This window comes from Phyllobates terribilis, unplaced genomic scaffold (genome assembly GCF_046119375.1).
Source record: "Phyllobates terribilis strain yellow unplaced genomic scaffold, ASM4611937v1 Scaffold_2__4_contigs__length_985480577, whole genome shotgun sequence".
NCBI classification, from domain to species: domain Eukaryota; kingdom Metazoa; phylum Chordata; class Amphibia; order Anura; family Dendrobatidae; genus Phyllobates; species Phyllobates terribilis.
The window spans coordinates 422,132,968-422,277,146 of record NW_027362762.1 but is presented as its reverse complement, the minus strand read 5'-3'; the positions used below and the strand labels follow the sequence as shown (position 1 = coordinate 422,277,146).

At 43.6% G+C, this 144,179-nt stretch overlaps 3 protein-coding genes across 3 annotated transcripts; 1 reads left to right on the top strand and 2 right to left on the bottom strand.

The window, feature by feature from the left end:
• Positions 1-69,027: 69,027 nt before the first annotated feature.
• On the bottom strand, positions 69,028-86,701 carry LOC141213171 (uncharacterized). The gene is made up of 4 exons (XM_073665157.1): positions 86,660-86,701; positions 70,430-70,571; positions 70,186-70,333; positions 69,028-70,105 (listed from the first exon to the last, which is right to left on the bottom strand). Coding segments are annotated over exons 2-4 (909 nt in total). The 5' UTR covers positions 70,431-70,571; positions 86,660-86,701; the 3' UTR covers positions 69,028-69,345.
• Positions 86,702-86,703: 2 nt separating this feature from the next.
• On the top strand, positions 86,704-128,136 carry RCC1L (RCC1 like). Its single transcript, XM_073665156.1, has 12 exons — positions 86,704-86,874; positions 89,032-89,319; positions 91,124-91,253; positions 92,760-92,888; positions 97,352-97,418; positions 100,526-100,577; positions 101,383-101,467; positions 110,267-110,448; positions 110,841-110,928; positions 113,813-113,986; positions 121,608-121,693; positions 126,229-128,136. Exons 1-12 carry the CDS (start codon positions 86,872-86,874, stop codon positions 126,304-126,306), a joined length of 1,362 nt encoding a protein of 453 aa, XP_073521257.1. The 5' UTR covers positions 86,704-86,871; the 3' UTR covers positions 126,307-128,136.
• Positions 101,909-104,362, bottom strand: LOC141252609 (uncharacterized). Its single transcript, XM_073670538.1, has 2 exons — positions 103,788-104,362; positions 101,909-103,577 (listed from the first exon to the last, which is right to left on the bottom strand). Exons 1-2 carry the CDS (start codon positions 103,987-103,989, stop codon positions 101,956-101,958), a joined length of 1,824 nt encoding a protein of 607 aa, XP_073526639.1. The 5' UTR covers positions 103,990-104,362; the 3' UTR covers positions 101,909-101,955.
• Positions 128,137-144,179: the final 16,043 nt, after the last annotated feature.

The following is a 144,179-nucleotide window of genomic DNA, read 5'->3' as shown; positions in this document are numbered from 1 at the left end:
CCCTGAACAGTGGCACCACAGCTATACTGACCTGCATCCAGCTTACCAAGGATCAGGACTCATGGCTGCATCTAGCCTTTGTAACAACACCTGACTGTCGTTTCCAAGTTTTGTTCTTGAGGACCCTTGATCTGTCAATGCTGGCAGCACATTTGAACTTGAGGAACCAGTCGCAAACGGAGAGATCAGACCAGCTGTCTCTACACGCTGCATACCTGTGACATCAAAGTTGAAGCAGAGGCCACATCACTCTGGACGCTTCTTGATCTGGTCACCAGTTGTGCAGGCTGGTATTCACCTGACTTATACCGCCAAGTGCTTCATGGGAGAAGGTATCACATGAAGGACATTGATACTGGACACAGCTTATGGCATGGAGTTTACCACCATATACCTCCAGTTGTGTTGGGACATTTGAACTTTCCCAGTGTATTGTTGGGTTGGTGGAAGTGTTTGCACGTTGCGGCTTTCCCCAATCCAAAGATGGGTTTCCATTTGGACTTGGATTATCCGGCTGTTGAGGACTTCAGGCCTCCAATGGAAAATTGGACTACAACTGCTATTGTCATTGTTGTATGCTTGTGTATTTCTTTTTGTCTTTCAGGTCTACTGTGACATCCTCAGAAGACATCACGTGAAAGGAATCATTGAAATCTTAAGATTTCAGACGGTGAGTGTTATGTCCCATGATTGGGAATTTCATGGACTATAATGGACTTTTTGCAGTTACTGTGTATTGCAGTCTTATTGCATTGCTGTAATGTTTATGATTCGCCCCCTGGGCTGTGGGGTACTCGGTAGCTGAGCCAGTCGATGCTGTGGGATGTCACAGTGGCAGTAACCCGGTCCATGACCCAGGGCGGTCAATAAAAGGGGAAAAGTAAAAGGGGAATAAAGTTTTTATAGATAATGTTTGTGACGCCACCAGTGGTATGCAGCTATATGGGGCCGCCGCTGCGGTGCAGATCCTCTGGAGCTGAGGGTGACGCAGCAGAGTTGGTTCAGCTCTCCACAGGCAGAGCTTAGCTCCAGGGCAGGATATAGGGGTTTTATGAGGTAGACTAGATGGTGGCCCGATTCAAACGCATCGGATATTCTAGAATATGTATGCGGTAGACCGGGCGCAATCAGCAGAGCGGTGTTTAAATTTGGTGGCAAAATTGCTGATAGGTTGCGGCCGGCGACCGCGACCAATCAGCAGAGCGGTGTTTAAATTTGGCGCCAATATCGCTGATTGGTCGCGGCCGGCGGTCGCGACCAATCAGCAGAGCGGTGCTTAAATTTGGCGCCAATATCGCTGATTGGTCGCGACCGGCAGCCGCGACCAATCAGCGAATCGTATTAGTGAGGACCGGGGAGCGGCGCTGCGTGTGCGGGTACTTCTGCTGCGAGCAGCCGGTAGATGAGCGGCTGCTCGCAGTAGAAGCATCCTGACCGGCGGCACCGCTCCCAGGTCCTCCCTTCACACTTGCCGTCGGGAGATCAGCGGACCACATGGAGGTCAGCGGCGCCGCCGGTCGGGGTAGTTCGACTGCATCGCCGCTGACCTCTGTGTAGAGCGTTGTTTAAATTTGGCGCCAATATCGCTGACTGGTCGCGGCCGGCGGCCACGACCAATCAGCACAGCGGTGTTTAAATTTGGCGCCAAAATTGCTGATTGGTAATCAGCGAAACCGGAGAGCGTGTTTAAATTTGGAGCCAAAATCGCTGATTGGTCGCGGCCGGCGGTCGCGACCAATCAGCGAACCCTGTTACTGAGGACCAGAGAGCGTGTTTAAATTTGGCGCCAAAATCGCTGATTAATCGCGGCCGGCTGTCGCCACCAATCAGCAGAGCGGTGTTTAAATTTGGCGACGCTCCCCGGTCCTCCCTTCACACTTGCCGTCGGGAGATCAAGCGGCCCTAGCCGCTGATCTCCCGACGGTAGCTGCATGGAGGTCAGCGGCGCCGCCGGTCGGGGTACTTCTGCTGCGAGCAGCCGGGAGATGACCGGCTAGCGTGGCAGATGAGCCGCTAATGGCCGCCATCTTTTTCTGAAATCCCGCGTTGCTGATTGGCCACGGCCGGACCAATCAGCGACGCGGGATTTCCTGGACAGAAGGACAGACAGACGAGATAAGACGATTATATATATTAGATGTTGTTGGTGCTGTGTAGTGCAGGGCTGGTGATGGCGCAGCAATAATTTCAGGACACAGTGGGGTGCAGTCTTCAAGGTTTACTCACAGTTATTCAAGACTCCAGGTTACCAGGGCCAGTGTGTAACCTCCCACGTCGTCCTGTGTTCACCAGGGAAGGGGTTCAGCAACTTTCAAGTCTCTCAGGAGTACTTAAATGGGACCCTGTTCTATGTTCCTTTCCTGGTCGTCTTCCCTGCGCTGGCTCTCGCCCTCCTGCTCTGCGCCTCACAATTAGTGTCCCAAGCCGGTAGCTTCGGGTCTTGTCAGGCGACTTGCAATCCCCTGAACCCTATGCGGCCACCTTTTCGGCGATGTAATTGTGGTGGTTGGCTGCTGCACCTTGCAAATACAGCAGCCTCCGGTTATCTAGCTGAGCCTTATTGTTCTCCACTAGTTTAGGGGCCGGTCCGCTCTGCGGCCTGATCCCTCCACGTCAGCGTGGATTCGGGCGCACGGGTGGTTTCCTGCAGTCACTGTGCCCCTGGGATCCCCTCTGATTCTGGAGCCTTCCCTCTGCTACCGTCCTCTCTCTCCTGGGCCTCTCTTACCAGCCCGCTTTCCTCTCTCCTGAGTGGAGCTCCTTCTGAGCTCCCACTCCCTACTGTTTCTCCACTGTACTCACACACTTCTAGATGGTTCCCCCTCTTCTTATACTCTTTCTGACGGTGCTGCCCTGAGCTACTTCCTCCACCTACACCCACTACATGGTTCCCTCTCTCTTGGTTCCCCCCTTTCTAACCAGGGACAGGGCTCAGCAGTGGATCAGTGCATCTTGCTCCTCTTGCTGGTCTGGAATGATGTAGTGTTCGATGTGGGTGTTTGGGTCCCGGGTAGTACTCCCTCCTTACCTGAGAGTGGGGTACCACACCTCTGGGTGAGATGCAGTACCTCTGTGGCGACTGAACCCACAGGGACGCCACATTTACTTTCCTTAAGTTTGTCCCTTCTGTCTCCCTCTCATGTGGCTGTGATGCAACTAACCCCTCCCTTCTTCCTGCTTCTCCTCATTCTCCATCTTACCACCATTAGAAGCTCATGTGCTCACAGCCTGTCTCAGGAAAAGTTCTTTTACCTGCTGCTGATGTATGAATTCTTACAAGATTCATGCAAGAAAGAATAAAGTTCTAAATCTTCACAACGTGCCTGCCTGCAGCCGAGTTAAAGATATCTGCGATCATCGCCCTTGTAAATAAGGTGAAGAGGCAATCTGGAAACAGTGTCTCACAGCGCCCTATATTTACAGCACAGTCATGGGGACAGAATAGTTCTGGTGATATATTTCTGTACTGCTGGTGGTTCTGGTGATGTATTTATATACTGTTGGTGGTACTGGTGATGCATTTCTGTACTGCTATACAATATAAGGTATATCTGCGCTGGCAAAGTGCTGATAAGAAAGGGCTGCAAACATAAAGAAGATTAAAAAGGCAAATTTATTTGAATAAAATGTATGTGTATAAGGCTGGTAAAAAATATAAGGAGAAACACTACTCGTGGGACCCGCAAGTACCTTAACAGATCTGATTCTGCCACTAACAGGAAGGTTGCAATAGTGCAAATTACCCAGCACATCTGCCTAATATTGCAGCTCTAGTACCAATTCCAACATGCCAGACCAGAACCACTGGGCAACCTGATCAGAATTACCCCTCAAGAGTGCAGCCTACACCACTGCCAGTGGAATGCACTTAAACTACCTCCCCAAACACGGGAGTAAGTAATCGTCAACCCACTGTCTCACCACCTTGGGGCATTAAACAGAGTGCCAGTCCACACTGCCCACAACCTAATACCCTCCTGGTTATTTCCCACAAGTTCCCATCAGGAAGGCTTGCAACCACACTGAGCCTCGCATTTTAACAATCCAGAACAATAAAACCACCAGGTAACTCACTATCAACTATTATATTTACCTCTTCCACCCAGTTTGTATTAAACCACCTCCCGCCAGATCCACTCGCATTAAGGTATTTTCTCGTATTCTAGCTACTAGCCCTAATTCTACCCTCTATTCTAGTGACCTAGTGGTAACGCAGGATCCATCACCTCTCGTCTTCACTAGACAATCTGATTGACGAACAGCAGCACCAGGTACCACATAACCCCACTTGTATTGTACCAAGTCATACTCGCTCTCTATACAACGCTACTAACCCTTCTCTCGCCATATTCCCCCACAGGAACCTCCATTCCACTTCCTTATCTCGCCTACCATAATAATCATCCTAAATGGGACGGACGAAGGACCTCTACGACCTAGCTAACTTTAGCACTTTACAATCTTTATCAAAAATTTTTTTTTACCAGCCTTGTACACCTTTTAACTTATACGTTTTAAACAAATACATTTGCCTTTTTAATCTTCTTTACGCTTGTAGTGTTAGAACCCTCCTGTTTGTTTTTGTTTCTATCTTGTGTTTTGCAGTTACGTGACCATCTTCCTATATATTCCAGCTCCGCCCTTCTGGCCTTGCTGGACTTCAGTGTTGTTTAGACTGTCTTTCTAGCCAGGTGCTTTTGTGCCTATCTATCTCTAGTTTGCTTGGTCCTCTGGACCTCTAGTATTTTGTCAGTTTATCTTTTGCTCTGCAAAAACTTCTGTTAGGAGGTGTCCCATTTTTTGTCCCAGTCCTTAGTTCTTTTAGGGACCCCTCCCTTTCTCTCTAGGTCTCCGTTCAGACTAGCCGAGGACGAAGGCGGGTCTGTTCACAAGGAACAGGTCGCCCGCTACAACGTAGGGACTCAGCTTAGTCTTACTGTAGGGACAGCTCTCCCCTTCTTTCCCTAGTTTATGTTGCAGATCATAACATGTAGCCCTTTCTTATCAGCACTTTGACAGCGCAGATATATCTTATATTGTATATCATTGAACCCCCCCTCCAGCTTGTGTTAGCTGTATATATCCGCTGCAGGCCTGAGTACTATTCTTACCAGCGCCCCCACCAATATATATCCAATATATATTTCTTTACTGCTGGTGGTTCTAGTGATGTATTTATGCACTGCTGGTGGTTTTGGTAATGTACTTACGTACAGATGGTGGCTCTAATGATGTACAGTATTTCTGTACTGATGAGGGTTCTAGTGATACATATTGCTGATGCTTCTGGTGATGTATTGCTGTACTGATAGTGGTTCTAGTGATGTATTCATTTACTGTTGGTTGTTCTGGTGATGTGTTTCTGGACTTCTGGTGGTTCTGGTAATGTATTCCTGTGCTGTTATTGGTTTTGATCCTGTATAGATGTAACAATCCATAAGCTGAAAAATACACTGCCAAGTTAATAAAGTAAAGTGCTGTCTGACAAATTAGGGTTACTACGTCTGTATTTATGTTAGGAGCATTAAAGAGGTTGCCCAGGTTTCTGATGAAAGTCTGCACTCTATGACCGGAAATATGTGATTTACATACATGCGGTCACAATCCAACTAGATTTGCACTAAATTGTATACCTGCGTTCACATGACCGCCAGCTCTTGCCGCCAGCAATGGAGAATCCGGACAGCGTGCAATGTGTGCGCTGTGAGGATTCAAAAATCTGCAGTCATATAGAATGACTGCAGACTTTCATCACAAACCTGGACCATCTGTTTAATTATAAAATTCAGCACTGTAGCATGCCCAATCCTAATATCATGTGGTATACTCACTGACGGGATTCAGCTCTGCCTGCCAGTTCCAGTGGCCATCACATGACCACTCATATGCGATTTTCATACTTACGATCATGTGCGAACCAGCTTCTCTTCCTGCTTCTCTCAATGAAGCAGGGGCTGTAGTGTTTGTATTTCACTGAATATTGAGAGAAATAGAAAGAGCAGCTTGTCTGCATGCGAATGTAAGTATGCAAGACGCATTTGAGCAGTCACATGACGACTACTCAAACCGCTTAAGCTGTGTATAGGGGGCAGGGGTGCAAACTGAATTTTTGTCTCGGGTGCCAGAAAACCTAGATCTGCCTCTGATATTTATATAAGTATATACAGTAATGTGAAAAATGTGTAGAAAAGATGTTGCACAGTAAAAATGCTTTCAGAAAATAGGAATGTAAATAGCTTACTATTATTAATTAATAAAATAGAAAGTGAATGAACAAATCTATGTAATGGGTCTGGGAGGCGGAACCTCTGAGCAACTATACAAGGGGGCGGTCCTTGTAAGGAAGCGGGTGGCTCCCAGGGAAGACGGGCAGGTAGTCACGGCAAGTGACAGGGACAGTCTCGGGGTAGAAGGGCAGGTAGTCACGGCAAGTGACAGGGACAGTCTCTGGGTAGAAGGGCAGGTAGTCACGGCAAGTGACAGGGACAGTCTCTGGGTAGAAGGACGGGTACTCACGGCAAGTGACAGGGACAGTCTCTGGGTAGAAGGACAGCAGGCAGGTGGCTGGTGAGCGCTCCCAGGTGAGCGGGCGAGAGTCTTTGGACAGGCAGGTGGTCACGGCAAGTGACGGCGGAGCCTCCAGGTAGGCTAGCAGGCAGGTAGCAGGTGTGTGCTCCCAGGTGAGCAGGCAAGAGTCTTTGGACAGGCAGGTGGTCACGGCAAGTGACGGCGGAGCCTCCTGGTAGGCTAGCAGGCAGGTAGCAGGTGAGTGCTCCCAGGTGAGCAGGCAAGAGTCTCTGGACAGGCAGGTGGTCACGGCAAGTGACGGCGGAGCCTCCAGGTAGGCTAGCAGGCAGGTAGCAGGTGAGCGCTCCCAGGTGAGCAGGCAAGAGTCTCTGGACAGGCAGGTGGTCACGGCAAGTGACGGCGGAGCCTCCAGGTAGGCTAGCAGGCAGGTAGCAGGTGAGCGCTCCCAGGTGAGCGGGCAGGCTGGTCCATAGACAGACTGACAGGTGTCGGAAGGCAGACCGTCGGACCGCAGGCTTGCAAGCAGGTAAACGGATATCAGGCAGGAATCAAGCAGGAATCTGACAGGTGACTGGCAGGTAACTGGTAATGGGACCTGAGGGCTGAAGCAGAGTGAAGGCTTTGCAACAACATTGCTCGGGCACCTCCATTTTGGAGGAGGTGCCTTATATATGGTGAAGTCCTCCGGCCATTGGCCGGGGACTCCTTAGGACGGCGCGCGCGGCCCCTTTAAGAGAGGGGGAGCGCGCGCGCGTGCGCCCTAAGCACCGTGGCCGGGAAGCAGCGCGCGCTGCCAGCAGAGTGGGAGGAAGACGCCGGGCTCAGAGCGGAGAGGTGAGGGGAACATCGTCCCTGCCTAGCAGGAGGCAGGGACGCCGACGCTACAGTACCCCCCCCCTTTAGGCCCCCCCTTTTTTAGGCCAGAGAGAAATTTATCAAGGATGAGAGGGGCATGGATGTTGTCCCGGGGCTCCCACGTTCTCTCCTCTGGACCAAACCCCTTCCAATCTACCAGAAAAAAGGTTTTTCCTCTTACCCTTTTGGTGGCCAGAATGTTCTCTACCTCAAATTCGTTCTCAGCGGAAACCGAAGCAGGAGGCGTACCTGTAGACTTGGAAAAAGAGTTAAGTACCACGGGTTTGAGGAGAGATACATGGAAGGAGTTAGGGATCCGCAGGTTGGCCGGGAGTTTTAATTTATAGGCCACCGGGTTGATCTGTTTGATAACTTCCAGTGGGCCGATGAACCGAGGCCCTAACTTGTAGGAAGGAATCTTGAGCCGGACATATTTGGACGAGAGCCAGACTTTATCTCCAGGACGGAATTGTGGAGGATCCAGGCGTTTCTTGTCAGCGTGTTTTTTCATCCGTTCGGACGACTGAAGGAATGCGGATCGGGTACTCTCCCAAATGGAGGAAAATTTGCTAACGAGAGATTCCGCAGCCGGATTGTCCACCGAGGTGGAGACGGGAAATGGGATCCGAGGATGCTGACCGAAGACTACAAAAAACGGGGATTTGGAGGAAGATTCGCTCTCGTGATTATTGTAAGAGAACTCGGCCCATGGTAGGAGATCCACCCAGTCCGAATGGTGGGCATTAACGAAGTGCCGGAGGTAACTGGTCAGGTTCTGATTGATCCGCTCCACTTGACCATTGGACTGTGGATGGTAAGCGAAGGAGAAGTCCAGAGTGACGTCAAGCAACTTACATGTGGCTCTCCAGAAGCGTGAGGTGAACTGAACCCCACGATCTGACACGATGTGGAGGGGCAGGCCATGGAGACGGAAGATGTGGCGGATAAAGTCTTTAGCCAGTTCGGGTGCAGACGGAAGACCCGGCAGGGGAACAAAGTGCGCCATCTTGGAGAAGCGATCAGCTACCACCCAAATGACCGTTCAACCGGCAGAGACAGGAAGATCCGTTATAAAGTCCATAACAATATGCTGCCACGGGGCAGCAGGTACTGGAAGAGGAAGAAGGCGACCGGCTGGCAGGTGTCTCGGAACTTTGTTGCGGGCGCAGGACACACAGGCAGAAACAAAGTCTATTACATCCTTGTGCAGGGTAGGCCACCAGTAATGCCGGGTAATGAGCTGGAGGGTCTTTTTCTGACCGGCGTGGCCAGCTAGCTTAGACGAATGACCCCAGTGTAGGACCTTCTTCCGATCAGGTACAGTTACAAACGTCTTACCGGGAGGGAGACGATTTAGATTCACAGGAGCCACGTGCATTACTCTGGCGGGATCAATGATGTGCTTAAGTTCCTCCTCTAGATCTCAGACACCAGGAAGGATCGGGACAAGGCGTCAGCTTTGATGTTTTTGTCTGCCTGGCGAAAATGAAGAACAAAATCAAAGCGGGCAAAAAACAAGGACCACCGGGCTTGGCGCGGGTTAAGTATCTGGGCGGTCTGAAGGTAAGCCAAGTTCTTGTGGTCCGTGTAAATTATTACCGGGTGAAGAGCCCTCTCGAGCAGGTAAAGCCACTCCTCCAGTGCCAGCTTAATGGCTAACAATTCACGGTCTCCAATAGAATAGTTGCGCTCAGAAGAGGAGAAGAGTTTGGAGAAAAAAACGCAGGTTACCATTCTTCCGGAAGATGACTTTTGGGTAAGTACCGCCCCGGCTCCGGAGGAGGAAGCGTCAACTTCTAGGAAGAATTGTTTGTTGCCGTCCGGACGATGCAGCACCGGGGCGGAGGAGAAGGCCTGTTTTAAGGAAAGAAAGGCCTCCTCAGCTTCGGGCGGCCATCTTCTGGGATTAATACCCTTACGGGTGAGCGCAGAGATAGGGGCAATCCGGGAAGAGAAGTGCGGTATGAAGAAGCGGTAATAGTTGGCGAAGCCCAGGAACCGCTGAATAGCCTTCAACCCCTCTGGTCGGGGCCACTTCTGGATGGCAGACAGTTTCTCAGGATCCATTTGTAGGCCGGTCTGAGAGATTATGTAGCCCAGAAATGGAAGAGAGGTCTGCTCAAAGATGCACTTCTCATATTTAGCGTAGAGGTGGTTCTGCCTGAGCCTGAGCAGGACCTGACGAACATCCCTCCGGTGAGTAGGAGAGAAGACCAAGATGTCGTCCAGGTACACCACCACGCAGGAGTAGAGAAGGTCACGGAAGATGTCATTGACCAACTCTTGAAAGACGGCAGGAGCGTTACAGAGACCGAAGGGCATTACAAGGTACTCATAGTGGCCGTCCCGGGTGTTGAATGCCGTCTTCCACTCATCCCCCTGACGGATACGGACCAGGTTATACGCCCCACGGAGATCCAGTTTGGTGAAGATTCTAGCCCCCCTCAGGCGGTCAAATAATTCAGGAATGAGCGGGAGGGGGTATTTATTCTTCACTGTAATCTGGTTAAGGCCTCTATAATCTATACATGGACGGAGTGAACCGTCCTTCTTTTTGACGAAGAAGAAGCCTGCTCCCGCCGGGGAGGTAGATTTCCGGATAAATCCCCGGGCCAGATTCTCCTCAATATATTCTGACATGGACCGGGTCTCCGCTGCGGACAAAGGGTAGATACGCCCACGGAGAGGAGTAGAGCCGGGTATCAGGTCGATTGGACAATCGTATGGTCTATGAGGGGGTAATGTCTCTGCTTCTTTTTTATTGAAGACATCCGCATAAGACCAATAGGGAACCGGTAGACCGGGTAGACTGACTGGGGTAGGAGAAGGACGAGCAGGATGAACGGGAACTAGACAAGTCCTATGGCAGTCCTGTCCCCAGCGAAGGACTTCTCCGGTCTGCCAGTCAAGCACGGGTGCATGTTTCTGGAGCCAAGGTAGGCCTAACAAGAGTGCGTGAGAGAGTCCAGGCAGAACAGGAAAGGAGATGCTCTCAGAATGCAGCATTCCCACCTGTAGAGTTATGGATTCGGTGATGAGTTGGATGGGATGTGGTAAGAGGCCCCATCCACGGCGGCGACAGATAAAGGTACGGCCAGAGGTTTGGTGGGAATGCGGTATTTCTCGACCAGAGACTGAGAAATGAGATTTCCAGCAGCTCCTGAGTCAAGTTGAGCCAGTTCGAAATAGCGGTTCTCTCCGCAGGTGATAGAGACTGACAGCATCAGAGATGGAGAGGGTTTACTTTTGTCTAGGGCGACCTCTCTGAGCGATCCTAGACACAGGCGTTTCCCGACCTCTCTGGGCAGGAACGGATCCGGTGCTCCTTACTGCCACAGTAGAAGCAGCTCCCCTCGGCACGGCGTAAGTCTTGACGGGTTTTGACCATCTTGGTCTGGTCGACCTGCATAGGCTCAGGTGAGTGTGCCGGGGGAGTAACGGAGGGAGTGACGGATTTCTGGAAGGTGGGGGCTAGACGTGGAAACCTCCTCTCACGGGTGACCTCTTTGGCGCGCTCCTGGAATCGGATGTCAATCCGGGTGGCAAGCGTTATTAAGTCGTCGAGAGTGGTAGGAATGTCCCGACCAGCGAGTTCATCTTTAATACGGCCGGACAGACCCTCCCAGAAGACAGACACCAGAGCGTCGTTATCCCAGGCCAGCTCCGAAGCAAGGGTACGGAACCGTATGGCATATTGGCCCACGGTGAGATCTCCTTGACGGAGGCGTAGCAGAGACGATGCGGATGAGGTCTTCCATCCGGGTTCGTCGAAGACTTTCCGGAAAGCCGTGAGAAAGGCTGGCAGGTCGGACACCAGGGGATCTCCTCTCTCCCATAGAGGATTTAGCCAAGCCAGTGCCTCCCCCGTGAGATGGGACATGATGAAGGCTACTTTGGCCCGGTCGGAGATAAACTGGTGGGACAGGAGTTCAAAGTGCAGGGTGCACTGGTTTATGAAGCCCCGAGCTTGAGCGGGGTCGCCTCCGAAGCGAGGAGGTGCAGAAAGCCGGGGTCCGGGGCAGGATGCCATGGTATTGGTGGGCAGCGGCGCTGCCAGGCTGTGAGTCATGACACTAGCGGTGGTTGCTGGTGGAGCAGTCAGAGTGTCCAGGCGAGAGTTGACATTCCGTAGATGACTCAGGATGGACTCCTGTTGGGACCTCTGACGGGACAGTTCATGACATAGGTCCGAGAGCGAGGGAGCTTGGGTGCCACCGGGTTCCATGGCCCGAGCAAACTGTAACGGGTCTGGGAGGCGGAACCTCTGAGCAACTATACAAGGGGGCGGTCCTTGTAAGGAAGCGGGTGGCTCCCAGGGAAGACGGGCAGGTAGTCACGGCAAGTGACAGGGACAGTCTCGGGGTAGAAGGGCAGGTAGTCACGGCAAGTGACAGGGACAGTCTCTGGGTAGAAGGACGGGTACTCACGGCAAGTGACAGGGACAGTCTCTGGGTAGAAGGACAGCAGGCAGGTGGCTGGTGAGCGCTCCCAGTTGAGCGGGCGAGAGTCTTTGGACAGGCAGGTGGTCACGGCAAGTGACGGCAGAGCCTCCAGGTAGGCTAGCAGGCAGGTAGCAGGTGTGTGCTCCCAGGTGAGCAGGCAAGAGTCTCTGGACAGGCAGGTGGTCACGGCAAGTGACGGCGGAGCCTCCTGGTAGGCTAGCAGGCAGGTAGCAGGTGAGTGCTCCCAGGTGAGCAGGCAAGAGTCTCTGGACAGGCAGGTGGTCACGGCAAGTGACGGCGGAGCCTCCAGGTAGGCTAGCAGGCAGGTAGCAGGTGAGCGCTCCCAGGTGAGCAGGCAAGAGTCTCTGGACAGGCAGGTGGTCACGGCAAGTGACGGCGGAGCCTCCAGGTAGGCTAGCAGGCAGGTAGCAGGTGAGCGCTCCCAGGTGAGCGGGCAGGCTGGTCCATAGACAGACTGACAGGTGTCGGAAGGCAGACCGTCGGACCGCAGGCTTGCAAGCAGGTAAACCGATATCAGGCAGGAATCAAGCAGGAATCTGACAGGTGACTGGCAGGTAACTGGTAACGGGACCTGAGGGCTGAAGCAGAGTGAAGGCTTTGCAACAACATTGCTCGGGCACCTCCATTTTGGAGGAGGTGCCTTATATATGGTGAAGTCCTCTGGCCATTGGCCGGGGACTCCTTAGGACGGCGCCTTTAAGAGAGGGGGAGCGCGCGCGCGTGCGCCCTAAGCACCGTGGCCGGGAAGCAGCGCGCGCTGCCAGCAGAGCGGGAGGAAGACGCCGGGCTCAGAGCGGAGAGGTGAGGGGAACAGCATCCCTGCCTAGCAGGAGGCAGGGACGCCGACGCTACAATCTAATCTAGAGAAATCTAAATCAAATCAATATTTGGTCCGACCACTCTTTGTCTTCAAAATATTATCAATTCTTCTAGGTACACTTGCACATAACGTTTGAAGGAAATTAGCAGGGAGGTTGTTCCAAACATCTAGGAGAACTAACTACAAATCTTCTGCGGATGTAGATTTGCAAGAAAAATATTATTTCTTCATGTAATCCCATAGAGACTTGATGATATTGAGATCTGATGTCTGTGGGGGTCATATCATCACTTCCAGGACTCTTAGGCTATGTTCACGCATCATGTTTTTTTCTGCATTAATTTTCTGCAGCAAACTCTGATCTCTTACCAAGAGGTTGTTCAGGATGTTATGGCTGTTTTCTTGCTTTTTTTTTTTTGGTGCGTTTTTTCAGCGTTTTTTTCACTGTCCTTTTGTCTCTGTTATGCATGTACATAAAGTTCAGTGAAAAAAAAAAATCTCATTTTGGTTCATGCACAAAAACCGCTGAAAAAATACTGAAAGAAGTGACATGCTCTATCTTTCAAAAAAACATGCAAAGCACAAAATCCTGAACAAAAAAAAAATGATGTGTGCATGAGATTTCTGGAATGTCATAGACTTTGCTGGTACTGCAAAACGCAGCTGAAAATTTGCAGTAAAAAAAACGCTGAAAAAAACATGATGTGTGAACATAGCCTTACACTGAATAGTTCCTAATGACATTGGCTGTATATTTGGGGTCATTATTCTGCTGCAGAATAACTTTGAAGCTAATCACATGCCTCCCTGGTATTGCATAATTGCTAAGTATCTGCTTTATTTCTCAGCGTTGAAGACACCGTGATATGGCAATATTGAGGACTGTAAACGTAGTGGTCGACCAAGAAAACTTAGTGCAGTAATACATAGCAATTATTATGGACCTTGAGAGGGGGGATTAAGAATAGCTGGATTTGAATTATCTCCTTCCAATGTCTCCTTCAGAATTTACCATAAATGAATAGCTTATTGGAGCACAATTTCTAAAAATGTATAAAAATAATTCCAAACATTGTTGAACTACTGGACAATGCCACTATAACTGTACTACACAGAAAAGTTACAAAAATTGTGTAAATAAAGTAGTGCAACATTTTACCAGATTTAGAGATCTAGGCAGTATGTTCATTTTACTGGACATATTTCTGGGCCTGGGTCTTAGTTTTTAAATAAGTGGGGATTTGTTACAGGGGTCTGTCACTATAACTAGCACAGGAGACTGGGCCAAACCTAAAGTCCTAGTAGTGAAGCAGGGCTACCATTAGTTGGTTTGCATTGCCCGATGACTGAAGCGGCAATAGAGGAAACAGGCACCGGCATGCATGTCACAGATTCCAACAAAACTTTATTGTCTGGGTCTCAGCTCTTTATTCTTCAGAACAGTAATGGGCACATTATATAAGGCTATGTGCCCACTATGCGTTTTCCAAGCGTTTACGCTGTGGAATTTCCGCAGCATAAACGCTTGGGAAACGCTTGGTAATCCACCCCCCATGGTCCCCAATGACAAGCCGCAATGTCAATGCCAATGCTGCGGATTTTTCCGCAGCATGTCCATTCATTTTGTGGACATGCAGCGTAATCACCGCCATTGACTTGCATTGAAACGCATAATATCCGTGTCAGTACATTTGTACACACGGATATTATGCGTTTCTATGTGCGGATGGTACCCAGGTCTGGAGGAGAGGAGACTCTCATCCAGACCTGGGTACCATAGAAACTGTTAAAAAAAGAACTTAAAATAAAAAATAAAGTTTATACTCACCTTCCGGTGTCCTCCCAGTATTTTGTCCGCTCCGTCCGGTCTCTTGCAATGCTCGCGCTGTTGTGAAGGACCTGCCATGACGTCACTGAGTCATGTGACCCATCACATGACTCAATGATGTCACCGCAGGTCCTTCAAAACAGCGCGAGCATTGCAACACACCGGACGCGGCAGAGATAACACTGGGAGCACAACAGAAGGTAAGTATAAACTTTATTTTTTTATTTTTCACCATTCTTATTCTTTTTTTTTAACTAACTTGGTCACACTACTATAAATCCATGCCGGTTGCATGGATTCATATAGTGTGAACAAGTTGTCAAGCACTTTCCAAGTGATGCTAAAATCGCTTGGAAAAGCGCTTGATAACCCGCATGCAGAAATGCATGCAAAAACGCGAGACAAACGCTTCTACCTGGCGGGAAAAACGCATGTAAAAACCGCATGCGTTTTTCCTGCCAGGGAGAAGTGTAAAAAATATGCAGCATTTCCGCATCGTGGGCACATAGCCTAAATCTGACTCTTTTCCCATCAAAAGCGGTACCAGACAGGGATGTGCCCACTCTTACTTATCTTCCGCTGTGAATTTCTCACAATGCTGATCAGTATAAATGCCAGTATAAAAGGCCTGGAGGAGATAGGCATAAAGACAAATTCTGTTTATTTGGAGATGGTATACACTATTACAGAGCCTCATACCTCCCGTCCTAATTTGTTTAAAGTGTAATTGTTGTTTTAGGAGAACTCATAGCAGGATGTCTGTATCTTCCTCTAGCTCCTCCCACCTCAACCCCCATAGAACTTTATGAGCACCAACTATCTCCTATCTCAGTAATGGGAAAATCAGGTATTCAATGAATACAGATTTTACCTCTGTACTGAGAATATTGAGAAAGATAAATCATTCCAGGAAGAAAAAAATCAGATTTCTCTGATAAAATCTATTATTATTAGGCTTGGAAATCACCTAATATTTCTTTTAATGTGGTTATAGTGAGAGTTGGTCAATGTCAACAAACATTCAGAATAATAACATCTACATTCTTGAGTCTCCTATGCAATACTTATCCTAGGGCTATTGTCCCTCTCTTGTCCATAGACCTTCAGAGCCCCTCTAAAAAGCCCTTAGATCCCCCTCTAAAAACTCCTACACTTCAGAGTAGCTTTTATTTATTACTTGCTGAGTCTAATTCTTTCTTATTCCATATTTTCTCTCCTCTGTCTCCTTTTCTTATTCTCTTCTATTTCTTGATACAATCATGTGCATCAAGTAATAAAGGGGTTGTCCAGTCTTTTGATAAAAGTCTCCAGTCACTCCATGTTACTTCAGACTTCTGAGTCATTACAACATGCACACTGCACGCTGTCAGGATTCTCTGGTGTTGTCAGCAAGAGTGGGCAGTCAAGTGACAGTAAATATGCAATTTGCATTCATGCAGTCACGTGTCGGCTAGACGTGCTCAACCTTGATTAACCCCTTCCCAACATGCGGCGTACATCTACTGCTCTGCGGGAGTTGCGTTCCCGCAAAGAGCAGTACATGTACAGTGCGGTGATCGGGCGGGCTCACGTTGAGCGCCGTCGCGATCACATGCGGGTGTCAGCTCTGTGTGAGAGCTGATACCCCGCAGCACCGCCCACAATCGGTGCTAGCACCGATCGCGGGCGTTTAACCCCTCTGATGCTGCTGTCAGTAGTGACAGCGACAACGCAGAGGGAGTGGGCTCCCTCTGTGATCCCATCAGCACAATCGCTGTGATCGCGTTGTGTTGATGGTCTCTATATTTACCTCCGGTCCTAAGATGGCCGCAGGCTCCTGCAGGAAGGTGGCCTCTCAGTGCTTGCTCAGCGAGCAGGAGCTGAGACGCCTCCTTCCTGCCTGTCAGTGTCAGACGCTGCTGTCGTGCTCTGCAGTGCAGATGCATTGCAGAGCATCAGATCAGAGATCTGAGAGTTTGTAGATGATGTCCCACCCTGGGACAAGATAAAAAAGTAAAAACATTTAATACAAATTCTAAAAATATTTTTTTAAAAATTACAAAATAAAGAAAAAATAAAGAAAATATATTCATCCAATATTATAAACAAAAAAAGTACATATATTTGGTATTGCCGCGCCTGTAACGACCCGACCTATAAAACTGTCCCACTAGTTAACCCCTTCAGTGAGCACCGTAAAAAAAAAAAAAAAGGCAAAAACTATACTTTATCATCATACAGCCGAACAAAAAGTGGAATAAAACGCGATCAAAAAGACGCCTGTAAATAAAAATGGTACCGCTGAAAACGGCATCTTGTCCCGTAAAAAACAAGCCGCTACACAGCTCCGTCAGCAGAAAAAATAAAAAGTTACAGCTTTCAGAATAAAGCGATGCCAAAATAATTATTTTTTCTATAAAATAGTTTTTATTGTTTAAAAGCAGCAAAACATAAAAAAAATATATAAATGTGGTATCTCTGTAATCGTACTGACCCGAAGAATGAAGCTGCCTTATCAATTTTACCACACGCGGAACGGCATAAAAAAAATCCCAAAAAAACAATTCCTGAATTGATGATTTTTGTTCATTCTGCCTCCCAATAAACAGAATAGAGAAAAAAAAGTCACGTGCCCAAAAATGGTACCAATAAAAACATTAACTCGTCCCGCAAAAAACAAGCCCTCACATGACTCTGTCAGTCAAAATATGGAAAAATTATAGTTCTCAAAATATAACGATGCAAAAATTTGTTTTTACAATAAAGTATGTGTGTGACAGTTGTCAATCATAAAAACCCTATATAAATCTGGTATCGCTGTAATCGCACCGACCCGAAGAATAAAGTCGTCTAATCAATTATACTGCTCGAGGAACGGAGTAAAAAATAAATAAAAACAATTATTTTCCTGCTGCTCATTTGTTCATTCTGCCTCCCAAAGATGCAGTAAGGCTCGGTTCACATTTATCCTGCGATCTTCGTTGAGCGCTTACACCGGGGTTTCCATGTAAATCTCTGAAATACGTGATTCAGATGGAACCCACGGGAGAAGATTCCCTGTAATGAGGCAGATGGAGGCACTGTGGACGCCGTCTGGCCTGTGATCCCACAGTGTACGTCTTTTTATTAGGCGTGTATAAAAGTGCCGTCGGCCACAGTTTTGTGCACTTCTGAAAAGAAGGACACCGCTGAACAGAGGCCAGATGGAGTCCAGAGTAACTCTGCTGCCTCATTATAGTGAATGGATCCCTCAGGGGTTTCATCTGAATCACGTCACTTGGAGTTTTAGAGGGGAAACCCCAATAAAAGTGCTCAGTGTAGAGCGCAGGATAAACGTGATCCAAAATGTTCCCAATAAAAGCTTTAACACCATTCACAAAAAAGCAAGTCCCCACTCAGGTCTGTCATCTGTTAACAATAATATAGGGGCTTCCACATTACTGGTAGCACAAAGACTCTGAAAAAACAAAATGGCTCCTCGCCCTCCAAAAGAAATCCAACAAATTCTGCGCTCCCAAATCCAAATGTCCCCCTCCCTTCTGAGCTCCAGTGTGTGTCTAAACCGTAGTTTTACACTGCGTCCACATGTTTGCCATTTCTGTAGCGATGAGAGCCTGCCTAATTTACGGGTGCATGTCTCCAATTCATGCATCCATTATAGTTGGGGCTCATTCAGACATCAGTTTTTCATGTACAGGTTTGATCCATGTTTTTCAAGGATAGAACTCGTATCTTATAGTATATGGGGCTGTTCAAATGTCGGTGTATTTTTGTGGACCGAGTTACCTGCACAAAAACAAGGAGATATGTTGGATTTCGATCTGAGTCACAGAACATACTTGTCATTGCAAGTCTATGTGTCCATAAAAAAAACTGGACAGCACTCAGATGCCACCCATTTGCTGTCCATATTTCAAAGAGTGTTTGATAGAAGAACCTTGAGAAACCTCCAATAGTTTTATTTGGATATGAGAAAAACTGATGAAGTTCTGATGTTAAAAGCAGACCAGCCGAGACACCGAGGCATGCGCAGGACGTCAAAGTCCAAGCGCGGTGACGTCCTGTGCGTGCGCCAGCACTATGACAGCCCATTGGTCCACCCAATCCTCGCTGGTGGAGTCATCAGGATCCTGGATTAGGTGAGTATATGATGTTTATTTTATTTTAATTAAAACTTGTGGGGGCATTATAAACAATGGGGGACCTTGAAACAGTGTGGGGGGCTCATACATTATAGGGAGTACTGTGGGGGCCGTTATAAAGTGTGGGGCCCATTATACAGTTTGGGGGCTAATGTGGGGCCTATTATACAGTGTATGAGCTAAAGTGGGGCCCATTATACAGTATAGGAGCTAATGTGGGGGCCATTATACAGTGTGGGAGCTAATGTGGGTGCCATTTTATTGTTTGGGAGCAAATAAGGGGCCCATTATACAGTGTGGCAGCAAATGTGAGGAACATTATACAGTTTGGGGGCTAATGCCTGAGTCATTGTACAGTTTGGGGGCTAGTGCGGAGGCCATTATACAGTTTGAGCTTACTGTATGGCTCATTATACTGTTTGAGGGCTAATGTAAGGGCCATTATACAGTTTGGGGGCTAATGTGAGGGCCATTATACAGCATGGAAGCTAATGTGGGGGCCATTATACAGTTTGGGGTCTAATGCAGTGGCCATTTTACAGTTTGGGGGATAATGCGGGAGCAATTACAGAGTTTGAGGGCTAATTTGAGAGCCATTATACAATTTGGAGGCTAATATGGGGGCTAATATGAATCCATTATACAGTTTGGGGCTTACTCTGGGGGCCATTATACAGTATGGCAGCTAATGCGGGGGCCATTATACAGCTTGAAGGCTAGTGTGGGGACTATTGTGTGTTAGAACCCTCCTGTTAGTTTTTTCTATTTTGCTGGTCACATGACTTTTTGCCTATTTAATCCAGCTCCGCCCTCCTGGCCTTGCTGGACTTCAGTGTTACATTTACTCTTAAGCTAGCCAGGTGCTTTGTACCTTTCTCTGTAGTTTGCTTGGTCTTTTGACCACTAGTACTTTTGTTTGTTTGTTTGTCTTTGCTCTGCTACAATTTCTGCTAGGAGGTGTCCAACTATATCCCAGTCCTTAGTTCTTGTAGGGACCGCTCCCTTATATCTATAGGTCTGCGTTCAGACTAGCCGAGGACTTAGGCGGGTCTGTTCATAAGGAACAGGTCCCCCGCTGCATCGTAGGGAATCAGCTTAGTCCTATTGTAGGGACAGTTTTCCTTTCTTTCCTTAGTGCTTGTAGCATTTCATAACAGTAAGTCCAGCCCAAAAATAAAACACTCTAAGGAAAAAAAAATAATAAAAAAAAAAAATCCTGATTTCATCATGGTGTCGGTTCAGGAGTTGGCTCAACGCCTGCAGGGACTGTCTTTGAAGGTGGCCGAGCTCCAGCAACACGTGAGTAGCTGTCCTGGAGCGCATTTTGTCGAACCGAAGGTAGGACTTCCAGATTTTTTTTTTTTATTGTAAACGGCAAGATTTTTTTTCCTTTAAAAACACTTGTTTATTATATTTTCGTTTAAGACCCAGATCCTCGGGGAATGAATCACAGCGCATTGGGTTTATAATGTCACTTTTACGCAAAGAACCACAGGGATGGGCCTTTTCTCTACAACCTAATGATCCGTGTTTTAGATCTGTGGAAGATTTTTTTTCTGCTATGGGGTTGTTGTATGATGATCCTGATCGAGTCTCATCTGCTGAAACTGAATTAAGACGTTTGAAGCAGGGATCAGGTGATGTGGAAAATTATTGTACATACTTCAGAAGATGGTCGGCTGAAGTGGAGTGGAATGACTCAGCATTAAAATGTTTGTTTCTTGAGGGTCTAGGTGAAAGGGTTAAGGATCTGGTGATTGCCTTCCCAAAACCTGGAACCTTGCAGGAGGCAATGCAATTAGCCATATGTGTGGACAGGAGACTGCGTGCTAGGAGTAATGAAGAGAAATCTACTACTATGACAGCTCCTATTTTTCAGAGGGTCTGTTCGGAGGGTGGAGAACCGATGGAGATTGGGGCGATGTCACCCCACTGTCAGGAAAAAGACCGCAGGTTTGCTAAAGGATTGTGTTTTTATTGCGGTAAATCTGACCACTTTATTAAGAACTGTGTGCTTCGTTTGAACAAAGAAAAAAAAAGAGGTCAGTTACGCCCGTATAGCGTGTTTAAACTCAAAAGGAGTATTTCTTTCTGGAAGCACCTCATTCCGGGAGGAGTTGATTGAATTTCGGGTTTTTGTGGATTGTGGTTCTACACTCAATGTGATTGATGAGGGTTTTTTGGAAAAATTTAAATTAGAATCCAAACTTTTGTCATCTCCTATTTCTGTGGTGGCTGTTGATGGCTCTCCCTTGAAAGGTATTACTCACAAGGTTTTTGAATTTTCCCTTACCATTACTGGTATCCACCAAGAGAATTTGGATTTGGCAGTATTAAATAATTTGCCTGCTCCAGTGGTTTTGGGGTTACCTTGGTTAAAATTGCACAATCCTGTACTGGACTGGTCTACCAATGAAATTAAGTCTTGGAGTCCTAAGTGTTATGATAGATGTTTTAACGGTCGCATTGCTGCTGTGGAGAGAGGGGAATTACCTGTTCCTATTCAGAATTTCTGGAAGGTTTTTTTCTGAGGAGGAGTCGCAAGTTTTGCCTCCTCATAGGGATTATGATTGTACTATTGAGTTTGTCCCTGGAGCTACTCTTCCCAAGAGTCGCTTATTTAATCTTACTATCCCTGAGAGAAAGGCCTTGGAGGAATACATACAGACAAGCTTGGCCGCCGGTCACATTAGACCTTCTAAGTCACCTGTGGCTGTTGGATTTTTTTTTGTAAAAAAAAAGGACGGCAGTTTACGTCCATGTCTGGACTTTCGCGAAATTAATAAAATTACAGTACGCAATTCCTACCCACTGCCATTAATTCTTGACTTGTTCAACCAGTTAGTGGGGGCCAAGTGGTTCTCTAAGATTGATCTCCGGGGGGCATACAATTTGTTACGTATGAAGGAAGGTGATGAGTGGAAAACTACTTTTAACACTCCAGTGGGTCATTTTGAGAATCTGGTTATACCCGTTGGTCTTACCAACGCACCAGCGTTTTTTCAGAACCTTATTAATGACATCCTAAGACCGTTGATCGGTAAGAATGTGGTGGTGTATTTGGATGACATTTTGATTTTTGCGCCGGATCTGGAGTCTCATTGGCAGAGCGTACGTGAGGTATTGCAGTTGTTAAGCGATAATTCACTTTTTGGTAAGCTGGAGAAATGTGAGTTTGCTGTGCAGAGATTTAGTTTTTTGGGCTACATTATCTCCAGTGAGGGCTTTGAGATGGACCCGGTGAAGGTTCAGGCGGTGCAGGAATGGCCTAGGCCTATTGGTTTGAAATCGATACAGAGATTTTTGGGTTTCGCCAATTATTACAGAGAATTCATTAAGAATTTTTCTATAATTGTTAAGCCGCTGACCGATCTCACCAGGAAAGGTGCGAGTACGGTCCAGTGGACTACTGAGGCCATTGAAGCTTTTGTGTATCTCAAGGAGAGGTTCAGTTCTGCCCCCATCCTTATGCAGCCTGATGAGACCAAGCCTTTTTTGGTCGAGGTTGATGCTTCTTCAGTGGGGGTCGGTGGTGTTTTGTCTCAGGAAAACAAGGATGGAGTACATCCCTGTGCTTTTTTTTCAAAAAAATTTTCTGAGACCGAACTTAATTACGATGTCGGTAATCGGGAATTGCTGGCGATTAAACTCGCATTTGAACATTGGCGTCATCTCTTGGAAGGTGCTAAATTTCCCATTCAGGTTGTTACTGATCATAAGAATCTGATCTATCTTGATGCTGCCAAGCGCTTGAATGCCCGTCAAGCTAGGTGGACACTTTTTTTTTTCGCGGTTTAATTTTTCTGTTACTTACATCCCTGGTACCAAGAATGTAAAAGCTGATGCTTTATCTTGCAGTTTTTCTCCCATGGTTGGTACCGAGGAGGAGGAGAGCATTTTACAGGAAGGTGTTGTGATAGCAGCATTGGACTCCGTTTTGGAAGATGGGATTCTGAAAGCCCAGGAGGATGCCCCATCTAACACTCCCCATGGGAGGTTGTTTGTGCCTAGGAACTTTAGGAGAGATTTGTTTGTGGAGTGTCATGAGTAGAGATGAGCGGTGTTCGACTAGAACTGTTCGCCAATCTCAAATTCGAGCTGTTTTGGGCGGTGTTCGAGTTGTTCGACGAACCCGAACGATTTGCAAAAAATTCGGCTGTTCGAGGTTATGTTCGATAACTGTTCGTGCACCAAAAGCGTGTCCTGCATGTCTGGCGCTATTTAGAGCACCAATCATGCAGGGATTGTCTGCCACTCACTGTAATGCCACAGCCATGGTGGTTGTGGCATTACAGTGATTGCCCAAATCGATCGGAACAGTGCCAACAGTGAAACATGAAAAGCCGGCAATTCAGCAGCGGCATACACCTGTACCCGACAATTTAGAACCGAAAGAATAGAGCTTCACACATAGATTAGATAGATATAAACATGTCAGCCACATATATACGAAGTGCAGTGACAGTGTTGATTACTGTACTTGTCATTTAGCGTAAAGGATTTATCAAAAAAAATAATAGTGTTTTCATGCACCGTCTCTTTAAAAAAGCCGGCCGGCAATTCAGCAGCGGTACCCGACAATTTAGAATAGAAAGAATAGAGAATCACACATAGATTAGATAGATAGAAACATGTCAGTCACATATATATGAAGTACAGTGATAGTGTTGGTTACTGTACTTGTCATTTAGTATTAAAATAAAGGATTTATTATTAAAAAAATTGGCGTGGGGTTCCCCTTAATTTTAGGCTCTAGCGGAGGTTAAGCAGACGGCTGGGGCAGATGTTTGAAGCCTGGGAAGGGGGTAATACCCACGGAGCTTCCCAGGCTACTAATATCAGCCCCCAGCTGAATACATAGCCTTTACTAGCTATTAAAATGGGGGACCCCCCAAAAAAAATGACGTGGGGTCCCCCCTAATTTAATAGCTAGCAAAGGCTAGGCAGACAGCTGGGGGCTGATATTAATAGCCCAGGAAGGGAGCCATGAATATTGGCCCCCTCCCAGGCTAGAAACACCAGCCGTCAGCCGCCCCAGAAATGGCGCATTCATAGGATGCGCCAATTCTGGCACTTAGCCTCGCTCTTCCACGCTGCCCTGGTGCGGTGGCAGGGGGTAATAGGGTTGGGGTTGATGTCAGCTTATAATGCCAGCTGACATCAAGCCCAGGTTAGTAATGGAGAGGCGTCTATAAGACACCCCCATTACTAACCCCATAGTCAAAGTTAAAAAAAACACAAACACCCAGAATAAAGTCCTTTAATTGAAATAAAGACACAATCCTTTATTGTTCTAAATTAAACCATACTTACCGTCACGCTCATTCCAGCTGAAGCCAACGATCTCCTGCAATAAAAGAAAAATAATAAAGCAACCTCATCCTTACCTTTCCATGGTTCCCACGACAGCTTCAGCTCTGCTACATCGAGATGACAGGCTGGACCGCAGCAGAACGCTGCCATCCAGCCTCTCATCCCGCAGACACTGAGAAGCGCAGGCTTGCTTGCGCTGCTCAGCGTCTCTCTGTGACGACATCCAGATGAGCCGAGTTCATGTCCAATGAACTCGGCTCACCTCATGCACGTCACTGACAGCGTGGGAAAATTCTCACGCTGAAGCGGTGAGTGCAGGAGAATTCTCCCACGCTGTCAGTGACGTGCATAAGGTGAGCTCATGTCCAATGAACTCAGCTCACCTCCTGCACGTCACTGACAGCGTGGGAGAATTCTCCGGCACTCAGCGCTTCAGTGTGAGAATTCTCCCACGCTGAAGCGCTGAGTGCAGGAGAATTTTCCCACGCTGTCAGTGACGTGCATGAGGTGAGCCGAGTTCATTGGACAATAACTCGGCTCATCTGGATGCCCTCACAGAGAGACACTGTGGAGCGCAAGCAAGCCTGCGCTTCTCAGTGTCTGCGGGATGACAGGCTGGATGGCAGCGTTCTGCTGCGGTCCAGCCTGTCATCTCGATGTAGCAGAGCTGAAGCTGTCATGGGAACCATGGAAAGGTAAGGATGATGTTGCTTTATTATTTTTCTTTTATTTCAGGAGATCGTTGGCTTCAGCTGGAATGGGCGTGATGGTAAGTATGGTTTAATTTAGAACAATAAAGAATTGTGTGTTTATTTCAATTAAAGGACTTTTTTCTGGGTGTTGTGTTTTTTTTAAATACTTTACTAGAAATTCATGGTGGTCATGTCTAATATTGGCGTGACCCCATGAATTTCGGGCTTAGGGCCAGCTGATAATGCCAAGCTGGCCCTAACCCCTTTATTACCCAGTGAGCCACCGCATCAGGGCCCTGGATGAGTTGGGTACAGCGCCAGAAGATGGCGCTTCTATGAACGCGCCATTTTCCGGGGTGGCTGCGGACTGCAATTTGCAGCGGGGGTGGCCCAGAAAGCTTGGGCCTCCCTGCGCTGCGGATTCCAGCCCCCAGCTGCCTAGTTGTACCTGGCTGGACACAAAAACAGGGCGAAGCCCCACGTCAATTTTCTTTAAATTATTTCATGAAATAATTAAGAAAAAAAGGGCTTCCCTATATTGTTGTGTCCGGCCAGGTACAAATAGGCAGCTGGTGGTTGGGGGCAGCCCGTTCCTGCCTGCTGTACCTGGCTGGACACAAATATAGTGCGAAGCCCCACGTCAATTTTTTTTTAATTATTTCATGAATTTCCTGAAATAATTTAAAAAAATTGAAGTGGGGCTTCGCACTATATTAGTGTCCAGCCAGGTACAGCAGGCAGGAACGGGCTGCCCCCATCCACCAGCTGCCTATTTGTACCTGGCCGGACACAACAATATAGGGAAGCCCTTTTTTTCTTAATTATTTCATGAATTTCATGAAATAATTAAAAAAAAAGTACGTGCGGCTTCGCCCTATTTTTGTGTCCAGCCAGGTACAACTAGGCAGCTGGGGGCTGGAATCTGCAGCGCAGGGAGGCCCAAGCTTTCTGGGCCCCACCCGCTACAAATTGCAGTCCGCAGCCACCCCGGAAAATGGCGCGTTCATAGAAGCACCATCTTCTGGCGCTGTACCCAACTCATCCAGGGCCCTGGTGCGGTGGCTCACTGGGTAATAAAGGGGTTAGGGCCAGCTTGGTATTATCAGCTGGCCCCAAGCCCAAAATTCATGGGGTCACGCCAGTATTAGACATGACCGCCATGAATTTCTAGTAAAGTATTTAAAAAAAACACAACACCCAGAATAAAGTCCTTTAATTGAAATAAAGACACAATTCTTTATTGTTCTAAATTAAACCATACTTACCATCACACCCATTCCAGCTGAAGCCAACGGTCTCCTGCAATAAAAGAAAAATAATAAACCAACCTCATCCTTACCTTTCCATGGTTCCCACGACAGCTCCAGCTCTGCTACATCGAGATGACAGGCTGGACCGCAGCAGAACGCTGCCATCCAGTCTGTCATCCCGCAGACACTGAGAAGCGCAGGCATGCTTGCGCTCCTCACTGTCTCGCTGTGAGGGCATCCAGATGAGCCGAGGTCATGTCCAATGAACTCGGCTCACCTCATGCACGTCACTGACAGCGTGGGAAAATTCTCACGCTGAACCGCTGAGTGCAGGAGAATTCTCCCACGCTGTCAGTGACGTGCATGAGGTGAGCCGAGTTCATTGGACATGAACTCGGCTCATCTGGATGTCGTCACAGAGAGACGCTGAGCAGCGCAAGCAAGCCTGCGCTTCTCAGTGTCTGCGGGATGAGAGGCTGGATGGCAGCGTTCTGCTGCGGTCCAGCCTGTCATCTCGATGTAGCAGAGCTGAAGCTGTCGTGGGAACCATGGAAAGGTAAGGATGAGGTTGCTTTATTATTTTTCTTTTATTGCAGGAGATCGTTGGCTTCAGCTGGAATGGGCGTGATGGTAAGTATGGTTTAATTTAGAACAATAAAGGATTGTGTCTTTATTTCAATTAAAGGACTTTATTCTGGGTGTTTGTGTTTTTTTTAACTTTGACTATGGGGTTAGTAATGGGAGTGTCTTATAGACGCCTCTCCATTACTAACCTGGGCTTGATGTCAGCTGGCATTATAAGCTGACATCAACCCCAACCCTATTACCCCCTGCCACCGCACCAGGGCAGCGTGGAAGAGCGAGGCTAAGTGCCAGAATTGGCGCATCCTATGAATGCGCCATTTCTGGGGCGGCTGACGGCTGGTGTTTCTAGCCTGGGAGGGGGCCAATATTCATGGCTCCCTTCCTGGGCTATTAATATCAGCCCCCAGCTGTCTGCCTAGCCTTTGCTAGCTATTAAATTAGGGGGGACCCCACGTCATTTTTTTTGGGGGGTCCCCCATTTTAATAGCTAGTAAAGGCTATGTATTCAGCTGGGGGCTGATATTAGTAGCCTGGGAAGCTCCGTGGGTATTACCCCCTTCCCAGGCTTCAAACATCTGCCCCAGCCGTCTGCTTAACCTCCGCTAGAGCCTAAAATTAAGGGGAACCCCATGCCAATTTTTTTAATAATAAATCCTTTATTTTAATACTAAATGACAAGTACAGTAACCAACACTATCACTGTACTTCATATATATGTGACTGACATGTTTCTATCTATCTAATCTATGTGTGATGCTCTATCTTTCTGTTCTAAATTGTCGGGTACCGCTGCTGAATTGCCGGCCGGCTTTTTTAAAGAGACGGTGCATGAAAACACTATTATTTTTTTAAATAAATCCTTTACACTAAATGACAAGTACAGTAAGCAACACTATCACTGTACTTCATATATATGTGACTGACATGTTTCTATCTATCTAATCTATGTGTGAAGCTCTATTCTTTCTGTTCTAAATTGTCGGGTACAGATGCTGAATTGCCGGCCGGCTTTTTTAAAGAGACGGTGCATGAAAACACTAATATTTTTTTTAATAAATCCTTTACACTAAATGACAAGTGCAGTAACCAACACTGTCACTGTGCTTCTTATATGTGTGACTGACATGTTTCTATCTATCTAATCTATGTGTGATGCTCTATTCCTTCTTGTCTAAATTGTCGGGTACCGGTGTATGCCGCTGCTGAATTTGCCGGCCGGCTTTTTTAAAGAGAGTGTCTTCTGAGCAGTTTGTCAGCTTTTGGACACCTTTGCAGGTGTTTTCTATGTGTTTCTATGTGTTTTTGTTTACCTGCCATTGGTTTTAACAGTGTTCGACGGTGTTCTAAGGTGTTCGACGAACAGTTCGACGAACAGTTCCTCGAACATCCCGGTGTTCGACGAACCGAACCGAACCCGAACACTACGGGGGTGGCTCAACACTAGTCATGAGTCTCGGTTGGCAGGTCATCCAGGAATTTCGGAGACTAAGAGACTTGTAGGTCGCAGTTTTTGGTGGCCTGGGTGGCAGAAGGAAGTCATTAAGTGGGTGCGTCAATGTACAGTGTGTGCTAGATCTAAGTTTTCACATGCTCCTGCTGCGGGGTTGCTTTGCCCTCTGGAGGTTCCTAGTGCTCCTTGGACGCATCTTGCTATGGATTTTATTACTGACCTTCCTGCCTCTGAGGGTTTCACTGTTATCTGGGTGGTCGTGGACCGTTTTAGCAAGATGTGTCACTTGGTTCCCTTCATCAAACTGCCCTGCGCCAGGACACTCGCTAAGGCTTTTGTTAAATAAATTGTCAGGCTCCATGGCGTTCCTACCGACATTGTTTCCGATAGGGGACCTCAGTTCGTGGCTCGTTTTTGGCGTGCCTTTTGTGACAGGTTGGGAGTCCATTTGTCATTTTCGTCTGGTTATCATCCTGAGTCTAATGGACAGACAGAAAGAAAGAACCAGGATGTTGAACAGTTTTTGCATTGTTTTGTGGCTGACAATCAAGAGGGGTGGTCTGAGTTTCTGCCACTGGCTGAATTTGCTCTTAACAACCATACATCCTCTTCTGCTGGGTGTTCTCCTTTTTTTTGTTGTACTGGGAGACATCCGTCGTTTGGGTCATTCTCCAAATTGGTATCGGCTGTGCTGGAGGAGGAGAATTTTTCCGGTGATTTGGAGAAAGTTTGGACTGATGTACGTCGTAACCTTCAAGAGGCTAACAAAAAATCCAAGAGGTACTTTGACAGGAAACGTCAAGAGGTTTTGTTTACTGTTGGTGACATGGTTTGGTTGTCCTCTAGGAATCTGCGGTTGAGGATTCCTTCTAAGAAATTGGGCCCGAAGTTTGTAGGTCCGTTTAAGGTGCTTCAGGTAGTTAACCAATCTGCTGTTAGGTTGGAGGTTCCTACCTCCTGGAAGATTAATCCGGTGTTTCATGTTTCTTTATTGAAAAAAGCTGATGTTTCTGATAGGGACACCACTGTCTCTGTTCCTCCGGTGGAGGAAGACGGTGAATATGAAATTTCTCTCATTCTTAATTCTAGATGGCATAGAGGGAGATTGCATTATCTCGTCGCTTGGAAAGGTTTCGGTCCTGAGGATAACTCCTGGGTAAGGGCGGATGATGTCTCTGCTCCTAGACTTGTCAGAGCGTTTCACAGGAGGTTTCCTGATAGACCTGGGCCTGGAGGATCCGGAGGATCCTCATAGAAGAGGGGGTACTGTTAGAACCCTCCTGATAGTTTTTTCAATTTTGCTGGTCACATGACTTTTTGCCTATTTAATCCAGCTCCGCCCTCCTGGCCTTGCTGGGCTTCAGTGTTACTTTTACTCTTTAGCTAGCCAGGTGCTTTGTACCTTTCTCTGTAGTTTGCTTGGTCTTTTGACCACTAGTACTTCTGTTTGTTTGTTTGTCTTTGCTCTGCTACAATTTCTGCTAGGAGGTGTCCAACTATATCCCAGTCCTTAGTTCTTGTAGGGACCCCTCCCTTATATCTATAGGTCTGCGTTCAGACTAGCCGAGGACTTAGGCGGGTCTGTTCATAAGGAACAGGTCCCCCGCTGCATCGTAGGGAATCAGCTTAGTCCTATTGTAGGGACAGTTTTCCTTTCTTTCCTTAGTGCTTGTAGCATTTCATAACACTGTGAGGGCCATTATGAAGTGTGGGGGCCATTATACAGTGTGGGTTCTATTGTGGGGGCCATTATACAGTGTGAGGGCTTCTGTGGGGGTCATTATACTATGCTTTGTGGAACCAGTGGGGACATCATATTATGTATAGAGGAGCTGAGGGGGTATCATACTGTGTATAGTGGAGCTTTGAGTATACCATTCAGTGTATAGGGGAGCTCTGGGCTCAACATACTGTACATTGGGGGACTCAGTGGATATTATTAAATGTTAAGTGGGCACTTAAAAAGCATTATAGTTATAGGGGCACTCAGAGTATTGCAGCCATCAAATGGGCAAAATGTGGACACTGTTTTCTAGGGCATTTGCACAGGGCATTAATATTTTCTAGAGGCAATTTTACCAGCTAGAGAGCACAAAGGAGGCATTTTTACTACGTAAGAGGCACAGTGATGGGCATTATTATGTGGGGCACTAAGAGGAGCACTGTCATTGTGCCAAACACTAGGTGCAGTAATAGGGTCACATACAGCAGCAATGGCAATTGGGGTATTAGTAGGATGAGGTATTTGTGCAGGTTGGGAATAGATCGGGACGGTGTTGGAAATATGAGAAGTCAAATGTGTCTTTGCTGTAATCTCTGCAGATGAGTCGGGGCTGGAGAAGTTGTCGTGTCGGTCTGGGCCAAATGGAAAAGACGTGAAAAATGAATTACTCCATCAGAAAGAACGTCATCTATATAAAACTGTACTGTAATCACTTGTATGTTCTGCAGGACTAGTATCTACCACTACAGTACAGTGCTGCTCACCATTATTAGCACCATTCATTTTTTTATAGACTCTACAATATCTTCAGAAATAAATGGAAATGTACCAAAGTTATATTCTCAGGTTTTTCAATTAGTGGTCCAAAGTAATACAACAATAAAACATTGTTTTTCAATTTCCATGTTGCAATTTCAAAGAAGAAACAGAATAAACAGCATGTGCAGCAATAAAGGCACCCCTAATTAATACTTGGTTGCACACCCTTAGGCATTGGCATTGATGACAGCCTCCAAACGTTTCTTGTAGCCGTCTATAAGCTTCTTGCACTTCTCAGCTGGAATTTTCTCCCACTCTTCTTTCGCAGTTTGTACAGGCTCTGGAATATTTGCAGGGTTCTTTTTCCCAATGGCAGATTTTAGCTCACCCCAAAGATTTTTAATGAGATTGAGGTCAGGACTCTGCTGGCCATTTTAAAACAGACCATTTTTTCTTTTTCAACCATTCCTGTATACTTTTGGATGTGTGCTTTGGATGTGTGCTTCGACTCAAACAAAGTTTTCTTACACTGGGTAGGACATTTCGCTCTAAAATCTCTTGATAATTCTCTGATTTCATGATTCCTGTGATACGGTCAAGGCCTCCAGCACCAGATGCAGCAAAGCAACCCCACAGCATTATGGATCCTCCACCATGCTTAAGTGTTGGTAAGGTGTTCTTTTTCTGTAAAAAAACATGTTGCTTTGGATTGTCAAAAAGCTCTATTTTTGCTTCATCTATCCACAAAACAATTTCCCAGAAGGATTGTGGTTTATCAAGGTACTCTTTGGCAAGGATCAGTCACTACTTTTTATGTCCTTTCTTCAGCAATGGTTTCTTCCTTGCTCTTTGCCCATAAAGCTCTGCTTGGTTTAGTGTGTGGCATATGGTACTTATTGAAACTATGACCCCAGACAGCTCCAGGTTGGCATTCAGGTCTTTGGATGTTTGACGTGGTGTTTTTTCCACCATTTGCACCAACTTTCAAAGACATCTCTTGTCAATTTTCCTCTTTCTCCCACGTCCAGGGAGGTTCTTGATGGTTTCATGCTTGGCAAACTTCTTAATAACATTGCGCACTGTAGAAACTGGGATACCAAGGTCTTTGGAGATGGCTTTATATCCTTTGGAAGTCTTGTATTTGCTAATAATAGCAGTTCTTATGCCCTCAGACAGCTCCTTTGTCTTCACCATTGTGACAAAGGAACAGGGCCTACCATGTGACTTTTTAAAACACTGAAGTCAACATTCATTGGTTAATTCATGTTGCATGAGCATCGACAATTAATCACAGGTGAATCTCTTTTGTGATTTATCACAGGCGAGTAAAAATGTGTTTCCATACTAAATTAATGTAAAGGGTGCCAATACCAGTGACACAGCAAATTTTAGGTTTTTCTACTTTTTCCTCCCATTGTTTTTTGTTTTAAATTATTGTTTATCATTTGCTCTTTTGTATTTAACACGAGTGCTCTATCCAAAAAACTGTTTCTGTTGATTTATTTTTTTCATGAGATATTTCACATTATGTACTTATGTAGCGCCGGCGTCCCTGCCCTCTGCTAGGCAGGGACGCTGTTCCCCTCACCTCTCTGCTCCGTGCCCGGCGTCCTCCTCCCGCTCTGCTGGCAGCGTGCGCTCCTTCCCGGCCACTGTGCTTAGGGCGCGCGCGCGCTCTCCCTCCCTCTTAAAGGGGCCGCGCGCGCCGTCCTAAGGAGTCCCCGGCCAATAGCCGGAGGACTTCACCATATATAAGGCACCTCCTCCAAAATGGAGGTGCCCGAGCAATGTTGTTGCACTGTTCACTACTCTGCTTCAGCCCTCAGGTCCCGTTGCCAGTTACCTGCCAGTTACCTGCCAGATTCCTGCCAGATTATCTGCTACCTGCCTGATAGTCTGAGGTCCGACGGTCTGCCTTACTACTCCTGTCAGTCTGTCTAAGGACCAGCCTGCCCGCTCACCTGGGAGCGCACATCAGCCACCTGCCTGCTTGCCTGAGGTCCGACGGTCTGCCTTCCAACTCCTGTCAGTCTGTCTATGGACCAGCTTGCCCGCTCACCTGGGAGCACACTTCTGCTACCTGCCTGCTAGCCTACCTGGAGGCTCCGCCGTCACGTGCTGTGACCACCTGCCTGTCCAGTGACTCCTGCTCGCTCACCTGGGAGCGCTCATCTGCTGCCTGTCTGCTAGCCTACCTGGAGGCTCTGCCGTCACGTGCTGTGACCACCCGCCTGTCCAGAGACTTCTGCCCGCTCACCTGGGAGCGCTCATCTGCCGCCTGTCTGTTGGTCTTTCTGGAGGCTCCGCCGTCACATGCTGTGACCACCCGTTCATCCAGAGACTCTCGCCTGCTCACCTGGGAGCTCACGTCTATCATCAGCCGCCACAGGTCGTACCAACCCTTTACCTAGAGACTGCCCCGGTCACTTGCCGTGACCATCTGCCCGTTCATTCAGAGACTGCCCCGGTCACTTGCCGTGACCATCTGCCCGTTCATTCAGAGACTGCCCCGGTCACTTGCCGTGACCATCTGCCCGTTCATTCAGAGACTGCCCCGGTCACTTGCCGTGACCATCTGCCCGTTCATTCAGAGACTGCCCCGGTCACTTGCCGTGACCATCTGCCCGTTCATTCAGAGACTGCCCCGGTCACTTGCCGTGACCTCCAGCCCGTTCATTCAGAGACTGCCCCGGTCACTTGCCGTGACCTCCAGCCCGTTCACTCAGAGACTGTCCCGGTCACCTGCTGTGACTTCCTGCCCGTCTTCCCTGGTCGCCACCCGCTCCCTTACAAGGACCGCCCCCTTGTATAGCAGCTCAGAGGTTCCGCCTCCCAGACCCGTTACAACTTAAACTTCATGGGTGCCAATAACGATGAGCAGGACTATACGTATATGTCACCATATGGCGGTAATATCAGTGTGCCACCATAGTTGTAAACAGGGTTACAGTTAGGGGCTCACTCAGATGTTTTGCTTTCCCCTAAGCTGAACCCCTAGCTACGCCTCTATTCCATGCCCTTTCAAAGTAAGCAAAAAAGCCCTATCTTGTGTGTTCCACCAGTTAGATAGATTCAAATGTGTACCCTTATTTAAAAAAAAATAATATGTTTTAATAATAATAATAATAATAGTTTATTTTTATAGCGCCAACATATTCCGCAGCACTTTACAAATTTTAGGGGGGACTTATACAGACAATACAGAATAAGCATATCTCATATCGAACGGAGTGAGGGCCCTGCTCGCGAGCTTACAGTCTATGAGGAAGTGGGGGAGACACAAAAGGTAAAAAGTACATATATTGTATAATGCAGCCTTGATTTACTGAATAGGATAAATAATAATACATGGACTGGTCGCCAGCCAGTATGTGTGCAGTCCTGACAGAGGCTTTTATGTGCATGGTTGGTTTGAACCTGAAGTTGAAGAAGATTTTAATATGGGGGAAAGCTGGGATGGACAGAGTGTGTTTAGGTGATACGCCAGTCTAAAGAAGTGTGTTTTTAGGGTTCGCTTGAAACTGTGGGTATTGGGAATTAATCGAACTGTCCTGGGTAGTGCATTCCAGAGAATTGGCGCAGCACGCGAGAAATCTTGGAGACGGGAGTGGGAAGTTCGGATTATGGAGGATTTTAGTTTCAAGTCATTTGCAGAACGGAGGGCACGTGTAGGGTGGTAGACTGAGACAAGGGAGGAGATGTAGGGGGGTACTGAAGCATGGAGCGCTTTGTGGGTAAGCGTGATAAGTTTAAAACGAACTCTATATTGGATGGGCAACCAATGCAATGACTGGCACAGGGAAGAGGCATCTGAGTAGCGGTTGGCGAGGAATATGATCCTGGCTGCTGCGTTCAGGACGGATTGGAGAGGGGAGAGTTTAGTAAGAGGGAGACCGATTAGTAGAGCGTTGCAATAGTCAAGACGAGAATGAATAAGAGCGACAGTAAGAGTTTTTGCCGAGTCAAAGGTGAGAAAAGTCCTGATTCTTGAGATGTTTTTGAGGTGTAGATGACATGAACGAGCGAGTGATTTGATGTGAGGAGTGAAAGAAAGATCTGAATCAAAAATGACCCCAAGACAGCGGGCTTGTAGCTGGGGAGTAATGGTTGAGCCACAAACGGAGATGGCAATATCGGGCACAGGTAGATTAATGGAGGGAGGAAAGACGAGTAGTTCAGTTTTTGACAGATTCAGTTTTAGGTAGAGGGAGGACATAGTGTTAGACACAGCAGAAAGACAATCACTGGTCTTTTGTAGTAATGCAGGGGTGATGTCCGGAGCAGAGGTGTATAATTGGGTGTCATCAGCATAGAGATGGTACTGAAAACCGAATCTACTGATTGTTTGTCCAATAGGAGCGGTGTATAAGGAGAAAAGAAGGGGGCCTAGGACTGATCCTTGAGGAACCCCGACAGTAAGAGGAAGTAGGGAGGAGGAGGAGCCGGCAAAAGACACAGAGAAGGAGCGGTCAGAGAGATAAGAGGAGAACCAGGAGAGAACCGTGTCCTTGAGGCCAATAGTGCGGAGCATAGTGAGGAGGAGCTGGTGATCCACAGTGTCAAATGCTGCAGAGAGATCCAGGAGAATCAGCAGGGAGTAGTGACCATTAGATTTAGCTGTTAGTAGATCATTAGAGACTTTAGTGAGGGCAGTTTCAGTAGAATGTAAAGAGCGGAAACCAGATTGTAAAGGGTCAAGAAGAGAGTTGTCTGAGAGATAGCGGATTAGACGGGAGTGGACCAGGCGTTCCAGGAGTTTAGAGATAAAGGGAAGATTGGAAACAGGTCTGTAGTTGGCCTTGCAGTTCTGGTCGAGGGATGGTTTTTTAAGTAATGGTTGTATGCTGGCGTGTTTAAAAGAAGAGGGAAAGATACCAGATGAGAGGGAAAGGTTGAAAATTTTAGTTAGGTGAGAGGTGACAGCTGGAGCAAGGGACTGAAGGAGATGTGAGGGAATAGGGTCGCTGGTGCAGGTGGTAGGGCGAGAAGATGCAAGGAGCCTGATCACTTCATCTTCCGTGACTGGTTCGAAGTCAGAAAATGAGCAAGATACAATGTGGCGGGGGGGAGCATGCATAACATTTGGGGATTGGGAGAAAATTTCCTGTCGGATATGGTCAATTTTTTCTTTGAAATAGTTAGCCAGATCGTCAGCGCTGAGGTCGGTGGTCGGGGCCTGTGCTGTTTGATTGAGGAGAGAATGAAACGTGTCAAAGAGTCGTTTAGGATTATTGGAAAGTGAGATGATGAGGTTGTTAAAGTAGGTTTGTTTGGAGAGGTGAAGGGCAGAGTTATATGTTTTCAGCATAAATTTATAGTGGAGGAAATCTTCGGGCAGATTTGATTTTCTCCACAGCCGTTCAGCGCACCTGGAGTACCTCTGGAGAAGACGTGTTTGAGGCGTGTGCCAGGGTTGTCGCCGTCTATGCCGAATTGTTCTTTGTGTAGGAGGTGCGGCTTCATCCAGGGCGCATAGCATTATTTTGTTATAATGCTTCAATGCAGATTCGGGACATGAGAGGGAGGAGATTGGGGCCAATGATGATTGCAACCTTTTTATAAATTTCTGGGTGTTAATGGCGCGTAAATTTCTATAAGTGTGGACGGTGGGAGTGTCTTGAGTAAAGTCACAGTTCTTGACAGAGAATGAAAGAAGATTATGGTCAGAGAGTGGAAGGGGAGAGTTAGTAAAGTCATGTACTGAGCAAAGCCAGGAGAAGATCAGGTCCAATGTGTTCCCGTCCTCATGTGTAGGAGAATTAGCAAGCTGTGAAAGGCCGAAGGAGGAGGTTAATGATAAAAGATGCGTGGCAGATGGGGAAAGAGGATCGCCAATTGGGATGTTAAAGTCTCCCATGATTATCGTGGGGATGTCGCAGGATAGAAAATTTGTAAGCCAGGCAGCAAAGTGATCCAGGAATTGACGGGGGGGACCTGGGGGGCGATAGACAACCGCCACTCGCAGGGAGAAGGGCCGGTAGAGTCTGACTGTGTGGGCCTCAAAGGACGGGAAGATAAGGGAGGGTACAGGGGGGATAACCTGAAAAGTACATTTTGTTGAAAGAAGCAGACCAACACCTCCACCTGATCTGTTGTCAGGTCGCGGGGTATGAGAGAAATGTAGGCCACCATAGGAGAGAGCTGCAGCGGCGGTGGTGTCCGACTGCTGGATCCAGGTTTCAGTGAGAGCCAGAAGGTTGAGGGAATTAGAGAGGAAAAAGTCATGGATGTAAGAGAGTTTATTACAAGCTGAGCGTGCATTCCAAAGGGCACAGTTGAATGAGACAGAAGATATGCAGGGAATATTAATGAGATTAGCAGGGTTTCTGAATGTAACAGGGAAAGAGTTAGTGTTATTATTACTGGAGGGTCCTGGGTTGGGAGAAATATCACCTGCGACTAATAGAAGGAAGATACAGAGAGTGAGCAGATGATTGAGTGATTTGTGAGAGCGTTTCCTGCGTTGTATGGTGGGAATGAATGGATCTGCGTGGTATAACATTGTGAAGAGAGCATGACAACTGTACATAGGAGAAGAGAGGAGTGAGGGATTAATATGGATGAAGTGTGCCGCATTTGTGGGAGAACGGTGAATGTGGATGATTGTAGCAACCAGAAAATAAATGGCACAGATACAAATGGTGATTACGGTTTGCCAAAAAGATGACCTGGAAGCAAGTTTGTTTAATTGTCTTGCATGTCTTACCTGTCTCCTGCCCTGTCCAACTGCCATTTTCTAACTGCCAGGGCACTTTGCTAAATTATGGCACTTCGATAAAGTATGCATAAATGCCCCCGCATAAATGCCTCCCCTTAACTAAGTCTCAATATATAGGGACGTATCTGCTTAGATCGGCACAGATTTAACTCATTAACAATCAATCACTAGCTTAAAAGACAACAGGAGACCATAAAGTGCAGGGAAAAAAAAAAAACAGACTAGTAAACTCGGCATGGATCATAAACTCTTAAAGTAAGTGTGATGACCTTTAAGTATCATGGAATAAAAAAGCTAGAGGAGTGAAAAATATATACCAGAAATTGATAGGCTGCAGAGCATTGCATGGAGATATAATGCAGTTTTCAGGACAGATCACACAAGCAGTGAAAAATATATACCAGAAATTGATAGGCTGCAGAGCATTGCATGGAGATATAATGCAGTTTTCAGGACAGATCACACAAGCAGTGAAAAATATATACCAGAAATTGATAGGCTGCAGAGCATTGCATGGAGATATAATGCAGTTTTCAGGACAGATCACACAAGCAGTGAAAAATATATACCAGAAATTGATAGGCTGCAGAGCATTGCATGGAGATATAATGCAGTTTTCAGGACAGATCACACAAGCAGTGAAAAATATATACCTGTAAGAAGAGAAGAAAGATGAATATTAGCAATGCCATTTTCTAACTGCCAGGGCACTTTGCTAAATTATGGCACTTCGATAAAGTATGCATAAATGCTATATGCATAAATGCCCCCGCATAAATGCCTCCCCTTAACTAAGTCTCAATATATAGGGACGTATCTGCTTAGATCTGCACAGATTTAACTCATTAACAATCAATCACTAGCTTAAAAGACAACAGGAGACCATAAAGTGCAGGGAAAAAAAAAAAACAGACTAGTAAACTCGGCATGGATCATAAACTCTTAAAGTAAGTGTGATGACCTTTAAGTATCATGGAATAAAAAAGCTAGAGGAGTGAAAAATATATACCAGAAATTGATAGGCTGCAGAGCATTGCATGGAGATATAATGCAGTTTTCAGGACAGATCACACAAGCAGTGAAAAATATATACCAGAAATTGATAGGCTGCAGAGCATTGCATGGAGATATAATGCAGTTTTCAGGACAGATCACACAAGCAGTGAAAAATATATACCAGAAATTGATAGGCTGCAGAGCATTGCATGGAGATATAATGCAGTTTTCAGGACAGATCACACAAGCAGTGAAAAATATATACCAGAAATTGATAGGCTGCAGAGCATTGCATGGAGATATAATGCAGTTTTCAGGACAGATCACACAAGCAGTGAAAAATATATACCAGAAATTGATAGGCTGCAGAGCATTGCATGGAGATATAATGCAGTTTTCAGGACAGATCACACAAGCAGTGAAAAATATATACCTGTAAGAAGAGAAGAAAGATGAATATTAGCAATGCCATTTTCTAACTGCCAGGGCACTTTGCTAAATTATGGCACTTCGATAAAGTATGCATAAATGCTATATGCATAAATGCCCCCGCATAAATGCCTCCCCTTAACTAAGTCTCAATATATAGGGACGTATCTGCTTAGATCTGCACAGATTTAACTCATTAACAATCAATCACTAGCTTAAAAGACAACAGGAGACCATAAAGTGCAGGGAAAAAAAAAAAACAGACTAGTAAACTCGGCATGGATCATAAACTCTTAAAGTAAGTGTGATGACCTTTAAGTATCATGGAATAAAAAAGCTAGAGGAGTGAAAAATATATACCAGAAATTGATAGGCTGCAGAGCATTGCATGGAGATATAATGCAGTTTTCAGGACAGATCACACAAGCAGTGAAAAATATATACCAGAAATTGATAGGCTGCAGAGCATTGCATGGAGATATAATGCAGTTTTCAGGACAGATCACACAAGCAGTGAAAAATATATACCAGAAATTGATAGGCTGCAGAGCATTGCATGGAGATATAATGCAGTTTTCAGGACAGATCACACAAGCAGTGAAAAATATATACCAGAAATTGATAGGCTGCAGAGCATTGCATGGAGATATAATGCAGTTTTCAGGACAGATCACACAAGCAGTGAAAAATATATACCTGTAAGAAGAGAAGAAAGATGAATATTAGCAATGCCATTTTCTAACTGCCAGGGCACTTTGCTAAATTATGGCACTTCGATAAAGTATGCATAAATGCTATATGCATAAATGCCCCCGCATAAATGCCTCCCCTTAACTAAGTCTCAATATATAGGGACGTATCTGCTTAGATCTGCACAGATTTAACTCATTAACAATCAATCACTAGCTTAAAAGACAACAGGAGACCATAAAGTGCAGGGAAAAAAAAAAAACAGACTAGTAAACTCGGCATGGATCATAAACTCTTAAAGTAAGTGTGATGACCTTTAAGTATCATGGAATAAAAAAGCTAGAGGAGTGAAAAATATATACCAGAAATTGATAGGCTGCAGAGCATTGCATGGAGATATAATGCAGTTTTCAGGACAGATCACACAAGCAGTGAAAAATATATACCAGAAATTGATAGGCTGCAGAGCATTGCATGGAGATATAATGCAGTTTTCAGGACAGATCACACAAGCAGTGAAAAATATATACCAGAAATTGATAGGCTGCAGAGCATTGCATGGAGATATAATGCAGTTTTCAGGACAGATCACACAAGCAGTGAAAAATATATACCAGAAATTGATAGGCTGCAGAGCATTGCATGGAGATATAATGCAGTTTTCAGGACAGATCACACAAGCAGTGAAAAATATATACCAGAAATTGATAGGCTGCAGAGCATTGCATGGAGATATAATGCAGTTTTCAGGACAGATCACACAAGCAGTGAAAAATATATACCAGAAATTGATAGGCTGCAGAGCATTGCATGGAGATATAATGCAGTTTTCAGGACAGATCACACAAGCAGTGAAAAATATATACCTGTAAGAAGAGAAGAAAGATGAATATTAGCAATGCCATTTTCTAACTGCCAGGGCACTTTGCTAAATTATGGCACTTCGATAAAGTATGCATAAATGCTATATGCATAAATGCCCCCGCATAAATGCCTCCCCTTAACTAAGTCTCAATATATAGGGACGTATCTGCTTAGATCTGCACAGATTTAACTCATTAACAATCAATCACTAGCTTAAAAGACAACAGGAGACCATAAAGTGCAGGGAAAAAAAAAAAACAGACTAGTAAACTCGGCATGGATCATAAACTCTTAAAGTAAGTGTGATGACCTTTAAGTATCATGGAATAAAAAAGCTAGAGGAGTGAAAAATATATACCAGAAATTGATAGGCTGCAGAGCATTGCATGGAGATATAATGCAGTTTTCAGGACAGATCACACAAGCAGTGAAAAATATATACCAGAAATTGATAGGCTGCAGAGCATTGCATGGAGATATAATGCAGTTTTCAGGACAGATCACACAAGCAGTGAAAAATATATACCAGAAATTGATAGGCTGCAGAGCATTGCATGGAGATATAATGCAGTTTTCAGGACAGATCACACAAGCAGTGAAAAATATATACCAGAAATTGATAGGCTGCAGAGCATTGCATGGAGATATAATGCAGTTTTCAGGACAGATCACACAAGCAGTGAAAAATATATACCTGTAAGAAGAGAAGAAAGATGAATATTAGCAATGCCATTTTCTAACTGCCAGGGCACTTTGCTAAATTATGGCACTTCGATAAAGTATGCATAAATGCTATATGCATAAATGCCCCCGCATAAATGCCTCCCCTTAACTAAGTCTCAATATATAGGGACGTATCTGCTTAGATCTGCACAGATTTAACTCATTAACAATCAATCACTAGCTTAAAAGACAACAGGAGACCATAAAGTGCAGGGAAAAAAAAAAAAACAGACTAGTAAACTCGGCATGGATCATAAACTCTTAAAGTAAGTGTGATGACCTTTAAGTATCATGGAATAAAAAAGCTAGAGGAGTGAAAAATATATACCAGAAATTGATAGGCTGCAGAGCATTGCATGGAGATATAATGCAGTTTTCAGGACAGATCACACAAGCAGTGAAAAATATATACCAGAAATTGATAGGCTGCAGAGCATTGCATGGAGATATAATGCAGTTTTCAGGACAGATCACACAAGCAGTGAAAAATATATACCAGAAATTGATAGGCTGCAGAGCATTGCATGGAGATATAATGCAGTTTTCAGGACAGATCACACAAGCAGTGAAAAATATATACCAGAAATTGATAGGCTGCAGAGCATTGCATGGAGATATAATGCAGTTTTCAGGACAGATCACACAAGCAGTGAAAAATATATACCAGAAATTGATAGGCTGCAGAGCATTGCATGGAGATATAATGCAGTTTTCAGGACAGATCACACAAGCAGTGAAAAATATATACCAGAAATTGATAGGCTGCAGAGCATTGCATGGAGATATAATGCAGTTTTCAGGACAGATCACACAAGCAGTGAAAAATATATACCAGAAATTGATAGGCTGCAGAGCATTGCATGGAGATATAATGCAGTTTTCAGGACAGATCACACAAGCAGTGAAAAATATATACCAGAAATTGATAGGCTGCAGAGCATTGCATGGAGATATAATGCAGTTTTCAGGACAGATCACACAAGCAGTGAAAAATATATACCTGTAAGAAGAGAAGAAAGATGAATATTAGCAATGCCATTTTCTAACTGCCAGGGCACTTTGCTAAATTATGGCACTTCGATAAAGTATGCATAAATGCTATATGCATAAATGCTATATGCATAAATGCTATATGCATAAATGCCTCCCCTTAACTAAGTCTCAATATATAGGGACGTATCTGCTTAGATCTGCACAGATTTAACTCATTAACAATCAATCACTAGCTTAAAAGACAACAGGAGACCATAAAGTGCAGGGAAAAAAAAAAAAAAAAAAACAGACTAGTAAACTCGGCATGGATCATAAACTCTTAAAGTAAGTGTGATGACCTTTAAGTATCATGGAATAAAAAAGCTAGAGGAGTGAAAAATATATACCAGAAATTGATAGGCTGCAGAGCATTGCATGGAGATATAATGCAGTTTTCAGGACAGATCACACAAGCAGTGAAAAACATATACCTGTAAGAAGAGAAGAAAGATGAATATTAGCAATGCCATTTTCTAACTGCCAGGGCACTTTGCTAAATTATGGCACTTCGATAAAGTATGCATAAATGCTATATGCATAAATGCCCCCGCATAAATGCCTCCCCTTAACTAAGTCTCAATATATAGGGACGTATCTGCTTAGATCTGCACAGATTTAACTCATTAACAATCAATCACTAGCTTAAAAGACAACAGGAGACCATAAAGTGCAGGGAAAAAAAAAAAAAAAAAACAGACTAGTAAACTCGGCATGGATCATAAACTCTTAAAGTAAGTGTGATGACCTTTAAGTATCATGGAATAAAAAAGCTAGAGGAGTGAAAAATATATACCAGAAATTGATAGGCTGCAGAGCATTGCATGGAGATATAATGCAGTTTTCAGGACAGATCACACAAGCAGTGAAAAATATATACCTGTAAGAAGAGAAGAAAGATGAATATTAGCAATGCCATTTTCTAACTGCCAGGGCACTTTGCTAAATTATGGCACTTCGATAAAGTATGCATAAATGCTATATGCATAAATGCCCCCGCATAAATGCCTCCCCTTAACTAAGTCTCAATATATAGGGACGTATCTGCTTAGATCTGCACAGATTTAACTCATTAACAATCAATCACTAGCTTAAAAGACAACAGGAGACCATAAAGTGCAGGGAAAAAAAAAAAAAAAAAAAACAGACTAGTAAACTCGGCATGGATCATAAACTCTTAAAGTAAGTGTGATGACCTTTAAGTATCATGGAATAAAAAAGCTAGAGGAGTGAAAAATATATACCAGAAATTGATAGGCTGCAGAGCATTGCATGGAGATATAATGCAGTTTTCAGGACAGATCACACAAGCAGTGAAAAATATATACCAGAAATTGATAGGCTGCAGAGCATTGCATGGAGATATAATGCAGTTTTCAGGACAGATCACACAAGCAGTGAAAAATATATACCAGAAATTGATAGGCTGCAGAGCATTGCATGGAGATATAATGCAGTTTTCAGGACAGATCACACAAGCAGTGAAAAATATATACCAGAAATTGATAGGCTGCAGAGCATTGCATGGAGATATAATGCAGTTTTCAGGACAGATCACACAAGCAGTGAAAAATATATACCAGAAATTGATAGGCTGCAGAGCATTGCATGGAGATATAATGCAGTTTTCAGGACAGATCACACAAGCAGTGAAAAATATATACCAGAAATTGATAGGCTGCAGAGCATTGCATGGAGATATAATGCAGTTTTCAGGACAGATCACACAAGCAGTGAAAAATATATACCAGAAATTGATAGGCTGCAGAGCATTGCATGGAGATATAATGCAGTTTTCAGGACAGATCACACAAGCAGTGAAAAATATATACCAGAAATTGATAGGCTGCAGAGCATTGCATGGAGATATAATGCAGTTTTCAGGACAGATCACACAAGCAGTGAAAAATATATACCAGAAATTGATAGGCTGCAGAGCATTGCATGGAGATATAATGCAGTTTTCAGGACAGATCACACAAGCAGTGAAAAATATATACCAGAAATTGATAGGCTGCAGAGCATTGCATGGAGATATAATGCAGTTTTCAGGACAGATCACACAAGCAGTGAAAAATATATACCAGAAATTGATAGGCTGCAGAGCATTGCATGGAGATATAATGCAGTTTTCAGGACAGATCACACAAGCAGTGAAAAATATATACCAGAAATTGATAGGCTGCAGAGCATTGCATGGAGATATAATGCAGTTTTCAGGACAGATCACACAAGCAGTGAAAAATATATACCAGAAATTGATAGGCTGCAGAGCATTGCATGGAGATATAATGCAGTTTTCAGGACAGATCACACAAGCAGTGAAAAATATATGCCAGAAATTGATAGGCTGCAGAGCATTGCATGGAGATATAATGCAGTTTTCAGGACAGATCACACAAGCAGTGAAAAATATATACCAGAAATTGATAGGCTGCAGAGCATTGCATGGAGATATAATGCAGTTTTCAGGACAGATCACACAAGCAGTGAAAAATATATACCAGAAATTGATAGGCTGCAGAGCATTGCATGGAGATATAATGCAGTTTTCAGGACAGATCACACAAGCAGTGAAAAATATATACCAGAAATTGATAGGCTGCAGAGCATTGCATGGAGATATAATGCAGTTTTCAGGACAGATCACACAAGCAGTGAAAAATATATACCAGAAATTGATAGGCTGCAGAGCATTGCATGGAGATATAATGCAGTTTTCAGGACAGATCACACAAGCAGTGAAAAATATATACCTGTAAGAAGAGAAGAAAGATGAATATTAGCAATGCCATTTTCTAACTGCCAGGGCACTTTGCTAAATTATGGCACTTCGATAAAGTATGCATAAATGCTATATGCATAAATGCCCCCGCATAAATGCCTCCCCTTAACTAAGTCTCAATATATAGGGACGTATCTTAATAAGGGTTTGCTCACACATTAAGAATTCCAATAGGTGATAACTATTAATGATGGAAATAATCCACCATTGGGGACTTTTTTACCTAAATGAATGTATTATGGTGAATACCATATTCACTTGCATTAGTAGAATCTGGAAAGATCAAGATCTAGATGAGGAAACCCTTGAAGACTTCCTAGTATTAGAAGGGGTCTTGGATAAGTTTGTATTCAATTGAAATGAAGAAGGACAACAGTGAGATAAAGGAAGCCAAGACTTTTCTAAGCTTCCTCTTTGTTATATTCAATTGCAAACTGCATGTGTCAAGAATTCTTACAACATTTAATGAAATGTATATAAAATGGGAAGACAGGGCTTTAGAAATTATCTAAATATTGCATAAATTGTTTCTGTGGACACATTTAAAACGATAAGTGGAACATTTTAAAGCATATTTGCATACTTTGAGAAGGAATATCAAGGATGTTCCGAAGAGGGGCACAAAAAGCTGGCCACCCAATCGTTTCGGACAGGGGTGGGCAATGAATTTTCCCGAGGGGTCACATAAAAGACCATGACTGTTGTGGAGGGCCAAACCAATAGATTGAAATTAATTCTGCTCAATATTAATATTAACATATTCATTATAATTATTTTATATTAATAATAATTGTATCCCTTAATATTGAGAAGAATTAAGCATGCTGACATCCCCCTATATACCGTATGAACTCACACACAGCCCCCCTATATGCCATATGATGAAAAGGAGCAATCGGCTCACCTGCCAGGTGCACAATTGAGATACTGACTTGATTACTCTGATCGTATGGACAGATTATTTATATTTTTGATAAAGGTGGTACAGATACACACAGTAATAGCACTTTAAAACAAAAAATGGCTTTAATTGAGACGTTTTTGACATGAGAGATTAAAACCTGGTGAGACCTTACTACATTGAAAACATACGTGGACAAACAAATGGTTCCCAGAGGTTTAAGAATAAAGAAAAGCCCTACTACAATTTATTCTGAAAACTTTTTTAAAGAGTGGAATACGATTCTTACAAAATATTCATTGCAATTTATGAACTTCATTATTTCTTATGACGAGGCGGAACTTAGCCACATTAAGGAAAATATTAAGAAATCACAGGATCAATTGTTACTCTTTAACCCCTTAATAACATCTGACGTACTAATACGCGTCTGTGCCCTGGGACTTAAGAGCCAGACCCGTATTAGTACGTCATGGCGATCGCGCGCGCACACAGGCTGTGCGGGCGCGATCGCCACCGGGTGTCAGCTGATTGTCACAGCTGATACCCGGTACTATGTGCAGGGAGCGGTCCTGCACCGCTCCCAGCACATTAACCCCCACGATGCTGCGATCGAAGTCGATCGCGGCATTGCGGGGGCAAGGGGAGGTGATCGGCGATACTCACCTCCTCTTCTGGCTTCCAGCGCAGTCTGCAAAGGCTTCCCGGGTGTTGCCATGACGACCCGATGTCGTCATGACAACATCCGGGTCACCAGAGAGCAGGAAGATTGCTTGGGCATGCGCAGTGCATCTCCAAGCAATCTTCACACTGTGCACTTCTGACAGCCTTCATGGCATAGGGATGGTGCTTCATTCCTGTGCCATGCAGGCGATCAGAAAAAAAAAAGTGAAAGTCCCAGAGTGGGACAAAGTAATAAAGTGTATAAACTGTGTGAAAGTGGAAAAAAAAAAAAATGTGCAAAAATATTATAAAAAAAAAAATAATAATAATACACCAAAAATAAAAATATAATGTACCCATCAATAAATATTATTATAAAAAAAAAACAAAAAAAACAATAAAAGTACACATATTTGGTATCGCCGCGTCCGGAACAACCTGACCTATAAAACTGTCCCACTAGTTAACCCCTTCAGTGAACACGGTAAAAAAAAAAAAAAAAAAACGAAGCAAAAGACAATGCTTTATCACCATACCGCCAAACAAAAAGTGGAATAACACGCGATCAAAAAGACGCATATAAATAAAAATGATACCGCTGAAAACGTCATCTCGTCCCGCAAAAAACGAGCCACCATACAGCTCCATTAGCCGAAAAATCAAAAAGTTATAGCTCTCAGAATAAAGCGATGCTAAAAAATATTTTTTTCTATAAAATAGCTTTTATTGTGTATAAGCGCCAAAACATAGAAAAATGATACAAATGTGGTACCGCTGTAAACGTACTGACCCGAAGAATAAAGCTACCTCATCAATTTTACCACACGCGGAACAGAATAAAAAAAAAAAAAAAAAAAAACAATTCCTGAATTGTTGGTTTTTGTTTATTCTGCCTCCCAAAAATCAGAATAGAAAGCGATCAAAAAATGTCACTGAAAATGGCACCAAAAACAACGTCAAGTCATCCCGCAAAAAACGAGCCGTCACATGACTGTCTGCCAAAATCTGGAAAAATTATAGCTCTCAAAATATGGCGATGCAAAAACTAGATTTTACAAAAAATGTGTCTTTTAGTGTGTGACAGCTGTCAGTCATAAAAACCCCATATGATTCTGACATTGCGGTAATCACACCGACCCGAAGAATAAAGTCGTCTAATCACTTATACCGCACAAGGAACGGCGTCAAAAATAAACTCTTGGGTTAGGATTGGGCTAGGGTTAGGGCTGGGTTTGGGGCTAGGGTTGTGCTGGGGCTAGGGTTGTGCTGGGGCTAGGGTTGTGCTGGGGCTAGGGTTGTGCTAGGGCTAGGGTTGTGCTAGGGCTAGGGTTGTGCTAGGGTTAGGGCTGGGGTTGGGATTTTTTTCAAAAGTAAGAAACAAAGATGACGATATGGCGACTAGTGTTGAGAGCAAGTGCTCGCTACTTGAGTTTGCATCGGGTGCTCTGGTATGCATTGAGTATCGTGGGTATTTGAGTGACATGCTCGAGTCTCTGCCCCATATGCTTCGCGGCCAAAAAACTTTACGGGGATTGCCTGCCATGCACGAGCGATCCCCGCATGTTTTTTTTTGGGTGTCTAATAACCGTGAAACATGCGGAGCAGGGACTCGAGCATGTCACTCGAGCACACGCTGTACATGGTGCATACCTGAGTACCCGATGCAAACTCAAGTAGCGAGCACTTGCGCTCAAGAATAATGACAACTTATTCAATATGATGACCTAATGTAAACAAATTCTGTGCCGTACCTCTGGGTTCAAAATGTTCACTATACACCTTAATAAAATCCTTGAGGGGTATAGTTTCCAAAATGGGGACACTTGTGGGGAAGCTCCACTGTTTAGGCACATCACGGGCTCTCCAAACGCGACATGGTGTCCGCTAACAAATTGAATGGAAAATCGGCTCAAATTGTTAGCGGACGCCATGTTGCGTTTGGAGAGCCCCTGTGTGCCCAAACATTGGAGCTCCCCCACAAGTGACCCCATTTTGGAAACTAGACCCCCCAAGGCACCTATCTAGATGCATAGTGAGCACTTGGAACCCCCAGGTGCTTCACAAATTGATTCGTAAAAATGAAAAAGTGAAAAAAAAAACACTTTTTCATTTTTATGAATCAATTTGTGAAGCACCTGGGGTTCCAAGTGCTCACTATGAATCTAGATAGGTGCCTTGGGGGGTCTAGTTTCCAAAATGGGGTCACTTGTGGGGGAGCTCCAATGTTTGGGCATACAGGGACTCTCCAAATGCAACATGATAGCCGCTAACAAATTGTCGGCTCAATTTGTTAGCGGATATCATGTTGCATTTGGAGAGTCCCTGTGTGCCCAAACATTGGAGCTCCCCCACAAGTGACCCCATTTTGGAAACTAGACCCCCCAAGGCACCTATCTAGATGCATAGTGAGCACTTGGAACCCCAGGTGTTTCACAAATTGATTCATAAAAATGAAAAAGTGTTTTTTTTTTCACTTTTTCATTTTTACGAATCAATTTGTGAAGCACCTGGGGGTTCCAAGTGCTCACTATGCATCTAGAAAGGTGCCTTGGGGGGTCTAGTTTCCAAAATGGGGTCACTTGTGGGGGAGCTCCAAAGTTTGGGCACAGAGGGGCTCTCCAAACGCAACGTGGTGTCCGCTAACAATTTGAGCCGATTTTCCATTCAATTTGTTAGCGGATACCATGTTGCATTTAGAGAGTCCCTGTGTGCCCAAACTTTGGAGCTCCCCCACAAGTGACCCATTTTGGAAACTAGACCCCCCAAGGCACCTATCTAGATGCATAGTGGGCACTTGGAACCCCTAGGTGCTTCACAAATTGATTCGTAAAAATGAAAAAGTGTTTTTTTTTTCACTTTTTCATTTTTACGAATCAATTTGTGAAGCACCTGGGGGTTCCAAGTGCTCACTATGCATCTAGAAAGGTGCCTTGGGGGGTCTAGTTTCCAAAATGGGGTCACTTGTGGGGGAGCTCCAAAGTTTGGGCACAGAGGGGCTCTCCAAACGCAATGTGGTGTCCGCTAACAATTTGAGCCGATTTTCCATTCAATTTGTTAGCGGATACCATGTTGTATTTAGAGAGTCCCTGTGTGTCCAAACATTGGAGCTCCCCCACAAGTGACCCCATTTTGGAAACTAGACCCCCCAAGGCACCTATCTAGATGCATAGTGAGCACTTGGAACCCCTAGATGCTTCACAAATTGATTCGTAAAAATGAAAAAGTGTTTTTTTTTTACTTTTTCATTTTTACGAATCAATTTGTGAAGCACCTGGGGGTTCCAAGTGCTCACTATGCATCTATAAAGGTGCCTTGGGGGGTCTAGTTTCCAAAATGGGGTCACTTGTGGGGGAGCTCCAAAGTTTGGGCACACAGGGGCTCTCCAAACACAACATGGCGTCCGCTAATTATTCAAGCAAATTTTACAATCAAAAAGTCAAATGGCGCTCCTTCCCTTCCGAGCCCTGCTGTGCGCCCAAACAGTGTTTTTTCCCCAAATATTGGGTATCTGCGTGCCCAGGGGAAATTGCACAACAAATTTTGGGGTCCATTTTTTCTTGTTACCCCTGTGAAAATAAAAAAAATTGGGTCTAAAGTAACATTTTTGTGAAAAAAGTTAAATGTTCATTTTTTTCTTCCACATTCAAAAAATTCCTGTGAAGCACCTGAAGGGTTAATAAAGTTCTTGAATGTGGTTTTGAGCACCTTGAGGGGTGCAGTTTTTAGAATGGTGTCACTTTTGGTATTTTCTGTCAAAAAGACCTCTCCAAGTGACTTCAAATGTGATGTGGTCCCTAAAAAAATGGTTTTGTAAATTTTGTTGGAAAAATGAGAAATCGCTGGTCAACTTTTAACCCTTAGAGCTCCCTAACAAAAAAAAATTTTGGTTCCAAAATTGTGCTGATGTAAAGTAGACATGTGGGAAATGTTATTTATTAACTCTTTTGTGTGACATATCGCTCTGATTTCAGGGCTTAAAAATGAAAATTTTGAAAATTGCAAAATTTTCAAAATTTTCGCCAAATTTTCGTTTTTTTCACAAATAAACGCAAGTGATATCGAAGAAATTTTTCCACAATCATGAAGTACAATATGTCACGAAAAAACAATCTCAGAATCAGAGGGATCCGTTGAAGCGTTCCAGAGTAATTACCTCATAAAGTGACAGTGGTCAGAATTGTAAAAATTGGCCCGGTCATTAACGTGCAAACCACCCGCGGGGCTTAAGGGGTTAAGGACTCTAATGAATTGCAGGAGTTGGATCGCAAACTACCGTAAGTCTCATATGCGTAAATTGGAAGGAGACATTACCTTCATAAGGAAAAATAAATTTAAACTTGACAAGAATGACTAAAACACCAACACTGTTTATGAGTGGGGGAGACGGGATTGTGGATATTTTCCCTCAAGTCCATTTTTAAAAAAAGTCATAAACGCAGAGGAAATAACGCACCCAAAACGCATGTGAATTTTAGCTCCACCGATATTGACAGCTCCAATTTGAATTTAGATAAATCTAGAAGCAAATTCAAAATGGACTCAGTTATTCAGGATAGGCAATTGCCTTACTATATTCTAGACTTTGGAAAAAGGTCAAAAAATGAGGTAGAAGAGTAGGCAGAGTGCATAGCGGAAATATATCCCCATAGAACTCACAAGACGAAATTCTAAAGTACAATGATTATAATGTTGTGAATCTTTCGTCATGTGTGATCAATTCTGCACATTTGTCAATTTTATCTATGGGGCTAAATCTTGCACCCGTTTATCATTTTGATTTGTATAATACCATCCTGGATGCCAATAGATTCACTAGGTCACTTACTGTGAAATTATTTTTTTTGCGAGGATTCCTCTTCTCCATCTTCTCCTTTCTTGTCATCCTGTCCTGTTCAGCATCCAAACTCTGTAATTAAGCATGTGGATTTTTGCGATCAGGTGATTAATAGAGATTTACATGCAGGGGTGGATTAAGAGTAACCAGGGCCCCAGGCAGTTTAGAAGGCCCGGGTACCCCCCCAACACACAGGGACCGGATGTATCATGTGACATGTCATATGATCCCCTTTGATTCATCATGTCTATCTGTGAGTACACATAGGTGCTTTGGTGCACATCCATAGATGGAAAACTATAGAGATAGCGGCGCGTAATGAGTGCCGCTCAAATTTTTCCCTTTTATACAGCACCATACATAACATAGCACTATATAAAATAGAGCAGGTGTGGGAAATTAATTTTCACAAGGGGCCACATGAGAGATTGACTATTGTGGAGGCCAAACTAATAGGCTGAAATGAATTCTGCTCAATATTAATATTAACATAATAAAAAAAAATAATTGTATGACTTAATATTGAGCAAAATTAAGTATGTTGACATCCCCCTATATACAGTATGAGCCCCCACATAGCCCCCACAATCAACAACCAAAGCGATCAACCTATGGGGCTCTTATATATGTAAACCATAAAAAAAAAAAACTTAAAAATTCTCTCTTTATTTAGTTAATTTGAAAACCCAATACATGAAGACATAACTGTGCACATAAATAAATGCATCCACAGATGCACAAAAAAAACAGTAATTAAAAAAAAAGAGCAGAAATGAGGGGAGATGGGGACTAGTTTTGTAGTTTTGCCTTTCACAGTTCCCTTCCTGACAGCGGAGGTTGGCGCCCTTAGTTTACATGGTATGGCGCCTCCGATCCTCGTCGACTGCCCCTATGTAGCCCTACCACTACTCTAACTGACCAGGCATCATCAATAGGTGATCAGACAATATGTAATGAACATATATAAATATATACAATATACAGTCATGGCCAAAAGTTTTGAGAATGACACCAAAATTATATTTTCACATGATCTGCTGGCCTCTGGTTTTTATTAGTGTTTGTCTGATGTTTATATCACATGCAGAAATATAATTGCAATCATATTATGAGTACCAATAGGTTATATTGACAGTTAGAATGAGTTAATGCAGCAAGTCAATATTTGCAGTGTTGCCCCTTCTTCTTCAAGACCTCTGTAATTCTCCCTGGCATGCTCTCAATCAACTTTTGGACCAAATCCTGATTGATAGCAGTCCATTCTTGCATAATCAATGCTTACATTTTGCCAGAATTTGTTGGTTTTTGTTTGTCCACCCGTCTCTTGATGATTGATCACAAGTTCTCAATGGGATTAAGATATGGGGAGTTTCCAGGCCATGGACCCAAAATCTTTGTTTTGTTCCATAAGCCATTTAGTTATCACCTTTGCTTTATGGCAAGGTGCTCCATCATGCTGGAAAAGGCATTGTTGGGCGCCAAACTGCTCTTGGACGGTTGGGAGAAGTTGCTCTTGGAGGACATTCTGGTACCATTCTTTATTCATGGCTGTGTTTTTAGGCAAGACTGTGAATGAGCCGATTCCCTTGGCTGAGAAGCAACCCCACACATGAATGGTTTCAGGATGCTTTACAGTTGGCATGAGACAAGACTGGTGGTAGCGCTCACCTCTTCTTCTCCGAATAAGCTGTTTTCCAGATGTCCCAAACAATCGAAAAGGGGATTCATCAGAGAAAATGACTTTGCCCCAGTCCTCAGCAGTTCACTCCCTGTACCTTTTGCAGAATATCAGTCGGTCCCTGATGTTTTTTCTGGAGAGAAGTGGCTTCTTTGCTGCCCTCCTTGAAACCAGCCCTTGCTCAAAGAGTCTCCGCCTCACAGTGCGTGCAGAAGCACTCCCACCAGCCTGCTGCCATTCCTGAGCAAGCTCGGCACTGCTGGTAGTCCGATCCCGCAGCTGAAACAGTTTTAAGATACGGTCCTGGTGCTTGCTGGTCTTTCTTGGGCACCCTGGAGCCTTTTTGACAACAATGGAAGCTCTCTCCTTGAAGTTCTTGATGATGCGATAGATTGTTGACTGAGGTGCAATCTTTGTAGCTGCGATACTCTTCCCTGTTAGGCCATTTTTGTGCAGTGCAATGATGGCTGCACGTGTTTCTTTAGAGATAACCATGGTTAACTGAAGAGAAACAATGATACCAAGAACCAGCCTCCTTTTAAAGTGTCCAGTGATGTCATTCTTACTTAATCATGACTGATTGATCCATTAACACAGGTGTGGGTGTTGATGAGGACAGGGCTGGCGATCAATCAGTAAAACGATGTTAGCTGCTCCTTTTAAGGCAGGACTGCAATGATGTTGAAATGTGTTTTGGGGGTTAAAGTTCATTTTCTGGGCAAATATTGACTTTGCAAGTACAGTAATTGCTGTTAAGCCGATCACTCTTTGACATTCAGGAGTATATGCAAATTGCCATTACAAAAAATGAAGCAGTAAACTTTGGAAAAATTACTATTTGTCTCATTCTCAATACTTTTGGCCATGACTGTAGATACTAGAGGGCTGATGGGTATAAATATATATATATATATATATACTGTATATATATATATATATATCATCAATATTATTCAACAATCTTTTATCTATCCGATAAAATAAAAAAAGCTTATACTCACCTCCCGTGTCGGCACTTGCGATCCCAGGGCTCTCGTGCAGTTGTTATGACACGTGACCCCGACGCCCAATCAGCGCTGGTGTCACTGTCTCTGCCTTCGGACAAATTGAACATGAACAGGAAGTCCGGGCTGCAGCTGCTCTCTGACTTCCTTTCATGTTCAATTCGACAGAAGGCAGAGACAGTGATGCCAGCGCTGATTGGGCGCTGTGCATCACGTGTCATACAACTGCACAAGAGCACCGGGACCATGAGTGCCGACACCGCAGGAACGGCGCAGACACCGGAGGTGAGTATATGCTTGTTTATTTTATTGGGGCCAAGCATGGGGAATGAGAAGGGGCTGTCCTAGTAGTAGGCAACCCCTTTAAAACCACAAAACATCCAAATACCTCATAGTCATGATTCTATGGACATGGGCTATCCTACCACATATACATATATATATTGGGCGTCGGGGTCACGTGTCATAACAACTGCACGAGAGCCCTGAATTCGAAAGGGCCGACACGGGAGGTGAGTATAAGCTTTTTTTATTTTATAAAGACCCTATATGGCTTGAACAGTTGTGTACTTAGCTTAATGGCATCATCTTCTGATGCTTTTTCCCCTCTTTTGGTCATTCAGGGGTTCATAAGGAAATTCCTTTAATCAGGACAAGAAAAGGAGACCATAAGCCGTACTGCAATAAGGATAACAACTCACGGGCCCAGGCAATATGCCCCCACATACAGTATGAGCCCCCACACAGCCCCATACATACAGTATGAGCACCCACATAGCTAGATGCAGTATGAGCACTCACATAACTCCCTATGTAAAGTATATGCCCCACATAGTTCCCTATATACAGTATGAGCCCTTACATAGCTCCTTATATACAGTGTGAGCCCACACATAGCCTCCTATATATAATATGAGCCCGCACATAGCCTCCTATATACAATATGAGCCCCATGTAGCCTCCTATATACAGTATGAGCTTGCACATAGCCTCCTATATACAGTATGAGCCCCATATAGCCTCCTATATACAGTATGAGCTCCTATATAGCCTCCTATATGCAGTATCAGCCTGCATATAGCCTCCTATATACAGTATGAACCCGCACATAGTCACCTACAGTACAGACCAAAAGTTTGGACACATCTTCTCATTTAAAGATTTTTATGTATTTTCATAACTATGAAAATTGTACATTCACACTGAAGGCATCAAAACTATGAATTAACACATGTGGAATTATATACTTAACAAAAAAGTGTGAAAAAGCTGAAAATATGTCTTATATTCTAGGTTCTTCAAAGTAGCCACCATCAAGAGAATGCCAAGAGTGTGTAAAGCAGTCATCAAAGCAAAAGGTAGCTACTTTGAAGAACCTAGAATATAAGACATATTTTCAGTTGTTTCACACTTTTTTGTTAAGTATATAATTCCACATGTGTTAATAGATACATGTACTTATTGCAAACAAATCGCGAGCAATACTATCCTGAATGCTAATTCATCTCAATCTAAAAATACCAATAAAGGCATCCCGATTGGGGAGTTGATCTATGCTCGTATAAAGTGTACAAGTGATAATTCATATAGAAATGAGGAGAATGACATTTGTGCTAGGTTGAGAAAAATACGTTATCCTGAATGGAGATTAACGCATGCTAGGGATGTGAGGAAAAATAAAAATGGAAGAGATTTGCTGGAATACAATAACCATCCCTCCATTCATTCAAATAAACCTAATTTTGCTATAACCTTTAGCAAAGAATTCTCCTCAATCAAAGGGATTATTAACAGATATTTGCCCATTCTCCTGCAGGATGAGAAACTCCATACCATCATTTGCGATGGACGTAGGGTTTCCATTAGGAGAACTCCCACATTGGGTATTAATCTGACTACTAGTATGATTAGGAATAAAGTTGCACTACTACAGGGCTCAATTGCACTGGTTTTTACAAATGTGGCTCACTTAAATGTTTGTTGTAAATCTGCGATAAAAACCACTGAGATTTATAATTTTATTAATAATACTATTTTCAAGCTAAAACAATTTATTATTTGCAACTCCACTTATGTGATATACCACGTACATTGTGGTAAGTGTAATCTATCTTCCATTGGATGTCGAACTAGAAAGTTTAAACAGAAGATGCGGAAACACATTAAGGATTCCATTGACCCTAATGTGCCCATTCCATCCAATGTTTCAAAGCATTTTTTCAGATACATTCAATTGATCTTAGACAATTTTCGTTCTGTGGTATAGAAAGAGTTAACAGGCCAGCCCAAGGTGGAGATTGGAAGAAAGCTTTGCTAAACAGGGAAGCGTATTGGATTCTTATGCTGACCATTTCCCACCCCGCAGGTTTGAATAAAAAGCCGGACTTGATTTTTCATTACTAAATATTTTTCAGATTTATTAACTATAAATATTTTATGATATATTCTTATTAGATTCATGTGGTTATTGGCTTTATTTTTTCTATTTTTCATAATATTTTATTCTATACTCACCTTTTGGTTAATTAGTTGAGTTTCTATTGCATATCCTTGTTGATTTTTTATGATTATTTAAGCTCACATCACATTGTTGAAGTTTGTGAACTTTTCCTGCACCCGTTTCTAGAGTTCAAAATTAGATGTACTGTATAAATTCAGGTCCCTTAATCACGTGGAGGAGTAAAGAAAGCGACCCTTTTCTTCTAAAGGCTCTGGAATTCCAGGGTTGTTCTAGCATTCATTAAGCCCATAACAAGAATACAACTTTTATATTTAGAGTTGCCGATTGCTATTGTTTTTATCATTATTTGGTAAATGATTATAGGAGTGGTCTCTTAAGATGTCTAGCCTTTGTTACCCCCAAATAGGGCGAGAGCCTCTGCCCCTCCAATCGCGGGGATGCATACTCCCGGGTTGTACTGTTTCTCATCTAGTTCCCTCTTCAGAGGCTTTCCCTCTGTTTATGTTTGCTATTTTTCTTAGTAAGATTTTTTCTTCTCTGACCTTTTCCCTCCTCTATCCCCTTGTCCCCTTAACCATGAGGACTAGGCAGCTCAGCTACTTTGCATGATATTTGTAGATGAAGAATTCCTAACCAGATATATATGGCGGACCTAAACATTGCCTCCCTGAATGTGAAAGGACTCAACACACCAGAAAAACGCGCTCAGATCCTCCACCATTTTCACCAGAGAAAGGTATATATTGTATGCTTTCAAGAGACATATTTTAAAACCAATCACGCTTGTACAATTAGGCATAAATATTACACATTTTGGCATTTTGCCCACAACCCGGACTCGCGCTCATAAGGGGTTGCGATAGCGATCCATAAATCTTTGACGCATCAAGTCATTAACTGTACGATAGATAGAGAAGCAAGATTTATTATCTTATTGTTAGCTATAAGTGGTCAGATACTCACAATCATAAATGTTTATACCCCCAATCAAGAGAAGGCTAAATTCATTGATAAGTTGGTAGATATTGCCTGTCCATTAATCCAAGGGATCGTGATACTCTGTGGGGACCTGAATGTCACCATTGACCCGGTAACGGATAACTCCAAAGGTGGATTTCATCTCCCTTATGCGGTTAATAAACGTATTAAGAGAGCCTTTTTACCACTTCAGCTTTATGACACTTGGAGGCTCCAGCGCCCATCAAATAGGGACTATAGTTTTTATTCCCACCCACAGGATTCATACAGTAGGCTGACTTATATTCTTCTCCAACAAAATGCCTTAACTTGGCTTTCTAATTCTAGTATTGGAAATATCGTATGGTCAGACCATGCTCCTGTATTTCGCTTGCTAAAAGTACCAACTCTTACCAAATCAACATGGTCCTGGTGGCTCAATGTTAGATACATTTTGTGTCATGGACATACAAACCTTCATATCTAACTTTATTGAGGTTCATGAGAACGATAACACAACTCCAACAATTAACCCCTTTAAAGCCCAAGACGTATTAATACATATCTGCGTCCTGGGCTTTAAGAGCTTGATAAGTATTAATCCGTCTTTGCGATCGCGCCCGAAGTCGATCGCAGCATTGCGATGGCAAGGGGAGGTGATCGGGATACTCACCTCTCCTGCCGGCCTCCAGCGTTGTCTGCTGCGGCTTCCATCCGGGTCACCAGACAGCAGGAAGATATTTTGGTCATGTGCAGTGCATGACCAAAATATCTTCTGCATCTGCAGTGCTGACAACCTGTATAGCACAGGGATGGTGCTCCATCCCTGTGCTATACAGGCGATCAGAATAAAAAAAAGTGAAAGTCCCATAGTGGGACAAAGAATAAAAGTAAAAAAAGTGTCAGAAAGTGAAAAAAAAATTGTAAAAATATAAAAAAAAAAGAAAAAATAATACACCAAAAATAAAAATATAATGTACCCATCAATAAATATTATTATGAAAAAAAAACAACAAAAAAAATAAACGTACACATATTTGGTATCGTCGCGTCCAGAATGACCTGACCTATAAAACTGTCCCTCTAGTTAACCCCTTTAGTGAACACGGTAAAAAAATATATAAATAAAAAGAAGCAAAAAACAATGCTTTATCATCATAGCGCCAAACAAAAAATGGAATAACACGCGATCAAAAAGACAAATATAAATAAAAATGGTACTGCTGAAAACGTCATCTTGTCCCGCAAAAAACAAGCTGCCATACAGCTCCATCAGCCAAAAAATAAAAAAGTTATCGCTCTCAGAATAAAGCGATGCAAAAAAATATTTTTTTCTATAAAATAGCTTTTATTGTGTAAAAGCGCCAAAATATAGAAAAACTATATAAATGTTGTACCGGTGTAAACATACTGACACGAAAAATAAAGCTGCCTTATAAATTTTACCACACGCGCAACAGCATGAAAAAATAATAAAAAAAAACAATTCCTGAATTGTTGGTTTTTGTTTATTCTGCCTCCCAAAAATCGGAATAGAAAGCGATCAAAAAATGTCACATGCCTGAAAATTGCACCAATAAAAACGTCAACTCATCCCGTAAAAAACAAGCCATCACATGACTCTGTCGGCCAAAATATGGAAAAATTATTGCTCTCAAAATATGGCGATGCAAAAACTAGATTTTACAAAAAAATGAGTCTTTTAGTGTGTGACAGCTGTCAATCATAAAAACCCGATATGATTCTGGTATCGCTGTAATCACACCGACCCGAAGAATAAAGTCGTCTAATCACTTATACCACACGAGGAAAGGTGTAAAAAAGAAACTCTAGGGTTAGGGTTGTGCTAGGGTTAGGGTTGTGTTAGGGCTAGGGTTAGCGTTGTCCTAGGGCTAGGGTTGTGCTAGCGCAAGGGTTAGGGTTGTGCTAGGGTTAGGGTTGGGGTTAGGGTTGGGCTAGGGTTAGGGTTGGGGTTAGGGTTGGGCTAGGGTTGGGCAAGGGTTGGGGTTAGGGTTGGGCTAGGGTTAGGGTTGGGCTAGGGTTAGGATTTTTTTCAAAAGTAAAAAAAAAAAAAGATGACGATATGGCGACTAGTGTTGAGCGTGAGCGCTCGCTACTTGAGTTTGCATTGGGTGCTTGGGTATGCACTGAGTATTGCGGGTGCTCGAGTGACATGCTCGAGTCTCCGCCCCATATGCTTCGCGGCCAAAAAAAAGTCGTGGGGATTGCCTGCCATGCACGAGCGATCCCTGCGTGTTTTTTTGGGGTGTCTAATAACCGTGAAACATGCAGGTGGGGACTCGAGCATGTCACTCGAGCACCCACGATACATGGTGCATACCCGAGTACCCGATGCAAACTCAAGTAGCGAGCACTTGCGCTCAAGACTAATTCAACTTATTCAATATGATAACATAATGTTATCAAATTCTGTGTTGTACCTCTGGGTTCAAAATGTTCACTATACCCTTTGATAAAATCCTTGAGGGGTGTAGTTTCCAAAATGGGGTCACTTGTGGGGGGTTTCCACTATTTAGGTACATCAGAGGCTCTCCAAACGAGGCATGGCATCCGCTCTCGATTCCAGCCAATTTTGCATTCAAAAAGTCACACAGTGCTCCTTCCCTTCTGAACTCTGCCGTGCGCCCAAACACTGAATTTTCCCCACATATGGGGTATTGGCGTACTCAGGAGAAATTGCACAAAAGTTTTTGGGGCCCATTTTCTCCTCTTACCCTCGTGAAAAAAAGCAAAATTGGGGGCTGAAAAACAATTTTGTGGGAAAAATGTGAAAACTTTATTTTCACGGCTCAATATTATAAACTTCTGTGAAGCACCTGGGGGTTCAAGATGCTCACCACACATCTAGATAAGTTCCCTGAGGGGTCTAGTTTCCAAAATGGTGTCACTTGTGGGGGGTTTCCACTGTTTAGGCACATCAGGAGCTCTCCAAACGCAACATGGCGTCTGCTAATTATTCAAGCAAATTTTACAATCAAAAAGTCAAATGGCGCTCCTTCCCTTCCGAACCCTGCCGTGCGCCCAAACAGTGGTTTTCCCCCACATATGGGGTATCTGCTTACTCAGGAGAAATTGCACAACAAACTGCATGGTGCAATTTCTCCTGTTACCCTTATGAAAATGCAAAATTGGGAGCTAAAAAACATTGTTGTGGGAAAAATGTGAAAATTTTATTTTTACGGCTCAATGTTATAAACTTCTGTGAAGCACCTGGGGATTCAAGGTGCTCACCACACATCTAGATAAGTTCCCTGAGGGGTCTAGTTTCCAAGATGGTGTCACTTGTGGGGGGTTTCCACTGTTTATGCACATCAGGGGCTCCCCAAATGCAACATGGCGTCCGCTAATTATTCAAGCAAATTTTACATTCAAAAAGTCAAATGGCGCTCCTTCCGTTCCGAACCCTGCCGTGCACCCAAACAGTGTTTTTCCCCAAATATGGGGTATCTGCGTGCTCAGGGGAAATTTCACAACAAATTTTGGGGTCCATTTTTTCCTGTTACCCCTGCGAAAATAAAAAAAAAATGGGTCTAAAGTAACATTTTTGTGAAAAAAGTTAAATTTTCATTTTTTTCTTCCACATTCCAAAAATTCCTGTGAAGCACCTGAAGGGTTAATAAAGTTGTTGAATGTGATTTTGAGCACCTTGATGGGTGCAGTTTTTAGAATGGTGTCACTTTTGGGTATTTTCTGTCATAAAGACCCCTCAAAGTGACTTCAAGTGTGATGTGGTCCCTAAAAAAATGGCTTTGTAAATTTTGTTGGAAAAATGAGAAATCGCTGGTCAACTTTTAACCCTTATAGCTCCCTAATAAAAAAAAATGTTGGTTCCAAAATTGTGCTGATGTAAAGTAGACATGTGGGAAATGTTATTTATGTTATTTATTAACTCTTTTTTTGTGACATATCTCTCTGATTTAAGGGCATAAGGCTATGTGCCCACGATGCAGAAATGAAGGAGAATATTTCTGCAGGATTTCTGCATCTCCCTTGCCAGAAAAACGCATGTGTTTTTTTTACGCGTTTTTGACGCGTTTTTGTATGCGGATTTTACATGCGCTTTTGTAAGATTTTTAAAGCGTTTTTGAACACAGATAAAGTTATTGAAAAAAAAAAAAAAAGGGGAAATTCTGATGTCATTTCCTAGTTCAACTACTCTTCACCATTTTGCTTTTTGCAAAAAAACAGGATGCCACAGGAATTGCAGCCCCTGCGGGTCAGCAGACCACGCCTAAACCTTTTGCTAATGACTTGCATAAATCTCCTGCACTACAACGTTGAGCAGGTAATATAAACTAGATGTTTTTTGGGGTACATAATTTTTATGTAGTGTGTGTACTAACCTATTATTGTTCTATAGGAGCTTTTAAGGAGTAGAAGACGACCAATAAAGATGTGGTGCACCCTATTCTGCAGGAGCGAACGGACTAGGGTCACTTCAATGTTCTTTACCAGGATTTAAGGAGGTAAGATATATGTGAAGAAAGTATAATGTTACCCGTGTATACGTTTGTTTTTTTTAAGGTTTTGTTTGTATACTATGTTACAAAATTATATTTTAATCCTTTTTTTTTCTTTCTCTGTTTACTATAGTTTTCCTGAAAAATTTCAACAGTTTTGCCGTCTGACCATTACTGCGTTTGATCGGCTGCTGAGCCTTATTTCTCCTGACCTGGACTACAAAGACACAATAATGCGAAGGGCCATCTCTGCTGAGGAAAGGCTGCTCATCACCTTGTGGTAAGTTGAATGTTGATATAAATGTACCTGGTTTTGTTCGCCACCCTGCGGTGATGGCTGGTGTACCTGGTTTTCTTAGCCACCTTGAGGTGATGGCTGGTGTACCTGGTTTTGTTTGCCACCCTGCGGTGATGGCTGGTGTACCTGGTTTTGTTAGCCACCTTGCGGTGATGGCTGGTGTAACTGGTTTTGTTCGCCACCCTGCGGTGATGGCTGGTGTACCTGGTTTTGTTAGCCACCCTGCGGTGATGGCTGGTGTACCTGGTTTTGTTAGCCACCCTGCGGTGATGGCTGGTGTACCTGGTTTTGTTAGCCACCCTGTGGTGATGGCTCCCCTGTGTCTGTTTTTGTGTACATATTTTTGGCTTGACCATGAGATCACCATGCACAGAGATCAGATTGAAAAGGTCACTGATGTGTTAACTCTAGAGCAAACATCGTAGGCAAACACAGACACAAAATCAAAACAGAATATAATTGATATGTGTGAACTCAAGAGCAAACAAAATATGACAAAACAACTACAAAATGTAGAACCAACCCCCCCCCCAAAAAAAAAAATACGCCCATTGCTGGAATAGTGTTTTGTATTAAAAACCGTAATTTTTTAAAAGAGTAATCAATAATGGATAATTACTGTTGGCTTGTATTTCTTTTTATGGCTTTTCTAATTATATATTTTTCCTTTTCAGGTTTTTGGCCACAGGAGAGAGCTATACATCACTGCACCTCCAATTTAGGGTTGGTAAATCCACCATTTCAAGAATTGTGAGGTGCACATGTACCGTCATCTGGCCGAAGTTGCAGCCCATTGTGATGCCTTCTCCAACCGAGGAGACTTGGCTGCAGGTCGCAGCAGGCTTTCAAACTGTGGCCAATTTCCCAAACTGCATCGGTGCTGTTGATGGCAAACATGTGAGAGTTCAGCAGCCACCACGATCAGGATCCCGCTTCTTTAATTATAAGAAGTATTTTTCTGTGGTCCTGATGGCGGTGGCTGATGCACATTTCAAATTTGTTGCCATTGACGTTGGTGCTTATGGCAGTACTGGGGACTCTCGGGTGTTTAGATCATCACAGATTGGGCTGCAAATTCTTCAAGATGGTGGAACGCTCCCAGCCCCAAGACCTTTGCCGGGTTCCACACATCCAGTTCCTTTTGTGATGGTATCGGATGAGGCATTTCCCTTACAGACCAACCTGCTGCACCCATACCCACGAAGGGCACTGGATGACCGGCGGAGGATTTTTAATTATCGGCTGAGTCGTGCACGCAGATATGTGGAATGCACCTTCGGAATCATGTGTAGTCAGTGGAGGATCTTTCACACTGCCATCCAGTTGGATACTGACACCGTTGACACTGTAATTAAGGCATGCTGTGTACTCCACAACTATGCTCGTGAATGCAGCACTGAGCAAGATGAGGAGTCACAGCTATCTGAATTAATTACAGTTGTCAACTCCGGTCAGGGAAGGCCATCCAACTCTGGTGCCAGGGTGCGAGAAACCTTCGCTGACTACTTCATGAGTCCTGAAGGTGCTGTGCACTGGCAATACTCCTGTGCTGGTGTTGAGCAGCCTGACCAGCAGAGAAGATCTGATGAACAATAAAAGAAGAACTTCCTGCGTTTTTTTTGTTAAAATAAATGTTAGAACTCTCCTGTTAGTTTTTTTTTAGTTTGCTGGTCACGTGACCATTTTTGCCTATTTAATCCGGCTCCGCCCTCCTGGTCTTGCTGGACTTCATTGTATTTACTACTCTTGAGCTAGCTTGGTGCTCTGTTGCCGTTCTCTGTTAGTTTTGCTAGGTCTTCTGACCTCTATGCTTTTTGTTGTGTGTTTGTCTTTGACTGCTACTATTTCTGCTAGGAGGTGTCCAACTTATCTCAGTCCCTAGTTCTTGTAGGGATCCCTCCCTCACATCTATAGGTCTTCGTTCAGACTAGCCGAGGACTTTAGCGGGTCTGATCGCAGGATCAGGTTCCCCGTTACATCGTAGGGATCTAGTTTAGTTCTATTGTAGGGACAGTTCTCCTGTCTTTCCTTAGTCCCTGTAGCAGATCATAACAGTAAGTCCAGCCCTAAAAGAAAAAAAAAAATTTTCTCTAAGGAAAGACCTCCAGTTTTCCATCATGGTCTCGGTTCAAGATTTGGCTCAACGCTTGCAGGGACTCTCTCTGGAGGTGGCCAAGCTCCAACAACACGTGAGTAGCTGTTCTGGAGCACATTTTGTGGAACCAAAGGTACGTCTGCCTGATTTATTTTTTGGCGAACAACAAGATTTTTTTTCTTTTAAAATGCTTGTTTATTGTATTTTCGTTTGAGACCCGGATCCTCTGGTGATGAATCACAGCGCATAGGGTTCATAATGTCACTTTTGCGCAAAGATCCTCAGGGATGGGCCTTCTCTCTCCAACCTAGTGATCCGTGCTTTAGATCAGTGGATAGTTTTTTTTCTGCTTTGGGTTTGTTGTATGATGATCCTGATCGTGTCTCATCTGCTGAGTCTGAATTGAGACGTTTGAGGCAGGGATCAGGTAATGTGGAAAAATATTGTTCTCACTTCCATCGGTGGTCTGCCCAGGTGGGGTGGAACGATTCAGCTTTGAAAAGCTTGTTTCTTGCAGGGCTAGGTGAAAGGGTTAAGGATTTACTGATTGCTTATCCCACACCTGGAAACTTGCAGGAGGCAATGCAATTAGCTATACGGGTGGACAGGAGACTGCTTGCAAGAGTTAATGAGAGCAAATCCTCTGCTATGTCAGCTCCGAGTCTTGAGAAGGTCTGTGCTGACAATGGAGAGCCGATGGAGATTGAGGCGATGGCACCCCGCTCTCAGGAAAAAGATCGCAGGCTTTCTGAAGGCTTGTGCTTCTATTGCGGAAATTCTGGTCATTTTATTAAGAACTGTGTGCTTCATTTGAAGAAAGAAAAAAAAATGGTCAGTTATGCCCGTATTGCCTGTTTAAATTCTAAGGGAGTATTCCTATCTGCCACTACTGCTGCTCAGGATGAATTAATTGAATTTCGGGTATTTGTGGATTGTGGTTCTACTCTGAATGTGATTGATGGGGGATTCTTGGAAAAACTTAGATTAGAACCTAAAACTTTGTCATCCCCTATTGCTGTGGTTTCTGTTGATGGCTCTCCCTTGAAGAGTGTTACTCATAAGGTCTGTGAATTTCCCCTCACTATTAATGGTATTCACCAAGAAAATTTGGATTTGGTGGTATTGGATAATTTGCCTTCTCCAGTAATATTGGGGTTACCCTGGTTAAAATTGCACAATCCTGTACTGGATTGGTCTACCAATTAAATTAAGTCCTGGAGCCCTAAGTGTTATGACAAGTGTTGTAACGGACGTATTGCTGCTGTGGATAAAGGGGAATTGCCTGTACCTATTCAGGATTTTTGGAGAGTTTTTTCTGAGGAGGAGTCACAAATTTTGCCTCCCCATAGAGACTATGATTGTACCATTGAATTTGTCCCTGGAGCGACTCTTCCTAAAAGTCGTTTATTTAATCTTACTATTCCTGAGAGAAAGGCTTTGGAGGAATACATACAGACAAGCTTGGCCGCCGGTCACATTAGGCCTTCCAAGTCTCCTGTGGCTGTTGGATTTTTTTTTGTAAAAAAAAAAGATGGCTGTTTACGTCCTTGTCTGGACTTTCGTGAGATTAATAAAATTACTGTACGCAATCCTTACCCACTGCCATTGATTCCTGATTTATTTAACCAGTTAGTGGGGGCCAAGTGGTTCTCTAAAATTGATCTCCGGGGGGCATACAATTTGTTGCGCATGAAGGAGGGTGATGAATGGAAGACTGCTTTTAACACTCCTGTGGGTCATTTTGAGAATCTGGTTATGCCTTTTGGTCTTACCAATGCTCCAGCATTTTTTCAGAATCTTATTAATGACATCCTTAGACCTTTAATCGGCAAAAATGTGGTTGTGTATTTGGATGACATTCTGATTTATTCGCCTGATCTGGAGTCTCATTGGCGGAGCGTACGTGAGGTATTACAGTTATTAATGGACAATTCGCTTTTTGCTAAGCTGGAGAAATGTGAGTTCGCTGTACAGAGAATTAGTTTTTTGGGCTACATTATCTCCAGTGAAGGTTTTGAGATGGACCCGGTTAAAGTTCAAGCTGTGCAGGAATGGCCTAGGCCTATTGGTTTGAAATCGATACAGAGGTTTTTGGGTTTCGCCAATTATTACAGAAAATTCATAAAAAAATTTTCTATTATTGTCAAACCACTGACCGATCTCACCAGGAAAGGTGCTAATGCTGTTCAGTGGACTTCTGAGGCCATTGAAGCTTTTGTGTTTCTAAAGGAGAGGTTCACCTCTGCTCCCATCCTTATGCAGCCTGATGTGACTAAGCCGTTTTTGGTTGAGGTTGATGCTTCTTCGGTGGGGGTCGGTGCGGTGTTGTCTCAGGAAAACAAGGATGGAGTACATACATCCCTGTGCCTTTTTTTCAAAAATTTTTTCTGAGACTGAACTTAATTGCGATATTGGTAATCGGGAATTGCTGGCGATTAAACTCGCATTTGAACACTGGCGTCACCTCTTGGAAGGTGCTGAATTTCCCATTCAGGTTTTCACTGATCATAAAAATCTGATCTATCTTGATGCTGCCAAGCGCTTGAATGCCCGTCAGGCTAGGTGGGCACTTTTTTTCTCGCGGTTTAATTTTTCCGTTACTTACATCCCGGGTACCAAGAATGTTAAAACGGATGCTTTGTCTCGCAGCTTTTCTCCCATGGTCGGTGTTGAGGAGGAAGAGGAGAGCATTTTACAAGAAGGTGTTGTGATTTGGACTCCGTTTTGGAGGATGAGATTCTTAAAGCTCAGGAGAATGCCCCATCTAACACTCCCCATGGGAGGTTGTTTGTGCCTAGGACCTTTAGGAGAGATTTGTTTGTTGAGTGTCATGAGTCTCGGTTGGCAGGTCATCCAGGAATTTCTGAGACCAAGAGACTTGTGGGTCGCAGTTTTTGGTGGCCTGGATGGCAGAAGGAAGTCATTAAGTGGGTGCGCCAATGTACTGTGTGTGCTAGATCCAAGTCTTCGCATGCTCCTGCTGCGGGGTTGCTTTGCCCTCTGGAGGTTCCTAGTGCACCTTGGACACATCTGGCTATGGACTTTATTACTGACCTTCCCCCCTCTGAAGGTTTCACGGTCATCTGGGTGGTCGTGGACCGTTTTAGCAAGATGTGTCACTTGGTTCCCTTCATCAAACTGCCTTGCGCTAAGACACTCGCTAAGGCCTTTGTCAAGGAAATTGTCAGACTACATGGTGTTCCTACTGACATTGTTTCTGATAGGGGACCTCAGTTCGTGGCTCGTTTTTGGCGTGCCTTTTGTGACAGGTTGGGAGTTCATTTGTCGTTTTCATCTGGATATCATCCTGAGTCTAATGGCCAGACAGAAAGGAAGATCCAGGATGTTGAGCAGTTCTTGCGTTGTTTTGTGGCAGACAATCAAGAGGGGTGGTCTGAGTTTCTGCCACTTGCTGAATTTGCTCTTAACAACCATACATCCTCTTCTGCTGGGTGTTCGCCTTTTTTTTGTTGTTCTGGGAGACATCCGTCATTTGGGTCATTCTCCAAATTGGTTTCGGCTGTGCCTGAGGAGGAGAGTTTTTCCGGTGATTTGGAGAGAGTTTGGATGGATGTGCATGGTAATCTTCAGGAGGCTAACAAAAAATCTAAGAGGTACTTTGATAGGAAATGGCAAGAGGTTTTGTTTGCTGTTGGTGACATGGTTTGGTTGTCCTCTAAGAATCTGCGATTGAGGATTCCTTCTAAAAAATTGGGTCCCAAGTTCGTAGGGCCCTTTAAGGTGCTTCAGATAGTTAACCAATCTGCTGTTAGGTTTGAGGTTCCTACGTCCTGGAAGATTAACTCGGTGTTTCATGTTTCTCTGTTGAAAAAAGCTGATGTGTCTGATGGTGACGCCTCTGCCACTGTTCCTCCGGTGGTGGAGGACGGGGAATATGAAATTTCCCGCATCCTAAATTCTAGACAGTATAGAGGGAGTTTGCAGTATCTCGTCGCTTGGAAGGGTTTCGGACCTGAGGATAACTCATGGGTGAGGGCGGATGATGTTTCTGCTTCCAGACTTGTCAGAGCGTTTCACAGGAGGCTTCCTGGTAAGCCTGGGCCTAGGGGATCCGGAGGACCCTCTTAGAAGAGGGGGTACTGTTAGAACTCTCCTGTTAGTTTTTTTTTAGTTTGCTGGTCACACGACCATTTTTGCCTATTTAATCCGGCTCCGCCCTCCTGGTCTTGCTGGACTTCATTGTATTTACTACTCTTGAGCTAGCTTGGTGCTCTGTTGCCGTTCTCTGTTAGTTTTGCTAGGTCTTCTGACCTCTATGCTTTTTGTTGTGTGTTTGTCTTTGACTGCTACTATTTCTGCTAGGAGGTGTCCAACTTATCCCAGTCCCTAGTTCTTGTAGGGATCCCTCCCTCACATCTATAGGTCTTCGTTCAGACTAGCCGAGGACTTTAGCGGGTCTGATCGCAGGATCAGGTTTCCCGTTACATCATAGGAATCTAGTTTAGTTCTATTGTAGGGACAGTTCTCCTGTCTTTCCTTAGTCCCTGTAGCAGATCATAACAATAAAAATGTACAAAAAAGTGTTTATAAAAAAAAATTTATTTTGTTTAAATTTTAATTTGTCTAAAATATTTCTTGAATTGTCACCTTCTACATATTGTTTTAGGACCATACGTCAACGCAAAAGTGAACAACCCACAAGGATCAGTGCCTGGAAATTGGCATTACTACCTAGAGCGCTCTTCCCAAGTACTGTCTGCTAAAGTCATCCCTCACCATTGTTATTTGCTTGCGCTAAGAGCAGAACTAGCAAAGACCAGTGTTGAGAGTAGTATTCATCCAAAACTTAGTTGTGGTCAAAAATATCAAAGTATATTTCTAATTTAAAAACGACTGTATACAGCCGACCACACACGTAGAGTAGTTGAAGAAATTAAAAAATTTTGAGTTCCTCTGACCGGCGCTATGGTGAGCGCAGATCAGGGTAACACTTTTATCATTTAAACCCAATCCAACCACATATACACTTGAAAAGTAAAATGAACACATAGTTTAACAAAAAAAATTTTAATACATAATATAGAATAACCTTTTTTAAAACAAAAAACAACAAACTTCTAGAAAATTTAATCGGACAAACATTGCCCTGTCCTGTAATCAGTTTAGGGCCATAAAAACCGGGCAGCACCTGTAGGTTGTTTAATTATATAAAACTAAACACCTTTTCTTACAGTCCCCTACGCCTGAAGCCTGGTATAGGTGACCATAAGAAAAGGTGTTTGTTAACTCTTTGTCTGATTCTCTAAAACATTGTGTATCTAACGACCTACAGGTGCTGTCTGTATTTGCTATGGTCCAAAAATGATGACAGGGAGGGGTAAAATGATTCAACTAAAAGTTATGCAGGTCTTGTTCAAAGCTGTACCCAGGAAACAGTTCTTGGGAAAAACTGGAGTAGGGGGATGGTCCTCTCAGAACTGATGATCCACCATGGGCCATTTGGCGAGCATAACTTGCTTGCATATCTTCAGGACGGTATGCTGCAACCTGCCCAAAATGCTGGGTTGCAGCTGCTGGTGGTGGTGGAAGCACACTGGGATTGAACAAATGAAATATCCCACATAGTACGGCTGGGGGCGAGGGCATAACTGATGCCCCATCAATCGCCATGACCAGAGCGTTTGCTGCAGTCATGTACATGTTCTGCTTATCTCGTGGCATAGATCTGATGCGGCCAGCTAGGGCTAAGCCAAATTTATCTATGTCATCTTCCTCGGATGACCTTTCCACAAGACTGAGGGTACGATTTGTGAGGGCTTCAAGCACACTAGTCCCACCCTCGTTGGTTTTGGACTTTTTTTGGGCCGCCCTTCTCAATGCCACAGGATGTGCAGAAGCAGACCCCCTCCCAGTGGGCCTCGACACATCACCAGTAGAGCTACCAGCATCACTTGGAGCAGGAGCATCAGTCACCAAACCCGTCCCGGCGTCCGCTGGATTGGACCAAGAACGTGTGGGACAACCAGATGTTGAAGACGCAGAAGCAGATGGATCCGGTGAGGAAAGATGGGAAAAGTCCTCGGATTCCTCCTCTGCTTGCTCAGTGGTTGTGTCCTCTTGTGGTGTTGGGGCCCTGATGTTTCCTTCAGTTCTGTTTAAAATAAAAGGTAAAAAACAATGTAAATACAACATTTTTGTAAACATTTCAATTAATATTTATTGGGAAATTACCTCCGCAATCTCCTGCTGCTTAGCATGAAGGCAAGCTCATCCGCAAAAGGAACTTTGCGTTTTCTTGGCGATGAGCCACTTTTCACCGACTGGTGATACTTCACCAGCCGGTCGGTGACCGATCTCCACCGATTTTTAATATCAGACACTGCAATAACAAAACAAAAACATTTTATGAACTGCTTTAACGACAAAAATGCAATTATAAATAGATATAAAAATAAATGTAAAAATAAAAACTTACTAATTTCCTCTTGGGCATCACGTTCCACATTGACCCACTGGGGATAGATTTCACTCAACACAGAGGCCCAGGCGTCCTTTTTCTTCTGCTTGTCTTTGTATTGATCACTGGCTCGGTCCCATATTTCGGGATATTTTTCAATCTAGAGTGAATAATAACGTCTGTGAATATTTTCCCTTAAACAAAATGGTGGAATAAAAGATTACAATTTTTTTTATAAAAAAAAAAAAAAAACACACACACACACACGCAAAACATATGGAGATATCTATGCACACACACACCAACACCAACCCCTCACCTATATTGTACGGTTCTTTCACACGTCAATCTCCGGGACGAGTGTTCATGCCATTTTCCACACATACCGGAGACCCACACACAGACCCATTGCAAAGCATGCTCGGTCACACTTGTCTGTAGTAACGTGGATATGTGGACGTGAGAAATTAACATTACAGCGTATGCAGGAGCTTTCAGTGAATGAACCTACATACGCTGTCCAATAATCTTTTAGTTCAATAAAATCTTTTAAAAAAAAAAACCGTGGGCTCCCGCATAGTTTTAATAACTAGCAGAGGGAAAGCAGACGGTTGATGGCTGATGTTATAATCTGGGAAGTAGCCAATAACCATGGACCCTTCCCTTGCTATTAATACCAGGCCGCAGCAGTTAGCTTAGCCTTTACTGCTCATTGTACAGGGGGACCACCCCAAAAAAACATTGGGTCCCCCTATAAATTGAAGCCAGCAAAGGCTAGCCACTTTGCCTTTTCTGGCTACTATATAGGAAGACCCCCACAAAAAAATGACATGGGGTCCCCCTATAAGTTGTAGCCAGCAAAGGCTAGGCAGACAGCTGCGACCTGACATTAATAGCCAAGAAAGGGGCCATGGTTGTAGGCCCACTCCCAGGCTATAATATCAGCCCTCAGCCGCCGCAGATTTGGTGCATCATATTTGTGCGCCAAATCTGGCGCTTAGCCTCGCTCTTCCACGCTGCCCTGGAGCGGTGGCAGGGGGTAATAGTGGTGGGGTTCATGTCAGCCCCAGCTGCCATGAAGCCCAGGTTAGTAATGAGGGGCATCTATAAGACACCCCCATTACTAACCTACAATGATTTAAAAAAAAAAACACACTAGACCCAGAAAAAAATTTTGGAATTGAAATAAATGAGACAAGTTTAATCAATTCTTAATTTACTAAAAAAAAAATAATTACCTGTCCACGTTCCTGCGCTGATCTCCCATGCACAGCTGTCACATCTGGAGATGTGACAGCTGTCATGGCTGCTGTATGCTCACACTGCCGGGAATACGTCTGCTCCCGGCAGCGTGAGCCCCTGACTGAGGTCACCGGAGTGCATTCAGTCAGCGCTGCTCCGGTGACCTCCTTTACGGCCCTGCTGTACCGTGGGAATTTCTCACGGTGAGCGGGACCGTAAAGGAACTCACCGTAGCTGCGCTGACTGAACTCCGGCGAACTCACTTGGCATTGTAGCGGTGGCAGTGGTTTAGAGCGGTCACATTTTATGTGGCTGCTCTAAACTGGAGATCTTCGTGGGACACTCGATTTGGACTGCTACGGAGGGGTAAGGATAGGTTGTGGTTTATTATTTTATACAGGAGATCGATGGCTTCGGGGAATTAGGTGTCTAGGTGAGTATAGGTGTAGTTTTTTCTTTTAAATTTTATTTTAGGTGGCGATCGCCGGGGACAGGTAATGTATTACGTTTTTTTTATAGGTAACCACTGGCCACCAATGAAAAAAAATTAAAAAAAGGGACAGTAGATTAAAGAATCTTGGGGGCAATAAAAAAATAAGGTATATATAAATATCTAAAAAGGGAATATGATGGCACCCCACCCCCCCAAAAAAAAAGGTAGGGGGGTGGAATAATAAATAGGGTCAATAATATATGGAGGCTAACATATGGGGGCTAAAATTTAATTTTGGGGCACATTTTACAGCAGGAGCAGGCAGATGGGAACTACTACTCCCATCGAGCTGCTCCTGCTGGCACTAGTTTGACTGGGGACAGACATAGGCCGATGGGAGTAGTAGTGTCACATCGGCCTATGTCTGCCTGCTGACACCCACACACACAGACCCCACATACACCCCACGTACACCCCACACAGACACATACAGACCACATACAGACACACACAGACACACAGACACTACTTACCACACTAATCATTAATCCAACGTTCAGATTCATACGCTTGTACCATCCGACATGAGCAGCCATGATCCTGATAGACGGGAATACTATGGGATTCTCATCTTCCTGGATTATGGGATGCTCATGGGATGGCTGCAACACCCAATTGTGAGGTCACTTCCTATTTGCTGCGGTTCTGTGGTACAAGACCACAGCAAATGCGCTTCAATTCCGCAAGTATTTTTACATATTTGTGGATTTGAAGCAGCCCAATGCAAGTCAATGGCGGCGATTACACCGCGCTTCCTCAAAATTAATGAACATGCTGCGGATTTTTGCGCGCAGCATAAACGCTGCGGAAAAATCCGCAGTGTGGGCATTGACAGTGCGGCTTGTCATTGAGGACCATGGGGGGCGGATTACCAAGCGTTTTTGAAGTGTTTACGCTGAGGAAATTCCGCAGCATATCCGCTTGAAAAACGCTACGTGCGCACTTAGCCTAAAAATTCAAATTTTGAAAATTGCAAAATTTTCAACATGTTCGCCAAATTTCCATTTTTTTCACAAATAAACGCAAGTGATATCGAAGAAATTTTACCACAATCATGAAGTACAATATGTCCCGAAAAAACAGTCTCAGAATCAGGGGGATCCGTTGAAGCGTTCCAGAGTAATTACCTCATAAAGTGACAGTGGTCAGAATTGTAAAAATTGGCCTGGTCATTAACGTGCAAACCACCTTGGGTTGTAAAGGGGTTAAATGGGAAGCCCTCAAATGTTTCCTTAAAGGGGTATTTATCAAGCATCGGTCTCGAATCCAAAAAGCTCAGCCAATTAAATTAGCCCTACAGAAAGTCACCAATTTAGAGTTAATCCATAAAAAGGCGCTCTCCACCGCAACCCTTAGCGACCTTCTCAATTAGAAATTAGAGGCTAAACAACTACTTGATTCCTCGTACAAATGATTACTTCAACTTGGACAAAGCAAATTTTATGAATTTAGTAATGAAACCAGGAAGATTGCTAGCTAAGACTCTTAATTCCAAAATAATTCAGACAAATATCCCCTGCATTAAGAATGCACATGATAAATTAGTTCAAACCACTCCCAAAAAATCACAGACGCCTTCAAATCATATTATTTGAAGTTATACAACTTGCCACCAACTACCCTAGCTACAGAAAGTTATGCCAATAGATCAGTTCTCTTCAAAAAATTGGATGATGAAACAGTTAAAGACCTAGAAAGTCCCTTTACATAACAGGAACTGGAGGCCTCCATTCAAGATCTTCCAGGCAATAAAAGTCCAGGTCCTGATGGCTTTACGACTAAATTTTTGCAAATTGTCTCTTCAGAGAGGAAGAGGACTAGAACTCTAGTGCCACCTATAGGAAGTAGCAATCCTAAAAGTCAATATAGACTCTCTAACGAGCCTTGTCACATGACTTGGATCTCCCTTGGATCCCAACTAAATTTTATGAAGTATTTTCTGAACAAATGATCCCTTCGAGTCCTTTAACTCCATTACAGAGTCTACCTTTTTTCCTCGCTATTCTATGGTAGCACATGTCACTGTCATTCCTAAACCAGGAAAAGATCCCAAATCCTGTAGTAGTTATCGACCAATCTCTTTACTAAATGTGGCTTTAAAACTACAGTATATACAAAACTCTTAGCTAACAGACTTAAATTTCACCTCCCTAATTTAATACAGCCGAATCAGTTGGGCTTTGTGCTGGGCAGAGAAGCACGGTACAATACATTGAAAATATTAGACATTATTAGACACTCACATGCTCAAAAATCCCTCTAATGATCCTATGTATATGCATATGGTTCCTAACGAGGACGATGCAGTGAGGAAGTGGGGAGAGCACTTTAGTGTTGCGCACGTCGGAGGTCACTGGAGCGGAAGTCACAGTGACTCGCCGGCGCCTGCACAGAAGATCCCTCCTGTACAATAAGCATAGAAGGGAGGAAGAAGTGCGCAGGCGTGGGATTTGCCAGCGGCACAGGGCACTGTGACAAGCAGTGGAGGGGGAAAACATTATAATTAATACAGGAGGTGGGGATTTCTTGTGGGCCCCAGGCCTCCAAAGCATCAGAAACCTGTAGGAATAAAAATAAATTTCACAGCAACTAGACCTCTAATATGAGGCATACAGGTAGGTATAGATTTACATTTCTATCACCGGTATGCCCATATTAGTATGTCAGATAATTCCCAGGGGGTGACAGATTCCCTTTAAATCCATATATTAATTTGTCCACCATTTCAGTATGTGATTGTATGATACAAGCATTCCCTCGCCTCCCCCCTTCCATCCTCCAACCCAAATTTATAAACTACTGGATGATCGTGAGCGCTGCTGCAAAACCCAATTCCCAATTACAACATCAGTGAGCAGCGCTCAGGATCATCCAGTAGCTTATAAATTTTGGATGGGGGTTTTAAGGGAGAGGGGAGGGAATGACATGCAGGGGAGGAGGGAAACATTATAATTAATACAGGAGGTGGGGATTTCTTGCGAGCCCATGGCCCGCAAGCATCAGAAACCTGTAGGAATAAAAAGAAATTTCGCAGCAACTAGACCTCTACTATTAGGCATACAGGTAGGTATAGATTTACATTTATATCATCTGTATGCCCATATTAAAGGTCAGATAAGTCCCAGGGTGTGACAGATTCCCTTTAAGTTAGCTACTCACACAGCCAGTGGCACTGCCGCGCCCAATGCCCAGTCAAGAATAATCTAATGGCCGCCTTAGCCTGCCCACCACCTCAGCCTGCCAGCCTCCTCAGCGGCCTGCCCTCAGCAGCCTCCCACCCACCGCTTCCTCACACTGTCCAGCAGCCTCCCCTCAGCAGCTTCCTCACACTGCCCATCTGCCTCTTCCTCACACTGTCCAGAAGCCATCCCTCAGTCTCCTCAGCTCAGCAGCCACCCCACCCGCCGTTTCCTCACTGTCCACCAGCCTCCCCACACTACACACCCACGGCTTTCTCACACTGTACACCAGCCTCCCCTCCGCAGTCTCCCAACACTGCCCACCTGTCGATTCCCCACATTGTCCACCAGCCTCTCCTCCTCAGTCTCCCCACACTGCCCACCTGTCGATTCCCCACAGTGTTCAGCAGCCTCCCCTCCTCAGCCTTCCCACCTGTCGCTCCCTCACACTGTTCAGCAGCCTCCCCTTCTCAGCCTCCACACACTCCCCACCTGTTGATTCCCCACAGAGTCCAGCAGCACCCCCTCCTCAGGCTCCTCACATGTCAATTCCCCACACTGTCCAGCAGTCTCCCCTCCTCAGCCTCCCCTCACTGCCCACCAGCTTCCCCTACTCAGCCTCCCCTCCTGTCGCTTCCTTGCACTGTTCAACAGCCTCCCTTCCTCAGCCTCCCCACACTGCCCACCTATCGATTCCCAACACAGTTCAGCAGCCTCCCCTCCTCACCCTCCCCACACTAACCACCTGTCGATTCCCTGCACTGTCCAGCAGCCTCCCCACCTGTCGCTTCCTCACACTGTCCACTAGCCTCCCCAAACTGCCCACCTGTCGATTCCCAACACTATCCAGCAGCCTCCCCTACACTGCCCACCTGTCGATTTCCCAAACTGTCCAGCAGCCTCCCCTCCTCAGCCTCTCCTCACTGCCTACCTGTCGATTCCCCACACTGTCCACCAGCCTCCCCTCCTCAGCCTCACCTCACTGCCCACCTGTCGATTCCCACCACTGTCCAGCAGCCTCCCCACCTGTCGCTTCCTCACACTGTCCACCAGCCTCCCTTCCTCAGCCTCCACACCTGTCGCTTCATCACACTGTCCACCAGCCTCCCCTCCACAGCCTACCCACACTGACCACCTGTCGATTCCCCACACTGTCCAGCAGCCTCCCCACCTGTCGCTTCATCACACTGTTCAGCAGCCTCCCCTCCTGAGCCTCCCCACACTGCCCACCTGTTGATTCCCCACACTGTCCGGCAGCCACCCCTCTTCAGACTCTCCACCTGTTGCTTCCTCACACTGTCCACCAGCCTCCCCTCACTGCCCACCTGTCGATTCCCCAGACTGTCCACCAGCCTCCCCTCCTCAGTCTCCCCACCTGTCGCTTCATTACACTGACCAGCAGCCTCCCCTCACTGCCCACCTGTTGATTACCCACACGGTCCACCAGCCTCCCCTTCTCAGCCTCCCCACCCGTTGCTTCCTCACACTGTCCAGCAGCCTCCCCTCCTCAGCCTCCCCTCACTGCCCACCTGTCGATTCCCCACACTGTCCAGCAGCCTCCCCTCCTCAGCCTCCCCTCACTGCCCACCTGTCGATTCCCCACACTGTCCAGCAGCTTCCCCTCCTCAGCCTCCCCTCACTGTCCACCTGTCGATTCCCCACACTGTCCACCAGCCTCCCCTCCTTAGCCTCCCCTCACTGCCCACCTGTCGATTCCCCACACTGTCCACCAGTCTCCCCTCCTCAGCCTCTCCACACTGCCCACCTGTCGATTCCCCACACTGTCCAGCAGCCTCCCCTCCTCACCCTCCCCACCTGTCGCTTCCTCACACTGTCAACCAGCCTCACCTCCTCAGTCTCCCCACCTGTCGACTCCCCACTGTCCACCAGCCTCCCCTTCTCAGCCTTCCCACACTGCCCACCTATCGATTCCCCACATTGTCCAGAATCCTCCCCTTCCCAGCCTCACCACCTGTCGCTTCATCACACTGTACATCAGCCTCCCCTCCTCAGCCTCCCCATCTGTCGCTTCCACACACTGTTCAGCAGCTTCCCCTCCTCAGTCTGCCCTCAGCAGCCTCCACACACTGCCAGCCCACCTACATCTTCCTCACACTGCCTGCCTCAGCCTGCCTGCCCACCGCCGCAGCCTCCAATGGTGCTCTACTCCCACGCTGCTCTGGAATCAAGATGGTGGTCGGGCGCGTGTCATGTCAGGACCATTATGCACCCGGGCACGGCCGCGGCTTATAGGTACATCACCCAATTCCTGCCGCCTGGTGCATTAACAACACTGTAGATCTATCTTTAAATTACCTTAGGTGATTTAACTGTACAGTGTTGCTATGCACCTGGCGTGCGGCGCTATGGCAGCCCTGAACTGTTGCCCCTGGGTGGCCCAGTGAGCGGAAGCAAAGAGAGGGGGGCCTCAGGCTGCCTGCGTGTTCGGACCCCCCCCTTTTTGCTTCAGTTCCCAGGGCCCCATACAGTAGTAAGGGCAGTAATGCCCTGATGGCGGCCCTGTACAGAGCTCTTGTGCATAATGTCACTGGTGGTAATAACAGTGTTGTTAGTATTGTGGTTTGTATTCATGATCAGTATTGTAGTATTCGGTCACTATGGGGTGGTAATTTGTAGTCCAGTCATGGTGTGATGGTATGTCTCCTTTGTACATTATGTGGTATTATTCGATCACTATGTGGTGGTAATATGTGGTCCGGTCATGGTGTGATGGTATTTCTCCTTTGTACAGTATGTGGTATTATTTGGTCACTATATGGTGGAATATGTTGTCCAGTCATGGTGTGGCGGTATTTCTCCCTTGTATGTGGTATTATTTAGTCGCTATATGCAGGTAATATGTTTTCTGGCCATGGTGTGGCAGTATTTGTTGTGGTATTATGTGGTCTGGTATGTGGCATTATTCGGACACTATGTGGTGGTAATATGTGGTCTGGTCATGGTTTGGCGGTATTTGTTCCTTGTATGTGTATTATTCTGTCACTATGTGGTGGTAATATGTGGGCTGGTCATGGTGTGGCGGTATTCGTTCCTTGTATGTGGTATTATTCTGTCACTATCTGGTGGTAATATGTGGTCTGGTCATGGTGTGGTGGTATTTCTCCCTTGTATGTGGTATTATTGGTGTTGGTATAGTGAACTGTATTGTGTATGGCGGTCATTTGTTCTCTCAAATATTAATTAGGAGAAGATATTTTATTTCCATTAGAGATTAAATACTTGAAACACAGCAGCAGAGGTGCACTTACAGGGGTTCTCCGGTGAAAAAAAGTAATCACCTCTCCACACTATAAGTGATAACGTATTGATTGATGGGGTCTGACTGCTGGGACCCAATCGGCAGAATGTGCAACTTCTATTCCCATTAGACTAGAGCGGCATGTACAACTCGATCACTGATCCATGCATTCCCTCAGTGGCTGCAAGCGCTGTTCTTGTTTTTTTCTGGAAACCCCCAAGAGAATGAATGGAGCTGCGGTCAGACGTCCCACCTGCTGCTGCATTTTAAAAAGGCGATAAGTGTTGTGTCAGGGATAAAACTTCCCCATTCTTCTGATCGGTGCAGTTTCCAATGTTCAAACCTAAACGATCAATAAATTATCACCTATCCTGTGGAGTCCATGGATCGGTGATAACTTGTTTTAACCAAAGAAGCCCTTTAATGCAAACTACCGTAATTGTAAATCCCAGTTATGGTGGAGCACAGTAGATGTGCAGGAACCGCCTGTGATTTACAGTCGCTGCTCCACTATAAAGCCGGAGACACAATAGCGTATCACATCCGACGCGAGAGCATCGGATGTGATATGCTAATGACACTCATCTCCTGCTCTGTTGCGAGTGTGAGCCGAGTGTCAGTGCTCTGTGCTCCGATCCTCTTGCATATGAGAATCACAGCACAGCTGCGGAGGAGACGGAGAAAGCAATTTCTCTGTCTCCATTGCTAACGTCATACAATCGCAGCATGCTGCGTTTTTTTTTCAGTCCGGTCTCAATCCGATTGGAACTGAAAAAAAAAAACGCATATGAGCACAGAATCATTGATTATCATTGGACTGAATGCAATCTGATTTTTTTATAGGATTGCATTCACCCTATTTAATTGCAAGTGGGAGCGAACCCTGATAGAGATAACGGCTTACAGATGTTTGCGTTTGCATATAGCTGTAGGGTGGGCCCCTAGAGTTAATTCCCTCTGTGGCCCCAGACACCGCAGTCCGACCCAGCATGTACAGGTGCTTCTCACAAAATTAGAAAATCATCAAAAAGTTAATTTATTTCAGTTCTTCAATACAAAAAGTGAAACTCATATATTATATAGAGTCATTACAAACAGCGTGATCTATTTCAAGTGTTTATTTCTGTTAATGTTGATGATTATGGCTTACAGCCAATGAAAACACAAAAGTCATCATCTCAGTAAATTAGAATAATTAACAAAAAAACACCTGCATAGGCTTTCTAAGCGTTTAAAAGGGTCCCTTAGTCTGTTTCAGTAGGCTCCACAATCATGGGGAAGACTGCTGATTTGACAGATGTCCAGAAGGCAGTCATTGACACACTCCACAAGGAGGGTAAGCCACAAAAGGTCATTACTAAAGAAGCTGGCTGTTCACAGAGTGCTGTATCCAAGCATATTAATGGAAAGTTGAGTGGAAGGAAAATATGTGGTAGAAAAAGGTGCACAAGCAACCGGGATAACCGCAGACTTGAAAGGATTGTTAAGAAAAGGCCATTCAAAAATTTGGCGGAGATTCACAAGGAGTGGACTGCTGCTAGAGTCATTGCTTCAAGAGCCACCACACACAGACGTATCCAGGACATGGGCTACAAGTGTCACATTCCTTGTGTCAAGCCACTCATGACCAATAGACAATGCCAGAAGCCTCTTACCTGGGCCAAGGAGAAAAAGACCTGGACTGTTGCTCAGTGGTCCAAGGTGTTGTTTTCAGATGAAAGTAAATTTTGCATTTCATTTGGAAATCAAGGTCCCAGAGTCTGAAGGAAGAGTGGAGAGGCCACAATCCAAGCTGCTTGAGGTCTAGTGTGAAGTTTCCACAATCAGTGATGGTTTGGGGAGCCATGTCATCTGCTGGTGTAGGTCCACTGTGTTTTATCAAGGCCAAAGTAAGCGCAGCCGTCTAACAGGAAATTTTAGAGTACTTCATGCTTCCCTCTGCCGACAAGCTTTTTGGAGATGGAAGTTTCATTCTCCAGCAGGACTTGGCACCTGTCCACACTGCCAAAAGTACCAATACCTGATTTAAAAACAACAGCATCACTGTGCTTGATTGGCCAGCAAACTCGCCTTACCTTAACCCCATAGAGAATCTATGGGGCATTGTCAAGAGGAAGATGAGAGACACCAGACCCAACAATGCAGACGAGCTGAAAGCTGCTATCAAAGGAGCCTGGGCTTCCATAACACCTCAGCAGTGCCACAGGCTGATCGCCTCCATGCCACGCCGCATTGATGCAGTAATTGATGTAAAAGGAGCCCTGACCAAGCATTGAGTGCATTTACTGAACATACATTTCAGTAGGCCAACATTTTGGATTTTAAAATAATTTTTCATGCTGTTGTTATAAAGTATTCTAATTTACTGAGATAATGACTTTTGTGTTTTCATTGGCTGTAATCTATAATCATCAACATTAACAGAAATAAACACTTGAAATAGATCACTCTGTGTGTAATGACTCTATATAATGTATGAGTTTCTCTTTTTGTATTGAAGAACTGAAATAAATTTACTTTTTGATGATATTCTAATTTTGTGAGAGCACCTGTATATGAGGCAGGCAGTACTTTCAGGAGCTGCCTTTAGGCTGTGTGCCCACGTAGCGTTTTTCAAGCGTTTATGCTGCGGAATTTCCGCAGCATAAACGCTTGTGAAACGCTAGGTAATCCGCACCCCATGGTCCCCAAGGGGATTCCGCATGTTCTATGCACATGCTGCGGATTTTTCCGCAGCGTTTATGCTGCGTACAAAAATCCGCAGCATGTCATTTAATTTTGCGGAAGCGCAGCGGAACTCCCGCCATTGACTTGCATTGAGACGCACAGAAACCGCGACTGTCCATTTTTACAAGCAGCTTCTATGCGTCTCTATGTGCGGATGGTACCCAGTTCTGGAGGAGAGGAGACTCTCATCCAGACCTGGGTACCATTGTACCTGTAAAAAAAGAATAAAATAACAAATAAAGTTAATACTCACCCTTCCGGCGTCTTCTCTCTGAATGCCAGCAGTGCTGAAGGACCTTCGGTGACGTCACAGTCATGTGACCGCAGGCCCTTCACCGCTCTGTCTCGCGATATGCCGGCAGCCGGGAACCAGACAGGAACGAGCGCTGCAGCCACGCCGGGGCCTCGGGGGTGAGTATAGCTTTATTTGTTTTAATTTTTACGGTTCACACTGTATAAATCCATGCTGTTTGCATGGATTTATACAGTGTGACCTAGTTGTCAAGCACTTTCCAAGTGATGCTATCGCCTGGAAAGCGCTAGTCAATCTGCATGCGGAAACGCATGTGAATCCGCATGTGGATCCGCATGTATTCTGCAGGAAAAACGCATGCACAATCTGCATGCGTTTTTTTCTGCCAGGGAGATGCAGAAATGCTGCAGAAATTTTCTGCTTCATTTCTGCATCGTGGGCACATAGCCTTTCAGAACTAAGTCTTGTAGACAAGCTACAAAGTGGAACTAAAGGGACTACCAGTGACACCTAGTGGATGCTTAGTAGATGACATCTTCATGTACAGACTCATTGGAAAAAATCTTATTATCAAGCTCCAGAGTAAGATGCACCTAATTTACCAAGAGGCACAAGCCTCTTAATATATTTGGCACATCTTCTGGCTATCTATTAACCAAAAAAGTAAAATCTAAGCCAGCCTTTGGTCTGACATTGTGTCACTCTATATTTAACACCAATTTCAGGTGTAAATTATAACAAATGTGTTGCCCCTTCAGCAAAATCCCACATTCTTTTGACACCTATAAATATTAATAAATTCCCCCATAGTCTCCTCTACAGTAAATTCACAGTATCCACTTACCCAGTCTAGTGGCCTTATATGAACCACATGTTCATCCACCCACCCACCACTGTTGTCTGTTCTTTTCTCCTAGAATACTTTTCAAGAAGCCATAATAATGAGGTTGTCTGGCCTCAGGAAGGGGAAACCATGTCTATAATTATATCTAGCGCAATCGTACATGGAAAAAATTCGGACATATTCCATGCTCTATGTATGGAAGTATCTTTTACTAGAAAACAAGAATATGTCATTCATACTTGCATATTATGGATCCAAGTTTAAGGGCTATTATCAAAAAAGAAGTTGCACCCTATCCACTGGAAAATGCTCAACTATGTCCTGCAGTCCCATAGACTATGAATGGAGCGGAGATCGAGCATGCGCACTGCCACTCCACTCAACATGAGGCTGCAGAGCCTCAGTGAGATCGAGCATGCGCACTGCCACTCCACTCAACATGAGGCTGCAGAGCCTCAGTGAGATCGAGCATGCGCACTGCCACTCCACTCAACATGAGGCTGCAGAGCCTCAGCACACTGCCACTCCACTCAACATGAGGCTGCAGAGCCTCAGTGAGATAAAGCATGCGCACTGCCACTCCACTCAACATGAGGCTGCAGAGCCTCAGTGAGATCGAGCATGCGCACTGCCACTCCACTCAACATGAGGCTGCAGAGCCTCAGTGAGATCGAGCATGCGCACTGCCACTCCACTCAACATGAGGCTGCAGAGCCTCAGTGAGATCGAGCATGCGCACTGCCACTCCACTCAACATGAGGCTGCAGAGCCTCAGTGAGATCGAGCATGCGCACTGCCACTCCACTCAACATGAGGCTGCAGAGCCTCAGCACACTGCCACTCCACTCAACATGAGGCTGCAGAGCCTCAGTGAGATAAAGCATGCGCACTGCCACTCCACTCAACATGAGGCTGCAGAGCCTCAGTGAGATCGAGCATGCGCACTGCCAGTCCACTCAACATGAGGCTGCAGAGCCTCAGTGAGATCGAGCATGCGCACTGCCACTCCACATGAGGCTGCAGAGCCTCAGTGAGATCGAGCATGCGCACTGCCACTCCACTCAACATGAGGCTGCAGAGCCTCAGTGAGATCGAGCATGCGCACTGCCACTCCACTCAACATGAGGCTGCAGAGCCTCAGTGAGATCGAGCATGCGCACTGCCACTCCACTCAACATGAGGCTGCAGAGCCTCAGCACACTGCCACTCCACTCAACATGAGGCTGCAGAGCCTCAGTGAGATAAAGCATGCGCACTGCCACTCCACTCAACATGAGGCTGCAGAGCCTCAGTGAGATCGAGCATGCGCACTGCCAGTCCACTCAACATGAGGCTGCAGAGCCTCAGTGAGATCGAGCATGCGCACTGCCAGTCCACTCAACATGAGGCTGCAGAGCCTGTGAGATCGAGCATGCGCACTGCCACTCCACATGAGGCTGCAGAGCCTCAGTGAGATCGAGCATGCGCACTGCCACTCCACTCAACATGAGGCTGCAGAGCCTCAGTGAGATCGAGCATGCGCACTGCCACTCCACTCAACATGAGGCTGCAGAGCCTCAGTGAGATCGAGCATGCGCACTGCCAGTCCACTCAACATGAGGCTGCAGAGCCTCAGTGAGATCGAGCATGCGCACTGCCACTCCACTCAACATGAGGCAGCAGAGCCTCAGTGAGATCGAGCATGCGCACTGCCACTCCACTCAACATGAGGCTGCAGAGCCTCAGTGATCAGTAAGTTATCAGGATATGGAATAATTTCCACAATAAGCATCATGTGTGATTCCAGCCTTCTTCACATGGGGTTTTGTTGTCTATTACTTTTGATTTTGTACTGAAAGCCCCAGCATGACAAGAACAAAACAAAACACATCATCACCTACCGCTTGTCCTACTTACTGTTCCCCATATAAGAGAATAAGACATCGGATCACAGATATCAAGGAATTGTTTTTTTTAGGCTTCCTATGACCTACATATCCATATATACGGCTTAGGAGGGTTGACTTTACTGACCAATTTCCTTTAAAATGCATATAAAAAGTATCTGCAGATTGAAGTTGGGGTTTTTTTGCAGCCTTTTAGATTTAAAGTCATTTTTTGTAAATTCAGTAGTTTATTTTCGTGCAGGAGTTTTTCCAGTAGGTTTTGAAGTTATATTGAGAACCCAAAAAGAACAATGCCTGAAAAAACACCTTCCGCATGTTGCGTTTTGTTAAAAATGCTGCTGACCCCATAAACATAACAAACCAGAATGCTTTTAATTTTACTATATGTGCAACTAATGTCTGGCACAGCGTTGTAGCCTAACAGAAAATGTCAAAAACTAGGGACATATGGAGTGCCATAGGACAATGGTACCGTATATCCACCACATCTGGACCCAGCCATAGACAGAAGACTGCAGGCTGTATCCAGCTACCAGCACAGGCAGACTGACTATGTACATGATAGTGCAGTGTGCACACAGGCATACAAAAGCACAGTATAAGCCCACACAAGGCCGATTCTGCCACGGTGGAAGATGAGCATCTCGCCTCAGCCCGTGGTCAGAGGGGGTCTCAGAGTGGAGTGGGTCACTGTGTGTGAAGGGCGCTCAGGAGCTCTCTCCACATGCAGTAGATACAGGTTATGTCCAATATCCAAGGCTGGAGCTGAACTCCGATCGTTGCGCTTTGCCGTTTACATGGCACTGCCAATCTCTAACAGCGGCAATTTAAGGAGAGGTTGCCGGTAAGCACATACTGGTGCCCATCGGCCCCCGAAACGCGATGGCTTGGTACCGATAACTTACCATGGCAGCCAGGGGTCTTGAGTGAGCAGATAATTTTAGCTTGCCTCCCATTGTGGCTCTCCTGTGAGGCTACTTTGGTATATCAGTATATAGCATGAACGATCACAGGTTCAAGTCCCCTAAGGGTATGTGCACACTACGTCTTGTAGAAGAGGAAAAAGCTTCAGGAAATTGCCGGAGGTGTTTTTCATGATGCATCTTTTTGGCGTTTTTAGCTACCCCTGAAGAAAGGTCAGGGCTCGTCTTTTAACCGATTTGGGGCTTTTAAAGCCTGAAGTGATTAAAATAAGCTAAAAAAGACAGAACAGATGCACAGCAAGTGGTTTTGACATTCTCATATATATGTTCATTCTTTTTAGCCATTTTTAAAAGCTTTTTCAGGCTGGTTACACACCCCCTTTTGTTCAGGTTGAAGTAAAGAATCTGTAGTCGCTCTATGTGACTGCAGACTGCTGAATCATGACAGTGTGTGATGTGCTCACTATCAGGATTCCACGTGTGGGTGGGTGGTCACATCACTGCATGTATGTGATTTGCATACTTATGGTCATGTGCCGACTAGTCTTATCTGGCTTGAGAAAAGCACAGGAGTCTAGTTGGCATGTGACCACAACTATGCAAATTGCATAGACGCGGTCATGTGACCACCCACCCGCATGGAGCATACTGGGAAATTGTGGCACATCACACAGTCATGATTCAGCGGTCTGCGGACACACACAGTAACTGCAGCCTTTTTATTGCAGCCCCTTTAACCAATATGGTAAATGGCATAAAGAGAAAAATATAGAAACGCCAGAATTGTATCATTTTCATCACCTCCCTACAAAAAATACAATAAAAAGAGATCTGTACCCAAATTGGTGTCAATAAAAACACATTACTTTTCAAAATCAGCCCCTGCACAGATCCATGGAGGGAAAAATAACATTACGGGGCTCAGAAAATGGCCACAATCACCAAAACGTCTTTTATTCTTATAAAATTCCGAGTTTTTTTTTTTTTACCACTGAAATAAAATCTCTGCAAGTTTGGCATCTCCATAATGGTAATGGACTGGAGCTATGAGGACGTAATGGCGGAACTGCGCTCCTTCACTGCAGCCTGATATTCCAAGCTTTACATCAGGCAGCAGAAAAGCGAGAATCAGCCCTGGTCCCGTATCACAGCCCACACAACATGGCTGTGCCCAGACAGTGCACAAACTTTACTCTGAAGACAATAGTGGAGTAGTCGCCTATAGCAACCAAACTCCGCCTGTCCTATTCAGTACCCCTTGGAAAAATTAAACCAGTAACTCAATAGGTTGCTATGGGCAACGTCCTTTGTTGCCGTGATAAATCGTTCCCACAATGACCTCCAGCGGCAGTACTAGTAACAAGTGTTTGTTTTATTCACGCAAATAACGATATGTCCCCCCTACTATGAAATGGTACGGTCCGTATATTGCAGCTAATTACCTCTTGTCTGGAGGAGGAGTCACCTAGTTGCCACGCCTCCTGACCTCTGACTGGTGCATGCCGGGATTTGTAGTTTTCTCGAGAAGGTCAGTAATATGGCTGCGTCCATGCCGGCGTCTGGTGTAGTGATGGTGCAGCGGGAGGAGCAGGATGGCTGACAGCATGTGCCAGTACAACTAGCGGAAGCACGCATCATATGTCTGTGTGACCTAATGGTGAGTGACACACCTGGGAATATAGACTAACAGGCTGCAGAGGGACAACCTTGGCGGTCTATGACAGTCCAGAACACGGATCGCAGTTCACTATACGGTCAGTATTTGTTCAGTATTTTACATCAGTATTTGTAAGCTAAAACCAGGAGTGGGTGATAAATACAGAAGTGGTGACGTGTTTCTATTATACTTTTCCTCTGATTGTTCCACTCCTGGTTTTGGCTTACAAATACTGAAGTAAAAAACTGATCAAGTACTGAATGTGTGAACGTGGCCTATGGGGCTGGCGCAGAAGCTGCGCTGTTTCCTGCAGTGCAGATGGCCACCGTGTTATGCAGCTGTCATCTGCCTGGATCTGATCACAGCTGTGTAACCTCTTAAGACACCACTGTTAATCATGATATTTAACCTAAAAACAAAGTCTACACATACCGTAAATAGATTAGAAGCATAAAGCTTTATTATATACATATAAAAACATTTTAAAAAGTGTGTGGAGGCACAATCCTACAAATATCAACCGGGTCTCGCGTGACTTTTGTCCCATGTCAGTGGCTGCGACACTCTCTCTTCCATCACACAAAACTGACTTTGGAGAATGTCAGAGAGTAGCAGCAGCGTCACTTCTTCTGGGTGTCACTTTCGTCTAAAACATACATGTCTAACTCTGGCCCGCAGGGTGGTTTTATTTGGCCCCCAACACCAGAACTACGATCCCTATGTGCAGCCATTATTGTATGGAGCACTATGGGGGCGGGGCCCATTATTCCATATGGAGAACTATGGGGGGCGGGGCCCATTATTCCGTATGGGGGGGGCGGGGCCCATTATTCCGTATGGGGGGGGCGGGGCCCATTATTCCGTATGGGGGGGGCGGGGCCCATTATTCCGTATGGGGGGGCGGGGCCCATTATTCCGTATGGGGGGCGGGGCCCATTATTCCGTATGGGGGGGCATTATTCCGTATGGGGGGGCGGGGCCCATTATTCTGTATGGAGAACTATGGGGGGCGGGGCCCATTATTCTGTATGGGGGCGGGGCCCATTATTCTGTATGGAGGACTATGGGGGGGGGCATTATTCTGTATACTAGTTGGCCCAAGATTTTGTCCAAGTTTTTCATTTTGGCCGGCTGTGTGCTTGAGTTTGACATCCCTGGTCTGAAGGAAGCGAGAATGAAGCAGCCACTGACATGGGACATAACTTGTCACGTGAGACCCGGGAGAACCAATACCATCACTGCCAGGACAGCGCCAGAACCAGAGGTGAGTAATATATGGGCTGTTACTATTTTACTCGGTGGAATATAGGGATCGAGAAGGATTTGTTCAAGTAGTGGACAACCTCATCGTCTAAATTAAAGTTTATCTAAAAAATGGCTCAAAAATACAGCAATTGATATATAGTGTTGAAGGGACAGAAAAAAATAGTAGAAAAGGGGAGGGATGAATCCCCTTAAAATGGCGGACATTCCTAATATATAGTTTTCTTTTCTACAATAATTCAGTGTCACCAGTGGATACAGGGAAAAAGTGCTTAGTACATAAATTAGCAATAGATTGAATTAATAATAAAATTCTAACACTATATACACAAAATCCGAGAGGTTCCAGATAGTTAGTATGCAAAGATTGCGGGCTACATGTATTATGCTGCATACTGTGGTATAAATGACTGTCTCCCAATAAGCATATAATGGGTGAGCCAGACATGATGCATCTACATGAGACCACACAGGGACATAAGCTATGAAACAGAAAACATAATATCTAATATAGTGAACGCCAAAGCAGAAAAAAAAAAAGCACATGGCAGAATCGCTAATGTTTTTGGTTACTTCGCATCCCAAAAAATGAAATAATAAAAGATCTGAAAAGGCTGATGATTAAAACTACAGCTTGTACAGCTGAATAACGAGACCTGGCACAACTCTATCTACCGAACATATAAAAAGGTCTTGAAAGGTGAGGAGGGCAGTTTGAAAGTGGAGAGGGCCCCACTGGGATATCATTGCCCAAAGGCCCACATAAACCTGGAGCCGGCCGTGCTCCGTGCCATCATCTGTAGCGATGGAGCTTTGTGATGGTGTGCGTGAACGAAGTTGTGGAATATTCCTGTAGTTGTAGATTATTAATACTGTGTATGTTTTTCGCTTCAGTTTTATGGTACAATGCGGCCGTCATCACTGCTTTCCGGCCTGAACATCTTGAAGCCAAAGTTCACCTACGTGCGCCACTTGGCAACGGCTGTGGAGAGAAAACAAGGAGATGATCTTCCGACCTTCCAGTACGTTGGGCACAAACTTAGAAGAAAGGACCGGGTTTTTGTATGGGGCTTCTCTTGCACAGGAGCATTGGGGATCCCAAGCTTTGTAGTACCTGATAAAGGAGGGAAAAAACCTAAACAATACCAACTAACTCCCTATCGGCTTGATGTGGATGAAAAGGTAAATTGTTCCCTCAAAGCTTGAAATACCGTATATATGTAATATTATAAGACACCACAATAGATCTCATCAGTTCACATTTTACGCAGTCAATTTTTGAAGCTTTCTTTCCGAAATAAAAATGTGCATAGAAAATGCTAAAAAAAAAGTTCTAACTGTTTAAATGTAAAGAAATAAATGTTTTTGCCGTAGGGGCTCATACACATAGAAAGCTGTGTGCACAGATCCTATGAGGTTGCACACTATATCCACAAATCACTGTATTCTGCAGAATATGCAATTTTGTTTCTTATTAAATTGGTCATCCAGCACCACTCACTTCTACATCAGAGGTGAGCAGTGCCAAGGAAGTTACAACACCACACAACTGTCGTCACTCGTGTAAGATACCTAGGATAAAAACAAAATGAGCAAATACCCTGTAGTATGTAAATAGTGAATGTTAATAACATAGGGCACTTAGTTGACACTATTTTGATTTAAAGAAAAGCGTAAAAGTCATCCAACCACGACAAGGTGTACCCAATCAGGATGGTCCCTAACTCTTGTAGTTCACCTCATTATGTGTCAGCAGATGTATAAATAGAGCACGACCCAGACCCGACTGTTCAGACATCTTCTCCCATCTATTTTGATGTCTGCTGACACATAGTGAAGTGAACTACAAGAGCTAGGGACTGTCCAGATTGGGTACACCTTGTCGCAGTAGGATGCTTTTACGCTTTTTTTTTATCAAAATAGTGTCACCTAAGTACCGCATGTTATTTACATTTTCCATTTACTTACTATAGGGTATTTGCTCATTTTATTTTTATCTTGGGTTTTGTCTATTAAATGGCCACAGTGTGCATTTTCACCCACACATTGCATTTATACCAACGTATATTCCGGCTCATTTCTTTGATTCCACATATGATATGTCGATCATGCTCTCGTCTCAACAGGTGTAATGTCATCGGCACTGCTCACATCCAATGCGAAACTGAATGGTGTTAGGTGTCCCTTTTAATTCGCTATACATATGGGTCCCAAGTCTTTTGTTTCCTTCTCGCCAAACAACCATGTTAGAAGTGTAATGAGAATGGCTGCTGCTCCTTTTAATATCTATGGGACAGATGGAAACATCCGAACACTGTACTAGACTTTCTGCATCTATCTCTGCTTATCACTTAAAGGTGGAGTGCAGAATATTTAATGTGATGAAACATGGGTGCCCATGTTGAGTTTTTAGTGCGTTTGACACTGTATTTTTGCAGCGTCTTACAGTTCCTGCAAAGTGGATGGGATTTATAAAGATCTCATGCCCACTGTGTTTTTATTACTCAGTGTAATCTGACCTGCGTTGGCTGTTTCAAATCCGCATATTGCCAATTTCTATTGTAAGTACACTGAGTTTTATGCATTTGATTTTCCCATAGACTTGCATTAGATGTAGAAAACCTGCAGGTAAAAGATGCATAGGCATTTTTAGTGCATTTCCACTGCGGAAACCTGCTAGAGCGCATGCAATCTGAACATTAAATTTTGTCAAAGCCAAATACAAAAACAAAGCCGATTTATTTAAATTATGGCTTATAAAAAAAGAGACAAAAACCGCAGCAATAATACGTGTGAAAATACTACAGAGCATCTGCAACCCCAAAAGCCTCACCAAAAGCTCATTGTCAGAACGTAGCTTTAAAATAGAATAATCGAGGTGAAATAAAAATGTATATTTTAAAAGGAGGTCTTGTCCTCATGATGCATAAGGCTTCCTACACTTTGTCCAGATATATTTCTTTTTCTCCATTGTATCGTCTCTCAGATCTCATCTGCAGCCTGTGGTTACGGTTTTACACTGTTATCATCCAAGACGAGCGATGTCACAAAAGTGTGGGGAATGGGATTAAATAAGGATTCACAAATAGGATTCCATCGGAGCCGGCGGGATCGAAGTAAGGATTTCCTCATACGTGTTATGCTATGACATGGTACATAGGCATTCAGTCACTATTAGCAGATCATATTTCATAATGTAAGGCCTAGTAATCTAGTGGCTGCTCCTGCTAGGAACAAATCTAGTACAAGCTGAATTTTTCCATTTATCTCAGGTAATTGGTGATAAATCTCTAATAGTTGTCAGTCCTTCCTGTCTCCTAATATATTATGATGCACGAAAATATACAGGGGTTTTCTGGTTTTGGAAACCCCCTCTCCCTCTGCAGTTTGTTAATAAAATCTAAACTTGCCTAACCCACCCTCCTTCGGTCCAATTCTGAGTTCCCACCACTGCTCCCGGTGTCTATTATTGCCTGTAGCTCTGATGATGATGGTGAAGTCAGCGACTCTGCCCCAAATCTATGGCATGGGTCGCCGAGCACACTGATTGGCCTGCAGTGCTATTGATGTGACATCAGCAATAACAGACATCCGGAGCAGCAGTGTAAACTCTGTACTGGACCCGGGAAGGGTGAGTTAAGCTGTGTTTGTTTGTTTTTTCAAATAAACTTAAAACAGGAGATTTTCAAAATTGGAAATCCTTTAAAATAATTGGGATTGCTGATTATCAGTAAAGTCTGAAAATGTTTGTGCCAGCTAGAAAAAGAATGGGACAAAATGTTACTACTTTTTGCACAGTGTGATCTTCACAGTGAATCAGCAAGTTATCACGTTATGCAGATAATTTGTCATTTAAAGGGAATCTGTCAGCAGGTTTTTACTATGTGAGCTGAAAACAGCAGGAGGTAGGGGTTGAAAACAGATTTCAGCAATGCCTCTTGTCAAAGGTTTTGTTTGCCTGCAATGATTGTTTTAGCACCAGTAGTTTATCATTGCTGTGACTAGCTGGTCCCATGAGCCTTGGTCCAACACGCCCCTCCTGTGATAGGAAGCTCACTGTCTACGGACATTGTATATACAGAGCCTGGTGTGGGCAGGGTTAGCTTCCTCAGCTCTGCTGTACTGATAAATCTAAAAGCTCTGCTTGTGTCAGAACAGCTGCACCCAGTAATCTAAGTGATACATCGTTGGATTCAGCTTCTCTTTACCTACATCAGGCTGCTGTCAGATGAGGTAGCAAAAACCTGCTGATTAGATTACTTTTAAGGGACTCCTGAAAGAGTGGGGGTCCTCTTGAAAAAGAGCTGTTCTGCAGTACTCAGCAGCGACTTCTACACATTGAATGGAGCTGCGTCATTTCTGATTTGGCAATGCTCATTAAGGGGCAATATTGACTTTTACGATTGCTACACCTAATAGGTGACAATAGAGTTCCAGTCCTCTTCTTCTCTGAAGAGGCTGTTTGTATATTTAATTTCCCAGATGAGCACTGCACCTTTTTTTTTTTTTTATAATATTTTCATTGAATTTTTGCAGAGGCAGAGTTGTGCATTTTTGCCTCATCCATTTCTCCATTATGTCACTGTATAAGGTTTGTTTAATGATGTTTGTTTCCTTTAAAGCTAAAGGTTATGAATACATCCTGGAGCCATCACCTGTCCCCTTACCGCTGGACAAGCCGCAGGCTACACGGGTTTTGCAAGTGTCTTGTGGCAGAGCGCACTCCCTTATTTTGACAGACAGTGAAGGAGGTAATTAAAGTGTGAACGTCAAGAAGCTTTGTTTTGGCAAACCTGGTGTGAGTACAGATCGCAATGACCGGACCACCACAGGTTTCCTGTCCTGAACTAACCGGCCTCTTGTATAATTTTTCAGACTATAAGACTCCCTTATTTCCCCCCAAATTTGAGAGGAAAATGGGGAGTGCATCTTTATAGTCTGAAAAATTTGGTGTGTGTATATATAATATTTTACACAAACACACAATGTTTGATTGCTGACACGGCTGGAACGACGCCAGCACGGGAGGTGAGTAAAGGTTTGTTTGTTTTGTGGGGTTATGAGAAGGAGTTGTCCAAGCTGTCCAGCTTCTTTAACCCCTTAAGCCCCGAGGGTGGTTTGCACGTTAATGACCAGGCCAATTTTTACAATTCTGACCATTGTCACTTTATGAGGTAATTACTCTGGAACGCTTCAACGGATCCCCCTGATTCTGAGATTGTTTTTTCGTGACATATTGTACTTCATGATTGTGGTAAAATTTATTCGATATCACTTGCATTTATTTGTAAAAAAAAACGGAAATTTGGCGAAAATTTTGCAATTTTCAAAATTTGAATTTTTATGCCCTTAAATCAGAGAGATATGTCACACAAAAGAGTTAATAAATAACATTTCCCACATGTCTACTTTACATCACAATTTTGGAACCAAAATTTTTTTTTGTTAGGGAGCTATAAGGGTTAAAAGTTGACCAGCGATTTCTCATTTTTCCAACAAAATTTACAAAACCATTTTTTTAGGGACCACATCACATTTGAAGTCACTTTGAGAGGTCTTTATGACAGAAAATACCCAAAAGTGACACCATTCTAAAAACTGCACCCCTCAAGGTGCTCAAAACCACATTCAAAAACTTTATTAACCCTTCAGGTGCTTCACAGGAATTTTTTGAATGTGGAAGAAAAAAATGAACATTTAACTTTTTTCACAAAAATGTTACTTTAGACCCAATTTTTTTTATTTTCACAGAGGTAACAAGAAAAAATGGACCCCAAAATTTGTTGTGCAATTTCCCCTGGGCACACAGATACCCAATATGTGGGGAAAAAACACTGTTTGGGCGCACGGCAGGGCTCGGAAGCGAAGGAGCGCCATTTGACTTTTTGATTGTAAAATTTGCTTGAATAATTAGCGGACGCCATGTTGTGTTTGGAGAGCCCCTGTGTGCCCAAACATTGGAGCTCCCCCACAAGTGACCCCATTTTGGAAACTAGACCCCCCAAGGCACCTATCTAGATGCATAGTAAGCACTTGGAACCCCCAGGTGCTTCACAAATTGATTCGTAAAAATTAAAAAGTGAAAAAAAAACACTTTTTCATTTTTACGAATCAATTTGTGAAGCACCTGGGGGTTCCAAGTGCTCACTATGCATCTAGATAGGTGCCTTGGGGGGTCTAGTTTCCAAAATGGGGTCACTTGTGGGGGAGCTCCAATGTTTGTGCACGCAGTAGCTCTCCAAACGCAACATGGCGTCCGCTAACAATTTGAGCCGATTTTCCATTCAATTCGTTAGCGGACACCATGTCGCGTTTGGAGAGCCCGTGATGTGCCTAAACAGTGGAGCTCCCCCACAAGTGACCCCATTTTGGAAACTATACCCCTCAAGGATTTTATTAAGGTGTATAGTGAACATTTTGAACCCAGAGGTACGACACAGAATTTGTTTACATTAGGTCATCATATTGAATAAGTTGTCATTAGTCTTGAGCGCAAGTGCTCGCTACTTGAGTTTGCATCGGGTACTCAGGTATGCACCATGTACAGCGTGTGCTCGAGTGACATGCTCGAGTCCCTGCTCCGCATGTTTCACGGTTATTAGACACCCAAAAAAAACCATGCGGGGATCGCTCGTGCATGGCAGGCAATCCCCGTAAAGTTTTTTTTGGCCGCGAAGCATATGGGGCAGAGACTCGAGCATGTCACTCAAATACCCACGATACTCAATGCATACCAGAGCACCCGATGCAAACTCAAGTAGCGAGCACTTGCGCTCAACACTAGTCGCCATATCGTCATCTTTTTTCTTACTTTTGAAAAAAATCTCAACCCCATCCCAACCCTAACCGTAGCACAACCCTAACCGTAGCACAACCCTAACCCCAAACCCAGCCCTAACCCTAGCCCAATCCTAACCCAAGAGTTTATTTTTGACGCCGTTCCTCGTGCGGTATAAGTGATTAGACGACTTTATTCTTCGGGTCGGTGTGATTACAGCAATACCAGAATCATATGGGGTTTTTATGACTGACAGCTGTCACACACAAAAAGACGCATTTTTTGTAAAATCTAGTTTTTGCATCGCCATATTTTGAGAGCTATAATTTTTCCAGATTTTGGCAGACAGTCATGTGACGGCTCGTTTTTTGCAGGATGAGTTGACGTTGTTATTGGTGCCATTTTCAGGCACGTGACATTTTTTGATCGCTTTCTATTCTGATTTTTGGGAGGCAGAATAAACAAAAACCAACAATTCAGGAATTGTTTTTTTTTTTTTTATTCTGTTCCGCGTGTGGTAAAATTGATAAGGCAGCTTTATTCTTCAGGTCAGTACGTTTACAGCGGTACCACATTTATATCGTTTTTCTATGTTTTGCACTTTTACATAATAAAAGCAATTTTATAGAAAAAAATATTTTTTAGCATAGCTTTATTCTGAGAGCTATAACTTTTTTAGTTTTCGGCTGATGGAGCTGTATGTCAGCTTGTTTTTTGCGGGACGAGATGACGTTTTCAGCGGTACCATTTTTATTTATATTCGTCTCTTTGATCGCGTGTTATTCCATTTTTTATTTGGCGGTATGATAAAGCATTGTTTTTTGCTTCGGTTTTTTTTTTTTTTTTTACCGTGTTCACTGAAGGGGTTAACTAGTGGGACAGTTTTATAGGTCAGGTTGTTCCGGACGCGGCGATACCAAATATGTGTACTTTTATTGTTGTTTTTGTTTTTTTTTATAATAATATTTATTGATGGGTACATTATATTTTTATTTTTGGTGGATTATTTTATTTATTTTTTTTTATATTTTTGCAAAATTTTTTTTTTTTTTTTTTTCACTTACTGACAGTTTTTATACTTTATTACTTTGTCCCACTATGGGACTTTCACTTTTTTTTCTCTGATCGCCTGCATGGCACAGGAATGCAGCACCATCCCTGTGTCATACAGGCTATCAGCTCTGCACAGTGAGAAGATTGTTTGGAGATGCACTACGCATGTCCAAACAATCTTCCTGCTGTCTGGTGACCCGGATGTTGACATGACGACACCCGGGAAGCCTTTGCAGACAGCGCTGGAAGCCGGAAGAGGAGGTGAGTATCTGCGATCACCTCCCCTTGCCCCCGCAATGCTGCGATCGGCTGCGATCGACTTCGATCGCAGCATCGCAGGGGTTAATGTGCTGGGAGCGGTGCAGGACCGCTCCCTGCACATAGTACCGGGTGTCAGCTGTGACAATCAGCTGACACCCGGCGGCGATCGCGCCCGCACAGCCTGTGTGCGCGCGCGATCGCGATGACGTACTAATACGGGTCTGGCTCTTAAGTCCCAGGGCACAGACGCGTATTAGTACGTCAGATGTTATTAAGGGGTTAAACACCGACGGGACCAGCGAACGTAGCAAAGAATGCAGTGTGAAAGCACCCTAATACATCCATATGCCCTATATGTGCCATTGCTAAGGTAGGCAACATTTTTAATGATAGGACAGTTTCACATATCTGACATGCTTTCTCTTGGTACAGACTGCAATGTCTAGAACAGCCGCAGGATCTCCTGGCATGAACTCAACAGTCTCATAGGCATATAAGAGGCTGGTGAGTTCAGGGCAGGAATCTTACAATGATCCGGGGAAAACCCCCTTGGAGACCACCTAGCTCATCTGTGAGATCAACACATTTTTAGCAGATAAAGTTCTTTTCTATTTGTAAAGAGCAGTAATAACATTCATTATTGTGAATGAAGAACAAGACAAAAAGTTAAGTGTTAGAAACCGCATATTGTGTTCCTGACTACTAGGAGATTTCAGTTATCTGGTTGTGGGTATGATCAGAAAATGACTTCTAGCATTAAATACTCTATAAAAGCTTATTGGAAAAAACCATGACCTGATAGATCATCTTATCTGATCGCCAATATCACTACTGTTGTAATAAATTAGAAAAAAGTGATCATGTTTAATAACACTTGTAAGAAATTACTTCTGTTACGCCTATAAATATGGGTGCGTGAGGTTTAGTGTGTCCGAATCAAATCTCCAGTGGAAGAATTCCAAAAATCGCAACAATGAATACAGGGCATGCTGATCTATTGCGGGAATAAAACCCGGTCTCTTCTATGCTGGAATATGCTCACATGAAATTACAGGGGTGAATGTGTTGGTTCTGAACTATACGAAGACAGCATGCCAGCACTAATATGCATTGTTGTTTCAGTTTTCAGTATTGGGAATAATTCATATGGACAGTGTGCAAGACGTATTGTTGAAGGTGAGATTTACAGGTAAGATATATTAAAAGCATCCTAAAGCCTAAATTATCCGCATATAGTGTACAGTTAGGTATGATTTATTCTAAGTAAATGACAATTTGCAATGTTTCAATGGAATAATCTAAATGTGAAATCTGACCAGTGTCACTTCATGTAGTAATAACTCTAGAACGCTTCAGTGATTCTAAGATTTGTTTTTTCATGACACATTGTACTTTGTTCGTGGAAAATATTCGTTTATTTGTGAAAATATCGGAATTTTGGCGAAAAATTAGAAAAATTTGCAATTTTCATACTTTGAATCTTTGTATCCTTAAAGCAGTTAGTTATGGAGGGGCTCAGAAGGGAAGGAGCACCATTTGAATTTTGGAACATAAATTTGGCTGAAATAGATTGCAGGCATCATGTCGCATTTGCAGAGCTCCTAAGGCGCCAGAACAGCAGACAACCCCCACAATTGACTCCATTTAGCAAGCTACACTCCTAAAGGATTTTATCCATGGGTATAGTGAGAATTTTCAACTTACAGGTATTACACAGAATTTGATAACATCAGGTTGTCACATTGAAAGTTCATTTTCTTTCACAAAAATGTTGCTTTAGCCCCTAATTTTTCACTTTTTTGCAAGAGGTAACATGAAAAAGTGGATCGCAAAGTTTGTTACTCTCTTACTTTGGAGCGTGGCGATACCCCACATGTAGCCAAAAAGTTCTGTTTGGACACACGGCAGGGCATCTTGTTTTAGCCCCAAATTTGTAATTTCCACAATGGATAATAGGAAAAAAGTGGACCCCATAAGTTGCTGTGCAATATCTTCAGAACACGAAGCTAATCAATATGTGGTCAAAAACTGCTTTTTGGCACATGGCAGGGCTCGGAAAGGAGTGTGGAGTGTAAATTTGTCTGGAATAGATTGTGAATGTCATGTCACATTTGCAGAGCCCCTGACATGCCAAAACAGCAGAAACCCCCCACAAGTGACCCCATTTTGAAAACTACACCTCAAGGAATTCATTTAGGAGTGTTCTGAGAATTTTTAACCTAGAGGTAACTCACAAAAGTTTATAAAAATTAGATTTGAGAAGAAAAATTACATTTTTCCACTAAAATATAGATTTAGCACCAAATTTATAATTTCTACAAGGGATAATACGAGAAAATGGTCCCTATAGTTTGTTATACAATTTTTCCTGAATGTGGCAGTACCCCATATGTGGTTGCACACTACTGTTTGAGCACACGGAGGGATCGAATGGGAAGGAGCACTACTTGGCTTTTAAAACACAGATTTCGTTTGAACATATTGTGGGCTCCATTAGCCGAGCCCCTGAGGTGCCAGAAAAGCAGAAACCCTCACAAGTCACCCCATTTTGGAAACTAGACCACTCAAGGAATTCATATATTTGTGAACTGAGCATTTTTGACCTACATGTGATTCACAAAACTTTATATCATTTAGATGTGAAAACAAAAAATTAATTTTTTTCGACTAAAATACTGTTTTAGCACCAAATGTATCATTTTCATGAGGGGTAATAGCAGAAAATGGACCCTATAATTTGTTAAATTTTCACCGAACATGGCAGTACCCCATATGTGGTTGTACACTACTGTTTTGAGCACACGGCGGGATCGGATGGGAAGGAGCGCTTCTTGGCTTTTAGAATGTAGATTCCATTTGAATAGATTGTGGGCTCCTTTAGCCGAGCAACTGAGGTGCCAGAACATAGAATTCCCCCGAGGTGACTCCATATTGGAAACTTCACTGCTTAAAGGGGTTTTCCCACGAATGAAAGTTCATTTTAAAAACTGACTGTCTGACCGTGTATGGCACATACCACATCTCCTGGGCAGGGGAGGAAGCAAAAGAGTATACAGACATTACAGCACGGGATTACAGGTGCTGCTTTCTGTGAGGTAAAACATTTCCCTGCCTATTTTTAAACATTGTTTTACTTCAAAGAACGAATCAGCTGTGATCCCCTGCTGTAATGTCTGTATACTCTTTTGCTTCCTCCCCTGCCCAGGAGATGTGGTATGATCCGTACACGGTCAGACACAGTCAATTATTAAAATGAACTTTCATTCGTGGATTTCATGGGGGTGTAGTGAGTATTTTGAACCCATAGATGCCTCACAGAATGTTATAACATTGGGACGTGGAAATGTGCCATTTTAGTCATTTTTGTATTTGCTGCAAATTTGTCAGTTACACAAGGGTTCATGGTTGAAACTGGACCCCATAATTTATTTCTCAATTCTTCCCAACACGGTGATGGCCCATATGTTGTCATAAATTCCTGTTAGGCCTCATGTCTGGGCTGAGAAGGAAGGAGCATTATTTGGCTTTTAGAGCACAGATTTTGCTAGAATAGTTTGTGGGTGACATTTATGGAGTCCTGAAGATGCCAGAACAGCATTTGTTGTACGCTTGGCATGGCCAAGGGCTTAGTTCACATTTCAGCATTTCAGAAATCATTGGTCAGCAATTTAAAGGAAGCTGCCAGCAGCAGATCTTGATGAATTGCATGCCCAGGTGCATTCAGCGTGGCAGAATATTCCTCAGACAACCATAAATAACCTGACTGATGGCAGCCAATGTATGTAAATACATGTATTTCTGCCATTGGCCACTCATACTCCATACTATATAGTTCGCGATGTTTTGGTTCCATTTTTTTCATCATTTGCATATCATTAACATATCCTTCAATCCTTTCATTGTTGAGCAGTGTAATAATGAGTTCAATCTTCTACATCCATTAACTGCACTTGAATGCCAAACTGAAACCTGGAGCCCTCTACAATCCTCCTTCTCTGACTTCAGTTTACATTGTCAGTTCCACCATTAGACTATTAGCATTTGGTCCATTGTAGAAAAAATTGGGGGAAACGTGCAGCATTGATGTTGGTGCACTTGATAGATTATTGTATTTTGACCATGTCGTTTCACATTTGTTGTCTTTTATGGCTAATTAAAAATTGTAGTTGCATTTTTCTTTAAGAGCAATAAAAAGCTGAACTTGTTCTTAGAAAAGTTCTTTGCATAAGGCATGACCAGCTAAACCTAAGTAAAATGCATGAAACCCTTTTAACTATTCTGTTTTTTTCATGCTAGTGAAAGCCATTTGATTCACAGAGTTATGCATCTTGACAGCACAGTTGTTCAGGTAAGGCACAGCACTGATGTGCGTAAATTATACGTACTACTTCACACACGCACAATTTTTATTATTGTTTATTTCCTAAATACGAAGTTAAGCATTTTTCTAATTTAGTCTTCACTAAAAGTTTTCCATGATTATTCTGCTGCAGTGTTTCTGTCAGTTCTTTGTCTTAGTGCTTTGCTTTTGCAAAAATTCTACAAATCCATCAGAGCTCCTTCTGCTGGTTTTGACAGCTTTCTTTTCCCTCTCCCTTCCCTCAGTGTTAGAGATACAAGAGGGATGGGTTGTACATAGATCTACAGTGGAGAGTGGGGAAAGTATCTGTGAGGTCACAGAAAACAAGCTGTAGACAAGGAGGAAAGCACATTGAGAGAAAATAAGTGAAGTATCAGAGATGTGCTAATACATTAAAGCAAGTGAAGACTGCAGCACCCTGGATACACACACCACACATCCAGCCTGTATTACAGGGAGGGACACTCCCACAAGAGAAAAATCTGCATATCAGGGGGGTCTGAAAATGAATGAAGAAATAAAATTGTCAGACTGAAATTTAGTAGTGTAATTTTATTATCTAAAAGGTAACCAACACGTGTAAAAACATCTTTTTCCATTTCAAAGGTGTCCATAGTCTTTAAATTGCAGGTTTATAATTATTGCAACTACTGAAAAGCGCGTCCTTGTTTTATTGTCTTGTCTGCTAGACAGTAAGGATCAGTTCACATGCTTTGGGATAGTTCCACAGCAAAATCTGCTGCAATTCCATAGCAAAGTCCAAATGTCGAAAGCTTCATCTTTGTGTTTTCAGGTTGCCTGCGGACAAGATCATTCTCTCTTCAGGACAGAGCGAGGAGAAGTTTATTCCTGTGGCTGGGGAGCTGATGGCCAAACAGGTAACTTCAAAATGGGTTTACATCTTGTTGGCTATGTAGTGTTGTCTGCAGGGTGGATTTGATTTAAATCTAACTGATTTAAATCAGTAGTCAGTAAGGCTTGATTTAAATCAGTGATTTAAATCAAAGTTTCTACCTAAACTAGTTCTTGCTACTTTAACATGCAAGTAGATGAAGATTTTTAGAATCACTTTTTATATTACTTTTTTCTCCCCAGTTTAATGGGTTAATCATTCATATTTGGACACCACTGTTCTGTTGTACTTAGTAAGGAGAAAAATAATCCTGACCTTAATAACAATTTAAATAGATTTATTCAACTGAAACAATAACAACATTACAGCATACGTTATTTGCTTAAACAAACATCCATGTTTGTTAACTAATTTGGCTAAACAAAATATATAAATATTTTAAGAAACTTAGACTGTCAGCCCAGCCGACACATGAAAAACTTAAATACTACTGTCCCTGCTGTCCTCTGTAGCTCACTCGTCATCATCTTCTTCTTTGTTCCTATTCATAATCTGGAAAAGAAAAACAAGCTTTCCTGCTTTATTGGGTCCCAACCGATTTCTCAATTTAGAATGAATGAGTCCAAAGGAAGAGAATATTCTTTCAACGCCTGCAGAAGAAGCTACTGCTGTTAAAAGTGAAATCATTACTTGAACAGTCTCTAAATCCAAGCGCTTAAGTGACTTCCACCAGTTTACTGGTGTGACCTTCCTTAAAATATCTTCAGCAAACATATATTTCTTGAATGGTTCCCCCTTAGCTCTGAAGTTTATTATAGTTGGCATTAAAGATGGATGATTGCTGGATACCCATGTCATAGCTAACTCCTCTTCCTCAGCACTTAGGTTTTGACCCTGATATTGGATATTGACAATATTTGCCAAAAAATGAGCTGGAGTCAGTGCTTGTCCCATTCGTTTGTTTACTGCTTGTAATTTAATTCTGTCCATGTGTAGTTCTGTTTTTAAGTGTTCACTCAGTTCCTTCCAAATTTCAACAGCATCCGCAATAAAACAGCTATTTTTCTGTATTTTGTTTAAAGCTTGAGAGATGGGTTTCAGGAAGCTCAGCATATGTTCAACATTTCTCTTAAGCCCAATGTTGAGGATTTTGGCCGTGACAGTGCAATCTATTTTATCTCGATTTTCTTCACAAAGTGTCATCAGAATAGGCCAGTTTTTGATATACTGCTCAAAACAGTCCACCACAGAGTTCCATCTAACATCTTGTGGGAGCGTTAGCTCGGTTCCACCCATCCTTTTCAGAGCTGCTGCAGCAAAATGATTATTACGGAAGTATTTAGCAATTTCAACAACATTAGCCTTTATTTCTGGAACACTTAAGTCTTTGGCTAAGAGGTGCAGCAAATGAGCACTGCAACCATATGTTATTAGCAGCTTTGTATTCCCTCCCTGCTCTTCTAAATTTCTTCTCATCTTGGATACGTTTGCAGCATTGTCAGTGACCAAACTGCGTACTAGACATTTGAATTTTTGTTCACATGCTGTTATAGCTTTTACTGCCACTTCTTGTAAGTATTCTGCTGTGTGTGCATTTCCTGACGTATCAGTTGTTTGTGCAAGGAAGACTTTACCTTCTTCTGTTGTTATACAAGCACATACAATAGGATCATTGTGGACATTACTCCACCCATCAATACTTAGGTTAACAATTTTACCCTCCAGAGCTGTTGCACATTGCTCCATTTCTCTGTCATACACTTGATCCAGCAGTTTCCTTGCAACATCAGCTCTGCTGGGTGGACTGTATCCTGGTCTCAGTGACTGAACCATATTAATGAAATGTGGGTTCTCAGTCAGACGGAAAGAAGAGTTCGTTGCATAAATAAACTGGGCAATTTTTTCATTAATCAACTCTTTTTCTAATCTGCTAGTTCTTATCACAAACCTATCTATGGTGGTTCCAGGAGGTAAAGGTTTTTTCTTCCTTTTGGTTGATGGTGATATGTGGCTGTGGGTGTCTGATGATGATGCTGCTGCTAATGAAGCACTATCCTGGATGGATAACTCTGAAACTGTAGAACAGGATGATGGTGATCTTGGAGGTGGATAGTTTCCAGAATCCATGAATTCCCCTAAACGAAAAAAGTCAATGCTGTTATTTTATTGTTTATACAGTTTCTGCTTATTGTACACAACACATCACTGCCCCTGCCCCAAAAGGAATATTTGTTTTTCTTCATAACTGTACCAAATGACAGTAACATGCAGTAATAATAAGAAATATAATTTTTCTCACACATGACAGTTCAGTCTTTAGAAACAGGTTCAATAAAAATGTTTACCAACAGATCCGGCCTGTTCAGAAGTGTTTCTTTGGTCATCTTCATCACCGCACTTCTCATGATGTTGCCTCATTCGCGCCACCAGGCCTTGCATCTCTTTGTTGCATCGTTGGCATTTTGCACGCATGCCTGCCTTACCGATAGGCGAAGGAGCTTCATTAAAATATTCCCAAACTGGGTCTCTTTTACGGCCTGCTGCCATTATAAGGAAAGAATGTAATAAACCTCAGATCGTACACACAAACAGATCCAGACTTGTCTGTCTGTGGCTATGCTGCAGTATTGTGCTCAAAGTTTCACTTTGATTTTCTTGTCTGCTTGCCCTTCCTCCTCCTCACACTTAGATTCACATTCTTCTTGTGTTGTGCAGATCTATTCCACTCCAAACAATCAGAAACATATTGTCTAACTTCTTGGACTTGGCACTGAAGGGGTTGATTCTGTATTCATAGGTTTGTAGAACAATAGGATTAAGGTCTTTTTCTCAACTCTGTTCATGTTGTAACATTTTTGCCGTGAAGAAGAGGCTGGGACCTCTGCGGAGTCAAATTCAGTTTTGAGAACTGCGTAAGTAAAGCGAGCGTCTGTGATGATATAGGAGAGAAACTGCCCACTAATCCTACAGAAACCTCTGGAAGAGCATGGCATTGTGAATGTTACACATATACAGCCTTTATTCTACTGAGTTAAACAACTCAGCTTTATCTCATGATGGAAGAACCTTTGGATGGTAAAATATTTTCCTCAAAAAGCAGTTTATTGAAAAAAATCCGATTTAAATCAAAAAAATCAGATTTTTTTTTTATTTTTTTAAAAAAAACATTGATTTTTATCCACCCTGGTTGTCTGTTCTGGTACATTTGTAATGTATCTTATGCCATTACCAGACATGTTAAAGGGAAACTCCCATCTCAGTGGTCTTTATTCTATGTTAGTTCTGCCAGAGTGAACACCACTAAGGCATTTTATTTCTTGGGGTACTATAGAAGGCAATAGACTGCACTCTTGGAGGGGTAGGTTGATGTGTATTTTCTGATACCTATGTGGCCCTCCAAATATTCTAGGTAGTTCAAAGGGGAGGAAGAATGACCCTGCGGGAGATATATTGTATGTATAATGCAATTTTCTACATGTTGTTCATGATGTATTTCCTAATATGACGTGCACAATAAGTATTTTGTTTTGGATGTGGGGAGTTTGTATCCTGTGTTTTTGTAAAGAGCAAAAATCTTTCAGTAAAAACAAAATCCTTAAAGGTGGGTTTCCCACAAACTAAAGTTTGTTTTAATCAATAGACCTTGGAATAATAATAAGTTCCACAATTGAATGTATTTAAATAAAATGTCCCTGTGCTGAGATAATCTTCTAAATGTTCCCATGTGTAATGGTTGTGTCTGACTGTGTAAGGAACACGGTCTGATCATACCACATCTCCTGGGCAGGGGAGGAAGCAAAAGAGTATACAGACATTACAGCAGGGGATCACAGCTGATTCTTTTTGGGAGGTAAAGCATTTCACTGCCTGTTTTAAACAATGTTTTACTTCAAAGAAATAATCATTTGCGATCCCCTGCTGTAATGTCTGTATACTCTTTTGCTTCCTCCCCTGCCCAGGAGATGTGGTATGATCAGACCATGTTCCTGTACGGTCAGACACAGCCATTACACAGTACACAGCAGCTGCACATATATAAGATTATCTCAGCACAGGAACACTTTATTTAAACACATCCAATTGTGGAAGTCATTAATATTCCAAGAGCTATTGATTAAAATGAACTTTTGTTCGTGGGAAAACCCCTTTAACCCCTTAAGCCCCGAGGGTGGTTTGCACGTTAATGACCAGGCCAATTTTTACAATTCTGACCACTGTCACTTTATGAGGTAATTACTCTGGAACGCTTCAACGGATCCCCCTGATTCTGAGACTGTTTTTTCGTGACATATTGTACTTCATGATTGTGGAAAAATTTCTTCGATATCACTTGCGTTTATTTGTGAAAAAAATGGAAATTTGGCGAAAATTTTGAAAATTTAGCAATTTTCAAAATTTGAATTTTTAAGCCCTGAAATCGGAGAGATATGTCACACAAAAGAGTTAATAAATAACATTTCCCACATGTCTACTTTACATCACCACAATTTTGGAACCAAAATTTTTTTTTGTTAGGGAGCTATAAGGGTTAAAAGTTGACCAGCGATTTCTCATTTTTCCAACAAAATTTACAAAACCATTTTTTTAGGGACCACATCACATTTGAAGTCACTTTGAGAGGTCTTTATGACAGAAAATACCCCAAAGTGACACCATTCTAAAAACTGCACTCCTCAAGGTGCTCAAAACCACATTCTAGAACTTTATTAACCCTTCAGGTGCTTCACAGGAATTTTTTGAATGTGGAAGAAAAAAATGAACATTTAACTTTTTTCACAAAAATGTTACTTTAGACCCAATTTTTTTTATTTTCACAGGGGTAACAAGAAAAAATGGACCCCAAAATTTGTTGTGCAATTTCCCCTGGGCACGCAGATACCCAATATGTGGGGAAAAAACACTGTTTGGGCGCACGGCAGGGCTCGGAAGGGAAGGAGCGCCATTTGACTTTTTGATTGTAAAATTTGCTTGAATAATTAGCGGATGCCATGTTGTGTTTGGAGAGCCCCTGTGTGCACAAACTTTGGAGCTCCCCCACAAGTGACCCCATTTTGGAAACTAGACCCCCCAAGGCACCTTTCTAGATGCATAGTGAGCACTTGGAACCCCCAGGTGATTCACAAATTGATTCGTAAAAACGAAAAAGTGAAAAAAAAACACTTTTTCATTTTTACGAATCAATTTGTGAAGCACCTGGGGTTCCAAGTGCTCACTATGCATCTAGATAGGTGCCTTGGGGAGTCTAGTTTCCAAAATGGGGTCACTTGTGGGGGAGCTCCAAAGTTTGGGCACACAGGGGCTCTCCAAACGCAACATGGCGTCCGCTAACAATTTGAGCCGATTTTCCATTCAATTCGTTAGCGGACACCATGTCGCGTTTGGAGAGCCCGTGATGTGCCTAAACAGTGGAGCTCCCCCACAAGTGTCCCCATTTTGGAAACTATACCCCTCAAGGATTTTATTAAGGTGTATAGTGAACATTTTGAACCCAGAGGTACGGCACAGAATTTGTTTACATTAGGTCATCATATTGAATAAGTTGTCATTATTCTTGAGCGCAAGTGCTCGCTACTTGAGTTTGCATCGGGTACTCAGGTATGCACCATGTACAGCGTGTGCTCGAGTGACATGCTCGAGTCCCTGCTCCCCATGTTTCACGGTTATTAGACACCCAAAAAAAAACATGCGAGGATCGCTCGTGCATGGCAGGCAATCCCCGTAAAGTTTTTTTGGCCGCGAAGCATATGGGGCAGAGACTCAAGCATGTCACTCAAATACCCACGATACTCAATGCATACCAGAGCACCCGATGCAAACTCAAGTAGCGAGCACTTGCGCTCAACACTAGTCGCCATATCGTCATCTTTTTTTCTTACTTTTGAAAAAAATCCCAACCCTAGCCCCAGCACAACCCTAGCCCCAGCACAACCCTAGCCCCAGCCCTAACCCTAGCCCCAAACCCAGCCCTAACCCTAGCCCAATCCTAACCCAAGAGTTTATTTTTGACGCCGTTCCTTGTGCGGTATAAGTGATTAGACGACTTTATTCTTCAGGTCGGTGTGATTACAGCAATGCCAGAATCATATGGGGTTTTTATGACTGACAGCTGTCACACACTAAAAGACGCATTTTTTGTAAAATCTAGTTTTTGCATCGCCATATTTTGAGAGCTATAATTTTTCCAGATTTTGGCAGACAGTCATGTGACGGCTCGTTTTTTGCGGGATGACTTGACGTTGTTATTGGTGCCATTTTCAGGCACGTGACATTTTTTGATCGCTTTCTATTCCGATTTTTGGGAGGCAGAATAAACAAAAACCAACAATTCAGGAATTGTTTTTTTTTTTGTTTTTTTTTTAATTCTGTTCCGCGTGTGGTAAAATTGATGAGGTAGCTTTATTCTTCGGGTCAGTACGTTTACAGCGGTACCACATTTGTATCATTTTTCTATGTTTTGGCGCTTATACACAATAAAAGCTATTTTATAGAAAAAAATATTTTTTAGCATCGCTTTATTCTGAGAGCTATAACTTTTTTATTTTTCGGCTGATGGAGCTGTATGGCGGCTTGTTTTTTGCGGGACGAGATGACGTTTTCAGCGGTACCATTTTTATTTATATGCGTCTTTTTGATCGCGTGTTATTCCACTTTTTGTTTGGCGATATGGTGATAAAGCATTGTTTTTTGCTTCTTTTTTTTTTTTTTTTTACCGTGTTCACTGAAGGGGTTAACTAGTGGGACAGTTTTATAGGTCAGGTTGTTCCGGACGCGGCGATACCAAATATGTGTACTTTTATTGTTTTTTTTGTTTTTTTTTTATAATAATATTTATTGATGGGTACATTATATTTTTATTTTTGGTGGATTATTATTTTTTTTATATTTTTGCAATTTTTTTTTTAAATTTTTTTTTCCCACTTTCAGACAGTTTATACACTTTATTACTTTGTCCCACTCTGGGACTTTCACTTTTTTTTCTCTGATCGCCTGCATGGCATAGGAATGGAGCACCATCCCTATGCCATGTAGGCTGTCAGCGGTGCACAGTGTGAAGATTGTTTGGAGATGCACTGCGCATGTCCAAACAATCTTCCTGCTGTCTGGTGACCCGGATGTTGTCATGACGACATCGGGTCGTCATGGCAACACCCGGGAAGCCTTTGCAGACTGCGCTGGAAGCCGGTAGAGGAGGTGAGTATCGGCGATCACCTCCCCTTGCCCCCGCAATGCCGCGATCGACTTCGATCGCAGCATCGCAGGGGTTAATGTGCTGGGAGTGGTGCAGGACCGCTCCCTGCACATAGTACCGGGTGTCAGCTGTGACAATCAGCTGACACCCGGCGGCTATCGCGCCCGCACAGCCTGTGTGCGCACGCGATCGCGATGACGTACTAATACGGGTCTGGCTCTTAAGTCCCAGGGCACAGACGCGTATTAGTACGTCAGATGTTGTTAAGGGGTTAAAAACTGTAATTTTTGTATCGCAAGGCAAATCTGTCAGCCCTATGTAAGGGCAGCTACAGGTTTATACTCTTGCCAAAACTGCACAAAAATGAACACACCAGACACATAGTTTATGGGCCAGGTGAAATCATGATGGGAGGGCTCCGCCTGTCCCTCTCATGCACCCGCACATACACCGCACCTGTCAATCACCTCAGTTAGGCCGGGAGACTCGTCATCTCATGAGCACAACATAAACTATATATCTGGTGTCGGGTGTCTCAAAGTAAGGACCTCCTAAAAACAACATTTATTAGATATGCATTAAAAAGGACTGAGAGAAGTGGTCCCATGAGAAGGACAAAAGAAGTGCATAAGAATAAAAATAAATTGGCGATCATTTTATAATAGTAGAACTGGTGGAAAAGAATTGAAATCTTCATAAGAAAGGGTAAAAAATTCTCTATTGACAACCAATAATGATGTTAAAGGTAAATTGGTCATGAAGAAACTACTGGACCCTAATATTTATTTATTTTACTCACTTATATAGCGCCATTAATTCAACAGCGCTTTACAGACATTATGGGCACTGTCCCCATTGGGGCTCACAATCTAGATTCCCTATCAGTATGTCTTTGGAGTGTGGGAGGAACCCGGAGGAAACCCATGCAAACACAGGGAGAAAGGGAGAACATACAAACTCCTTGCAGATGTTGTCCTTGGTGGGATTTGAATCCAGGACCCCAGCGCTGCAAAGCAACAGTGCTAACCACTGAGCCACCATGCTGCCCCTAATATGCCCTATTTCTCTAACCTCCCTGACCGCAGGGGTTGGCACCCTAAAGATAATGCGACAGTAGTACGTACTTCTGGATGACAGATGCTGACACAGATTACAGCTGATCAGCGGGGGTACCGGTTGTCGGACCCCGACCGATCAGACATTGATGATCTATCCTAAGGATTGCTCATCAATGCTAAAGTAGTAGGCAACCTCTTTAAAGGGGTTGACTAGCGAAGATAAATTGTCACCTATCTAAATAATAGGTGATCACTTAAAGATCGGTGGATGTCCACTGGGTTCCCTACTTTTAGCCCCTTGCATTGGCAGAACAGGGAACTTTTATCACCATAGGGAATGAATGGAGCAGCAGTCAGGCATGCACACAACTCCTTCATTCTGAGTGGGGATAAAAATAGGTTTGGATCCTATTGATCGAACACCCATCAATCAAGAAATTATCTTCACGGGGAGGGTGTGGATGTGATCCCATTGTCATAGAGGGTCAACCATCCATTACCTCTGCAATGATAGACACTTTTTCTCACGGTACTATGCATTTTGTAGTTAACGCTCTTTGCTCTTATGTCTTTACAGGTCTGGGGCATTACAACATTAGCAGTAAACCTACCAAAGTTTCTGGGGATTTGGCTGGTGTGAATGTCGTACAGGTAGCCACTTTTGGAGATTGTTGCCTGGCAGTATCAAGTGAAGGAGACGTTTACGGCTGGGGAAATTCTGAATACTTGCAGCTTGCCTGTATATCAGATCTCACACAGGTAAGATAATCTCTGATAAAAGTATAAGGAACAATGGGTATACAGATGCCCTGCTTGGTACACATTTCACCTGGCATTGAGCCTTTGTGCTAGATCTCGTCATGTTACGTTGAGAGGCCATTATGGGCTTTACCACACAGCTCCTCCTGTAATATATTTAGCCTAAGTTGTACTAATGTGAGATGCAGATCTGTGAGTGACCAGCACTGATGGGTTTGGTTTCATGCATTTTAATTTCCATTCTATTTTATTGTTGTCTAAAGTTTTCTTTTGCATAATAACAAAAATGTCTCAGGAAATGCCTATATCCATTCATTCACTGCATTCCTTGTATGACGTATTTCCATATGTACTGAGAGTAAGAGATGAATATTATTAGTTATCTGTTCTAGGTCAATGTTCCTCGGCTCTTACCATTCCAGAATGTTGGCAAGGTGAAACACGTGGCATGTGGTGGGACGAGTTGTGCTCTTTTGAATGGTCAGTATAAGCTATAATGGTGTACATTTATAGTTCTAAGTTTACATCCTAGAACAAAAGTGTTGGGATTCCCCTCTTATTGATCATATTAAGGTTTTCCCTTCTCTCCCGTTGTCACGTGTATAAAATCGAGCACAGTTTGACTTTACCTACATTTGTGAAAGAATGGGTCGTTATTAATTCAAGCATGGTGCTGTAATAGGAAGCCACTGTTGCAAAAGTCATTTCATGAAATTTCCTCCCTCCTAAACATTCCACTATTACAGAGAACCTGACATCTGATACATGGTGCCTAATCCATGTCAGGCACTGTGCGATCTCAGCCAGGTATGATTGACTGTGAAATCTACATGTAAAGGTCACCCGGGGACCGAGCCACGTGGCAAGCTCGTCGGACAGGCAGGTCTTTTGGCGGTCTCTCCTCTCCCCCCCCCCTTACTGACCGTGACTGACAGGTCTTTTCTGCTTGTGCATATAGGCAGAGACGTGTCAGCGGGTGGGGTGTCCAATTAGTATATATTGCGTGGTCTCAGTCCCTGGCGGCTATTAAATGTGTGCTTTTCTCTGAGATCGCAGAGTGTCGAATACATGATACGCATTGATTGGGCAGCATGTATCAAATATCAGGTTCATTTTAACTGTTAAGCTGAAAAGAGAATGGACAGCACCTTCAAAACATACATTGATCTAATGCCTCTCGGCAAAAATATCTAAAACTGAACATGAGGTTCTTAGTTTAACATTCTGATCAGACTGTATGAAGCCCACTGCCACGTCACTGCGTACTTCTTAGTTTTTTTAATTTTAACTGTGAGTGGTATTTTTAAAACGTAGAAGCCTTTGGGAAATACAGCAACTCAACCACAAAGTCACGATCATGTAAAGTTCCCTGTCAGGTGTCCCGAGTGCTCAGGCACATAGCGCTGAATTCGTCAACAGGGGTACGCTGCATAATTAAGTCCGCGCCTCTTCTCAGTGCCATGCGCCTCAATGTTCCTTGACACAGACAAAAATTCTACTCCAGACTGTGTGTCTTTAAAATTTCCATTTGCTTCAGAGATACGGGCCTTTTTTTTATTTAGTGCTGCTTTTTATGGTCTTTACTAAGGGGGCGTGGCTCACAGGATTCTCTGGGGGCGTGTCTTTAGGCTGTTATGCATAATTATCCTGTGAGTCACGCCCTCTTGATAAAGACCATCAAAATTTGCACTAAACAAAAAGGCCCATATCTCTGTGACAGTATAGTGGAATAAAAAAAAACACAATACTCAAGGGAGCAGCAGAAATATAATAAAAGCAAAAACAGTTCACCTGTGAACTAGCGACAGGTTCTCTTTAACCCCTTCACTACCTTTTGACATACTTGTACGTCAAATGTATTGTCCCCTGCCTTTAATTAAAGGGGTATTCCCATCTCCAAGATCCTATCCCAGTATGTAGTAGGTGTAATAATAATAATATTAGCAAATACCTCAAATTAGAAATGTAGTATAGTTTTTATGATTCGCTATGTCTTTTTCCTCATGTGCAGGCATTGCAGGACCTTAGGTATCCATGGTTACGTCCACTGATATAATGACAGTTATCTAGCTGCCAGTGGCCGTAACCGTGGATACCTAAGGTCCCGCAATACCTGCGCATGAAGTAAGTGACATAGCGAATCAAATATACTATACTACATTTCTAATTGTAGGTATTTGCTAATATTATTATTATTATTATACCTACTACATATTGGGATAGGATCTTGGAGATGGGAATACCCCTTTAAGACTCACACACTGAGCCCGCATCTTTCCCCATACTTGATGGCTGACTTAATCAGCCATCAATTGCCTCTAACAGCTGTGGGTGCAGCTGTGCTCCGCCTGCGACTGTCAACTAGTTAACTGCCACTGTCAATCACTGATAGCGGCATTCAACACGTGCCGATGGAGAGTGCTTCATTTCACGCTCCCATCAGCGCTCCCGTGACGTGATCGCAGGGCACCAATGGGTTGTCATGACAGCAGCGGTCTCCTGGGCCCGTCATTACCAATATGGTAAATAATATACCGAAAAAACTATTTTTATTTTTTTTTGCAATTTCAACGCACTTGGAATTTTTTAATCCCCTTTTTCCAATACACTGTTGTAAAATGAATGTCATTCAAAAGTACAACTCTGCCCGCAGATAACAAGTCCTCATATGGCTATATGACCAGGAAAATAAAAAAAAAGTTATGGCTCTTGGAAGAAAAAAGAAAAAACGGAAAACTGCTGGGTATAGGGGTTAAAGATATTCTTTAAAGGGGTATTCCCATCTCCAAGATCCTATCCCAATATGTAATAGGGGTAATAATTATAATATTAGCAAATACCTCCAATTAGAAATGTAGTATAGTTTCTCTGATTCGCAATGTCTCTTTCCTCGTGTACTGGAATTGCAGGACCTTAAGTATCCATGGTTACGACCACTGATATAGTGACAGTTAGCTAGTTGCTAGTAGTCGTAACCATGGATACCTAAGGTCCTGCAATGCCTACACATGAGGAAAGAGACATAGAAATGTAGTATTGTTCTTCTGATTCGCAATGTCCCTTTCCTCATGTGCAGGCTTTGCAGAACCTTAGGTATCCATGGTTATGACCACTAGCAATTAGCTAACTGTCACTATATCAGTAGTTGTAACCATGGATACCTAAGGTCCTGCAATACCTGCTCATGAGGAGAGAGACATAGTGAATCAGAAAAACTATACTACATTTCTAATTGGAGGTATTTTCTAATATTATTATTATTACACCTACTACATTTTGGGATAGGATCTTGGAGATGGGAATACCCCTTTTAATGAATGTTACATTTTGTTGTTGAATAATTCTATTTTCTCTGTTATTGTAGAGGATGGAAATGTCTTTGTATGGGGTTATGGTATTCTTGGAAAGGGACCACACTTTACAGAGTCTTCCATCCCAGAAATAATTCCTCCAACTCTGTTTGGCTTAAACGACTTCAACCCAAACGTGAGGGTGTCTATGATCTCCTCGGGCCTTGGCCACTTTGCTGCAGTAACAAGTAAGTTATTCTAACTTTTGAAAAAGATCTACATCCCAAAACTGATAATTTAGAATTATTAATTCTATTGTAATAAGGTAAGCAGTATATATATTAGTTGATGGCACGGCTTTCTTCCAGAAAAGTGGGTTAACATGGGAAAAGAAAAGCATTTTTAAATGGCAAAAATTATTTTTCCCCTTCTCCCATGACAGCACCACCTGAGAGAGGGTATCTGCCCACCAAGGACAGGAACCTACTGAATAAAAAGGCGGTACCTCTCCTCCGCATCAGTTTTTGGTTCCTGTCCCTGATGGGAGCCTCACCAGGTGGTACCTCACGTACCTGGATTATGGACGGTGCGGCCTGGAGGCCGTGGAAGCAGCAGATGGTCCCTGTTCCCAGCCCGTCTGGCTGCTGCCCGGGTCTGTGTGTGGGGAGGAGGTGCTGTTTTCCTTCGGATGCCTCCCCGCGTGCGCCGGGGCCTGCGGCCGGGTCTGCGCCTCGCAAAGATGAACTGAGCACGCCGGCCGGCAGGTCTTCCGGGCTGCGCACGTGGGGGTCGCGTCGCACCCTCTGACGGAGCACGCCGGAAGTCCGGGCTGCGCACGCGCGGGGTGCTGACGCGCCCTATCACGGAGTGCGCCGGAAACCGGGTCTGCGCATGCGCGGGTGGGAAGCTGTCATCCCGCTGCAAGCGCGCCGGGTGCCGCTGGGCTGCGCACGCGCAGAGGCAGGTGGATTTGCGGGTAGCGCGCCAGCTGGCTAAAATTAAAAAAAAAAGGAAAAAGAGAGATGAGCACGCTGCGGAAGGGGAGGAGCCTAAAGGAGGTGGAGCCCTACTGCTTTTAAGGATGGGGAGCAATCAGGATGGCGGTGTCTGCATCCCCGCCATGATAAATGAGGAACCGCAGTCACCTGGGCAGCAGCTGTCACCGCCACAGGAAGTACAGCAGCAGCCACAGCCATCAAAGCAGCGCAAGCAGCTCAAACAAATGGAACGGGAATCTTCCCATCGACAAAGTCACAGCAGTGAGGGGCGTACGAGTTCCGGCAAGACTGGTCAGAAAAGACTTCGTCAGTCCACCTCCGCCAGATGGGAGCCCTCATGTGAACGGCAACCACCGCCTCCGGTACCCTAGTCTGAACGGCAGTGTGGTGAGTGATCTTCGTGAAAGTCTCACCTTGAATAATGTGCTCTTCTCTCTCTCTCTCTCTTTTCCTCCTTCTTCTCCTTTTATTTCTTGGGGCAGGAGGCGAAGAAGTGTAGTGCTAAAAATAAAAACAGGGAGTGTGCTTTATGCAAAATCGGTCTTCCCACCTCCTATGCCAAAAACCTATGCTCAGACTGTATTCAGAAAACCATTGCAGAGGAGTCCCCCAGGTTTTCTTTAGAATTAAAGGATCTAATCCAGACAGAGGTCAGAGAGTCTTTAAGAGGCTTAACCTCACTCAAAAAGAAGAAGCGAAAACTAGTTTCTTCAGAATCAGAGGAATCAGTGGAGTCCCGTTTTACGAGAGAACTGCCTTCCTCCTCTAATCACTCCTCATCGTCATCGGAGTCTTTGGATGATAATGGAGGGGGCAGACCTTGTTTTTCGGTTGATAATACTGAGAGACTAGTTAAAGCCGTCAGAGGGACTATGGGTATTACCGATACCAAAGTGCCCAGAACAGTCCAGGATGTTATGTTCGGGGGCTTAGACCAAAGGAGGAGACGCTCATTCCCGGTCAATGACAGGATTAAATCTCTGATAGAAAGGGAATGGAAGAAACCGGAGAGGAAGGGTCAGCTGCCGTCATCCTCCAAGCGGAGGTACCCCTTTGAGGATGAGGATGCGGCTAAATGGGACAAAACCCCTAAGATTGACGTGGCCATTTCAAAATCTTCAAAAAAATCCACTCTGCCCTTTGAAGATTTAGGAGCCTTAAAAGACCCGCTGGATAAAAAAGCGGAGTCCTTCCTTAAGCAAACCTGGGAGTCGTCAGCAGGGGCCCTTAAACCGGCAGTAGCAGCGACCTGCACTGCTAGATCTATGATGATCTGGCTTCAACAATTGGAAGACCAGATCAGGGGGAATGTGTCCAGGGAGAAAATTCTATCAGACCTTCCTCTTGTGCAGGGAGCGGCTGCATTCCTGGCAGATGCATCGGCAGATTCAGTTAGGCTGGCTGCCCGGTCTGCAAACCTCTCTAATGCAGCCCGTAGGGCGCTATGGCTCAAGAGCTGGCCAGGAGATGTGCAGTCAAAGTCTAAACTGTGCTCAATCCCTTGTGAGGGGGACTTCTTGTTCGGCAAAGGTCTAGATGACATCCTAGATAAAGCCGCAGACAAAAAACATGGATTTCCCACGGTGTCTGGTTCCCGATTTAACAGTTCCTTTCGGAAGAGAAAATACAGCTGCAGTAAAGCTCCCAGAGACCAAGGTAGCTGGAAAGACCGAAAGCCGTATAGCAGAGGCTTCATGTTTGGGGGTCCCTCCTCCGAGAATAAGAAAGCCCCTAAGTGACAGTTCCCCCCAGGTGGGAGGAAGATTGTCCCACTTCCTGCCTGCCTGGAAGAAAATTTCATCCAATTCTTGGATCTTAGGGATAATCAGGAGGGGGCTCACACTAGAGTTCAAGAGCAGGCCCAAGAACACTGTCAAAATATCAGCCCCCAGAGGTTTAGTGGAACAGATAGCCTTACAGCAGGAAGTTCTCTCTCTGCTCAGGAAAGGAGTTCTGGTGGAAACACCTGCACCCGAGCAAGGAAGAGGATTCTATTCGACCCTCTTCCTAATAAAGAAGCCGGACGGCTCCTTCAGGACCATTGCGAACTTAAAGAGACTGAACGACCATTTAATCTACAGGCCTTTCAAGATGGAAACAATAAAATCAGCCATAAAGATGTTATTTCCGGACTGTTTTATGTGCGTCCTCGATCTGAAGGACGCCTACTACCACGTCCCGATTTTGCCAGATCATCAACAGTTTCTAAGAGTAGCTGTACAATTCGGCAGGCACGTAAGGCATTTTCAGTTCGCAGCTCTTCCCTTTGGCATTTCCATGGCGCCGAGAGTCTTCACAAAAATCATTCTGGAGGTCACAGCGCACTTGAGGGAAAGAGATATTTTAGTCATCCCTTATCTGGACGACTTCTTAGTAGTGGGCAGATCAAGTCAACTCTGTGCTCTAGCCCTGGCGGACGTCATGGCCAGTCTAAGACGCCTAGGTTGGCTGTTAAATCTGGAGAAGTCAAGGCTGGAACCAAAGAGGGTTCAGTCTTTCCTGGGTCTCATTCTGGACTCGGAAAACCAAACCTGTCTTCTGCCAGAGGGAAAGAAACTGAAGATCAGATCCCTAACATCTCAGATTGTCAGCAATCCGACCATCACCCTGAGGAGTGCAATGTCTCTGTTGGGTACAATGACGTCTTGCATTCCGGCGGTTCAGTGGGCCCAGCACCATTCCAGATGTCTTCAACAGGAGATTCTGGCAGCAGACAGGCGGCTCAAAGGTCGCCTGAATGGGAAAATATCTCTTCCAGATGTTGTGATCAACTCCCTGGACTGGTGGACATCTCCGGTCAACCTATCTTTGGGGGTTCCTTGGACCTTCCAGGTGTCGGATACAATTACAACAGACGCAAGTGCGGAAGGTTGGGGAGCTCACCTAAGGGATCGTTCTGTACAAGGCCTCTGGTCGGACAGCGAGACAAGCCTCTCTTCCAACATGAAAGAGCTGTTGGCAGCCAGAAACGCGCTAAAAGAATTCAGTTCTGTTCTTCAGGGTCCTCACGTCAGGATAATGTCAGACAACAGATCAACAGTCGCCTACATCAATCATCAAGGGGGTACCAGGTCTCTCCCTCTGATGTTAATAGCGGATCAGATCTTCAGGTTTGCCGAGAGTCGGCTGGTTACGCTCTCGGCACTGCATATAAAAGGGGAAGAGAACATAAAGGCCCATTTCTTGAGTCGTCACATCTTGAAACAAGGAGAGTGGGAGTTGAATCCAGCCGTTTTTCAGCAGATTGTGGATCGGTGGGGACAGCCCCAGATAGATCTGTTTGCAAACAGACACAATCGGAAGACCGAAACCTTTTGCTCCCTGAATCCAAAAGAGGGGGCGTTTGCGGTGGACGCGCTGCAGATTCAGTGGGATTTCACTCTAGCTTATGCCTTTCCCCCTTTAGTACTGATCCCTACTATCCTGAGGAAGATCCGAGAGGAACGGGCGAGGGTTATATTGATCGCCCCGTTCTGGCCCAAGAGACCATGGTTCACTTGGATGAAGAGAATGTCCCAAGCAGATCCATGGGTTCTTCCGGACATCCCGGATCTCCTCAGGCAGGGCCCAGTCTGTCATCCCCAAAGAGCGGGCCTGCATTTGACGGCTTGGATTTTGAGAGGTCGCTATTGACGCAAAGGGGGTTTTCTCCAGATCTTGTTACTACCCTTCTAGCAAGTAGAAAGCCGATAACAACTAGAATCTATGGTAGAACCTGGGCTAAGTTCTTGTCTACCTCGGGTCAGTCTGCCAAAGGGAGGGTTCCTATTGAGGCCATACTAGAATTCCTCCAGAAGGGGTTAAACATGGGACTAGCCACCAGTACTCTTAAGGTACAGGTATCTGCTCTGGGGGCACTGTATAATTATGACTTGGCAGCAAATAGATGTATCATTAGATTTATTAAAGCCTGTCATAGATCCAGACCTATTCCTGTTCCAAGAATGCCTCCTTGGGACCTTAATTTAGTTCTGGAAGCATTAACCAAACCTCCCTTCGAGCCCTTAGAGAAGGTTTCAGAAAAAATCTTAACTTTAAAGACTGCGCTATTGGTGGCCCTGACATCAGCTCGTAGAGTCAGTGACTTACACGCACTATCCATTAACCATCCATTCACTCAAGTATGTATGGATAGAGTAATCTTAAGACCAGACCCGGCCTATCTTCCAAAGGTAGCCTCCAAGTTCCATAGGACGCAAGTAATCACTCTCCCTTCCTTCTATCCTAATCCTAGGGATTCTGAGGAATATAAGCTTCACACCTTAGATGTTAGGAGGGTGTTAGTCCAGTATTTGGAAGTGACAAAAGCCTGGAGAAAGAGTGACGCTTTATTTATATCCTTTCAGGGGGCTAGGAAAGGACTTAAGGTTACAAGGGGGACCATAGCTAGATGGGTCAGGGATACTATTACCTTAGCCTACTCTTCTAGCAATCTGCCGGTTCCTGAGAACCTGAAGGCCCATTCCACCAGAGCGGTAGCTGCTTCCTGGGCTGAGAAGGCGGATGTGCCCATCGACATTATATGTAAGGCGGCAACTTGGTCATCCCCTGCTACATTTTACAAACATTACCGTCTTGACCTTTCCTCTTCTACTGATCTGTCCTTTGGTAGAAAGGTGTTGCAAGCGGTGATCCCTCCCTCTGGTATTTAATCTCTATAAATCTCTCAGGTGGTGCTGTCATGGGAGAAGGGGAAAAGATCCTAGTTACTTACCGGTAACGGGATTTTACAGAGCCCATGACAGCACCCTATTAATTCCCTCCCTTTTATCACTGTGGTGTGCACTTTTTTTAAGGTGTTTAGTACATATGTTGAGGTGGTGGTTATGTATTAACCTGTCTTCGGAGGCCCTCTCATGCTCTGAAACAAAAAACTGATGCGGAGGAGAGGTACCGCCTTTTTATTCAGTAGGTTCCTGTCCTTGGTGGGCGGATACCCTCTCTCAGGTGGTGCTGTCATGGGCTCTGTAAAATCCCGTTACCGGTAAGTAACTAGGATCTTTTTGGGGGAAATCAAAGGTTTCTCAGCTTCTCATGTCTGATAGAACATGTTCACCAGACAGTGATATGTTTGCCACTATCCTGCTGATGAATCCCCTTTAATCGGTTAGAACCATAAGGGCCATATTCGGACATCCGTAAAACGTGGTTTGTGTACGGACCATGATGCGCAGACTGGCCGCGGGTCCCTTGACCTGAACTGAAGAGCCTCATATTTGCCTAGAAGTCTGTCAAGTTTGAGTCGGGGAACCCGCTGCCGGTTTGTGCATCACATACTTCCATAGAGAAACCACTTTCACCGATTTCTGAATATTCTCCCTAAGGGAGCGCGTGCATGAGACTTTCAGGAATCTCATTCACTTTGCTGGTACTAGGAATTCCTTCACTTTTTGTGACAAAAACTGCACGGATAAAACAAGACCAAAATGCACCAAAAACATGTCTCTTAGCAGGAAAAAACACTGCGTAAAATGCATGTGTTTTTTTTTTTTATGGGCTTTTGTCATTTATTTGAATGACTGAGAAACGCTGCAAAAACGCTAAAAGAATTGACTTGCAGATATTAAACTACTTGAAAAAATAAGCAGCATTGTGCATAAGATTTCAGAAATCGTATTCATTTTGCTGGTAATATAAATTGCAGCGTTTTGGTGCAATATTTTTGGTGCAGAAATTTCTGTATGTGCACACGTTAAGTATTTGCTGCATTTTTGCCACGCAGATTTGTTCTAAAAACAAGCATTTTTTAGTAGCAGCAATGTGAGTGAGAGATGGTAGTATTCAGAGGGGACTTTGTATCTATAGAGGAATAGTACATGTTCTAACTATAAAGCTATCAAGAACAAACCAGAGTGTAGGGATAAAAATCTACATTTTATTGAATAAATATATAATTAAACATCAAACAACTATTGCAAAGTATCAGATATATTGACAGGTAACAGAACCAGAGAACACGGGGCTATGCTCCCTACCCCAAAAATGTGAATAACCACTCATTAAAATATAGGTAATACCTATACCTAATACCGCTGCAGTGTGAGACGATGAAACGCGCGTCGAGGCGTTTTCTTGGCTAATTCCTCTCTACCGCTGGTCCTTGGTCCGGCAACATGAACTTAGATATATAATCCCTCTTGTGGCTGCATATTGTGGTCCACATTGCTGATATTACCAGGTCAGCTAGTCTGGATACTTGATATATGCAGGGCCATGGCTTGCTCATATTGATTAGGGCCAGTGGTATTGTGGTCTGGGTCTAATATAGTGAAATGATAATATTCAAAATAGATATTTCAATATCCAGATCCTAGTGTTCCCTTTCTCTATCCATTACTCACGTTATGATGTATAACCTATATTTTAATGAGTGGTTATTCACATTTTTGTGGTAGGGAGCCTAGCCGTGTGTTCTCTGTTTCTGTTACCTGTCAATATATGTGATACTTTGTAATAGTTGTTTGATGCTTAATTATATGTTTATTCAATTTAATATTAGATTTTTATCCCTATACTCTGATTTGTTCTTGATAGGTTTATAATGTGAGTGAGATCTGTGAACTCTCATGCACACATTGCTTATTGCACATTTGCTTGATTTGGTGTTTTTCACCCATTCCAGTACTTGGGGAAAATTTAAGGTAAAAAAATTGTGTATTTTACCCAGAGTTTTTTCCTGCCAAGAGACACTTTTTTGGTGCAGAAATATCTGCAGCAAATACTTAAGATGTGCACGTTCCAAAGGCTTCCCCACATGTTGCAACACGGCGATCATAAGATTGCATTTCATATATAAACCATTTTTTTAATAAATTGCTGTAATTTAGTATTGACAGTGTTTCTTTTTTATACTTTTTGTTTTGCTTTGCAGATGGTGGGGAACTATTTGTTTGGGGTAAAAATATGAGAGGCTGCTTGGGTACAGGAAGATTTGATGATCAGTATTTTCCATGGCGGGTAAGATACCTTCCTACATATCGGCAAAGCTTTTCTCTCTCTTTTATGTTTGATTTAGACCACCTGCTCTTTCTCTTTTTTTTCTCCTTTTACTTGTCGCAGTCGACATCTCCCCCCAACCCTGGGCCCCCCTCCACTAGCATACATTACTCTCCTCCAGCTGCATATAGAAACCCTGCTAATCTTATTAACTTTCAGTGCATGCCCTCTCAAATCGATTTCCATTGTGCTCTCTGGAACACACGGTCTGTGTGTAACAAACTAACTTACATCCATGATTTTTTCCTCTCTAATTCCCTTAACCTTCTGGCTATCACTGAAACCTGGATTCATCAGCCAGACACCACCGCTGCTGCTGCTCTCTCGTTTGGTGGGCTGAAATTCTCACATACCGCCAGACCTGGCAACAGACAGGGTGGAGGTGTTGGTCTGCTCCTTTCCTCACAATGTGCTTTCCAGGTCATCCCCCCCCAGATCCCTCACTTATGTTTCCTTCCTTTGAAGTCCACACCATCAGACTCTTTAAACCCTTCTCTCTGCGAGTGGCAGTTGTGTATCGCCCTCCAGGCTCCTCCCGCCAGTTCTTGATCACTTTGCCACCTGGCTTCCTCACTTTCTATCCTGTGACATCCCCACCCTCATCATGGGCGACTTTAACATCCCCATCGATGATCCCCTCTCCCAATCTGCCTCTCATCTACTTTCTCTAACCTCTTCATTCCGTCTCTCACAGTTTACTAATTCTCCTACCCATGAAGACTGGAATACTCTGGACCTGTTTTTTTCCAGTCTCTGCTCGCTGGATGACTTTACAAACTCCCCTCTCCCGCTCTCGGACCACAACCTTTTTTCCTTCTCTGTTAAGAATTGTCTCCTCACCCGGGACACCCCCACTTACCACACTTATAGGAATACACGTACCATTAATACCCAGGAGCTTATGGACAATCTCCACACATCTTTAGCCCCCATCTCCTCCTTCTCTTGTCCAGACTTAGCATTGTCACACTACAATAATACACTGAAGAGTGCCCTAGATGAAGCGGCTCCTTCTACTCGCAGAAAGATCCGACACAGACAACGGCAGCCCTGGCACACGATGCAAACACGTTTTCTTCAACGTTGCTCAAGGTGTGCTGAGCGTCAGTGGAGAAAATCTCTTTTAGCAGAGGACTTCATTCACTATAAATTCATGCTCAAAACCTATAATTTTGCCCTTCATCTGGCCAAACAATCCTACTTCACCACCCTCATCACTTCAATGTCCAACAATCCAAAACGACTTTTCGAAACCTTAAACTCCCTCCTGAAACCTAAAGCACAGGCCCCCACCACCAACCTCAGCGGGGAGGATCTGGCCACTTATTTCTTTGAAAAAGTCAACCACATCCATCAGGACATCTCAGCCCAATCTCCTCAGTGCCTGGATCCCCTTCACTGCCGCACTTCAAGCTCACTTGCCATCCTTGAGCCTGTCACAGAAGAAGTTACCCAGCTCCTCGCTTCTTCTCGGCCTACAACCTGCAACAGTGACCCCATTCCTTCACATCTCCTGCAGTCCCTCTCACCGGTGGTCACCACTCACCTGACTAAAATATTTAACCTCTCTCTTTCTTTGGGTATGCGCTGCTAACTACAGACCTGTCTCTAATCTTCCTTTCATCTCTAAACTCCTGGAACGCTTGGTCCACTCCCGTCTAATCCGCTATCTCTCAGATAACTCTCTCCTCGACCCTCTACAATCTGGTTTCCGCTCCTTACACTCCACTGAAACTGCCCTCACTAAAGTCTCTAATGATCTCCTAACAGCCAAATCCAAAGGTCACTCCCTGCTGATTCTCCTGGATCTCTGCAGCATTTGACACTGTGGATCACCAGCTCCTCCTCACTATGCTCCGCTCTATAGGCCTCAAGGAAACCGTTCTCTCCTGGTTCTCCTCCTACCTCTCTGACCGCTCCTTCACTGTATCTTTTGCCGGCTCCTCTTCCCCTCCTCATCCCCTTACTATCGGGGTTCCGCAGGGCTCAGTCCTAGGCCCCCTCCTCTTCTCTCTATACACTGCCCCTATTGGACAAACAATCAGCAGATTTGGGTTCCAGTATCATCTCTATGCTGACAACACCCAATCATACACTTCTTCCCCTGACATCACCCCTACCCTAATACAAAATACCAAGTATTGTTTGTCTGCTGTGTCTAGCATCATGTCCTCCCTCTATCTTAAACTGAATCTCTCCAAAACTGAACTTCTTATGTTTCCCCCCTCTACTAACTTAACTCTACCTAACATCGAAATTACCTTGGAGGGTTCAACCATAACTCCCAAGCAGCACGCCCGCTGCCTTGGGGTCATATTCGACACTAACCTTTCCTTTACTCCCTATATCCGATCACTCACTCGCTCTTGTCACCTGCATCTTAAAAACATCTCGAGAATCCGATCTTTTCTCACTTTTGAAACTGCTAAACTCTTACTGTCGCTCTTATTCACTCTCGTCTGGACTACTGCAACTCTCTTCTGATCGGTCTCCCTCTTACCAATCTGTCGTGAATGCGGCAGCCAGGGTCGTATTTCTGTCCAGCCGCTTCACCAATGCCTCCACCTTGTGCCAGTCATTACACTGGTTACCCATTCGCAACAGGGTCCAATATAAACTCATTGCTCTCACCCACAAAGCTCTCCACAGTTCTGCACCACCTTCTATCTCCTCTCTCATCTCAGTCTATCGTCCTACACGTGCCCTCCGTTCCACAAATGACCTAAGACTAACATCCCCCATAATCCGAACCTCGCACCTCTGTTTCCAAGACTTCTCTCGTGCTGCGCCAGTTCTCTGGAATGCTCTACCCCAGACGATCTGATTGATGCCTAGCCCCGATGTCTTCAAGCGCGCTTTAAAAACCCATCTCTTTAAACAAGCCTACCACCTCAAATACCCAGTAAACTAACTTTCCCCTGTTCCCTCCTAAATACTATTCAGAATCTGCCCCCTACTGTTCATCTGTCTCTACACCCTCCATGCACACGATAACTGCACTCGGTAATTGAGTATTGCACTTGAACATACAGGCTGATGACCGGATCATACAGCTTTATATGATAATCACGACTTATTATAATTGCCAGACCTGAAATAACAAGCACTTTTCACCTATTGTGTCCCCCCTTTTCCTTGTAGATTGTAAGCTTGCGAGCAGCGACCTCACTCCTAATGTAACTGTTTAAACTGTCTCACCTTGTATTGAATTTATTGTCTGTACATGTCCCCGCGTAATTGTAAAGTGCTGCGGAATATGTTGGCGCTATACAAATAAAAATTATTATTATTATTTATTATTATTGATTTGAGGGTGATGTATCATATCAGGGCTGCTGGAAGGATCCTAAAATATCCAGGGTACAGTCACATATGCTAAAGAATCCAGCACAGTTATTATTGAAGGGATTTTCCAGCAAATTAAAAAATGTTGCTAAATTATCTGTGTGTAGTAAATGTAATAACTTACTAATGTAGTCTTATTAGCCAGATTGACCCTTTGTCCTCTAGTTGCTGCATTCTGGGTCCTGATACAGGACAGTTTTTCCTTTGTCAGCAAGTGACTGCCATAATTAGTGAAGCTGAGTGAGCCAATTACTAATTTCAATTGTAAAACGAATTCCTTCCCTATCTATACATCAGAGAAGGGGGTTGGCTTAGCTATTGAAATAGTCAGCCAGCCCCCTTCAACCACATGTCGACATAGGACATGTTGTCCTTTATGAACAAGGATCTGCTGTGACCCAAAATGTAGCAAGGATGATGGAGACGTCTAATCTACTATATATAGATTATTTAGCAACTATTTTTAATTTGGTGGAAAACCCCTTTAATACAATAGCTGGGAGAATAAAGACAATGGTCCTGATTTATTAAGACCAGCGTTTGATGCCAGTCTTAATGAGATGCATGCAGGAATAAGAAGCTCCAAATTAATTCATTCAAAGACTGGAGTAACATTTCTGGTGTAAGAAACGCCACCACTATTGTTGAATTAGATGGATGGGCATAGCCATGCCCTGATTCCTCTCCAGCTCCGCTCATTTTGTCAGAACTGCAAAAAGAGTTGTGTAGACACCAAAAGCCACAACGTGTATGTTCAGTTCAACTCGCACAACAGTTTTGTGAGTTTTTAAAGTGCTTTACCCCAGTTTTCTGGTAAAACACTTTGATGAATTAGGGTCAATGTTCTTACCTTAGATGTTTCCATTCAAAGACCACTCATCATTTGTCCCATATTACTGCAACACAAATCTTGATCTTACTGACTCAAGTTTCTTTATGTGTATGTTGTTTAAGGAGCGTGACATAAAAATTATTTTTTGGATGCCTCATTGGGGACACAAGAAACCATAATATAGACAGGTGTAGCCTGCTGGAGTGTGGCAAACTTTTTGAGATGTGTTCTTAAAGTACAAAAATCCTCTCTTTATGTTGTTTTGAACATCATCATGTGTTACCTATTACTTTTTTTTTCTTTCTTTATTTCCTTGAAGGTAACTGTACCTGGAGAAGTAGTGGAAGTCGCTTGTGGTGTTGACCACATGGTAGCACTTGTGAAGTCACTTAACTGATGAAGAAGAAAAATATTCGTTATTCTATGTTACATGCTGTTCTTCAGGTTGGACACATGAAAGGGAATCTGTCAGTAAGATCAACCTCTAAAACTGCATTTATAGACACACTGGTCTTAGAAAATATAAAGGTGTCGATGGATTTACGTTTCAATCTGTTGCTGCATTCACATTTCAGTAGCATTTAATTTGTATGCCAATGAGGTATTCAGTGCTCTGGGCGTGACAGAGCACTTAAGGATCCTTTTGCCTCCCAAGGTTGTTTCCCTCCAACATCAGACTCTTTAGATTGATTGATTGCTTACTTTCCGTGTGTAGTAAAGGTCCACACAAAGAAATCAGACAGTGAGCTATGAATCAAGCTAAAGATGCTGGTGCTTGTTGGAGGGGAGGAGAGTGCTCTGCCACGCCCAGAGCACTTGACACCTAATTTGCTTATGAATGAAAATGCTAATATATTTGAAACGTAGCAACAGATAGATATAAAATATAAAGGTGTTGATGGGTTTACATGTTAAAGAGCTGCATACCTATATGTGTGGTTTGGAGGTGGGGTGGTTGATCTTACGGACAGATTTCCTTTAAATACTCTTGTATAATAGTGTAAAGGTGGAACTTGGCCAACAATGCCATGTGTTTTGGTAAATGAGCTGTGCTTATGGCATAAATATAGCTTTCAATTGACTGTAAATATGGAGCTTTTTAAAATAAACATTTTTTTTATTATGGATAAGTCTATGCAAAAAAAAATTGTAAAACATTACTGATTAGTCAATTACTTTATTGTCTTTGAAACTCCTGATATTTTCAAGCTATCTCAGTTTTTTTTAAGCAATTCCCCCCCACACACACACCAAATTTTAAGAAAATTTGAGTTGGGCTGAGTTCACAAGATGCGGTTTTAATGCGTTTCCGCGGAAACGCATTAAAACCGCTTGGTAATAGGTCTGCCATGTATAGCACATGATGCGGAAATTTCCGCTGCAGATTATCATTGCGGCAAAAACCGCAGCATAACCAATTCAGGCGTGATTCTGCCGCGAAATCGCGCCCATTGACTTGCATTGAATCGCAGCAAACCCGCATGTATAATATCTATACATGCGAATTTGCTGCCTTTTAATGAAAATAGGCGCAAAATTGCACCGGAATCGCACTGCGGCTGGTACCCGAGTCGGGAGAGGAGGCTGCTAGTTCTCTCATCCGACCACTGCTCTGGCTGATAACAGAAAGAGCAGCGTGGATGGGAGAAGCAGCAGTTTGCTCTTCCCAGCCCACGTGCCCGCACTAGTAAAAAAAAAAAAAAGAAAAAAAGAAAAAAAAAAAAGAATAAAAAAGTAAAAATAAAAGAGAAAACCTCATACTCCCCTGTCAGGCAGCCCCCGGTGTCCTCCTGGTCCCCAGCGGCGATCCTCTCTTGTCGGCGGCCAGCAGTACCCTGCAGGGCGTGGGCTCGCGTTCTGCAGTGTACTGGCAGGACCTGCTGTCTCATGACTGATCAGCTGATGCTCACCGTGGGGACATTCACAAGAATGTTCCCACGGTCTCTAGCTCACCGGGGCTCATCAGCTGATGAACCCCAGTGACCTCCTGCAGCATGTATACTGACAGGGGCTGATTTTACACCCCTGTCAGTATACAGTGCTGTATTCTACAGCTGTGACATCAGTGATGGCTGATGTCACTGCTGTAGAAGTGACGCAGATTGTCGTGGGACACTTGGCGTTACGTGGACTGTGTCGTTGATGGCAGAAAGGTGAGGGATACGGATGTTTTGTTTTACGTTTTTTCAGAAGATCGAGGGCTTCGCGGAGGCGTGTAATAGAAAAAAATTATAGAACCGTGTGTGTTTTATTTCATTAAAATACTTTATTATGGCCGTGTCTTTTATTGAAAAAGCAACAACCATTTTACCACGCGGTTAGTAATTGGGGAGTCTTATAGACGCCCTCCATTACTAACCTGGGCTTCAAGTCAGCCGCCAATACAAGGCTGACGTGAACCCCAACCCCCTTACCCCACTGCCACCGCTACAGGGCAGTGGGAAGAGCGAGGCTAAGCGCCAGAATTGGTGCATCTTATGGATGCGCCATTTCTGGGACTGCTGAGGGGTGATATTAATAGCTGTGGAGGGGGCTAGTATCCATTGGCCCTTCCATGGCTATTAATATCAGCCCCCAGCTGTCTAGTTTAGCCTTTGCTGGTTAGATTTTATAGGGGTCCCCACGTCAATTTTTTTCTGGGGTCCCCCTGTAATCTAGCCAGTAAAGGCTAAACAAACAGCTGTGGGCTGATATTAATAGCCATGGAACATTGTTGGTTAATGGCCCCTTCTGTGGCTACTAATATCAACCCCCAGCGGTCGGCTTTCCCTCTGCTGGTTACAAAAATGACGCGGGTGCCCACGCCTCTTTTTTTTTTTTTTTTTTTTTTTTATTTTAGGCTCTGTGCCCATAATTCAGACGTAGCAGCGCTTGGGACGCAAATTTTTGCTGCGTCCAAAACATTGCTTTCTATTGAATGTAGGTAAATTCATGTGTGTTCGCTGAACCATGCAGATTTACCGCATTCAATACTTTCTAGTGGTCAAATTTCTGTTGGGGAGACTAACGACTCTGCAAGAGAAATTGACACGCTGCGGTCCTGAAAGACGCACCGCATGTCAGTGTCCACGGGTGATTCGCAGCCTCTGATGTATGCATAGCGGACATGGGATGTCTAGAGATCCCATCCACTATGCTGTAACATCTGGACGCTGCGGGTTTGACGCTGTATATACATGCAGCGTCAAACCTGCAGCGGCTCCTGACTGTGGCCATGTACCCAAACTCACCGGCAGCATGTCAATTTCTGTAGCGGATTGAAGTGTCATTATATGCGGTGGATTCACATGTACCGACAACAAAAGTGCGGCATTAGAGCACTGCATTTTGGACGCCACATAAATATGTTGTGTCCAAAGCGCTGCTGAGTGCTGATCGGGGGACGTAGGAGCTAATGAACCAGCTGTGAGATGTTATTTAATGGCACCTTCCCAGGCTAAAAAAAACAAAACAGCTCACAGCCGTCGCATAAATTATATGAATAGAAATGCTAATGAAGATTGGGTGAATGGGACTAGCTGACACCCAGCTCTTTTGTTTGGTCATGTCAAGGTGTCAATCAGACCTTTTCATGACCAAATAAAGTAAAGAAACACACAGACACAGTGTAAACACTTTATTTGAAATACAGGGTGGGTCATTTATATGTATACACCTAAATAAAATGGGAATGGTTGGTGATATCAACTTCTTGTTTGTGGCACATTAGTATATGGGGGGGGGGGCTTCTAGATGGGTGGTGACCATGGCGGCCATTTTGAAGTTGGCCATTTTGGATCCAACTTTATTTTTTCAATGGGAAGAGGGTCATGTGACACATCAAACTTATTGAGAATTTCATAAGAAAAACAATGCTGTGCTTGGGTTTAACATAATTTTATTCTTTCATGAGTTATTTACAAGTTTATGACCACTTATAAAATGTGTTCAAAGTGCTGCCCATTGTGTTGGATTGTCAATGCAACCCTCTTCTCCCACTCTTGACACACTGATCGCAACACCACAGAAGAAATGCTAGCACAGGCTTCCAGTATCCGTTGTTTCAGATGCTGCACATCTCGTATCTTCACAGCATAAACAATTGCCTTCAAATGACCCCAAAGATAAAAGTCTAAGGGGGTCAGATCTGGAGACCTTGGTGGCCATTCAACTGGCCCACGACAACCATACCCTAAAGAAAAAGAAGATCGGACCACCGAGAGGTGAATGCATTCTGTTTGGGATAATAAATGCCATTTTATATCAATATGCTTTGGACAGAAGCTGTATTCACACATTTTGTGTGTCATTCAGTTTTTCAGCATAACAGGAAAGAAATATCTATTTACACAATTATTTTCTTTAACGCAGCTCCAAACATAGAGCTGGAGAAGGGCCGTGATGTGTGAGTGTTATGCTCCTAAATTGCTGTCATATGTAGCAGCCTACAGTGAAATGTGATGTGTTTAGAAACACGTTGGTTTCACACATCTGTTACTGCTATGGGTGATGCCCTTTTAACATGGCAGCATATAACAACTGTAGATTCTGACAATTTATTTTTTCACCATTGTGTTCGAAGCAACAACAGCTAATTATAAACAGAAAATAGATCAGTAGTAGCAAAAAAAAAAAAAATCAATATTTGGGTATAAACGTATACCTTTAAAGAAAGACACAGACACTGCTGAAGATGTTAGTATAGTGTTTTATCTTAAAGGCAATTTGTCAGCAGGTTTTGTTATGGAATCTGAGATCAGCATGATGTAGGGACAGAGACTCTGATTCCAGGGACTGTTTGGTGCAGTTTTGATATAATCCCAGTTTTCTCTGCTGTAGGTGTAGCTGTGGTCAGAATGTTGAATTGTGTATAACCCCGCCCACACCACTGATTGCTTTCCGTGTACATTGTCAGCTAGCTACTGATCAGCAGTGGGGGCGGAGTTACACAGATTAGCTTGACTGGCATGCACACAACACCTAGTCCAGCAGTGATAAAACGCTGTATTGAAACTACAGCACCCAGCCTAATAAGTGACACTTCCCTAGAATCAGGGTATATCCTCCTACGTTATGCTGCTTTCAGATTACATTGCAAAAACTTGATGACCGATTCCCTTTAACCCATTGCTGCAATGACGACTGAACTGCTCAAAATACCCCTATAGTGTCTGCTTCTGAGGGTGTGCTACAGAGATGGGGGAACGGGCTCTCCTCTAAGTGTGCAGTATATTGGGACATCATAACAGCTAATCTGCACCCACTCGTTAAGAGACAAGTGAAAATTAGAAATGGGGCCTGCAGAGAGCTGAAAACTTACAGGATACAAGTTTTGTCCCGAAATCGTAATAGTCTTATACCTCATTTACACACACAACAGCTTATGCTGTCACCTAAAATAATAGCTATGGGTAAATGTAAGAGAATGCTTGGACATTACACTCCACAACAAATATTGATTACTTACTAAAGGGTTTGTCTGGCTTAGGTCTCGCTATTTAGGTTCCCTATTGCTGTATATGAATACAAAAAAGGGGGTTTCTCTAGGAGGACCCAGCACGTCCATACAGGAGCACTGCAGAAAGAATGAAAATAGGATTAGTTCCCCCACAGATGTCTATTGCAGCGAGACAGTATGTGACTGCCTATCATCATGGGTCCCGTCTAATAAAAAAATGATTGTACAGAGCAAATAAGCCCTTGACAGTTTTATACATTCATATTTTCTAATGCATATAAAATGTGACATTTTCTGAAGATAAGTAAATGATATTTTGGACGTGGAGCTGCATTCCTTCCACATCTCGCCAACACCGGAGGGGAGAGGTGGGTAGAGGTTTGTGCAGGGGCTTTGTACCAGTTAAGATCCTCATCTATAATTGTGTATAATGTATCTAGATTCTGTGCTAGAACTCTACTCTGTTGCATGTTCAGTTCTTACATTTTCCCGGACTGGGGTCTTATCTGAATATAGAACGGATAATCAGAATGCAATCTTCTGTGAATGGAAGTAACATTAAGTGAGTTCATTGCCGATTATCTGTAGAAAGAAATTATGTTCTCTCTGTAAACTGTATTCACAGATCCCATATTAATTTCTGCTAGAAGCCTATGTGCGCTCTGTTGATGATGAAAATAAACAGCGGCTTTTGTGTGCTTCTGAGCAATCTAGTGTTTCTTCTCAGAAATGTTTTTAATATCACATTTACTAAGCGCTATGGTTTAGAGTGCTGACTTCATTTAACTAGGATAAAATCTACAGGTCTGCTTGTGTGATAGGATAGGGGCAAACTTCTATGGAGCAATGTCGGCATTCAGCATTTCAGTGCTGTTTTGGAGTCAAATATCTGTGATTCTGTTCAAACCTTTTTTTTTTCTCAAATATCTATACAAGATAATAGAGTTATATTCACAAAATGGAATTTTTTCTAACGCAGACCCTTTGTGTATCCATTGTTAAGCTATGTGCACACGAAGCATTTTTGATGCGCTTTCGCGGCGGTTTTTCCCAGCGAAAAGGCTTGTTAATAGGTCTGCCAGCTATAGCAATGGTAATCTGGATGGGCTGTGCACATGATACGGAAATTTCCCCTCTGAATTACCATTGGGGTAAAAAACGCGGCATGACCATTGTTTGGGAGTTTCCACCACGAATTTGCCCCCATTGACTTGCATTGAACCGCAGCAGTTATAAGAACTTCATACACCCTCTGGCCTGGAGTCTGGTAATTGTCCTACACCAGTGTAAGGTCACAACAGCTCTGAGGATTTCATCCCGGTATCTAATCGCAGTCTGGATACCATTGGTGCATGTGGAGGTTTGTGCAACCCTCCAAGGATATGCCTCCAAAGTCCATCTCTGACCCACCACCAAATTTGTCAGTATGGATGATGTTGCTAGCAGCAGAACGTTCACCACGGTATCTCCAGTCTCTTCCACATCTGTCATATATGCTCAGTGTGATTTTCCTCTCTCTCGTCTGTGACAGAGAACAATTCTGGTGTTTTCTTGCAAATGCTAATCGTGCTGCACAGTGCTGGGCTGTGATCACAGGTTCCCTTGCATTATGTCAGGCTTTCATGCCACGCTAATAGTCTGTTTCTGACAGTTTAGTCAGAAATATACACAGCAGTAGCCCGCTGGAGGTCATTTTGTAGAGCTATAGCAGTGTTCCTCTGTAAAGAGATGGACATACTGCCCACGTATTTTTGATATTGGTGATAATGTTGTGTTCTGCCTGACAGCGAGAGTTAGGGTTCATATTTGGGATTAACCCAGAGTGGGAGTGGGTAGGGTGAAGGGACCGAGACCGTTTCCTGTCTGAATGTTAGATGGGGCCCAGTGTGCGCCAGAAGCAGAACTAATGTCTGGACAGTAAGCAGTGCAAGATGACACGGAGGCAGTGGATAGCGTGATCCAGGGTAAAGAAGAAGGAAAACTTATAGAAGAACAGAGTAGTCAGCCGGAGATGTGTCCTGGGAGAGGACACCTAGCAGTATAGCCCCAAGGTAATTGACCAAGATGGGACCTGCCTACTATTTTAAATACTGCCTGTGTAATTTGTGTGCCATACATGAAATTTGCCTGAACCAAACTAGCCCGCGCATACGCAGTAGCATCTATCACTTGCAGATAGATGCTACTGCGCTAGCGGCGCCATTTTGCTGGAGGAAATTTGCCTGCAGCAATATGGCCCCTGCCGCTTGTGCAGTAGCATTTCTTGGTTGCCGAGAGATGCTACAGTGCATACGCGGCGCCATATTGCTGTAGGCAAATTCTTTTTCCTCCAGCAAAATGGCGCATTTCTCGGCAACCAAAAGATGCTACTGCGCATGCGCGGGCTGTGGGGGCCATTTTAGTGCTGGCAAATTTCATGTGTGGCACACAACTTACACAGGCAGTATTTAAAATAGTAGGCAGGTCACTGAAAGCACAGTGACCTGTCAGAAGGCAGAGATAGGAATACATAGGCAGAGATAGGAATACATAAGCAGAGCACCATATAAAGCCCCTCCCTAAAGGCCCACCCGAAGCACGAGCATCTCATTATGGCAGAAATTAAAGATTATAAAAGAACCACTGGACGGATTTCATCAACAAAGGTATCATTTTACTCCGTGTAACGGCGCCCACCTGACAGTGTATGTGGTTTACTAAGCACAATCCTGCTGACAGGTGCGCTTTAAACTGCTCAACATCTGGTCCTTGCCAACCCAAGTAATATGCAGCCTGCTAGGGCGCAGCACCCCCGTAGACTTAAGTCCACACACCCAGCCAGGACCCCCACTTTCATGTAACATGCCATGGTGTAAGAGATGAGTACCTTACCCGCGGCTACCGTCCCGCTCCACGTTACACCTCCTCACACAAAGAAGATAATCTTGTAGCTGCATCGATGTCCTTCAATAGTCTTGTCTGGCTTTCTTCATGTAAAGGCCCATGTCATAGTATCTGCCCAATGCTCTTGTGCTAGGGGATAGAGCAAACCTTGTAACAGTACACGGAGATGTACCATTCTGGAGGAGCTGCACTACCAATGCAACCTTACTGAGATGTAGGTACCACCTCATGCTTCCAGAAGTGAAACCTTATCAAAAAGCAAAACTAGAGAAGAATCTGGAAGGATAAGGAGAAAAGTAATTGTCTGTACGCACCACCTGCAAAACCATTTCCTTTTTGGAGTCGTTTGCTTTTATTACTTAATTTCATCTGCTTTAGTTCAAATTATTTCAAAATGGCTTTTGCTTTCTAACTTTACAGATTGATATCCCTAAAGTTTAATTGACATGGCGTTATATTGTGATGCGTAAGTGTTCCCTTAATTTCTGCTGAGCAGTGTAATTACTGCAGTTGATTTTGCTGCACCCAATTCTAGGAGAATTAGCTGATCTTTATTACAGAGGACCTGTCACTTCTCCTGAACTGTCGGTTTTAGTTGACATTTGTATTATCCATGGCCTAACAATGCAAGAGCTCCTCTTCATAAAACTTTGCATTGTGCCATTCGTCTGCTTTTCCTTCCTGAGAAATGTAAATAAATTGATAACAGAGTTACCATTTTGCTTGTCAACAGGGTGTGTCTTTACATAGCATCAGACTGTGGCAACATATCGTAATCACATGGAGAATGGTAACACCCTGTTGTCAATGTATTTGTACATTTCCTGGAAGAATGTCACAATGCAGATTTCTAAGTAAAGGTAATCCAGAATTGTTATTTTATGGAGATTATATTCAGGGAACCTGCTCCATTGCAACTATGTATGGTTTACTCTGAGAAAACATACCTTGAAACGTTGGCGGGGGACCATAGGTTTTAGAGTAAGGCTGTGTGCCCACTACGCGTTTTCCAAGCGTTTATGCTGCGGAATTTCCGCAGCATAAACGCTTGGGAAACACTTGGTAATCCGCCCCCCATGGTCCCCAATGACAAGCCGCAATGTCAATGCCCATGCTGCGGATTTTTCCGCAGCATTTATGCTGCGCTCAAAAATCCGCAGCATGTCCATTAATTTTGCAGACACGCAGCGTAATCGCCGCCATGGTCTTGCATTGAAACGCATAATATCAGTGTCAGTACATTTGTACACACGGATTATATGCGTTTCTATGTGCGGATGGTACCCAGGTCTGGAGGAGAGGAGACTCTCATCCAGACCTGGGTACCATAGTACCTGTAAAAAAATGAATTTAAAATAAAAAATAAAGTTTATACTTGCCTTCCGATGTCCTCCCTGTGTTTTGTCTGCTCCGTCCGGTCTCTTGCAATGCTCGCGCTGTTGTGAAGGACCTGCCATGACGTCACCGAGTCATGTGACCCATCACATGGCTCAATGACGTCACCGCAGGTCCTTCACAACAGCGCGAGCCGCCCAACACACCGGACGCAGCAGAGATAACACCGGGAGGACAACGGAAGGTGAGTATAAACTTTATTTTTACCATTCTTATTCTTTTTTTTAACTAACTTGGTCACACTACTATAAATCCATGCCGGTTGCATGGATTTATATAGTGTGAACAAGTTGTCAAGCACTTTCCAAGTGATGCTAAAATCGCTTGGAAAAGCGCTTGATAACCCGCATGCAGAAATGCATGCAAAAACGCTTGACAAAGGCTTCTACCTGGCGGGAAAAACACATGTAAAATCCGCATGCGTTTTTCCTGCCAGGGAGAAGCGTAAAAAATATGCAGCATTTCTGCATCGTGGGCACATAGCCTAAAACATACAAGGCTGCAATAATGCAGCTGTGTCTGATTCATGCTGCCCATAGTTCCCATTAAAGGCGCTTTACAACTAACAAAGTACATTTTAATTAATAGATCTTTGTAAATAATAAGTTCCACAATTGGATGTGTTAAAAAAAATGTTCCTGTGCTGAAATAATCTTATAAATGTGCCCCTGCTGTGTACTGTGCAATGGCTGTGTCTGACCGTACAGGATCATGGCCTGATCATACATCATCTCCTGGGCAGGGAAAGACGCAAAAGAGAGGAGACAGACAAGACAGCACGGGATCGCTGTAAAAAACTGAGAAAGCCTTTGTCCATTCATTACACAGAGGCACATTTCTAAGATCATCTCGGGACAGGAACATTTTTTTTTTAACACATCCAATTATTTTGAATTATAAGATCTATTAATTAAAATATATTTTTTTGTTTGTGAGACAACCCCTTTAAGTATAAAAGTGGTGTGTTCATGATGCCAAAAGTCAGTAACAAGGAGGCAATTAGAAAACGTAATGTGACTAAGGTTCCTTAGGTGGATGAGCCCGTACCATTATCTGTCAGGTGTTATAGCGTTCAATTAAAGGGGTGGTCTGACACTAAAATTTATTTTAATCCTAAATGTCTTTCTATTTAATGTCATAATCTAATCTCTTTTCCAAAACAGTTTAATTAAAAAGTCCCTATCATTCGCTCATCACTCTATCTAAATGGTTTTATTTATTTTTTCTTTTACTACCTGCTCTTCATTTCAGTATCCTAGCATGCAGTGGGATTCTCAATGAGTCGTAATCAGGGGCCAGCCTCTGCCCCAACCCTGAAATGAAGCATGATCAGTGACGTCTGTTTCAGGGGCTGGGTTTGTTCCTGCTCTACTATGTGAATTCCGACATATGCTCAGTAGGATCTTGTCACTGTGCAATATGCCAAGCCGGTTCTGATCAGAAGTGATGAGCCGGTAAGAGAGCAAGAGAGCACACTGTCAGTGCTTGCAAGTAGAGACCGAGCGAGCTGAGACCTGCACCACTCCCACATGTGATTAATGATGAGATATGAGTGTGGGTCTGTTCTGCAATATTTAAAATAAACCCACAGAATGTCAACTTCCAACATATTAGTGCATGGAAAACTGTCCACTAAATCAGAGTGTCTGTCATTTTTCCTGAGGGCCACATCCGCATTATGGATGCCTTCAAAAGGCCATTTATAATTGTAAGACTGTATATGTCTAACTAATCCTCATGATATTGTTAATTAACCTGAGACACCATATCACACACCTTCTGTATCTATTGATCATGCTCTGAAATATATTAGAGCTGTGTCGTGGGTAGGACTATAAGAGCTGTGGCAGAAAGTGCTTAGCAGAGGAGGCAGGGACAGCACAGGGAATAGGTGTCATCTTGGATTCTGAGTTTTACACCTCTGTTCAGCAACTCCTAGGCGATGGATGCAGAAGGATCGGCTCTCCACTTTCCCATGTGGGGAAAGTGAAAAACTGGTCCTACTTAATCCAGACATTAAAGGCCAAATTTCTTGGTGGCTGGACCTATAATGTGGTATGTTTTTATTGTTCTTTCACCCCAAAAATATAAAGCATACAAACTACTGTACTTGACAGCATATTTTTAAACTTTTGGTTTTTGTTTTGCGGATACCCAAAACGAGAAATATTTAAAAATGGCAACTGTATAAAAAAAGAAAAAAAAAAGTTTGAAAAGTTTAAAATTTTTTATTATTATAGCGCCATTTGTTCCATGGCGCTTTACTTGTGAAATCAATTTTTATATTGCTTCTTAGAGAAATCCAAGTTAATAGAGGTGGACTCCCTATTTAACACCTGCCAAATATAAGCAAGAGCTGTACAAAGTTTCTTTCACTTTGGAGGACCCTGCGTGTCCCAGAATTTCATGTACAGCCTATTGATTTCATTGGGAAGTGTGTAATACTTGATGTCCCCTGCGGTAGTGCTGCAGGGAAATTGAACTGCTGCTGGCGAGTTCTCTCACTGATCACAGCTGATCCCTGAGGTTCCCTCTCAGCAGTAGGTCACTATGTCTTAATTTCATAAGGTCCTTTTAATGAAAAGCAATTGTCCAAAGTGAATAGCTCAGTTAAAGTGAAGCACGTAGGGATCTTCCCTATTAGTAGTATGTCACTATTTCTCCATTTCCATGGATTGTTTTATTTTAATTCTCTCTGGTGAAAGCTTTATTTCTTTTGAGATACAGAAGCAAAAAAATTAAATTAGAATTCTGAAAGCACAATTGTGTTTTCTTATTATTCCCGACCGTTCACACCAGAGAGCAGGCATTATTGTTTTCTCAGATTCGCAAGATTAAAAACAATGGTAGCAAAGGCAGGTTAATGATATTCATATTTACTGCTGTTTAGGAAGTGAACGGTGCAGTAATTGCTACCATCTTTCTTTCGCTGAGTCTAGTTATGCCTATATACCGTTGGATGCACTGTGTTCTGCCAGTGGATGTAATTCAGAAAGGGGCTATAGATTTGTACTGAAAATTGATCCAAAGAGAGTGTAAAGCACCCCAGTGGTTCTTAACAGAAATTTGTTTTAACCTTTAAGTTGCTAAGTATAGTAAAACTGACCACAAAGCCACGACACAATGTTCCTTGGTGATCACATTTTTACAGCAGCTTCTGACGGTTGACGCCTTTACTACATGCAGTGCACGTCGGTGCTTTGCTAAATATTGATGGGCTTCATTTTTATTCATGGTGCGATTGTGCCGCCAGCTGGGCTTTGTTATGGAGTAGTCTGTCTTTGTGATAGCAGGATGCAGTTACCACAAGGAAAGCGTGAAATCAAATATTCGGTTAACCAACCTGTAGCAATTTAAATACAGTAATGAATAATAATTAGTGTCAAGATAAAACAATGCGCCGAAATCCTGGAAACACCTTCACCGCGGCTAGTAACATCCTTGAAATGAAAGGAGCTATTGTGATTTCTAGGTCACGGCTATTTTCTAATTCAAATTAGAAAGCGAGACTACACAGGGTCTTGGTAAGAAACCTATTTTGCCATTTTATCCTGAGAGAGGGACTCAGATAGCAGCAGGAGGGAGCTGGTGATTTCACAGGTTCAGTCTGCAGGTGCTGATGTCATTATCTGTCTTCAGATTGAACATTAATCATTCATCTGCAAGGAAATAACTGCCAGATTTACCAATAGCTGGTCATATTAGTAATGTGACTAGGTGTTTATAAATATGATCCTTTTTTTGGAAGGATTTATGTCCTTTGTTGTGATTTCCATACATGTACAAGACTGTACTTAATGCTATGAAAACATATATTACAATGAGTACAGGTGCATCTCACTACATTAGAATATCATCAAAAAGTTAATTTATTTCAGTTCTTCAATACAAAAAGTGAAACTCATTATATAGCGTCATTACAAACAGAGTGGTCTATTTCAAGCATTTATTTCTGTTAATGTTGATGATTATGGCTTACAGCCAATGAAAACACAAAAGTCATTATCTCAGTAAATTAGAATAATTAACAAAAAACACCTGCAAAGGCTTCCTAAGCGTTTAAAAAGGTCCCTTAGTCTGTTTCAGTAGGCTCCACAATCATGTGGAAGACTGCTGACTTGACAGATGTCCAGAAGGCAGTCATTGACACACTCCACAAGGTCCCAAAGTTCCAATTTTCATTTGGAAATCAAGGTTCCAGAGTGTGGAGGAAGAGTGGAGAGGCACATAATCCAAGCTGCTTGAGGTCTAGTGTGATGTTTCCACAATCAGTGATGGTTTGGGGATTTGGAGAGCCATGTCATCTGCTGGTGTAGGTCCACTGTGTTTTATCAAGACCAAAGTCAGCGCAGCCGTCTAACAGGAAACTTTAGAGCACTTCATGCTTCCCTCTGCCGACAAGCTTTTTTGAGATGGAAATTTCATTCTCCAGCAGGACTTGGCACCTGTCCACACTGCCAAAAGTACCAATACCTGGTTTAAAAACAACAGTATCACTGTGCTTGATTGGCCAGCAAACTCTCCTTACCTTAACTCCATAGAGAATCTATGGGGTATTGTCAAGAAGAAGATGAGAGAAACCAGACTCAACAATGCAGACGAGCTGAAGGCTGCTATCAAAGCAACCTGGGTTTCCATAACACCTCAGCAGTGCCACAGGCTGATCGCCTCCATGCTCCGCCGCATTGATGCAGTAATTGATGCAAAAGTAGCCCTGACCAAGTATTGAGTGCATTTACTGAACATACATTTCAGTAGGCCAACATTTCAGATTTTAAAATAATTGTTCAAGCTGTTGTTATAAAGTATTCTAATTTACTGAGATAATGACTTTTGTGTTTTCATTGGCTGTAATCCATAATCATCAACATTAACAGAAATAAACACTTGAAATAGATCATTCTGTTTGTAATGACTCTATATAATGAGTTTCACTTTTTTGTATTGAAGAACTGAAATTAACTTTTTGATGATATTCTAATTTAGTGAGATGCACCTATATTTTATAACCCAAACCAGCGCTAGAATAATAGAATACCTTGTTCTGAGAACCACGGTTTAAAGGGCATTTGTCAATAGGATCAACCCTCCTAAGTCTTCAATTTGGGCATGGAGGTCACAGAAAGTTGAATAAAATGATACCTTGATATCTGTGATCCACTGAATGGTTCACAAAAAATCCACGTTTTTCTTAATATGTAAATGAGCTGTTAAGATCTATGGGTTGGACAATGATCTCCATGAGAATCTGCCCCCAGAGCTTATTATAAATGAAAGGGGGCATTACCAGTGTAAGACATGTAATGACTGACAGTTTGCTCTCCTGATCTTCACTGATCACAACCCTTTTTATTTATAATAATCTCTGGAGGCAGATTCTCAGGGAGATCTCTGTCCGGCCTACAGATCTTAACAGCTCATTTACATATTAAGAAAAACATTGACTTCCCTGAAACAAGACATCAGATCGCAGATATTAAGGTATCAATTTATTCAGCTTCCTATGACCTACATGCCCATTTAGATGACTTAGGAGGGTTGAGCCTACTGACAGATTCCCTTTAAAAAGTTACTCTTCTTTGCAACATTTGAAAGGCATGTGCCATCAGAAAATGACCTATAGTTTATATTATTATCCTGTGTTGCATCTTCATGTTATTATTTCAAAAGAAAATTAAAAATATCCCCAGTGGCCAGTGCAGTGTAAAAATTGCAAGATTATTAGTTTTCATCGGGCTCTTTATCAGCAGAGAGATTTCCAATAAGCGATAGCTCCCCCTATTCCTCCTCCACTCATTGGATACATCAATACAAAACATACAGTCGGAGTCTGTTCATTGTGGCTAATGTTCATGTAGATTTCCCGAAACAACAGGAAATTTGTGCCTAAAAAAGTAGCAGTGGTCGATGTGAAAATTTTAAGATTTCTAATTTGTTATTTTTAATAATGATTTTACAATCATATGGGGGAAAGAAACTGCCAATTAATTTAATATTTTTAAATACATTTATCCCAAATAAAGGATGTAAGCAATTGGTTATTGTCTGATGATGCATTTCCTTTAAAGGGTTTATATGATTTGAACAACCTCTATATGCCTTTTTACCGGACTATATAAATGGTGAGTGGAAGCGATCTCATAACATACCACCATTGCGCTTTTTCTTCCTAAAGAAAGTGCGCCCTAAAGGTGGCATTAATATGGGTGTTTTATTTTAAGAAAATTGGTTTACTAAGATAAAATTGTCCACAAACCTACAGTTTTAATTTTAGAGCAAATCTGTTTCAAGAAACTGAATCTAATGTTCTCTCAGCAAAGTGGGTAGTCAACTAAACCCATCACATGAAAGTGCAAGCCCCCCAGTATTTCCTAACTAGTATTTTATAATGATGGGTTATATCTCTAGGTCTATTTCTTGGAATGCATCGTAATATCATAAACATAGGAGTCCCAGGTAAGTTATGAAGAGCAAGTTCCCTATAAGGAGTTAAAGGGATTTTCCCACAAACAAGAGTTCATTTTAATAATGTCTGTGTCTGACTGTACAGGGACATGGTCTGATCATACCACATCTCCTGGGCAGGGGAGGAAGCAAAAGACAATACAGACATTACAGCAGGGGATCACAGAGGGTTCATTTTGTGAGGTAAAATATTGTTTAAAAACAGGCAGTGAAATGTTTTAACTCGCAAAATGAATACTCTGTGATCCCAAGCTGTAATCTCTGTATACTCTTTTGCTTCCTCCCCTGCCCAGGAGCTGTGGTATGATCAGACCATGTTCCGTACGCGGTCAGACACAGACAATTTTTAAAATGAACTTTTGTTCTTGGGTAAACCCTTTAAATTAACGGCCACTTAGAGCACCAAGTACGTAAGGCCAAGGTGCTGTTCACTTTTCCCATCATCCAGATGACTTTACCACGTAGGCGACTAAGAATGAGAGCAGCTCTGTGCCAGTGACTGGCTGCAGTTGTGATTGTCCTGATTGATGACAAGTAGCGCCTTAATATACAAGTTGTCCTTCACTTATGAATTGTCCATATTTCCCAAAGCTGCTGACTAGAATTGTAGTTAAGGGGGAAGAAAAGGGGAGGGGGAGGCTCTACCTGACCGTAGTTTGTTTGGGTACAAGAGCAATAGGCACACAATACCAAAAAATTGTATTTTATAAGAAAATCATTAATTTTTAATCCTAAAGGAAACTTCCTAACAAGCTTCACATTCAAAGCATCAACCGCTACCCCCAACACGTCCTGATTTCCTTCATATTTCCCAGGAAATGTAGTTGCAATTTCACACCATGTAACAACCACTGGGATCTTATCTATGGTTTAATAACGACTCATCATTTCAGCCGAGTTTAGGTCTAGATTTATTTACTAGAGTATATATTTTTGAAATGGTGAATATTTGCTGTATTTGTAACTGGGTGACTTTGCATTTTTGGGGATATAAAGGGTGGTCCAAAAGTAGGTGGACAGAAAATAACATTTATTTTGATTTATATATAAAATGATATTTACTAACACAAGCATAACATTGACAATTTTATTTTTGAAGTCTGCCTCTTACGCTTCAACAAACTTTTTTGCACAAGTCTCTTTGGGTATTAAGTTCTTGAAATGCATCTCTTATGTAATTTTTCAAATCACTGACACTTTTTGGTTTTCGACTATAAACTTTGTCCTTGAGTACTGCCCAAAAGAAAAAATCCATTGGGGTCAAGTCTGGTGAACGCGCCGGCCAATCAAGTGGGCCTCTTAGACCAATCCATTTATTAGGAAATGTTTCATCAAGATACTCGCGGACTGCTCTTGAATAATGTGGAGGGGCCCCATCTTGTTGGAAATAAAGGTCATTTGAATTAGGCTGTTGCTGGAACTGGGGAACAACTTGATTCATTAGAATTTTGAGATACTTATCTCCTGTGACTGTTCCATCACAAAATATTGGTCCTAAAAAAACAAAACTTGAAATACCACCCCAAACATTGACACCAGGCTCATTTAGTTGTTGCTGTAATGTTAAATGCATGTTCTCATTATACCAGTAACTACAATTATGTCTGTTAATATGGCCGGATAATTTGAAAGAAGCTTCATCACTGCACATAATGTTATCTAAAATTACTGGATTTTATTTGATAAATCTCCACCTTCATAACCTTATAACACTTTCTGTCGACCCACTTTTGGACCACCCTGTATATAGCATCATTTTTTACAAGTTTTCTTTGTTCTCTGCAATAAATGTTATATCCTAATCCTCCACTAGAGGCTACTCCAACAAGATGGAAAATCACAGGCCTAGGGCTACCCAAGACTGCTCGGAATGTAAAACTTAGAACTGAAGGACTTTTCCCATGCTAAGTAGGGAATTGGAAGATGTACATTAGAAAAGGAAATAGAAGAATGCATCAAGCCATTGACAGATGGGGCAGATGACCTCCTAGGGCAGGACATTGCATGAGCGAGGAGAGATCCAATAGTGAGATCATTGGTGATGGGGCTACAGTAATAGGAAAAGTTTTGAATTTTACCAGAATTAAAAA

Excerpts from the sequence above, each read along its gene's own strand:
- LOC141213171 (XM_073665157.1), bottom strand. Across the intron at positions 70,106-70,185 it reads AGCAGCAGGAGATTGCGGAG|AACTGAAGGAAACATCAGGG; the intron begins GTAATTTCCCAA and ends TATTTTAAACAG.
- RCC1L (XM_073665156.1), top strand. Across the intron at positions 97,419-100,525 it reads GTTGAAGGTGAGATTTACAG|TGAAAGCCATTTGATTCACA; the intron begins GTAAGATATATT and ends TTTTCATGCTAG. Across the intron at positions 113,987-121,607 it reads CCACTTTGCTGCAGTAACAA|ATGGTGGGGAACTATTTGTT; the intron begins GTAAGTTATTCT and ends TTTGCTTTGCAG.
- LOC141252609 (XM_073670538.1), bottom strand. The coding sequence starts at position 103,989 with ATGGCAGCAGGCCGTAAAAGAGACCCAGTTTGGGAATATTTTAATGAA. Across the intron at positions 103,578-103,787 it reads TGAACAGGCCGGATCTGTTG|GGGAATTCATGGATTCTGGA; the intron begins GTAAACATTTTT and ends TTTTTCGTTTAG.